The sequence below is a fragment of the Ammospiza caudacuta genome, chromosome Z (genome assembly GCF_027887145.1).
Source record: "Ammospiza caudacuta isolate bAmmCau1 chromosome Z, bAmmCau1.pri, whole genome shotgun sequence".
NCBI lineage: Eukaryota > Metazoa > Chordata > Aves > Passeriformes > Passerellidae > Ammospiza > Ammospiza caudacuta.
Window position 1 is genome coordinate 33,915,071 of NC_080632.1, and position 144,179 is coordinate 34,059,249.

The 144,179-nt window shown below is 35.9% G+C and overlaps 1 protein-coding gene across 1 annotated transcript; it reads right to left on the reverse strand.

Annotated features, from left to right (window-relative positions):
* Window positions 1-1,723: 1,723 nt before the first annotated feature.
* On the reverse strand, window positions 1,724-109,261 carry VPS13A (vacuolar protein sorting 13 homolog A). The gene is made up of 72 exons (XM_058823752.1): window positions 109,100-109,261; window positions 100,680-100,723; window positions 100,115-100,157; window positions 99,134-99,229; window positions 98,740-98,841; window positions 97,961-98,070; window positions 97,645-97,704; window positions 96,654-96,713; window positions 96,363-96,443; window positions 95,874-95,931; window positions 93,775-93,902; window positions 93,457-93,563; window positions 92,651-92,822; window positions 92,219-92,281; window positions 88,399-88,534; window positions 87,720-87,814; window positions 86,800-86,942; window positions 85,293-85,494; window positions 85,103-85,217; window positions 82,111-82,247; window positions 78,833-78,965; window positions 77,909-78,026; window positions 74,109-74,247; window positions 69,340-69,424; window positions 67,457-67,629; window positions 65,793-65,949; window positions 65,356-65,435; window positions 65,051-65,110; window positions 64,815-64,971; window positions 64,283-64,399; window positions 64,098-64,201; window positions 63,492-63,659; window positions 62,536-62,843; window positions 61,672-61,819; window positions 60,611-60,761; window positions 53,322-53,446; window positions 52,434-52,603; window positions 51,571-51,791; window positions 50,206-50,438; window positions 47,133-47,225; window positions 46,313-46,669; window positions 45,484-45,585; window positions 44,018-44,176; window positions 43,638-43,899; window positions 42,608-42,768; window positions 41,433-41,536; window positions 39,857-40,154; window positions 38,308-38,703; window positions 37,405-37,509; window positions 37,166-37,312; window positions 33,104-33,232; window positions 32,279-32,412; window positions 30,696-30,825; window positions 30,102-30,337; window positions 27,955-28,108; window positions 26,957-27,103; window positions 26,325-26,406; window positions 24,975-25,044; window positions 24,286-24,391; window positions 23,813-23,926; window positions 22,384-22,529; window positions 22,184-22,265; window positions 21,415-21,528; window positions 20,910-20,985; window positions 20,647-20,810; window positions 20,228-20,273; window positions 19,837-19,960; window positions 18,811-18,925; window positions 8,532-8,617; window positions 7,798-7,921; window positions 6,298-6,372; window positions 1,724-4,523 (listed from the first exon to the last, which is right to left on the reverse strand). The coding sequence occupies exons 1-72, from the start codon at window positions 109,197-109,199 to the stop codon at window positions 4,473-4,475; spliced, it is 9,588 nt and encodes a 3,195-aa protein (XP_058679735.1). The 5' UTR covers window positions 109,200-109,261; the 3' UTR covers window positions 1,724-4,472.
* Window positions 109,262-144,179: the final 34,918 nt, after the last annotated feature.

Here is a 144,179-nt window from a genome sequence, read left to right on the forward strand (position 1 = left end):
TTGTTGTCACACTTCACAACCAACAATCAAAAGCATACATGAAAGTGCTTACCAAGACAAACCTCTGCACGTAGTTCTCAATCTGCTTGTTTCAACAAGAAGTGAACATGCACAAAGATAAAAAAAACATTCGGAGATATCCGGCAAAAAGAGAATTTCATTTTCTCCCCTTTTTGCATATTATATCATCATGCCTGTTCTGGCAGCCCTATGTTTCAGCCTTTGCTGTACCATGACAAGTTAAAACAAAAAATTACATAAGACATTCTTTTACTTATTGTTGGAGCAGACTTAAAATAAACCAACTCTTTCCTTGAGGCATAACAAGAATATTTAGAATTCTTGTTCCAGATTTGCTGTGAAGACAATCAAACCCAAATTACAACATCTTGGATGCATGGTCAGTGAACTTTAGATTCTTGCAGCCACAAAAACAGAAATTGTGACCAAGATCATCGTTGCACAGATTAGATAAAGCTTCATCTCTTAGGTGATGCATAGATGTACTTGCATATACTGGGCAAGTACAGTATAAAGAAAATTCCCAAGTCTGCCAATAAGAGTAATTACGTAAAACGCTAAAGATAAAAAAATAGCTAATGGCATACATACACAATCTTTATAATGAGAAAAAAAATTGAAAAGAGGATTTCACATGAATTTAGTTATTCTAAGTGCAAGTACAGGGTCAGTGGAGAATGCATTGAGAGCACCCCTGAACAAGTCTTGGGGATGCTGTTGGATGAGAAGACGGAAGAAGACCTAGCCAACTGCACATGCAGGCCAGAAATCCAAATGTATCCTGGGCTGCATCCAAAGCAGTGTGGCCAGAAGGGTGGGGAGAGGATTCTGCCCCTCTATTCCAGTTTCATAGAGTGCACCTGGAGTGCTGCGCCAGCTCTGAGGCTTTCAATAGAAGACACAGACCTGTTGGAGATGGTCCAGAGGAAGGCCAGGAAGATGGTCTGAGGGCTAGAGCAGCTCTTTTATGAAGGCAGAGTTCAGGAGAGATTAAGTCTCAGAGGGGAAGATTCTGGGAAGATGATGTAGCAGCCTCATGAACCTAAAGGGGGCCTACAAGAAAGCTCAGGAAGAACTATTGACAAGAGCATGTAGTGATAGGACAAGAGGGAACAGCTTCAGACTAAGCGAGTAGGTTTACATTAAGATGTCATGAGGAAATTCTTTCCTGTGGGGATGGTAAATCACTGCAATAGGTTGCCCCAGGAAGTTGTGCATGCCTCATCCCTGAAGCTGTTCAAGGCCAGGTTAGATGGGGCTCTAAGCAACCTGATCTAGCTGAAAGTGGCCCTGCCCAGAGCAGGGGGACTGGAGCTAGGTGATCTGTAATATCTCTTTCAACTCAAATCATTCCATGATTCTATTGTCTGGCAACATCATTATGTCTTTTTCAATACAGCAACACAGAGGAAAAAACCCAACAAAATCAAGAGCCAAAACCACCCCACATCTCAAAAAAAATTTAAAAAGGAACTGATACGTGTTAATCCAGTTACTAAAAACTTGTCTTAAAATAATAAACCAAAGGTAAATTCTAAAATCCATAATTCTCTTTTCCTAGGATGGCTGCAAAAGAAGTTTGACCATGTGTCCTCAGAGACAGGATTTGACTTCACCTATGAAATTCTGAGTAATGAATGGTATTATCTTTTAATTAAAGCAGAACATAAAGAAAACAAGTAATAATCACATTTCAGTCAAATAAAATTCAGTTTCACTTTATTCAAGATTAAGAAGGTGGGGGTGGAAACCAAGACAGCCATGCTATGAAAGCCATGCAGCTGAACAAAAAGGAAGCGCAACAATCAGACTTACAAATGTTTCACGAATTTCTTAGAGGTAATTGTAACCCTTAACAAACTGAGAACCCAAATGACATTTCTCAAATGTTTTAAGTTTACATAACAGTCATGTAGAAGAGGAGTAGTTCTTCAGCATTTCAGTAAAGGCCAAGATACACTTTTAAACACCACAGTGGGCAGAACCAAATGCCTACATTTTAATGTTTATCAAGATCCCCTTTTCTAGTTGCATATAGACTTTCAGTAAAACTTAACATACCTATTCAGCCTTCTTGTTGAAAAAAATATGCATATTGCAATAAGGAATGAGGCACAGCAGAGTAGACATCTCATACAACCTGCAGTAATCCAGAAAATTACACGATGGCACAAGTCTAAATACTTCTCTCTTCACTCTGGGGTGATACATAGTTAAAGGAGAAAACTGATGTTTGCCAAGAAATGGCAAAATTCTTTCATGACTGTATGGAGAAAGGTTTATTAAAAAAACAAAGTCAAAAGACAAAAATTATGGACTAGAAAAGGGACCTATAGAAAATCATATTTTCATTACAAGTGGAAACTAAGGGATATGGAAGAGAAGTCCCACACTGACTTGAGGACATTTCAGATCCTGTCTTAAGGCTTTTAGTTAGAAGAAGATCAAAACATTTTATAGTCTATAAGAAAAATGCCATTCAGGGGGAATTGTTATGTTTTCCAAAACATCAGCTGTTTAATCACAAATATGCACATTTAAAATAAATCCTTCAACATTAAGAGTTAAATTGCTTTAGCATTACCAAAGAGCCAGCTGAGATTTGAGAATCAGAGTTTGTTGGCAAAATAAATGTAAGAAATAATTAAAATAGAGGCTCTGTGGAGAGAAGATATTTTGAATTAGGTAAATGGAAAAGCTACACACAAATGGGAATGTACAAAGTACACACACAATGCATTTCAAGTGAAATTTGCAGCAGGTAGTCTGTAAATTCTGGGAATGCAGAGGAGACCACACACTTTATCAAGAACATTATGAGGCTATTAAATGAACTATCATGCCTAAGACAGAAATGACAGATGAAAAACAAGAGACATAAAGAATGGTACTCAGTGCACCTAAAACCACTACTTATCTAAGGCAAGGTATGGAAGTTTGGCGTGATATAACCTGAGTTAATACTCTTGGTATGTATTTGGTGTACAAAATGATTGGAGTAACACCGTCATTGTAATAGCTTTGAATCCCCTTATAGTATTTTGATTCCATTTGCAATTTATAGGGAAAATTTCAAGATTACCTGTATTTTGTAACCTGCTAAATGGTTACTCAACACCAATGGCAAGACTCATGGTAAATTAAACATCTGCAAATACAGGTTACATGGTAGTTGGTTTAGATTTATAATAACGGAACAATTTGGATACTTCAAGCATCACCAGCAGTGTTAGAATTTTATCCTGTAGCTATAAATATTCCAAACTATTGTTTGGAAATAACATTTTGGCAGTAGGTGCTTTCTATATGTACAAGATATATATTTTGAAGACTTTGATATGGGAATTTATGGAAACCTTCGTGTAACACTGTGTTGTTTCATGTACTTTTTGTATCACCTGCAGTAAACAGCCACTCAACAATATTACGACTACTACATCTAAGAAATAAACAGAATTGCAGACATTCAAGCTAACAAAATGCTGCTGTCTGGGTATGAAACAAAGAAGTTTCACTGGGTAAGAAAAGTTATTAAAAGTAAGTGTGACATATTTTATTAATTATTTAATATAAATTTGACTCCACTAGTCTTTTGCTTAGCACACAATTGCTAATTGTGTATAATTCAAGGCATTTATATTTGGTATACAACAGTGCACTTATAACCCCATAAACTCCTTCTTGAGTTGCAAGACTGTTACTAACTTACTATCTAATAGTAGGCTTTAATAATATTTTTAGTGCAGAGTTAATTCTCCCCAATACGCATTTTTGTAAACTGTTAAATTTTAATAATTGATAGAGGTGCTGCAACATTTCCTTGAGTAGGATATAAAAAAAGTTTACAGCAGAAGCCATACTGTACTGCATAAATTAATTGTGATCTGGTCCTTTCATTTATTGCCCTAGTATTGTCAATTAAGCAGCCACTTGTGACTTCAATTCAAATTCTCTGACCAGTATCCTCCTTCTTATATTTTGAGTTTCAACATTAGTGATTAAGTTAACATTTCCTTTGACACAGAAATTTGTATTTCAACACAGCCTCAAGTCACATTATAACCAAAACATAAAGTAACTACTGATTATCACAATCAAATCAAAACTGCAAGACTTGCTCCAAACACTATCATAAGAATTATTCCAGAGTTCAGTTTCAGTATCAAAGGTTAAGACAAACTCACTTTACACTGCTTATATAAAAAATGAAATCTGAAATTCTTACATTAAAAAACCAAGCAAAACTTGGCAGATTTTTTATCATTACATAATTTTTAATCTAACATCATCTACTTTTCTGATATGGACTGTTCTGATCATAATAAATAATTGGATAAATCTTCCCTCCTTCCTGTTTTTGCTTCTGTTGATGATATTCAAACAGTTCTGTTTGTGAAAGAGGAATTAAAAGGTAGCTGTCAGTGTTCTTCATCTTGGTGCTTCTCCATTCATTACAATTTTGGCTGATTCTCTCGTACTTCTTCGAGTTTGGAAAGGATCCACTGTGTAAAGAAAAAAGAAAAAATCAAAATCTTTCTGTGGTACAAAACAGACAAAGCAGCTGAAAATTGGACTGGTTTTTGTCATTGTCTTTACTACCTGCTCTTTTCCTAACCAAGTTTTAACACAGTGTTAAAAATTCTTCTGTAGAGTAGACCCCTGTAGACCCCTGTCTTTCTAACATGAGAATGGAGCCATTTAAGCACCAATATTCAACATTTGATACCATGTCACTTTAAACTTGTTTCCTGGTCTGAACTTCAAAGAGTAAGATTTGAAAAAAAAAAAAAAAAAGAAGACAACATTTAACGCCCATCCTGGCTTTGCTTTTGTCTACGGCTCTAGGCAAATCACAGATGGCAACAGAGAAGCAAGGATCACCACAGACAGAAGACAATAACAGGTCACAGCAGTGTGATAGCTTACTTAGGAAAAAAGCTTTCTTTAACTGTATCTTGTTTATTTTAAGGAATGTGCATATAAAAGGGAAATGAATGTCCCAAGAGTATTGAAAAAAAAAAAAGAAGGCTTGTGGGAAAGGGCAGTGAGAGGGAAGTCTAGAGTAGGACATGAAGTTACATTGGTTATATATTATAAAAGGTGTGCATACCACTTTGAAGAAAGATGATTGGATTACTTTAGATCAGAACCTCTTACTGTATCAGGTTCTATCTCCTCATATGAAAATTTGTGTTGCTTTTGTTGTTTTATTTACCTCTATAGGTAAATAAACACCCCAATATTTTTGTGAAAGGTGTATTCATTTTTTTTACATATCGTTCCCTTACTTTATACTTGTGGTATATGTAATATGATGTACTAATTTCACTTTTGGAACAGTTCCTGATTTAGCTGGGGCGTAGATGGGATTCCTCTCCCAGGGAGACTAATGGATCTCAGCACTGCCCACCCCTGTTCCACACAGCCAAAAAGAAAAAAAAACAAACCTCAGCACTTCCAAAGATTAGAGGCAAGTGAAATTCAGCACAGGGCCCTTACCTTTCTGAGGTAAGAGTTAACTGTTACCATTTACCTGTAACTAGAAACTACCCTCAGAAAGAGAAAAGCTGATGAGAACCTAAACTGATGAGAAGACGCAAAAGCAACTTAAACTAATAAGAGAATGCAACCACATCCCTCTGAAATACACTCAAGACTCATGCATTTTTTGGTGAAAATTACTAGCTACACTAGTTAAAAACAAGGCAGAACTTTGACAAGTAGCTATCTTCTGGTAGCAGATCTGAACTGCTCCTACTGTCTGTTGCAGTCAAAACTAATGATGTCAAAATGAAGATGTTATACCAAAAATGTGTATAACAATAGCTGCAATATCATATACCACATAAACTACTGGTATTTTTATTAAGGATTTTCTTCGTTCTTCAAAAAAACCTGTATTTTAACAAACAGAGCAGTAACACCCCATCCCTGCCCACCACCTAGGAGTAATTTACAAATAATTTTGGTCTATTAAAATGTACTATTCTAATTCATATTCGAGATTGTTTAGTTTTGGTTAGCATAACTGTTTAATCAATCTTTTGTCAGACTGCTGTAATTCAGAAGATTTATGTAGAGAAAAGTCTGGTGTTGGAATTGACTATTTTTTAAATTCAGTACTGAGTAGATTATTGCTATTTCCATGTCTAACGGATATGTGGAAATACTGAATTTCAACTATACATAGTTATACATAACTATACATAGTTTCAGGTTAAGAGTATTTCTGCTACACTTTTTACCACTATATTTTTAATTGCATTTTGACTTTACCTTAGCATCCTCTGGACTTCTAAAATTAATAATTTTTCCAAATTCTTTGGCATGGAAGACAGACTTAACTCGTTCCTAAAAAAAAAATGCAAAACCAAAACATTAATTCAAAATTGAAGTTAGCTACTTCAGGCTTTTAGACCATGATGATATTTACTATCAAGGCAGCTATAATGGTTCAAACAGCCAAGTGTACCAAGAAAGGTCATCTGAGTATGTTGGCATCACATGCACATACCCTGAGAGAGACCATTTTCTGCATGAAAGCTCAGTAGGGTGAACACTCCAGCAGTAACAGACTCTGCTTTTTACCATGGAGTCCCTGGATAAGGGCCTATAAACGTGTGTAGGAATGGAAGGCAGATCATGTACATGTGGTAACAAAATCCATTACTCCCCAAGATTTTAATTTGCAATTCTCCTTCAAGTCATTACTTGAGTGGACATTCCACCAATACTGACTTGCAAGTAGTGGACATAGGTACATAGGTAAACAACGACTTAAGCTTCAGAAAGAAAAACGTATGGAGTTATTTGCAAAATACAGTTTTCAATCATAGATTTCAATACAGAGCATACTGCAGACATGTTAATGGATTCTGAAATGACTGCTGTGTAGGGATAAAGATGGATATGTTATTCAGCATTGTCTGAAATGGCAGAAATGCTAAGAATTATTTCATCCTGGAAAAGTTCACTTGCAGTCAGAAATCCAGTTTGGAGGATTCCAAACCAATATGGCTCTGCCTTTCATGCTCTCTGCAATAGAAACAAATAATCTGAGTGAAAAACTGAATGACGTTTTGCACCATCAAGACTGTCCTGATAACCAATATGTGTAATTACACATGTGCAGTTTATAAAAAACAGAAACAAAATACTGGCAGAGAAACTTACTGAATGAAGTTCAGTTAACTAAGTTCAGTTAACAGATCAGTAGGAATTTAAGACTTTTTGTTAAGAAAAGTGCCTCTGTAAATAGCCATTAGTGGTCACCTTTCTCCTTAGGTCCTTTGTCAGCTTACCAGGGAAAAGAATTTTAAGGATTTTTTTTTTAAGGAAAAATTGCAACTAAGAGCAACATTCTTCAATTTGTATAGAGAGGGAAAATATACATGTCATTATGGTCAGTTTGAAGACAATAAAACCTTATTATATGCCCCAGAGAGCATAATAAAAATATTCTGCAATGTTCTGAGCCTTGTGTTGTATCAGCATTTTTCAGACTATGAATACACCATCAACTGGGGCATACAAACAAAAAATTCCTACAGCTCAAGGAAAAATCTCATCTGCAAAGACCAAGTTACTATGCTGCTTGAAACAGTCAGAGACTAGTTATCTGAGGAGTTCACTCATGACAAGTTTCAACTCCTTTCTCTGAGTACATCTCAAATACAAAGGAGATCAAGAACTCAGAGGAGAGTGAGCAGAAATTCAAAGTTCAATTTCATAAACAGTAACAAAAAAAGACAACAAAACATGGTAAGAGTAATGTACCTTGGCTTCAATGCGCAATCTTCGACCATCAACGATGAATGGTTCTTTGGTAAATTCATCATAAGTGTATTGCCATTCACATGTCAGCTGTCCAAATGCCCCCTTTGTCACAAATAACACACCACTAGGTACCAGAAAATAAAAGTAGTTTTAAAAATCAATGTAAAAAACCTTAGAAGTTGTCATGTTACCCTTTCTCTAGTGAATTGTCACTGCAAAATAGGTTTCATCTCATGATCTCTAACTATACAGCACACTTTCCAACAGAGTGAATTTTGAAACTCCCTCTTACATTTAAAATACTGTGTTTCATAGCAAAACTGTAACACTACTTCAAGCTGTATTTGAGAAGGATGCCCCATACTCCACTAATAGATACTGACTTTTCCTATATTATCCTTTATTTCCTTCAATACACCTTTGTAAGTGAATCCCACAGTTCAGGTAATTTTAGCCTAACCCAGTTTATAACAAATCCTTCTCAGCTAAAGCATCTTAAAATCAGTACTTCTTTCCCTTCTTAAATAGTAGAGAAATAACCCTGAACATTCTCCTACTACAAACAATGACATTGTTGAAGATTATTACCATGATTACCAGAACACTAGGCATGCCTTCCCCATTATTTTGTCTACATATATGGTGACAGTGCAGTTACTGATCAGCAATCATCAAGGCATGCACATTTTTATGACTGTTTTAAGTACATATTATTCAGAGTCAAAACTGTTTACCTTTTTGTTACCATTAACAGATCTGTACTGTTGACCATAGCATGTGCAATATATCTGAGTTTTGCAAATCTTCCATTTTCAATTTTCTAAAAGAGATAGAAGTTTTATAGCTTTGAATATGCTAATAATGTACTAATTTTATGCATAAACGTTATTTATGCTCCAAAAATATAAATTGTAACAAATCACAGAGCATAGACTTTTAAATAAAAGGCTACTTTCATTAAGTCAAAATATAACTAACATCTGTAATAGCTAATGTTCATAACTACTTGGTTGCAGTTAATACACCTATGTAAATAAAAATCAATCCTAACCAAAACTGACAAGGAATAATAGAAGTTCTCTAAAAGTGTCAGGACTCTATCTTCTACATACTTTTAATATACACTGAACTTCTGCTAACTAATACACTTCTGAGACAATAAACAAAATAAAGATTCCTTTCCTACTTTATCGTATTGCCTCCAAAACATTGACTAATTAACCCTGAGAATAAATCTATACCTAGCTGTATATAAGCACCATTAATTACCATGTAGACAGTGGGACTAATAATAATGCACTTGAGGTAGTACTCAGCATTCCTCTACATTCTTTTGTATACTTTAACTAAACCATTTCCTACAATTAATGTGAATACTGTAGCAGAATACTTTTAATGAGCAATATATTTAAAATATTGATGACAGCAGATAAGTATTTCTTTAAAAACAGAAGCCCTGTACCTGTCACATGACTTGGCAATCATTGGATTTCTGACTTCCTGAGCAGCAAGCAATTAAAATAGTGGTCAAATTAATATTGCTACAACACAATTGCTTGCATGCTTCCCAGCTGTTACAACTTGGAAGCAACACCAGATTAGAACAAACTAGTATGATTCAATAACGTCTTAACTACAAATATACAGCTTCAGACACATATGCAAAAGTTTTAAAAAAATCCAGATTAGTTCTTAAAACAGTTAAGAAGGCAAAGCCCTTTAATACGTGTTCCCCAACACAGTAAAATGATGAAGACATTTAATTAAAAGTGTAAAAAACTTCAAATTTGACTGTGTGGATAATTCCACTTGCACAGACTTTTAAAAAATTACCTCTTCCACAAAGATACTGATTCTTTTGTGACTAAAAAGCATGAATATTTGAGTAGCAGGTTACCCTAAGGAGAGCTTTTGAAAAAGCTCTTAGAAATTTCCAATTATTCCTCTTCTCCCATCTCTTTCAGGCTACAAAATCACAGCTATTGGTCACACGCCTACTTACAGAAGTCACTGCCTGCATTTATTGCTACAAGAGCTAGTGTCAGCAGCAGGACGAATTCCACAAGAAGAATGGCATAAAAAATGAGGAACTAAGGGCTTGGAAAATAAGCTTTTTTTTTTTTTTTTTTTTTAATTTTTGGAAACATCTTATTCAAGTTTTATCAAGGTGTTGCTCTGCCTCTGAAATGTATCTCTCCCTGCCTCTTGTATTAGAAGCTTGGACATAAATAAATAACTGAAAAAACCTCTCTGAAAGGTAGCCCCTACTACGTTCCAGCACATAACACGCTGGATGGTTAGAAGACAAAGGAGGCTGTATGGACATACTATGGACCATGAATAGGATATATGATCCACAGGTCAGGCTACTGGTCTAGGTCTGTACACTGATGGCCTTTCATTAGTGGCCTAAAAAGACTGACAGGGAAATGGAAGAGAGGACTGACAAAAACTTAAAGAAACGTGTGGGAAGAGCAAGGGTGGTTCAGAATACATATAAAATACACTTCACTGAACTGCAAGACACTTTGACAATGACACATATTACTCTTACTGACCAAACATATAAATATCACACAGAATAACAAGTATTTCTGTATTAAAAGTGTACATAAAAGCATTTAGCAATTTAGCCTTATTAGGATGGAGAAGATTTCCCATGCTGGAGAAAGTAACCTTATGCTTTGCACAGCATAGAAGTAAGGCTCTCAATCAAAATATTAATCACCTTTAAGTGGGACTTAGGAAAGGAGAGTTACCTCTTTATATTTTCTGATTAGATTGCTAGCTAATTTTCAACTAGTCATGTCCACCGATGTAATTTTCTCAGCTTACAGGTAACAGATTGGGAATTGTGAAAATTATTACGCAAGTACAGGTACTTTATTATTGCACAAGCGACAACCTTAAACAAAAGTTATTTAAACATATACCAAATTCTTCAAAAAGTGTTTCATTCTATAAGATTTCCAAACATTCGACTTGTGGAGAACAAAAACATTGTTGCCATGTGGAACACACTGAGATAATTAGTCCTCATTGTTAGCTATGAGTCAAAAATCATAAACTGTATTTATAGTTTTGTAGACAACAGGAGTTAATTGCAAAATAAAACACAAGGAAATGCTGCACAGACTATTTATAAAGGGAACAAAGACTTGCTAATGCTAAGCAGTAACTACTTTTAAATTTTCTGCCTTTGTATTTTTCTACCTTTAATTTCCAATCTTCATCCTTTTTAGCACTAGACTTTTACCTATTCATTGGGAATACATCATAGAGGGAGACTGCTGACAATTCTTGCAACAAGCTCACTACTGCACTCTGCTACCAAAGTGCCTTATAGCACTCAAACATAAAACGATATATAATTGATCACTCAATACAGATGCATAAATAGTTCTTAAAACTTTTATGGTATGTAGCTATTGTTTGGAGAAAGACAGCAACTTGGGACCACTGTTTGGTGATGGAAAACTATGAAAAGTAACATTAACCAAGCATTCTTTGTTCAATGTTACTTTCAACAGTGGAAAAACACACATACAGATCTTTAAAATGCAATGTCTGTATTTCAAATTAAAAACATTTTAATCACCTGATTAAGTTTGTGCAAATCTATTTAAAAAATGACACTCCAGAAGCTGTAAAGCATGAAGTAACACAATAAGAAATCCCCTCCTTTGCAATTCTTACCTGCAGTACAATTACTCAAATGTCACTGCAATAATCTAACAGTAAAAGTGATCAGTTACGCATATATATGCAAATATGCTCAATGTCTTAAAAGTGGTATCTCTGCACCTGGAGAGATTCCTAATCACACCACACCTTCTTAATGTAATGAGAAGCAAGCCAAGAGGCCTTTGATAAAGTTAGAAATTATCCAGAGCAAAATTAAGTAGTGGAGACAAAAATTAAAATCTGTGAATCCCCTGGTAAAAGTTATAAAAAATCCTAGTAGTATGTGTGATACTTAAGTCAGAATGTTTGACAACCTTCTTGAACTCATTCAGATGAAACAGTATGTAAAAAAATACTGAAAAGGCTGTTACTGCTTAGAAAGTGGTTGGAAATCTATTCTCTCTTGATGTTCCAATTAACTTTCATCTGGACTACCAGCATATTTCCCAATGAACTGGTTACTGTCCAAATGTGTGAATTCTGAAGGCAATCCACTGTCGTTGCTAGAAACTCCAACCATGAATGTCTCTTTCAGTGCAAATTACAAGGTAACTTTTTCAAAAGCTGTAGAATTGCTAATTTCAGCAGGCTAACCTGGTATCATTACCTATCCAGTCTTCCTCAAAGAAACATTTAAAAGTTCTAACCAGTTCCTAAGTGACTTCGTAGATGTAGCTTGAATGAGTGTGAAAAAAGGGAAAAAACTGTTAAATAAAAAGTAAGCTGTAAAACATTCATTTTTCACCATGCAAAATTCCTTCATCATTTATGAATAACCACCAATAATCCTTTATTACCTACTTCCTCTTTCAATTATCCTAATGTGCAATGTCATTATACAAAACACAAAGCAATGTGCAATGTCCATGATGTGTTAGTATCTGTATTCACATTCCATTTAGCCATGCTGAACAGTAACTCCGAAATCCACCTGGTTTTATTAAATCGGTGGGAATCTGTGGTCATAGTTAACGTTTAAATCTAAGGCCACAGCAAGACAATAAAAATTAGGACAGCAGCTTCTTTTCAGAATGCAAAACTTTTATTTCACAGCAGAAATACAAATTGCCTATTGGCAGAATTATCTTAATATATTTTTGATCTGAATACACAGGAGAATTTGTTTGAGTAGCTGAAATGGAGAAACCATACTGATCTACACTTTCATCATGATGACCACACCTAGATGTTCTGTTTCCTGCCAATACAACCAAAACTCTTGGATTCATACTATTTGAAGTATGATTCATCAGCAGGGAAGTTAAAGAATATTGTCTTTACGCTTCACTCACAATCGAGTAAAAATAAAATTGAGTAATGCAGGCTTCCATATTCCTCTGGAACAATCAGTGTCAACTGGTTTCAGACAGCTTCCCATAACTGTCTTCTATTTGGCATTGGGCAATGGCTATGTAATAGTACCCAAACATTGCATATTTAAGTGGTAAGGATCCTGCTTTTCCTTTAACCTAGACAGACAAGGTTTTCCAAAGCAGTACAGATCATGACATCTGTGAGTCAGTAAAGGGACCAGCAAGTAAGAGTCTGGACAATGTCAACTAAAAAGGAAGTTATTTTGAACTTCATAAAGAATGTAATTTGCAAAGTGAAACCTCAGTTTTAGGGTACTTCAGGACATGGATGTTTATGTTTTGATTTGAAATCAAGCCAAAGAACAGTGAGGGAAAGACAGCAAGAATTAGCATGACATACTTTTCTGACTCCTCAGATGTTCTTCCTGGCAGTGAATGCTAAAGAACAAGGGGCTCCTCAAATCATTTCAACATCCAACCTGATATGAAGCTCAAGACCAAAAAGAATCACTAAACCAAAAGCTGAACACCTCCAATACAAGAGGATATGGTAATGAAGCACAGCTTTGAAGAACTGTCTTCTCTGAAGAAACATAATTGTGCAACAACCTTATACAACACAGTATAAGCATCATCACAAACTCACTAGTTATAGAAGAAAATTAAAAATAATAAGAATAAAAATATTTTGCATGTTTTGAAGTTGGGTAGACATTGACACAGAGAACCACTGACTGCACAGTGCAACTGCTAATGACTCAGCTTCAAAAGCACAAAACCATGCTTTCAGCTTTATTTCCTGGCAGGCCAAGACCTCACACATCTATTGCTTCTGGAAATAACTAATAACAATTTATGCATAAACAGTCTATTAAATGATCCCCAAAACAGTCTAAAGTAGGTGCTGACCTATGTCTACAGAGCATCTTGAGAAAACCAGACCAGCAGAGAGGTCTGAACAAAAGGGATATACTGGATGACATCAAAGGTAAAGAGCACAGCCAGTTATTCACCTCCGCAAGGAAGTTATACAAGTCACTGTAAGAGTAAAACTGAACTCTTGGGAAAAGCTGCATTGTCAATTTGTCACCAGCACAAAATTCAGCAATCTGAGATAAAAGGAGGACACTCAGACTTGGAATTTTCAGGGACACACTGAAATGTGTGGACTTCAAATTCAGTTCAGCAGTTAAAAGGAATGGGATGGTGGAATTATGCAGCCAAAAGTTCAACTGATACAATTAAAGAAAAAAGAAAATTGAAAATGAGGTCGCTCTTTTTTGCTACGATATTTTAAATCTCCTCTAAATGTTTCAGTGTTTTTGTTTTAGTTCTGGGGATTCTTCCATCCTGAAAAAACATCAGTTTCTGCTATAAGTTTTCACAGCTTTTCGTCTCATGACCTAAAGAGAGTACTAATATCCCAGACGGTAAAATTTCTTGTTATCCCAAATCCCATATCCACAGATCCAATTTATTTCTTTTTTTATGTATGTTCAGAGAAGCCTAGACTCAAGAGAGAAACAAGTAAAACACTTGCACAAAATTACTATATTTTCTATTAACACAAAAACTTCAAAAATAGAAAAATAAAACTATACCAAAGAGACAAAATATTCTAGGGCATATAATCATATTTGCCAGCTCCAACTGGAGTTGTTCGTTTTGCTGGGCTTTTTTTTTTTTACTTAGCATTCTACAACCTTTTAATCTAGCATGTAAAGAACAAATTCTTTTCATTTATACTGTACTGTAACTTGAATTAGTAATATCTGACCCAGAAATGTACTAATTTTACCTCCATGTACTGCATAAACTTGTAGGATTTTAAGTGAAAAAAAATTAAAACCTAGGTCAATTTTGGGGCAAAAATTATGACATTTCTAATGCATTTTCTAGTAAGATCGGGCATTACAAAAGAAAAACAATTTTATAGAATAAAAAACGAAATTGCAGTAAAGCAGCACTAAGGAAAAAGATAACGTTAAGTAACGTTATTCCAAATTTTCAAAACCTAATAAAGTTAATTAAATGTCACAGTAATCTTTCCATTATGTTACACCTAACAATTTTCTCAACTTTTTGATATCATGTGTCTTTTTTCAGAACTGAAGAGCAAAATTATTTCTTTCTTCAAAGAAATACAGCAGATCCATTTGTACCTGAAACATTCAAAATCCTTCCCACAATGTTTCAGGCAGTAACACACTGCAGTAGAGCCTTTCATTTGTTTCTGCAAGGCATCCTTTTGAGGTGACAGCATTACAAAACAAATAGGAACACATGACCTGTAGCAATCATAAGCATCAGCAATTTCAGCTAAAACCATCTCCCAAACTTAGTTTGTCACCCTTTTTCTCTGTGACATTAAGGGCAAAGGGTAACTGTCCAAGAGATCACCCTTTATAGCAGTTTTTGAATGCACAGTGCCAGAATAAGCAATCTTAACGATTTTAATGGTTCTTCCCCCAGAATTTTGATAAATGGAAGCCAACAGACAATGAAAGACATAACATTACCACATTGAATATGCAAACATTTCAGAAGCTCTTCCTGTTTCAGAGCAATGCCAAATGCCCAGATAGTGGCAGAAGAATTAATTTGCATTATAATACAGGTTCAGAATTATCTATTACAAGATATCTTTAAAGTGCAACACAAAAATCTGAATTTAGTAACAAACCACAAAAAAAGAACAAGAAAACTGTGCAAGCATTTTCATGGATACAGAATAAGTACCTTTTAAAGAAACCAGAAACTTTTAAAGGTATTTGGTAGAATTTATAATACCAAATTGCAGTTGATCGGTGTTCACACTTTCCCCTCACCCCCCAATGCCTAGGTAAATAAAAAACTAAACACTTTTGCATATTATGTATGCTTTATTACACAATGTCTTGCAGAACTTCTAGTATGTTTTTCACATATGTCTGTGGTTTCTACACAGAGTTTAGTTCTGGGGCAGATTTTTTACTTTTTTTTGTTGTTATGAAAATAAAAATATTGACTTACGAAACAAATAATTTGTAGTCAAAATAAAAACCAAAATAAACCGTTATTTCACATGTTTAAGGATACCAAAAGTTACACAAATTAAGTATTAAAAATTATGGTAAAACAAATGATAAATGAGAAACTAAAAGTTTATGATAACATTTCTTGAAAAATGTATATATTTTATATGTTAAAATCTTATATATCTTTATATGTTATATCTTTATAAGCCATTTAGTGGTCTTACACTATCTAGTTCCAGGAAACATGAGAAATAATGTTGGAACAGAACAGATGAATCCATTTTAGATATACTTTAGACATGTTTATTGTTAAGAAGAAAAGCAACAAAATACTTTTGAAAGAGTAATTGAATAAAACAGTCAAACAGCATTTTAACACCAATAAGGACTGTACAAACCAGTAAAGTTTTACTAAACACATTTAAAGCAATAGTAAATAAACCCTGTTAAACACTTATATAAATGCAAAAAACATTAAACACAGCTGATAAAAATACATCTGGAAATAAACTCTAAGTCATGGTATCACTTATTTTTCATATTATTCAATACTATTTTACCTAATGTCTGGGTTTATCTGTAAGACTATCTTTATTATATTATTTGCTTGTTTGCCTAGCAGTCATCATCACACATTTTATTATCCCCACATTTTTTCACAGTTTAAAAAGTAAGAATTTAGTATCACAAAACCCCGATTTCTCAGCGGGAATTATAGCAGCAACATTTAAAACTCAAAGGTCAAAAGAATATGACAAAGGCCATGTGTATCTGTTACAATTCACATTATCCTAACTGTCATCATCATCACTACTACTGTGAGCCATAGTCCACTCTTTGTAGGCCTGCCTTTTCTGAAAGCATGGTAAGGGAAGAAGAAAGCAGAAGTATTAGTTTAAAAGTACTAGTATGCCTTGCAAGTTTGTTAATTAAAGCAAAATAAAACCACAGAAAACAGAAATTCAGATGTGACAGCCTAAGTTTAGGGCACAATATGAGCACACAAAATATCCTATTTCCTTTGATAAGTATATACAATCTCTAAATCACCAAAAGAAGTTTTATTCCAACCTAATCCTGCAATCTGTTGAAAAGCAATACAGTGGCCACAATACAGTGGCCACAGTGTGACCAGTCACCAGACCTGTATGCAAAGAAGAAATGCAAAAGGGGAGAGAAATCTTTTTATCCATAAGAAAATATTATTCTATTCAAACTCTTTGAAATTGTGGACACGCAATACACTGAGTCTCATGCAAAACAAAGTAACAGCTCTAGAACCACAAACACTAAGAACCAAAAACATTAGTATACTTAAGGGTTAAATTAAGACCAAATACCCTATAGCAGAATTTAATGACTGGGGAAAAAATGCAAATCTCTACTTTCTTATTTGACTACCTATAGGAAAACCTGCCTACTCTGCTTGGAGCTCTGAAAATATTTCTTCAAGAGTAATTATGCCTTAGAATCATCAATAGCAAAAACTAGTAAGAAGCTACCAATCCTTCAGTTTTACCTACATTCAAATGGTGGCTCCCATCACAAAGTATCAAAGGCATTACACAAGGCCACGCCTTAATGTATTTTAAGTTCTATAATGGAAGGTACTGTACTCGGCCATACAATACAGAAAAATTGAAATTAGAAGTTACCTGGCAGATTTTTGTAAAGGTTTCTCAGAAAAAAACCCAAAATATAAAAACGTACAAATTTAAGAAGCAAAAGCAATGTAAATTCAGCTCATTAGAGCTGACTGTTTGCTAACATTTGTTTTAGCAATATACTTTAAAACAGACAAGGAGATGTCTGAAAATTTATTTTCTTAACAAGAAGAGGATAAAGATTAGTAACAAATTTATGTCATCCATCAATAGTAGCTTCTAACTACCAGAGGGCAGAGGGTAGTTAAGGCTTAATGATATCAATTATAAATTGGAGAGCACAGGTTAAAGCCATCTCATTTACAAGAAAGGCACAAGTATAGTATTTATTATCAAAGCACTTTCACAGTTGGCTGAACTACATGACCAGTGAATGGAACAATGAACATAGCTAAGGTATCCCCAACAGATCAATCCTGTTATACCAGAAAATGAATGACAAACTAATGAAATGCAGGAGAAACCGAAACAAGAGTGGAACTCAACATGGAACAAACAGCTGTAGCAATAATCAAAATTAGTCATAAAATGCTCTCCAAAGGCTACTACCTTCTCATTTACTTCTCCAGAAAGGTTATTCTGGCACAATATTTCTGTAGCACTGTGAATCCTTTCATGCGTATTTTTAAAATTCCTTTTAAATTTATGCAATCACTAATTGCTACTTTATTTGTTATGGTTTAACATTTCTAGAAAGAAATTTTATTTCTAACAAAGAAAAAGCAGAAACTCAGTAAGCTGTGTGTGTCACAACTGAAATTATTTCCTTTTTGAGGGGAATTTTTGAGTCAAATTCGCTTAAATGGCAGATGAATCATTAAAAACTAAGGGCTGTTCAGCATATACTTCCTGCAAACAATATTCAATTTCAGAACTGTTTATGTTCTTTCAAAGGCTTCAGTATGACATAAATACAACTATTTCCAGTGTCTTCAAAGTGTCTTTAAAATGCTGTTTTACACAAAATTGAGACTTAAAAGTCACTGTTTAAGCTACATATTATAAAATTACTCAAAAAACTATGTGTATTTATCAACCATTTTCACAAAAAGTAAAATTTTCATTTGCACATATAGACCTTTTTCTTTGTTCAGAATGCTCTGTGCATAAACTTTTATAGATATACTGATCCACTTTATGGTGTCTCCCTCAAAAATTGTACCACAGCAGCCAAATCCCCAGTGTGGTTACGTGCATAAGAAATGGAATTCTTGGCTACTGAGTTACTAGGTAAGAAGTGAATGGGAATTTAGGAAGAGAGAAATTCTAAAGTATTTATTTCTATATAAGATGAGTTTAAATTTATGTCAAAAATTTATCTTTCATTTTCTTCACCTGTAACATTTGACTTCCAGTTCCATCTCTTAATCTGTAAGGTCTAATAACTCCATCTTCATTAAAGAAGCGAGGTGGTCGCAGGCTTATCACATCTTCTGATGAATCTGCAACCCTGACAAAGCAGAAAATTTAAGATATATATCAATATCTCTACTCAACTATACTATTTAGCTAAGGAATGAAAATATTTTGTATACAAATTAAATTCAAGTACTCGTATAACAACTATTGTATATATGCACTTTGGCATAATTACAGACATTACAGAAATCTATTTTCAAGAATAACAATTATCAAATTAGATGGCACAGAGCAGCACATATCTGTAAATACCTAATTAGTGTCTAACTACTGCACTTCAAAACTTCAAAAGTAAAGACCACTGTACCACATGGAATAGAACTGTACCATATTTCTCTGATATGCTTCTTGAATTTCTCTGCCAAAAAACTTGAACAGGAAAAAAAAAGATTGGCATTCTTATGGTAACAGAAGTGATCCAACTCACTAAGAACAGGGCCACTGAACAATTGTATTTAAAGATACCAAGTGCCTCTTCAAAACTGTCTCCTCCTTTATTGCACATAACAGTATCAAATAATCTTCATCAATTAATTTATTAACGTGAGACTGTCACAATATTTAAATGTAGTCTTAACATAGTTCTGACATGGCATCATCTAGTGATCTTGGAACTAATTTCATAAAGGAGTAATAATATATAAAGTAACTTTGAACATATCTGAGAAGTCCTTTTTTCCTGCTTTTTTGGGGTAAAAGTGAAAAATCATCAGCTGAAGGAAGTCTGATTGCTGAGACATTTAAACTAGTTTTTTTCAGTAATGCTAGAAATAGCTGAGACTGGTGTCTGTGGTTTTTTAATTATATCAAGTGCGTATTTTGTAAAGAGCCACCTATTTATTATGTAAATAACATAGAAGTGATATGAAGACACAAGGTACTACTAGTATGACTATTGTCTCTTTCATGCCATATGATATTCTGTACACTTATTTTACTTACTTTTTAATACCCTGAAATGTGCTGCTTGCCATATCTATGATTCCACCAGTGGGCCTGGCTACTGCTCCAACTAAGCCTTTTCCAACACCTTTGAAAAAACCGGCTGCTCCTTCTTCCTGAGCTCCTAAAAGCATTAAAAGGAGTAAATCATTATAAACCACAGAGTTTCTCTTAAAATCTTAACAAGTTTTATTACCATTTCATTACAAATCTTATTTGATACACAACTACATAGTCTCCACACAAAGTTCACATAAACAACATTTAAACTGTAAGTCAGTAGAAATATAAAATCTTGACAAAAAGTTTTATAACTCTGATTTACAACAGCTCATCAAAAATCAAGAATTCACTGTTGTGTGAACAGTTAATGCATCAAGACCAGACTTACCTCTTATTGGTTTTGTAACTATTCCTGTTATGCCACTGACAAAACCCTACCAGGATAAACAAAACAGACATTACAAATATGCTTCCATATAATATTTTTCATTTTTAACATTTTTCTTCCTACTTCATTGCTGAATAGCCTAAAAGTACATGTGTTGGGAGTGTTCCAGAATTCACTACAAGCCAAGAGAATTAGAGGCACCTGCTTCACAGTTTCTACCTTCTTTTCTATCCTATTGCATTTTTCTATAAAACTATCATTTAATTGTAGCTATACACTTGCAAAACTAAAATTAAAATTAAGAAACTAACAAAAAACTAACTCAAAAAAATTGAAAACCAACAACTCTCTGGGCAACACAACAAGTGCCTCGTACTCCTGCCTGCATAAAACTAATTATTTTTTGTTTTCCTCCTTACAGAAACCAGTCCTTTTCCACCTCGAGTGATACCCTCTCTCAGACCAGTGGGTTGTTTGTTCATGGCTTCTCTCCTTTTTTGCTGGTAATCTTCATCCATAGTTATTGCAGCTACTCCTTTTGCCATAGCACCTGTGATTCTTGAGGCAGCTCCTGCTAATCCACCTATTGGAATATAAACCAAATTAAAACTAATGCAATTTACAAATACTCATCTCTATTGTTTACTATTAGGGGAACTACCATCACAGCACTGAAACTTACCAACAGCTCCCCCCACCAGCGCTTTAAATCCTAGGGCCATTCCCTCTATAAATTCCTCAGGACCCTGGATGGCTCCCTATGAGAAAAAAGGACACACTCATAATGAGCTTTGAATAGTATGCCTTATATATTTTTAAATCGTACATTTTTATTGGGATTTATATGTAGCAAAGAGGAAAATTGGATGACACTGAGCGAGAGAGTGTGAAAGCACCCACAAAAGCCCCTGTGAAAGACAGACCATTTTAGAATAATAATGAATTCCATGAAGTTTCCTTATTTTAAGGAGAAGCAAAATATTTATTTTAAGGTGTGAACTGTAAGAAATAGCCTTTTGGTAGTTAAGTTGACACCTCTGTCCTTTTTACTCTCACTTGAGTTTTCCAGGCATTTTCACTTGAAATTTTCAATTCTAAATCTAAATTTAAAACCAAAAAAGTGTTAATATAGATTTTCAATACAATGTCTATCTATCTACTTGTAAAAGGACAGCAGAGAATTTTACCTGATATGGTTCATAGAAAAAAGCTTCTACCCCTTCAGACAAGCCTCTTATGAATCCAAATGGATTACCCAACACATCAAGGCCAAGAATAAGAATATACATCTGTTTAATAGCCTAAAATGAAAATAGGTATTAGAGAAAATATTTCCTAAATTATACTTAAGGAAAGGCAAACAGTGTAGTATCTCAGATTAAAACAGGGAAAGAAACATGAGTTCAATATAAAAACCTCAATATATGAGTTCAATATAAAAATTGTCCAGAAATATAGAAGTAGTTGCAATAAAAAGATGAGAAAATCAGTGAGTAAACCATATTATGTCAGCCAAGAAACGACATTACTTAAAAGCATTGCAGTAGCCCTCATTATTAATGATGGATGGAGAGGACTAATTCTTTTATGCAAAAGTATTTTTGTTGGATTCTCTCCACTGGATGACAGGACTTTCAACAGTACACAAAAAAAGGTACTATGATTTGAATGGTACTAATGTCTAAGAAATTGCATTTGCATTTTAATGCCAATCATGTTTTATCAGAGCCCTATCGTGTTTGCCTCCCCTATCTATTCCAGTAAGCTGTTTTGTTATCCATTCCCCCTGGCAAGGCAATAAAATCCTATTAATGAGTAATTGGCTTGTATGCATTTATTTAACCTTTGTATATAAAAGGATGAAAGTAAATTTTATTTTGTTTAATAGAATGAAAGTGCACAGTAGCAGTTTCAAAATAAAAAATTATTGGAATGTTGACATTCTCTTATTCTTACCTGTTTTGAATAATGCCTTATAACTGATGATTGAAGCTGCTGTGTAGTACAGAAGTCATACCTGAGCTCAAAGAATGCCAACCTAAAAAAGAGACAAGAGAAAAAGTAAGTCCTTACTGCACAGAACAAAATAAAGCTCAACATATGTAATATTGGTACAATATTTGTGAGTGATTTTTACATTCATATTTTTAACCTACTTAAAGACAATATCTTGTACATCTGTAAGGGTGGCCCCTATACTCTTCAGCAGGAGATTCAAGGACTGAAATGGTATCAATTCATTCTTTCTTTCTTCTTTGTTACTATCTTCTCCACCCGCACTGAGTGAAAAGCTCAGGTGTAACTGAAGGATAAAAATGAGATTGGGAAATAGCATGGTTAGTTGTTAGCTGTATGATATTTCTATCTTTATAATCTTTTAGATTATTTAAAAATTTAGTTAGCACATTTCTAGTCTGGCTGAAACCAGTCTGACTTTGTAACAGAGTACACAAATACATAATGTAGGCCAAAAAAAGCCCACTCACGTTTAAAGTTGAAGTGAAGAATTTAAACTACCTTTCAGAAAACAAGAACTTGAAACTGCTTACTTCTGTTTTCAGAGATGGTCTCTGGATTCTTTCAAATATAATTTAGATTATTAACTCATTTTTAAAACATTTCATTTGTTTAAGTTATACCCAAAATCAAAGCAGACAGAAAATGACAACACAGCATGGAGTCCAAGCAAGAATGTAAAATAAAACCTTGAGAACAAATAATTACTAATACAAGTTTTGCAGGTACCAAATAATTACTGGAATATGCATACAGGAGAAATCCTACCAGTGCACACCTGAAATAACTAAAGCATTTGTTTCAAAGAAATCAGAAAAGAACCACATTCAGGAAAATTGCTCAAATGGCTTTCAGGCACAAAATGGTAGAAATCTATCCAGTCATTTTCAAAATCAGATTAAAGGAAGTTATTCCTGTTTCTGACTCTCCGAAGACAGTATCATGCAACATTCATTATGTTACAACAGAGCTTAACTGTAGCTCATTTCAGTGATACACAGTTTACCTTACAGAATTGTTGTCACTCAATCCATCACCACAAAAGACTTAAGCTCTAGTAAAAATCCAAGCCCTTTTATTCCATCCCATTTCCTCCCTGCATTTTTTCTTGTCAAATATAATTTCTAACATCTCACAAGATACTGTGAAGAGGTGCAACTCAAATCATTCTTTGATCTACTTCCCATGGATAGATGGGAGACTCTCTTAACAACTGTAACAGAGCCTATAAGGTCCTATCACAGTTGTAATAATGTTAGCTACACACTAATCTCCTACTCTTGCTATACATGTTTTTTAGAAATGACATCATTTTCCAATCCATAATATCCTGTGTGTACACAAATAAGCATTTTGCAAGGAACTCATAAATAATAAAATGAAAAAAAATTACTCATAAAGTAAGCCATAAGAATGCAATAGTAAGTTAGTGGTTACAATGAAAATACTTTCTTGGCCCTTTTTTTTTTAATCAGCACGTTTCGATCTTTATTTCCACTGCCTACTATCCTGGACGAGACAAAAAATTTTCAGAGAGCAAACTCAGTCTATAACATGAAAAAGGAATACCTTAATTGGAGAGATGTGGAAGTATTCATACAAGCTGATTTGTGACGTATCCATTGATGACACACTCATTAGCTCTTCTTGAAGAGATTCAACATCCTTTTCGAAAAGTTGTAGCTGTAAATGCATTTGAAAAAGATATTTCTTCAAAATTTGGAGTATATAAAACTACTAGTCATTTTTCACTGATGACAATACATTGACTTATACTACTTATACTCTCATGTACAAACTCCTCTCATAGTCCCTGTACTACAGCATTCAAAGCCTTCTTTCCATAGCACACAGGATGAGTATGAAGGAAGGAGTCTACTATCTGACTCAGGTAACAGTAAATTAAAACCTCATAGCTCCATATTATTATATCAACCATTGATATGGACACAGAAAAATAATTTTTAATTTTTTTTTTTAATCCAAGTTGAATTGTTACAGATTTAAAATCTATTTATCTTCAAACAACAAAAGGTTTCTACCTCTTGGTCACTTGGCACATCAGTCTGTGTAAAGAATTCACCTACTGCATACAGGAAGCCAAGATCTAATCTGAGATCCATCTCTTGAATCAGAACCTTAAAGTACCTGCACAAGAAACAAAAAATAATTATTAAGGTGTTCTACAAAAACATGTAACACTTAAAGTTTAGTACAGGTTAGACCACTTACACAACTTCAGGTACTGGTTTTGGTGGGTTATTTTGGTGTGGATTTTTGTTTTGGTGTGTTGTTTTTTTGTGCATGTATTTGTTGTTGGTTTTCTTTTTTTATTTGTTTTGAGGGTTTTTTGAGGGATTCATCATTGCTGGTGAAAAGAAGGCTTCCCACTTAGGTGTAATATAAACACATTTCCAAATAACCAAAACCATTTTAAACACAGAGCAGCATTTAACACTGTATATAGCACAACTATACACAGATTTTCTTTCTAAATAAAGATGACTAAAAATACGCATTAAAAAGACATCTAAAAATCCTTGATTTATTCTTCAGTTATGTGGGTCATAAAGGACACTGAGCTTTCACCTCTGTTAAAATGCTCTGAGATTCCAAGACTGAGTTTGTGTTAAAATTACTTTTCATTATGTTTGCCTCTGTAATATTTTTAATTTTAAAGCTTGATAACACATCCAATAGCAATAGAGATGGATCATGTCAAAATACTTACTTAATATGTGTTATTTCTGAGTGTCCTGCAGTTCTCATGACAATACTGACGTCAGTAAATGGTTTAGGTGCTATAAAGTTGTCAAATAAAAAGAGATCAGTACAGATTATTATATGACATACATAACTTCCTAGGTTTTTTTATGAAAACGTCATATACATTCAAGGTTTTTTCAATCCTGCACAACAGGATTACATAATGGATATGACTGGTAAACAATTGAGACAGGGAAAAGAGCAGGAACAGAAAGTAATAGGAACACAAGGACGGAATAGAACATCAAAATGCTATTTAACTGAAAATGCACCATTTTCATTTAAAAGCAAATTAATATTGATATAATATTAGATTTATGTAATTTCTTTATTCATGGAATAAGATTTTCCAATGGCTGAGACAAAAATGTAAACAAAAATGAATTCTGCAGATTCATGCAGTGTAGCTTAAAACCAATCATATTCAGAATGAGCAACTGACATCCCACTAGCTTCTGAATAAAATTGCAAGCAGTATTCTTTGTCTCTATCCAGAATCCCTTTTGATATTACTTTGTTTATTACTTTGATATTACTGATACTAGGTTTACCAAGTGACTTCAGTGTGAAAAAAATTAATGAAAGACTCCAGTTCATCACATAGTATAGCAACATTGAGCTCTATGCTCTATGCTCCAAGCAATGGAGAAATCTACCCAAAAACTGTATGAAATATAATTCGCCAACTGGAGAGCTTATAAGCCTCACTTAACAAGTCTGAGCTTAGGCACATTTCTTTTCTTGGTAGCTAAGATTACTTCAGATAGAAGCACTGCATGATACTAGAGCAGTAGGGAAATAGTGGAAGACTAAGGATGACAAGTGAATCCTCACTGCCCCAAAACTCCTGATCTAAGTGGCACAGAAACAGTGCAACAGATTCACTACCATCAAAACTACCAAAACTTATCTTATGAACAGACAAGTTTTCTCATATATTAGTCAGCATTAAATTTTACTGGTGGTCTGAACTGAAAACCTCCTTTTAAATTTATTAAGTAACTTTCATGTCATATGTTCTCCACAATCAATTAAGTAATGCGCCATAAAGATGCTCTTAAAAGACATGATAATGACAAATAAAAGACATTTTCTTTTTTTCTGTTAATTTTTAACTGTTGAAACAGTGTTCTGTGTATCTTCTTTGTAGGTAACTGCTTCCTTACTTCTACCTTATTATTTGTATTATCTATAGTCAGAAAGCTCATGCAGACTTCACCTGATAAAAGTGAAAAATCTGATAAAATTATTAACTTCAGTACAAGCAAGTTATTTTTTGTTTTAAAAGGAAGGATTATGTTAAACTAGAACAAACCTGAATCCAAGGTGATGGACTTTGGAGGTTTAATAGGATAGAACACAAAGGGAAATATGGCTCCAGGAATCTGGTTTTGTATCTAGTAGGGGTAAGGACAGGACAAGGTGCATCACATTAGCTTTTCAATACTGAAATATCTTAAGACGAGGACAAACTCTAGAGATACCTGTGGCCTTCCACCAACCCAAATGCAGAAAAAAGACACTACTGTACTTAAAATATATCTATTTTCAAAATATAATAATCAAATTCTAATAATTTAGAAAAGCTTCTTCAAATTGGTAGTAATAAATGGTCCACAAAAGATTTGCAAAGGATTTGTTCTTAAAATATTGAGCATAACAAGACTAGAAATTTCACCTCTCTTTTTGCTTGTTATACAGAAATGCTCCAAGAAAAAGCAAGTAAGATGAATGCCATTTTTTTTTCTGAAGAGTCATATTTGTCTTCCTTTTTTTCCAAGAAGCACTTAAGTAGTATTTTCAAAGATTGAGGAGCACTGATGTAAAAGCCAATGATTACTATTAAACTGAAAACATGAGAAATCCAAACAATTCTAGAAATGAACCCAAGCTTCCATAAAAGTTGCTCTTTAGAATAAGTAACAACTACTTTTTGACATGACTTACTTGTATCCTGTAAATTTGAATTCTGAAAGACTTCTGATGTGCAGAGGAGCTGTATTCCACTTTTAAAGCTGGCAGATAATTTCTTCTGATAGGAATCTCATTTGGCTGTTGAATTGTCATGTTCATTCCATTAGGAGTTAAACATACCTATTGTATTATTATTAAAGAAAATTTAGTATGCCATGTGTTTTAAAATCCTACTTCATATACTTAAAAATTTACAATATTGTAAATCTTAGCAGTAGAAGTTCTGAACCTTTTAAGTTAGATGTCATAATTTCCCTCTATTTAAAGCAAACAAATTTTGCCATAAATTAAAAATAGAAATAAAACTACAAAGTAATGCATTATTTGGGGGTTACTATCATTTACCACATAGCTATCTAGAAGAAAAACTGAACAGTGTAACGAACTATGACTGACATAAACATTGGATCATTTATCTATCCAGTGTTCATCTTCCTACAGCATGTTTCTAATGAGTGCCTAGAACTCATCCATACGCAAGGACTGAGCATTTGGAGCATAATGTGCTTCTACATTCCAGAATAATTTCTGAAATTTCTTTTTCAATTTTATGTGGTTGAATGACAGCTAAATCGTTCCACAACAAGCCATTTTAAAAATACAGGATTTCAGGCTAAAGCAAACAAACAAATCAACCCCAAACGCATATATTTACTGGTATAACACATGAACCAAATGCAAACCTTCCTCACTGTAGTTTTATACATATTTAGTACTACAACCTCCAAAAATGGTACACCTCAATTTCAAAGTCAGGCAGTAACAACAACAAGTCTGTAGCAATATATCAAGTTTGTGAAATATTTCCTGCACTTTTTAATACAGAGATAAATAAGTGTTTTCAAATGGAGTAGGTAAATCAATCATCTCAAATTTTACTGTAAGTTTTATTAAAGACAGCAAAATTGATATATTATCTTTTTTCTTGTGCATACATATAAGCAACAGAATTAGAGAACTATCAGTATTACCAAAACATTCGATTCCAACTCAATAATCTTATTTTCTGAAGGGCTTAGCTCACTGTAATCTCTGAATTCTTGTTCTAATTTATCAATTTGCTTAACACTCATTGGTCTCCATCTCGACTTCTTCTTGGGTTTTGTCTCCCACACCACATCAGAACTTTGAAAACAAAACAAAGAAGCAAAAGAGAAGGATTAGCTTATTGAAAACAAGTTTTCAAGAACACAAAGAACACACCTAATTCAGTGTGACTTTTAATATGTTGTAACTAAGGAATGAGAAAGCGCAACATAAAGCACTACTGCAGCAAACAGAAGTGACCCAAATCATGCACTGCCTTCTTGGAACTAAAAAGAAGCCAGTCTCTCCACTATGATGGGGAAAAAAAAAGTTAACAAGTCTGTTTAACTCCCCACTTTGATGAAGATGGGTATGTAGTGACACTAAGGAAGCTCCACCAAAGAAGCAGTACTGCCATCCATTGTCCTACAATCTCAATGTAGTTTTCTGCTTATAGTCCTGCATTTACTTTGGCATTTTAAATTTACTACAAATTGAAAAGTTCAAGTCAAGATAAAATGCCTCCTGCACTGTGCCTTATTTTTGACAGCTTCTTTATTTAGTCTTTCCATCTAAAATCAAGAGGTGGTTTTGTTTTACATGTTTCTTCTACTGATTTCATGGTGGGAGTTTTGGGTTTGTTTTTTGTTTGTTTTTTTAAAAATGCTATCCTTTCTTCTGTCTCTCAGTTTTATTAATGCAAATAATTAAACAACCTTAAAGGGCATTAGATGTTTTTCCCACTGCTTCTGTGAAAAGCTCTGTGCTTGACTTCACCTTACAGTCAAACTTAAAGCATAAAATAGGGAACAAACCAACACTATCAGGCAGGTAGAAGATACTTCTTTCCGCAATTTACTCTCTAGACTATAAAAATATGTAACTTTCCAGACACAGCCACCTAACCTCTTTTATCTATATCAGTGTCTATATTGAGACACATCAATGGCAGAAAAAACAAAGGTGAGCTAAGTTCAAAACAACAACTAAAAAAAGAGTACTATCTTGATTGTTGAAAGTTTCCTCTTTTTTTCTTTCCACCTTTTTTGGTTTTGTTTTTGGGTTTTGGGGGTTTTTTCTTGCTCCTAAAAAAATGAAGCCAATTTCAACAGTACTGCCATCCATTTTCAAGAAATCTGAAATCTCATCTGGGTTTGACAAGAAAACAAAACTAACTATAAGCACTAGACAAATTACTATGGATGACTGCTTTCAAAGAAAAACAAATTTAGTGAAATCTCAACACTATTGTGAATCTCAGCAATCAGCTGCCACTTCTAACGAAGTGTTTCCACTGCCTAAGTATCAGAGCACAGCTTCTCAGGTGAGGGCAAGGACTGGAATTTTCTTAGCAAATGATGGATAAGATTATGTGAAGCCTATGTGCATGAGAAGTTCACGCTTGTTTGTTTTTCAGTAAAGTGCAAAGAATTAATCAAGGAAAAACAACTCTCACTCTGTCAACCTCATAACTGAATAAAAAGAAGTGTGTGGCTTATAGCAATTATATTCAAGTGTCCCTTAATGATTAGAAAGAGCCCCTGCTCAAATATATGATAGCACACATTTCCAAGCATTACATAATTTCTTTCTGCTTCCATCTGAAATGTATAATTATAGTAGGAAACTCAAGCAGTAGAGCCGTGGACCACCATAATTAATCAACCAAAACTAAAGGGACCTACAAGCTTTTGCATCAAAATTTCCAATGCAGAATTCAGCTGCTTGTGTAGTGAAGATAACAAAACCCACTGACACAAACTATTTGCAGACCTTGCTCCTTAAAACTCTATTATCACTTCTCAAACTACCTGGACAGGAAATATTTTCTGTCCAGTGTACTGGGAAGTCTGCTACACAGAATTACAAATACATGTTCCAAAACCACATACATCTAAATACAGTTAGCATATGCATTAGAACAAAACACAGCGAAAACATTTCTCTTGGCAGCAGGAAAATGTAGTCATTAGGTTTGAACACTGTTAACCCAGACTTATATTTGCTCTTTCAGCACAAGCAAAAATGAAATACATAGAGTGAAAATACCTTAAGTTAAACATTTTATACTGTTGTACACAAAGTAAGTTACCTTGTAATTCCAATGTAGGACACCTCTTGTTTTGTATAATTATTAACCAATGAAATTCCAACATCTTGCAAAGACAGAACAATTTCTTGTTCTGCTAGTTCTGCTTTTACACTTTCATATGTCAATTTAAATACATTCTCATCTTCAGTGAACAGGACAATACGTTGCAAACCTTCATAAAACGACATTAAGTAGACCACTTTTCTAGAATCCACATTGAGTACTTCCATTTTGTCCTACAAATGAGAGGAAAAGTTTTTACAATGCTATTATCATTCTACTTCACAAAAAAAAAGCAAAACAAAGCCACAGTCTTAGCAACACAACAAAGGAACACTTTTTTTTAAGGTACAGGAAAAAAGTAATTACAAAGTTTTTTGACAACCTCTCACCACACACACACACTGACACTTTTCAACTGAAGACTGCTTACTTGAGCAAGCTCCAGCAAACAAAGTGTTGTTACTTCTGCATTTGGAACTCATGTATGAGACTGCTGATCATGCTCATAAAATACAAGTTTCATGCATACACTGATAATTGACATATAAGATTAGACATCATTAAAAGAAGATTTTGATAAAAAGAATATACCTCTTTTGCAGCAATTTCCTCGGTTCTATTTCCACATCTCCATTTTAATTTCTTAGATCCTGTTGGGTCTGCCCAAGTATACAACACTGCCTTATTTGGCTGAAGGCAGTCTTCCAATTCACTGAGGGAGCTAGAACAAAGTAATTTTAAATTCAAATGTCAATGAATATTTTGTATTAGTGACCTTTGCATTCTAGCATTTCAACAAGAACACTAATAATATTTTCAAGTAATGAGAACAGAACAAAATTAACATTATGCATGAAAAAAAAACACACAAAAACATTCTCAAAACAGCAATAAGAATGAGGATTTGTACTTTAATATACATATATATACTTTAAAAATGAAGTATATACAGTAGATTTTATATACTCATTTTCTTCCCCCTTTGTGATTTTCAGAAATGTGCTTTAAACTCCATTCCCTCTCACATATACTTAAAAACTTGCAGAATTGTCTTCTACAGCTCTGTGAAAGGATTCTACCCCAGGAGAGGAAGTGGAGAGATGCTCATCTCCGCTTGCTAGGATCCAGTTATTTGAACCATTCCCTCACATCCAAGCTGTGCCGGGGGAGGTTTAGATTGAACATTAGGAAGATTTTCTCTCAAAACACTCGAAGAACAGGTTTTCATGAGAGGCATGAGTTGCCCCAAGCCCTTGACTTGGACAACACCCTTAATAACATGCTTTAACTTTTTATCAGACCTAAAGTGGTCAGGCAGTTGGGACTAAATGTATGCCCTTCCACATATGAAACATTGAATTCTGTTCTAATTAAATTGACAATAAGGATTCCCACAGTTTATCTAAAAAGATAAAAATTACTAATCTTTACAAAGAAAAAACAAGCCAAACAATCATTCTTCAGGCAAACAGGAAGCAAACAGGATTTGACTAACAACTCTTCTGCCTTCCAAGTAAAAATCTTTAAACAACACTGCTCTGACTGACTGAAGGGAGAAAACAATTGGCTGTTTGGCTTTTAGAAATAAATAATTCAAGAATGATGCAGGTATACACTTCTCAGCATTGCTCAGTATCTGCATACAGTGGCAAAGCATTACAGAAACATTAATGGTAGAGAAGAGTGTAACTGTGTACAGGTGCAGAAGTAAATATTCACTCACTGCAGAAGACTAATATTCATTAACATTACCTTAGTTTTGTTCTGCCTTGGCAAAATTTATGTAACTACCTGTCATCTCCTATCTCACATAATTTGAACCCATTCTTTCAGCTAAATTTTCTTCACTACTTATTCTGCACAGTCAGGACCTGCACAGCTCCAGAAAAGCACATCCTTTGCCCCCCACCAGGAATGTAGATGTCACAAGGCCACAAAATTCATATAAAAAGACACCACAAAACAGCTCACTTGTAAAACTGCCTAGCAGTATTTAACATTGCTAACAATTCATTGCCTTCAATTTACCAAGCAAGAGATTTTTGGGTGCTCTGACAAAATTTGACAGCTATTTCCTCAAAACGGGCTTCTTTAGAGAATGCATGCTTACAATACACAAAACTACAGTTCATATGTCTCATGCAAACATCCACACTAAACTTCTTCATACATACCTTTGTCCATACTCAATAATTTCCTCTTTGGTATGGTTTATCAACAGAAATGGAGCTGCACCAGCATAGTAATTAGAGAAGGTAATCACCGTAGAATGTTCACTCAGATTAACATCCACTGCAATTCCTCCAAGCTATCAGTTGGAAAAATTTTAAAGTAAATAACAGTGGAATGGATTTCCAAAGCCAATGTAAATGCAAAGCAAATGTAATTTAAATATTTTGAAGAACTTCTCATCATAAGATAAAACTATCATGTAGTAACACTAGCTGTTTTACCATACCTTCAAAATATTTCCTTGATCTAAATACTAGGTAGCAGGTATTACAATTTGTAATTAATACTATGCAGGAGAGTTCTGTACCGTAAAAAGTTAGATTTGTAGTAGAGTTACCTTCTTTATTACAAGCTTACACATTCATGGCCTCAAGAACATTATAATACAAAAAACACTCACCTACTTAAAAACTACTCCTAGATGAGACTATCTGCAATATACAAGTAAATTTAGTGAAGTCAAAGTTATTCAGTGTTACTTTAGAACTAATATTAATACTTCTCACAAAGAATATTTGCAAAACAATCTCTATTTTAGCTCCTGTAGAACTGCTCCCCAGAAAAGCGCTTAAAACAGAATACCTACGTACATCTGTTTGTACACACACAAAAGAGAGAGCATGAGAATGCATTTGCATAAACGTAATATTTTCTTCAGGTAAAGTTTTGCAATAATTGATAGCATAGGAAAACAATTTGAGAATGAAAATTAAAAAGTGATTTATGCTATTTTACTTAACATGTTAACATGGAAGGCAATATGTTACCTTATTGTCCAAATGCAGTAAAAGACAGTTTTCTTGCTGATCAAAATTTATCTTCTTTGGAGGGAGATCAGAATTTTCAACTCTAACAAGCAGTTTGTTGGCATCATTTTCAGGCCAAAAAGGAATGCACTAGAAAAATCAGAAATTTCAAAGTCAAAATACAAACCAGGCTTTAAATGCCATTCACATTAGCCCAAAATTCATCTAATGAAGTCCATCAAAAAGTGTATCAATTAGGATCAGAAACCCTAGTTAAAAACCCTGAAAGTTATCACTTACCTGAATACAGTAAATTGAAACGAAGTCATTGAAAGGAAGTCAAGAAATAATTTTGACTATAGTGAAGAAAGTGAGGAGTAAGGAACTAAAGTGGAAAAAGTAGGACTTCATATTCACAACATGAAGTACATTTAAAATGGAAAAAGTACATAAAATCCAGAGTATAAAATAACTACAACATTGAAAATGCCAAGCTGGTAAAATAAAAAAGATTAAAATGTTCTTCTATTAGCAGACCTTTTCCAAAAAAAAGTATAAATTTCACATCAATTTTACAGTGATAATGAATGACAACAAAATGGGACATCAGCACAAATGCCACCCCAGGGTAACTTGAGTACACAGGACATCAGCTACTAGCAGTCCTTCTAGAAGTGTTTCATATGTAAAAGTACATATATACATACGAGTATAAAACACACAGTATGAAGCATTAGGCAGCTAAATCAGAGAGCACCTTCTGCTATTCATATTCACAGCTGAAATAATAACCATTGTGGATTTAAAAATATCAAAGGCAATCTCTCTTCAATAGTTTGCTTGCTAAATGGAGACAACCAGGAGACAGAGAAGACAAAAGTTTTAATGGTAACAAATGAAGTCTCTTAAATGCATCCTGCCACAAGAACAAGCTATGACTAATAGTAACTCTCAGCTATCAACAGTCAAAGTCTTTTTAGATAGACATCTTTCCCATATTTCAAATTGTTGACATGCAGCATCCAAAATTTTAAAACCATTTTTTTCTAACATAGTTTAAAAAATGAGATGTCCATATTTAACTGCATCTGAATCCTAGAATTAATTCTTCAGTGGTGAAAGACTAGTTCACCAACTTACCATGCCACTAAGTTCCCTTTCCCATTGTTTCTCACACCACAGGAAGCAGGAAGACAAGGGAAAAAAATATAGTTAAACGGTAAGATTGAAGGTGTAATTTACATCAACATGTATCCCACAGACAAAGGAAATTTAAATTGTGCTGTAAACTATAATAAAACTCAGCATGTAAGTCTCAACATGGAATTAACTGAGCCCAGAAGAAATTCAAGAAGAATCAGTCAATAGTAAATGGAAGTTTAAAATCCAAACCAAGTAAGTAAAAAAGACTGGCTAAACAAGACATTACAGAATCAACTATAAGGAACTGAAAAAATTTTTGCAGTAGACTTTAACCAGAGATTGTGTCACATAATGATGTAATTTTCAAGCCTTTTACCACACACTTGTTAAGTGCTTCACCAGATGTTATATTTATACAACAGTTTTGCTTCCACAGTGGGATCTTTATTTTATATTTAGCACTGGTCTTATGAACAGTCTTCAGCAATGTCTTCTTTCTATAAGGATAATTGTTGATCAACTGCCTTGCACTACACATAATTCAAAGGACTGTCCTTAGCAAACCACTGCACACTAATCACTGTCCAATAAACTCTATTGCAATCTTTGACAAACAATGCATTTTTCTAGAAATAGTGATTAAGGTTTCTGATATATATAGTACTTTCCACAGGGAAAGATGGGACATGGAAGACGTCTCAGAGAAGATCAGTTCTACTTAAGAACTGCTTTCTTTCCTGAAAAGACAAGCTATCTATCACTAAGAAAGAAGAGTGAATCTTAAAAAAATCAGCAGGAAAGTCTCTGCTCAACTTAAAATGACAAAAAAATAGAATAGTGGGAGAAAGGAGCAAGCCAAAATATGCATTAACATTTCAATAAGCTGCTTCAAAAAATATAGGCATTAATTTAAAAAATCTAGACTATCAGAATAGTAGAGCTAACCATCTTAGCAACAGCATCAGATGTAAACTTGCTCCTGGAAATTGTTCTGGATTAAGAACAGAGACAGATTAAAGACAGACGAACAGAGGCTTGATACTACCTACATTTAGAAGAGATGAACTATTGGATATTGTATGAGGCAACTGAATTACAAAAGAACAACCCTACAAAAGAGCAGACCAAGGTTGTCACAACATGGATTTTTAGAGACCTCCTATCAAAGGGAAAAATATCGACACAATGCAAAAACAGGTTTAGAAGGGGATACAAATTCTTCCGTTGACTAGTACACCTCTATTTGGTAAACTGCCATATCTAACTTTTCAGAAGTTTTTAGGAGTGATCCTAAGATCACTCAGGATCTTAGTCTTCCCTGGATACTTTATTAATGAAAGAAGACTAAGATTTAATCAGTACGATTATGAAACACCTAAGAAACACTGACATTTGTGGGACAAGTGAGAAAATCCTGTAAGCATACAAATAAAACAGCCAACATGGAAACCTAGGGATGATACATGCAGAAGGTATTTCAACTACCAAAACTACTACCTTTGAGTAGTTTTTGCAGAAATTTCAGAACTTTTTGCAAATATTTTAGCTCATTCTAATAGCAAAGATATATCAAATATAAACCACAAAACAAGAAGTAATACCATCTGACTATATTTCCCAAGAGTAAGAAATTAGATATGAAGTTGCCTATGCTACTACACATACACCGCTATAGTGATGCAGTCATTTCAGACCTTTATCAATAAACTAGAGGAGGAATCATACATGTAAACAACACAAAAACTATGTAAGGCCAAGCAAAAAACCTTGATTCAGAGGAACATAAGAATATTAAGAAATAGAACGAACAGGCAGGCGTATGACAAACAGTCCATTGTTGAGTAAAAGTAAAGGAAACAGCCTCAGATGACACTAGAGGACATTTGAAGTGACTATGAGGAAAAATTTCTTCACTAAAAGGAAAGTCTGGCATTAGAATAGGCTGCCCAGGGAAGTGGTGGAATCACCATTACTGGAAGCGTTAAAAAAATTGTGGATGTGGCATTTGGGGATTTATTTTTGTGGTGATTTTTTTATGGTAGTGCCAGGTTTGTGGGTGGACTTGATACATTATCTTAAGAAATCTTTTCCAAGCCTAACAATCCTGTATTTCTAGGATTCTAAAGGAAATTAACTGGGCCTTCAACCACACTATTTTTTAGGCTAAACTGTTTTGGATAAGGCTCTAGGGAAGGGGAAGGATTCACTCTTCCCAGAAGGCACTACAGATCACTTACAGCATTAAGAAACCTCCAAACAAGCACTGCTTTTCCTACATGTCCTGCAGGAAGGCATGATGGCCCCAAGACCCAAAAACACATAAAACAAATTGTGTGATACTGCAGTGCAAACCACCAAGATGCACATGAAGTCTGCAAAGTCTCTGCAGCACAGACAAGAACCCTAAACCCATTTTCACACCACTTGGCCTGAGGGTCAGGGATCTCTTTCTAGGAAGTATGAATTGAGCACTTAGTAGCAGAAGTGAGACTCGACCCAGAAGAACCATTTGGATCACTCTGGACTGAATCACATGAGGGAATTTCTCCCCATACCTAGGTGGCTTCATGCATACCAGGTCAACCAAAATATTCTACCACATACCACTGCTAAACTGAACAAAAGCTCCACTGCCACTGCAGAGGGATAATACAGTAATAATATAATATAGGAGAGGTCTTTTTCTCAGACTATTTATGATACAAAGTGACTGAATAAAAAATTCCAATTACAATGTAAACCACCTCTACAGTATGTCCTAATTGAATACTGAGAAATGGTAAAGGATACAGATCATTTATTGAAAAGGCATGGTATAGTCAAGCATTGTCATGGAACACTATATATGTCTCACATTTTCCATTAGAGAGAGAGAGAGTGTTCAAACCAGCTTTTTCCCCTTAGTGAAACAACTTGGAATAGGTTCCATTGTAAGTTTACCTGTTGCAAAACAATGGGAATCCACTTTTCCTTGCCCTCTTCAGCTACTTCCAAAGTGTAATTACTTCTATTTGAAATCATAAAAAATGGAGTGAAGGTTACAATTCTGGTAATATTGAAACTGCTATTATTTATGGTGATACCAACCTGTGAACAGAAGGACATTATTTTAAGTACACTTTTTAAACCACCTTTGTATCTCCTGAAAATAATTAATTTGAAAGATAAATTTAACTCACTTGATATTCCTTTTTATGACTCTTGCATTTCACAGAACCATGACTTCCAACAGTGTCCAGTGAAAATGGATCAGACAGTTCACTGTCAGTTACCCGAAGCTGCGCCTGTGAAGAAGCACCCGGAATTAATTTTCAGTTTACAAGTCACTGACAACATTTAAAATTACATATATAAATTATGCATAAAGATAAATGGAAATACTGGTGTTTCTATTAAGAAATCAAGACATAACAACTGCCAGTATCATCTCATAGATGTATTTTCTACCATGCTTAGTTATAACCCATGTGGAAGAAGTGTTGTAAGTATAACACAATTCAGAGGAAGCAATCAGATAAGGATTCTTTAAAAACCATCATAATTAAAATTTCAAAGGAAAATCAATGCACTCTTGTAATCTCTTTCATATCATTCATTCATCAGTAATATTCATAATTCAAAAACTAGGGAAACTCAAATGGTGAACTTAACCTTAGCATTCTACGTACCCAGAACCAATCTACCAACCACCACTGCAAGTATTAATTTTCCATGTAGCCTTCATTGCTCCAGTACCGCAGCTTTACATTTCCTACACAATTTCTCTGACTTATTTGGAATAAGAACCTTTACTGATGCAGTTTAAATGTAAAAGGAATTTGTTTTATTTAGAAAACAACTTCTCTGTGAACTACTTCTTTCAAAGTGAGGATCTCTTCCTTAACAATACCTCTGATAATGTAAATTTCCTATCTCAAGCATATTGGACTGCATGCTTATTTAGAACACTGTTTTTAGAGATATTATAGGTTTCGTGCCTTTTACAGAGCACAGGATAGAGTAAACACATTTTAAAGTGTAAAAATGCTTTCATACAGCAACATAAGGGAGTATACAGCTGTGAGGTTTGCAAAATACAATACCTTGTTATTTTGAAGGAAGTTTTTAGGCTGGAAAGAAAAAAGGAGGGGCTTCTTGTAATCTGGAGGATGCTTGCGGTGAATACCATCTGCTTTGTATTGTAACATTCGACCAGTTTTATTCACCATCCAGTAGGGACTGTGAATTTGTATTACCATCTGCCCAGTTGTGTAGGTCACGTGAACAGCAATATCCAGCTCAGTCTTATCCAGCTCTGTGACACACTGAAATGTTGTGAAGCTGATATCAGGTAGATTGCTTTTTATAAGATACTCGCTTCTCCAGTCTTGATCAAGATAGTTAAGCAACTGCAAACCTAGTTTTGTTTGGTCCAAGACTGCATTATGAATCTGGGCAGAACATCCTTCTTGTAGAGTGTCATATTTGTTCCCATTTCCCTTAAAAAGACAACCAGACACCAAACAGGATACATTTTCATGAATCATACACAAAATTAATATAAACTTTTAGTTTTAAATTAGCTCTAAAAATTAGGATGCAAGCTATTTAGGCACAATTTTTAAAAACGTTTTGCACTACTTAACTATGCTATTTTCCTGAACATCTGCCTTAAAACAGTACTTTGCAAAGAGAACCTTAATGCATGGTCATCAATATTCAACATCAAAAAGCCCATCTGTCATCAAATTCAAACACACAACTATTCTTACATGACAAATTTCCTCAACACAGTATTTTCTTCAGTAAATTTAAATTTGTAAAAGACATACAGAGCTTGTTACTTCCACACATATGGTATAAGCTACAGGCTCCAGTCCTAGTAATTATTTTTTTTATTAAATTATTATTTACTTGTGGTGAAGTATTACTATTAGTGTTTTACCATTACTACTTGAGTTCAAATACTAAATAATAAGATCATCTGAAAAAAAAAATCTGTCTCCCAACTGTATTTCCATTATCCCAAGCAACATCAATAAGAAGTGGGACACAATCCAGATCCATACAATGAAACCTACAGTGTTGAGGAATCTGTCTACACTGCATGTTTTAGGTATTTTACTCAAGTTTGTCTCTCATCTGGCACTGGAAAGAATGCCTATTAACAGTCTAAGTGCACCTAATTGTTTAATTTCACCTGGAAATAATTTGAAGTCCAGCAGTAAGCTGCAGTTCAAGCCAAAACCTGGCAAAAAGGCAGGTCTGAGAAAAGTATGCTACTGCTGAAACACTGACTGCACATAAAATGCTAACATAGGGTGATTCACCCGAGACATTTTTCACAGAAAAAGCTGCACTATTTAATTAGGCTGCAGTTGCACTTGAGCGACTCTCACAGGGCTCAACTTGTACAGTGTTAAGTTTTCTTTTGCATATATATCTAAAGTATGGCTTAATAACACCACATTTCACATTCTGTGATATTTCAATTCGGGAAATATAGACTTTATTAGACTATATAAGACTTGCCTTTATAAGATTTTGCTTAAAAAATACTCCATCAGAACCCCTTTGTTCTAATCTCCATTTCAAATAGCTTTCACATTTTAAGTGGGAAACATCACTAAAATTCAAGCATTATACAATTACCTCTACAGAGTAAGTTATTTGGTAAGGAAGAAGATTGCGGAGAAGAACAGAAGGCCATAAATGAACAACATATGGAAAATCCCATTCATCTTCTGCACCTAATGAAGTGGTCAATGCATCTTTTACAGGAACAATATTGATGATAAGTGAGTGGTTAGTTGACTTCACAGATTGGCATTTCCTTTGCAATAAACTGTCAACATTTTTCATAATTTCATCAAAAGTAATTCCTTCACACATATCAAATTCTGCACCCACTCCATTTTCATTGGCTAGTGGCTGCAAACTCAGTACGGATCTGTAAATGAAAACATTTTTAAACACTTAACATGTGACTGAATGTTTCAATTATAAAAAAGTACTGTGCAACAGGGACATTCTAGTATTATTTGTATTTAAGAAGATTTCTAGCAGTAGTTCATTGCCTGCCTCTATCTTGATTAAAGGAGGAATCAAATGATGGACTGGCTCCCAAAATCTCATACTATTTTAACAGTTGGGTTTTTTGTTCCATACCTCCACATGCTTCCCTTACAAAGAAAGGGTTATTGGAGAATCTTATGAAGAGACTACTGAATTTCCTTACAGGTGCTGTTCTGTTCCGGTTCCAAGCTTAAGGCCGGGATCAACAACTTACTCCTAAAACCAAGGCACAGAAAGTGCCCTTCTTTTCAGTCATATAAAGCACCAAGTTAGTTCATGGATTATTTACACACATGGCTTTTATAAGGCAATGGCTTTAATATAATACAGCTGCTCTGAACAGTTTTAACACATTTCCTGACTGCCTAGTGGAACTCATCTGTGCAAGGAATCAGAACATCACTAAATCTCATACAGATGGTTAGAAATATCAAAGAATTAATGAATCTACAGTACAACATAAGTAATAAAGGAGATATATAGCTTTCACTATTAAAAACCAGGAGAGTGTTTGGAAGAAAACAGAAGGAAAAGTCTCTGCAACCATAAAAAAAATCCATCAAAGCAAACCTACCTACATAAAACTTTGTTACAGTTCAACTAAAGTTTACATTCAAACTCGTTGCAAATTTGTTATTAGCTTGTGATAATAACATAGTTATGCTATATGCCAAGTTTTTCTAAGGTTGATGAGTCTTTTTTACGTCTTTGATAGAGTCTAAATGTATAGCTTTTAATCTCTTACGTCAGAGTAAGAGATTATCAAGAAGAAGAATTATCAAGAAAATATGAAAAAAATTAAAAGAAGCCTTTTCAGATAAAACAAAAAAGCTGCATTAATCACCAAACATCACCCACTAAGACTGCAATCACTGTGTTCCAAAAGTACATGAGCTCAGATTTTTAAAGTAGCTTAGCTAATTTAACTTATTCATAAAATTTGATTTCAAAATCCTTCCAATTCAACAATTAAATAGTACTCTGTTTAACTTATACTACATGCCCTGAAAAGATCCTACCTAACAATGACAGCACAGTATTATTTCAGCATTAGGTAGCAAGGGTAAACAAATTTTTTAGCATAATTGTATAGATACAATAATCAAAAATGTAGAGACATATTCTACAATAAGAGAAAAATACAATAAAATACCTGTAAGAAGAAAAAGGTATGTTGAATTCATTTGCTGGTGAAGCAGTCCCTAAACATCTTCCTTCTTCAAAAACATTTAAAGGGATTGAAAAGTGATTCCTTATCTGTGTAAAATAAAAATCCAGCAACACACATTAGGAAAAACTGTAAAGACAAAGTATTTTGAGCTTAACAAAGCAAGTCTGGGAAGTCTTGTTTTTCATCTTACCCATATACCATTCAAGGTCAGTATTTCAGAAGAACTGCCTCTAAAACAGCAAATATTTTAAAATTACCTGGTTGTGCAGTTCAATGCTATATTTTATTTATGAAATAGATATGTTAACTGCAAAAAGCTTTTCAAGGAGAAACACAAGACTCCAAAAAACCAAAGGAAAGTAAATCCCAGCTATATGGTAACTTTCCAAACAGTGGTGTCCTAAAAATATAATAGATACAAGGTTCAAAAATCCATACAGTGGAAGTGTAAGGGAAGTTAGAAGTTTCAGGTTAAATCCTTAATGTCCATTCCAGGACACTTAGTTATCTTTCTTGCAATTTATTTATTTTTATTTATTTTAGGGTTAATTTAATTAGCTCCTAGAAAAAAAAAATTAGAAAATAATAGTTAATTTTGTTACTAACCAAGTCATGAACCATTTTGAGTGAAAAAAAGCAACCGAAATGTAACAAGAACACTATCTCTATAGAACTGCAGTATCTAATTTATCACTGTAGCTATAAACCATATAATGTCTTTCAAAAATACTATGCAATCAAAAGACATATATACCTAAAGGTCTCACTTTTCAACTGACACTGTACTAAATTTGAAAATAACATATCAATGGTACAGGATGAAGAAAATGAAATAACCTGACTGAAGCATAACCTGTGGAACCAAGGTGAGATTAAATGAAGTTTGATTAGTTCATACAAAACAAATAGTTCAAGACCAAAATTACAGTCAGTATTAGTTAAAATTATTAATTAATTGTCCTGACCCAAAGTCTGATTGATGTCTACCAGTCCATCTGTCACTTTAAAAATGGTTTTTATTCTTGAAAAATCAAACAAAAAGCAGAGTTATATGGACCATTCAGAGAAGTTTTAAAGTATATTTTTTCAATGTTTATTTAAAGACTACAGGATTCTTTTCATTCATTAAAAAATTAAATGGATGGATATATAATGACCTGAATAGGGGAACGTATAGTTATCATCTTGCTTCCTTCAACAGTGTCAATTTGACTGACGATGGATCTTTCAACACCTGATTCCTCGTGTCTCACTTTGTAAATACATCGACCCACTTTAGTCAACGGAATCTTTTCCACAGCAGAATGATTATGTGGACCTAGAATTTACAAGAAGAGACATTAAATGCTCAAAAGGAGCATAAAGAAAGAATTGAAAGACAAAAATGTGTATTCAATAGAAGTTTCTGTGTCATTCAACCTAAAGAATAAAAAAACCACCTGCCTGACAAAAAAGTACAATCAGCACTCTTAATACGCTGCCCTTGCAGCGTTACTAAGGAAACAGCAAAGATTCTTTTCTTGCCACTAGGAAAAGAGTAAATGAGTCTATCACTCAAATATTTAAGTGGGTTTTGCTACTGCAAATAAAATTAGTGCCTCACAGGAAATGTTTAAAAGATATAATAGCTTATTAACAAGGTACAGGTATTATATTGTAAAAACAATTCATCAAATGGTCAAGTTTGAAAAATTGCCAATTGCTACAATAAATCAATTTTAAACAAATACACCATTAAAAATAGCTGAATTTTAATTTTAGCTTTAGCTATGGGTGTTTAAAATTATTTAAAACAATCTTTTTTAAAAAACATCCATTTTAAGAGTAACTTCCATAAATACACATATATACAGAACTCAATTTTAAAACAAAAATTATTTTCAGCAGCTGAATCCTGCAATAAAATATAAATGCAAACAAATATCTGACTCAATAAATATTATTACATAAATAATTTATCACAGCAGAAAAAAACTATGCTGCATAAATTAACAAGTATGATTATATATATAACTTTAAGCTGTAAAACCTAAAGCAGGATTTCAAATACTGCCATGCATGTAGAATTCAAAGAGACACTCCTTTCATGTTATGTTGTCCTCCAAAATTTATTGACCTGTACAAGACACTGTATTAAGAATGATAAACATTTACAAAAACAGAAAATGTATGAACTTTAGAACTTACATATCTGAATGTAAAATCTCTTGCTACTCAGTGTTGTCATTGCTGTGAACTGGTCACTCTCACTTCTACTTCTGACAAAATCCATATTTAAACTCTCTTTGTCTTCTAAATGAAATATTTTTGATCCAAATTCAACATTAAGGACACTAAAGGAATCACTAGGCGAGACCGTGATGGGAACTCCTAAAGAATTTATTATTACAAATGGTGCTCGTTCTTTTTTGAAGATGTCTGAAGTTTGACTGGCTGCTTCAGCAAATGCCTAGAAAGCAAAGAATCAATACAAAACATAAACACACTGAGTAAGACTTCACCAAGATGATCTCTGCAAGTATTCATCTAGCAGCTCCAACACCACATAGTTAAGAAATCTTTCTTACCGTGCCCAAGTTACTCAACATTTGCAGTCCTAACTTGGACAGTGTAATGTTCAGCTGGTCTTTTGAGGAAACATTTATTACTGTTTTATATTCTGGAACTTTGTAGTTCTCTTCTTCTTCATCATCTGATTCAAACAGCACTTTTTTAGCCTTCTTCATCTGAAAGGAGATGTTTAAAGAATTCTTATCTGACCACTAATTCTGTAGAAGAAAGTTTCACCTCAAGACTTTCTATGTCTCCCTTTCCCATTTCTATGTCCTGCCACAGTTTCCCTTTTTTGTTGTTTATGTTTTTATTCTCAAATAAAATCAAAGAGGGAGAGAAGAAGACAAGAGACAACTTATATACTCAGGATGTCAATGAAATTCAAGTAAGAGTAACAAAATTTATGATTATTCCAAAGTAAAGAAAATACATACTAACTACTAACGTATGCAGTAAATACTGAAAACATTTATCTCAACCTCTTGAGCAACACTGTGTAAAATGTTACACATAATTGCCTTCCTAGTGTTAAAACAGTCTGCAAATTTAGTCTTTTTGTATTTCCATAAATCAAATACCTATTTGTTTTCATTTGATTGAAAGAAAAAATAAAAAGCTCTGATGGAATATGTTTCTCTAGCCTTCAACACTTCTGGAAATTATGTATTTCCAAATGCTTTATTTCATATCAGGGTGAGGTGAGAAGACATGAGGTTTGACTCATTATCTTTTACCTCTTTCCTGTATTATGCCTTGTACCTCTCTGGAAAATTGTCGGGGGTATTTCTAATAGCAGTTTCTTAACTGCAGTATCTCAGTCCATAGTCTTTATCCTCCTGAGGCTATCACTGTAGAAAGTTTTTGATAATGATAGTCCTAGGAAAAGGGTAGATCTTCAGTTCTGTGCAACCTCTCAGGTTAAAAATACTTGAACAATTTTGAAAAATTCAGGAAACAATGAAATGAAACAGTTAAGACGGAAGGAGGAAAATAAAAGGTACTTCCCATTCTTTGATAAAGCCTTATCTAGTTTGAGACCAGAATCTTGACTGTTTCTATGGAAGATGAAAATTAGGTGGTAAGAACACTACTCCCACAGTACTCTATGTGCTAATCAACAGCTATCAGTTTTTCCAATACAATTTTGCTATACTACTACTGTGGAACAAGAGCAGTGGCTTGTCTTTCCAAAATAACTGAATGCATCATTAGCATATGGCCTAATAGGACAAACTGATATAAAGCTGTTAAGATTACCTTATGCAACTAGAATAAAATTTTGCCACTTGAAAGACAATATTTAACAGATCTGAGTGTCTGGATCTTTCCTCATATAAGAAGTGGTTTCACTTACTATTTGGGAAAAAACTCCCAGTAACCAACAAGGAATAAAATTGCTAGATGAGTCTCAGAAATGAAAGGATTTTGTTTTTTTTAAGGTATCATAATGTGATATCTGAGCTCAGCTCTGAAACTATACCTTGATTTCAAGAGTCCAGGGCCTGAATAAGTCAGTCTTCTCAACTTCTAGTGGTTCAAGCAAAGGTTCCCACACACCAAACATCTCATTAAAATAATGTACCTGTCAAAATCCAGAAAGCAAAACTTAAATAAAAAATTCTGATTTACAGTATATTAATTATTTTGGTAATCTAAAATATTAATAATCAGATTGCGCTTTCAGCAGTTACCTTAAGATGAAACAAATGCATTAGAAAAATAAATGAGGCAGCTAAGTTTCTACTGCAAAGTCCTTTCAAATAAGTGATAAAAATTGTGCCACTTAAAATACAATTTCGGCTTAAATGGTAGGTGCACTGGAATTCAAAAATACTACAAATAAGGAAGAATCTACCTACAACAATCACTGAATTTTGTTACCAATTTCCAAATATGAGTCCATTTGGATGTTTTATGAACAAAACTGTTTTATAGAAACAACACATTATATATTCTACTGTAACATTAACTGAAGATTATTAGAGACTTTTAGCCAGCTGCCATTCCAACATTTAACACTGATGCAACAGGTCTTTAAGAACTTGCAAAGAGTGTAAATGTGAGGCTGCATAACACCAATTACTGTGCCATTAATTAACATTACATCTAATGCATTAGATTTTCATTCTAACTTTGCTATCTTAACCCCTCATTCCCATCATGCTCCCACAACACATATTTGCAGGAGTTTAGTCACCAAATATTTGGGTTATTTTTCTTTTATTGTCTAAATAACTTGCATGTAAGATTTAGACAATAAGGTTTAGCATCCTAGGAAAACTTCTGTTTCTTTATGTAGGATTCCTTACCTCTAGCTCAAGGCGAGAATGTAGGTTGATTAGAGTACTCCAGTTCTTGACTTCTCCAACAAACGAGGACTTGGCTAAAAGCATTGGCACTGTTCTGTGCCCAACCCCAGCTTCAAGTGTTATAAAAACAGATTCTATATTAAGTTTCAATGACTCTCCTGTGGGAACTAGTTCAGTCTTAGGATTTTTATCTCCATTGTCATTAGTCTCTTCAAGAAACCACATTTTCAGATTTTTTATATCTTTCTTATTCCACAAGTCAGGAGGAATTTGACTAATCTCTTCTTTCGTTGTTTCTGTAGTTTGATAAAGCGCTGATGTAATAGTAATTACTGTGTTTATGATTATTGGTGAAACCTGCAAAAAAGAAATTGGAATAACTGGAAATGAGAATCTAGTACGGAAATAGCTAGATTCAGACACAAAAATATAAGTATGTTACAATAACAAAACACTTCCATTTTCTACAGGACTCTCATTTGAACATACTTCCCTTCCACAAGCAATAGTTCAATCTTTTCACATTTGCTATCCCTGCCTTATTTCCAGATTGAGGCTTTCTAAACTACTTCATTCAATGATTTATCTGAACACTTCAAAACTTTTCTCTGCACATCAGGCATTTAATAAAACACTGATTCAAAACTGAAGCATAGTGACACAGTTGTTTATTTTCAATTTTATTCATTTTGACATGCTCAACAGGTAAGTGACCCAATGAAGTACAGGAACAATTCCCCACTTCAGTCATTCCTGAAGCAACTTCATAGCCTGCTTAGTGGGAAGTAGAAAATTAAAAACATAACACAAGTCTACTTACTTCTATTGTTAGAGATTTAATGGTTAGATCAGCTGTTTGTGGACTAGTACCTGACTGTTTCATTTCAAAGAAGAAGTCACAAGGCTGCAATACCTATACAATAAAGTAAAAATATATGTCATATATAGAGAAAAATATTTTTATAAACTTGCTTTGAAATCATACATAAAAAAGTTTTTTATATTAATGAAAGGTTTTCTTCCTTTTTACTGAAAGAAAACTTACCCATATTTGGTTTTTCAAAATTAAGAGAAATCTGAACGTTAGTAACATGATGAAAGAAAAAAACAAGTATCCAGAAGCATCACCTCAGCCATTCTCAATCATTAAAGTCTGAAACGTCAACTACAATAAAATACATTACACTTCAGTAAACCCATTCTTAGGGTAAAGCCTTCTGATACCTTCAATGCCCTGCATCATCATGTCTCTGACTTCTGAGGAAAACCCGTTTTTCAATTGCAATGCAGCAATGACACAGTTACAGTTTTCCTGAATAACAATACAGACATTTGAAACACAATCACTCAGTTCCAACTTTGTTTTGCAATCAGTCCCTGAACATTTTCACTTGCCAAAGTTTACCAAATTAGAGGTATGCTATAAACAAAACCAACGCAATGTTATTAATAGAGGACTCAGAGGCAATTAGACTATACTGACACTGTGCAGACAGGAAAATTTGCTCTCAAATCCCCATCTGAGATGGTCAGTCTTTCAAAAACTATAATTTCAAACCATATTGATGCAGCAATCTTTTCTGACATCTCTGTCCATATCTGAATCAGATGCTGGAGGCACAGATGTACCCTGAATTAGTCTAACCACACTTTTCCCAAATAAGTTTGATCTAACAGAAGTTTTTGTCCATAATATTGTTTTTACCCTACTGCTCGAATTACCTTGTTTTCTTTCTCTGTATTACATTCAGGAATGAAAAATAACAGATTTCTCTTTAGACCAACACACATATGAGAAATACACAAAAAAACCCTCATCATTCATGCTATTTTAAATCTGGAGGTTAGTTTCCCTATTCGGCATCTGGACATGACACTAAGGGATATGGTTTAGAGGTGACTATGGTAGTGCTGGGTTGAGAGTTCGATCAAATGATCCTGAAGGTCTCTTTCAGTTTTGATGATTTTGTCATCAAAAGGATGAATTCATCCAACCTAATTGCTTTCTGTCTTACATTACAATGTAAGATGTATCCAAAGGTATGTACTCTATCACCATCTTCATAAGCTGTTAAAACCAGGTGGGACAGTGTTCTTTATCTCCTCCACGACTCATCTCTCTGGGGTGGAGGGCAGGGGGAGAGAGATAAATTCTCCTAATGGGCCATCAAGCCTCATTGCATGACTGATAAAATCACATCATCCCACTGTGAGATGCTGTGCCCAGGGAGAGGAGCCAAGCATTTCTACCTGGATACAATCTGAGGTTTGAACATCACAAATGGCTACTGGATTCTCAGAGGCCAAGAGCTCCATAGCCACCACAGGACCTTCAGAGGAAGATCAAACCCTTCTACAGGATCACTGCCTTCAACAGAACCACATCTGACACACCAACAGGATTGCAGCCACCAATTAATCAGACTGCTACCAATACCCTAACAGTTGTCAGGTTATATTCTGTCTCCATCAGTGTTTCTGCATTATCAAATGTATTTTAATTCTCCTATTAAATTGTATTTCTGACTTGGGATCTCCTGGTGGCTTGCTTCCAAACTAGTGTACTTTCCCAGAGTAAAATTAGATTGTTTACAGAAAAGCCTGGGTTCAGAGGTTTGCTTACACACACTTTCAAAACGAGCAGTTATGCTCCTACCTAGGTTTTTTTGGGTGGTTTTTTTGATTTTTCTCAAAAACATTCTGAATCTTTCAAGAAAGGTATTAAGGCACTGAAACTAGTGTCCTCTGAAGTATTTTTCCCTATCTATAACACAAGCATTCTGTCAGATTCAGATCTTTTTCCCTGTTTCTACAGTCTGAGATAAGAGATTCTATCAGAAGATACTCCCGTAAGAGGGAAGATTTCATGCCCAATAGCTTTCTACAAAGAAAGTAACATTTATGCCACGTTTGCCTGCCACAAAACCAGAAGTCGAACAATTTTGTATTGTGGCTATCAATGCTAGTGCATCACTTCCGAAATGACTACATAAACATTTTAGTGGAATTAAAGACTGGGTAAACCCAAGGAGTAAACTGAGGTGCTATGATTCTACCTGAAACTCAGATGAAAAGGAAGATCCAGTTCTTTCTGCTTACAGCTTTGGTCTTTCCTACATTACTCCATAAGTAAGCAGGCAATACAGAGAGCTGAAAAGTTTTGCTCTTCAAAATTCCTCTGTGGTCTGAGAACACGAGTAACTGTTGTATATACAGCCAATTTCAATTTTTTTCTTTAATGCAATGATATCATCACAGAGTTAATTGAGGAACAGTCTGCTGTAGAGTCAGGAAAGCTGCAAGAAGCTCCAGGAGTCAGTGCGACTTTCACCTGGTCAGTAACTAACAAGTCTGATTCTGTTGCCAAATATAAATAGGCAGCTTTACTATAACAGATCTACAGACCTAAACATAAAGGAATTTATGAACAGCATACAGTAAGTACATGATTCTGAATATGCACTTCCCTCTTTTTTTCCTGACACCGTTATTCTCTTACATATTCTCTTTAATACAAAGTTTTAGACTGACAGCACTCCAAATTTATTTTACGGCATTTGACATAGCATATGCTTACAAAATTGTATTTATTTGGCTTACATGTGAAATGAAAGATAACATTATACTCCTTGGGGCTCTGCATTGTAGCTTGTCATACAAAGCAAACCCCAATGCCATAGATCAAGACAATGCTTTAGGTGTATATCAGACAAAAGAGAATAAAATCAACAAAATGTTAGCCACAAAATTTTACTCATACTGTAAATCTATAGTACTATATTGTAGTATACATTTTAACGATGAACATTGCAGAAATTATCTGTATTTTAGTTACACAGCACCTTTTAAGTTACATGGCACCTTTTAAACACACAGCATGGTTGCAAACTCACCGTAGTAATGCTCCCTTTCCTTTCTTCTGGAAGAAATGGGCATGCTTTTATCTGTATTTCTCTAACAGCAGCTGTCATGTTGTATCTTTCAGGGCTATTTTTAATGAAGACCTCACACTGTGTTGTAACCACCAATGCAGGAGCATCACTTCTAGTTAAATCAGCCACAAACACAATCTCTGGATTTTTAACAACAATGTTCATTTCCATTGTAGATACAGGCTGCACAGATGCTTCAGAAATATAAATAACATTAGTTTACTTGTTCAAAGATTAAATCTCAATCATTTTCTTGTTGATTTAATTATTAATATAATTAATTTTATAATTAATAACAATAATTACAATAATTATATAATTCTTGTAACTTATAGGGAGGCACTGACTATTCAGGGCAACAGCCATTTCTAGCCTCTTCATTGCAGACACAAAACCACTTAACATCTAATTGCTCTTAGATACAACAGAAGACTCCACAAAGTTTCTCTGTCAAAATGAAAAGGATAACCACTGTTGAATGAAAATGACAAGTATCACCACTGTTACTATCTCTGACATTAATAAATGTATCAGCTTCACTCCATACCTACATCTGCCAACTCTGATAAGAGTTTTACAAAAATGCTGGGCACATTTTCTGCTCTCTGGAGTAGCTCATTTTTCCACGGGAGAATAACGCAGCATTACTGATGACTAATGTAAACACTTGCAATAAAAATACACTTTCATATAAGACTTCCTTTCTGTTCAGACTTTGAGCATCTGCAAATAATCACAAAAGGCCTAGCTGACAGCAACACAACTACAATATTTAGAGCACAGGAAAACACCACCAAAAAACCAGGGACTTGCTTTGGTCTCTGATGACAACTACCTGAGGCCTGGAAGCATAAAAAGAGTATTTCCTGCTCTGATGCTCTAATTGACCAATTTTTGTTGTCAGGTACTCAAGCTAAAAATCTGTTTTCTGATGTAGGAAGAAATGCACATCAGTGGACAACTGAAATGACATTTTCAGGCAGCAATATCAGGCAGGCCAATTCCACATGTAAGCACAATAAATAATATGCTTCTCTATTAATCCCATTATATTTTAAACGTACATTTTAGGTATCCTCTTTCTCTAGTAAGACAAGACTTCATTTGGAAAGAAATACTAAACGTCATTAATCTATTTCCATGATGCAAAGAAAGAAACATCAATGGTTACAAGCCATTCTATACATATAATATAATATACATATTTCCTATACATAGGAAATAGCATAAAAGGAGTACTGTATTTTTTACATATAACAATATCAAAACTGAGCTGATATTCAAATGCAGATTTTAAACTATTTCAAGGTGTATACTGGTATATACCTTGGTCCTTTACAGGTAATGACTGCTGTTTGAGATTTCTTTGTGCAGCACTTTCTGCATTAGCCTTTAGAAATATATCTGCTACAGTAAGTAGAAACTCCATGCTTGCACAAAGGTAGATCTCTTGAACAATAACATCAAGAGCAGTGCCATCTCTCCCCTGTTTGTAGTTTACATCCACCATAACTTTTTTTTCAAATCCATGTTTCATTTCCACCATTCTGAAACACAATTAAGGAGGTGTTTAAGGAAACAATGAAAAGCCAGCCACAAATACTGAAAAACACTCAAGATTCCCATTCCAGATGCAATACATTAAGAAGACTGAATTTAAAAAGCAATGCAAATAATTTTGGAACATGACTAATAAAAACAGCAGCACTAAATTTTTGTAACTTTAAAACTAACTGGAATCCCATACTGGTAACTTAAGATGTTAACAATTTAACAAGACAAACCATCATATTTCCTTTACATATCAAAAGTATGTATGTAAGTATGTATGTATGTATGCAGGTTTACATATCAAAAGCACTACATTTTACTGAAGTTTGTTACTATTCATGAGACATCATCTCAGTCTTACTTAAAACTTCATTAAAGTGAAAAGTGAAATTGTTTTCTATGCACATTTGTTAAATTTATATTTAAGGTTCAGTTTATTTCATTTTTTGTATCTAGCACTGGTCTCTCACAAAGACGTGCAACAAAAGGCATGTGAAACACATGCATGCACAGAAATAAGTACTTTAAGAACTCCTACACTAAAACAATTGCGGTTTTAAGAGAATACTAATGAAATGTAAACATTATGAACTCTTTGTCTAACTCAAATAAACAGTAAATTATGTAAAATTAAAGACCTTGGTGTAGCCTTCTGGATGGACTGTCTCTTATCATCTAATGTACAGTTTGCGAGTTTGACTGAAGCATTCATTGAACCATCTGATAACATTTTCAGAGCAGCTGACATGAGAACTAATTTAAACTCTGCAAGCTTCAAAAGGTCATCTCTCTGATCCAAACTGTTAACCTGTTTAAATGAAACATTTGTAGATTTCATTATGGGTAGCAAAAATAATAAATAGGTGTGATATACAGTTTTACTCTAACTGATGATATTTTCAAAAATAATAAATTAAATAAACCCACTAATAATTCAAAATGTTGGGGTCTTTAGCTTGATAACGACAAACAACCACAACCACATACAAGACAAAATTTTCAAAATGCAAAGCTTTGCCCTTCTACCATCTTTATAAAGCAAGTTAACGTAAGTGAGAGACCTAAGTTTACAATAACTTACAAACTTTTAGTCAGAAAACTAGTGAAAAGTTTTGTAAGTTTAAACCAAGATGAATATAAATGTATTCTTATTGACAAATTTAAGAATTATTCTCCACCATTTTGTGTGTGTCCATGTACCCATCTCTACATGTAATTAATTAGTATATTGCATTCCTCTGCATATTTTTCTTCCCAAACTACATTTTAAATTAATAGAAATTTTCATCAGATTTTTAGTCAGATGACAGAAGATGCCATGTATTATGTGCTACCACTGCCTATTCTATTTCCTGTAGTATCTGCCAAGCAATTTAGATAAAACAGCTGTTCTCTCATTCACATTTGTTATTATTGCTAGAACACACTTTCTCTGTCATAAATTAAGCTATTCTTGTTCAGAATTTTGAGAACTCTAGGCAATCTTAAAGCTGCTGATTACTCTTTGTAACCAAAATTATACTTACCTGTTTTGAATTTGGACTATACAACACTAAAGTCAGAGAGTCAAATCTGAAGTCCAGTTTTAGTGTTGTTTTTATTTTCATAGGTGAATGCAATTCCACCACAGCTGATGTCACAACAGTTACACCTTTCAGGAATCAAATAAATGGTTAATATTTAAAAAATTACCTGACTGCAAATAAGGAAAAAAACAAAACAAAATATCCTCGCTTACAACCATAAAGACAGCAACAAAGCTTTTTCTCCACATGTAAATCCACCCACACTTAGCATATGTTTATCATACTTTATGTAACTACTTTTGGCAAAATCACACATTTAAGAATACAAAATTTATATTCGCCCCTTACATATTCAACATGAGATTTTTACCATCTTTAAAACTCAAATGTACAACTTCTGGTTAACACTACCATGTGCAAGAGTGCTACGAAGAATACAAATTTACTTTCCTCCTCATTTGTTCATCTGCCACATTGTTGCTGGTGTTCATGTGTAATAAAGAAGTTCAACAAAAGATGGCTTTCTTTACTCGCTTTTCCTTCTACTGCGTGCTGAGTCAATGGGCAGTGACATGTATCAAATAAGAACAACTTTCAGGGGCATCATCATTACAACAGACAAACAGATATAAATCGGGACAGCAAGGGAACCACCATATAAAGGAAAAAGAGTAAAATGGTAGCTTTCCAAAGTTGGGATGTTAACAAATGCAATCAAGAGACTTTTAAGTACTGCCTTGCATTATGGCCAGGATAACAAGACCTTTACATTACATGTCATGCCCCAAAACTCACTTCAGTGGCTCACTTGCTCCTATTCATTATTATTACTGTCAGATATTGCTCAAACCACAATGTCAAGATAATAGGTCCACTAGCAGTCAACCAACCTCATCAGCTAAAGAGGCATTTAGTGACAGCAGCAACAAGAGCAGCATCAGTGGCTACAGCTGGCAGGGCAAAATACCTCAAAAAGCCTGGCAGGGGGCTCCCAGAGTCACGGAAACCTGAGATGGGAGACCTGGCAGGACCCAGGAGCTCACCTAAGTGAGGCCTACATGGTGAGGGCCTTGCCAGAGCAACCAAGGGAGATTTAAACGACTCCAGGGAGCATAAGAACTTGGAGCACAGTGAAAATGCGGGCAAACAGGACATGGCACGTCAGAAGGATGTGGCACAGCATTTGATGCAGCAGTTCATGTGGGCAGGGCATGTAGAAGGAAAGAGTGACCCTCCACAGCTCCTGAGGAGAGCTCACCTGGTGGTTTTCACCTACTCCACAAGAACAGACATGTGATCTCCATAAGAGAACAGTGAGAACACTGACCTCCATAATGCCAAAAGCCATTGCTAGTAGCACAGCAAACCAGATCATGCTTCTCAGAAACAGGCACCTGTTCAAGTCTGCAGCTGCAGGGAGTGTTTGAGCTTGGCATTAGCATCAGAGGGCAGAAGAGACTACAATTGTGTACAGAGGGACCAGGTGGATGATATATTGAGCCTGGGGGCTGAGCTTAGAGAAGTGGAAAGGCTGAAGAGTATCAAGGGGTTGGACAGAAAAACAGACTGGTGAAAATTCCTGAGAGAAATGCAGGAGGTGGAAGCTCAGCACAAGTCAGAGGAACTCCAACACTCTTGTCATCAGACAGAAGGAGGGGATCTGAAAGACAAGGGGGAAATGGAAACAGGTGCCTGCTGGGGGCAACAGCAGAGTCATCTCCTTTGCCTTCACAGGTAACCTTAGGAAATAGGTATGAGGCTACAGAATCTGAGGGTGAAGTAAATGATGGTGAAGGTGAAGGTCTACCTGGGGAGTTGCCCAAAGCAAGTCAGTCAACCAAATGCATCACAATTTCAGGTTAAGAAAGACAGAAAGAAAAGTAATTGTTGCAACTCTCTTCTGAGGGGAACTGAGGGCCCAGCATGCCAGTTGGACCCATCCCACAGGTCTGCTGACTTCCTGGGGCTCAGATAAGAGGTACCACCAAGAGGCAGGATCTTGGACACAAGTTGTGTTCTCTTCTGTCCTGTCAAGTAAATCATGCAGATGAATACCTTGATAATGCAATTCTGTGTAACCATCAGAATTTTGGTTTGGCTCATCATGGGTCAGGCTTTAGAACACTGAGCCTGCTGCCACCAAACAGGGTTCTCCTGTCTCAAAGGGGAAAAAGGGCTTTAGCTCAGGAATGAGCAGGGCTTGTTGAAAGAGCTTTAAACTAGATTTGAAGAGGAATGAGGACAGGGCCAGGCTTGACAGAGATAAGGTGTGGGAAGAGGAGAACTACAGTGACCACTCAAGCAGTAAAAGGAGGCTTAAGAGAGAATACATTCAGTGAATATAAGCATCCGAAGATGTAACCACAAGACAGACGAGGGGGCATCCCTTTGCACAACCAAATACTTATATAATGTGCCTGTGCACCAATGCACACAGTATATGGAAAACAAACAGGAGAAACAAGAAGTGCAGTCAAAGGACTTAGACCTAATTGCTATTACACAGATGTGGTGGGATAACTCACATGACTGGAATGTTGTCATGAAGGGCAATATTCTGTTCAGGAGAAACATTCTATGTGAGCAAACACCCAGAATGTATCAAGCTCTGTCTTGTGGTGGATGATGAGCAAGTCAAAAGCTCATGGGTCAGGATAAAAGGGCACACCAATAGGGATGAGACTGTTGTGGGTGTTTGCTACAGGCCACCTGAGCAGGAGAAAGAAGTGGATGAGGCCTTTGGCATGCAGCACAAAGCAGCCTCAGAAACACAAACCCTGGTTCCACTTTACCTACCCTGACATCTGCTGCAGAGCCATCACTCTGAAGCAAGTTCCTCAAACCCAGCAAGTTCCTCAAAAGCATTGATCAGCTCCTTGTCATGGATAGTGGAGGATCTCATAAGGAATGTTGTACCTGTTTGATATCACACTAACAGCAAAGGCCTTGTGGGGGATGTGAAGGTTGGGGGGAGCTTTGGTTGGATAGTGATCATGAGATTGTGGAGTTCCAAATTAGGTGAGGAATGAACAAGGCAGCAAGTAAGATTGCATCCATGGACTTCAGAAGAAAGAACTTCAGCCACTTCAGAGAATTCTCTTGGAAAATCTATGGGAACAGGTCTGCAGGGAAGAGGAGCTGACATTTAAGAATCACTTCCTCCAGGCTCAAGAACTGGCATCCCAATGCAGGCCAATGTGAGCAAGAAATCAGGCAAAGGGGCAAGAGACCTCCATAGATGAATAAAGAGCTTCTGCCACTACTCACACATAAGTAGGAAATAAATTGAAGATGTAAGTGGGGTGAAGCTACTTGGAATGCATATAGAGGGCCCTGACAGGATACATTTATAAATGCTGAGAGAGCTGACTGCACACAGTCATCTTTGAAAGGCTGTGGTGGTTAGGAATGATGTCTGAGGACTGGAAGGAACCAAATGTCATCCCAGTCTTGAAACAGGGCAATGGAGGAGAACCCAAGGAACTACCAGCCAGACAGCCTCACGTCAATCCCTGCAAAGGTGATGGAATGCTTCATTCTGGAGGCCATCTCTTCTATGCCCATGAAAGACAAAAAGGAGTAGTCAGCATGGATTCACCTAAGGGGAATCATGCTTGACCAACATGATGTCTTCTATAACTACCCGGATGGATGAGGTAAGAGCAGTGGTTATTGTCTACCTTGACTCCAACAAGGCTTTAAATAATGCCTTTCAGAACATTCTCACTGGCAAACTTGCAAGTGTTGCCTGGATCAGTGGACGGTGAGATGCACAGAGCAGAAAGTTATGGACAGGAAGTTCCAAACAGAACTTCTTTACTGTGCAGATTACCACACACTGGCACAGATTGCCCAAAGAGGTTGTAGAGTCTCCCTCACTGGAGATATTTAAGAACTGCCTGGACACAATCCAGTGCCATGTGCTCTGGATGACCCTACATGACCAAGGAGGTTGGACCAGATGACCTGCTGTGGTCTCTTCCAACATGACCCATTCTGTCATTCTGTGAGATCCTCTACACTGATTCAGTAGAGGATTATTACCCAGTAGAGGATTATTACGCCTGATTATTACCCACTTCTGTTTGTTCAGGTTGGCAATTAGAAGGTTGAGGAAAGAAGTCCTACAGCAATTAGAAAGGACTGCAGGATGACTGGTTGAAGGCACGGGAGCATACGTTGGTGTTTTCCTTGATCCCATCAGTAGCAGGGAAGAATGCTGAAATGAACAGAAGAACCCACCTGATGAACACAATGCTTGAAGGCTGGTGACATCAGTGGTATTTTCCTTTTTGACCATGAGGCAATTGATGTAATACCCGGACTGCTGGGGACAGATGAGGTTCATTTGTCTCAAAGGGGCAAAACAATTCTTGCCCGTGAGTTGGCATGAGTTAAGAGGACTTTAAACTACGTTTGCAGGGGGATAGGAAAAAGACCAGGCTCACTAAGATGAGCCTGGGAGTAGGATGCCAGGTTTAGGAGTAAAATCAGCAGCCCAGCTGAAATGCAACTACATCAACGCACACAATATGGGTAACAAACAGGAGGAGCTGGAGGCCACTGTGCAGCAGGAAAGCAATGACAGAAATGTGGTGGGATGAGCAGAGTGCTGCACTGGATGGCTACAAGCTCTTCAGAAGGGACAAGGAAGGAGAGCTGTGGGGTGGCTCTGTACAGAAGGAAGTGTTTTGAGTGTACAGAGAGCCTGTGGGTGACAACTGGGGGAAGGCTGAAAAGGGAGATATCCTGGTGGGAATCTGTTAAGACCATCCAACCAGGATCAGGAGATGGATGAACCATTCTATGATGTGATGCTGATGTTTCATGATTATCAGCCCTTGCTTTTGTGGGTGATTTTAACCTGCCAGATGTCTGCTAGAATTCAACACCAGAGAGGAAGCTGGGAAGTGAGTCTACCAGGGGAGCTACCCTGCTGGATCTGCTGCTTACAAGCAGAGAAGGGCTGGTGGGAGATGCTGGGTTGGAGCCATCTTGAGCACAGAAACCACGACACAAGAGCTTCCAATACTCAGAGGTGTCAACAAAATTTGGACTTCTGGTGGGCAGACTTTTAGGATACTGGTTCAGACAGTGCCTTGGCATAAGCCCTTAAAACAAAAGGGGTCCACGAAGTCTAGACGTAGCTTAAGAATGAAATCTTATAGGCACAGGACCAGACTGTCTCTATGTGCTGGCCTGGCTGAATAGGGAGGAACTCGGGGGAAAAAATGAGACTTTTGGAAGAAGAAGCAGGCAACAGAAAGAAAAGTACAAGGATGCTGTTAAGTCACACAGAGAAAATTAGCAAGGTTAAAACTCAGATGGTCAGAAAATTAGCAAGGTTAAAACTCAATCTGACCATTGCTGTGAAGGAAAATAAATACAAATAAATATATATAAATGTATATATATAAATTATATATAAATGGTTTTATAAATACGTTAACAACAAAGAGCAGGCAAAGGAATAATCTCCACCCTTCACTGGATGTGCAGGAGTACACTGCCACCAAGGATGAGGAAATGGCTGAGGTACTTCATGCCTTCTTCACCTCAGTCTTTAAGAGTGAAAATAGTTATTCTCTGGGCAACTGGCCACCTGTGCTGGTAGACAGGGTCAGAGAGTAGAAGAAACCTGCTGCAATCCATAAGGAAGTAATTAGTGACTGCTGTGCCACTCAGGTGTTCACAATTCTATAGGACCAGACAGGATTCAACCTAGGGTGATGATGGAGTTGGCAGAGGGGCTCACCAAGGCACTCTCCATCATTTATCATCAGCCCTGATTAACTGGAGAGGTGAGATTGGTCAACGTTATGCCCATCTACAAAAGAAAGATCCAGGGAACTACAAGCCTGTCAGCCTGGCCTTGGTGCTGGGGAAGGTTATGGAGCAAATCATCTTGAGTGTGATCACATGGCACAAACTGAAAAACTAAGGGATCAGGGTCCAGGTCCAGAATGGTTTCAGAATGGGCTCAGGAAAGGCAGGTCCTACTTGACCAACCTGTTCTCCTTTTTCAACCAGATGACCCATCTGGTTTAAGAGAGAAAGGCTGTAATGTTAACTACCTATGCATTAGTGAAGTCTTCAATACTTTCTCCCTCAGCATTCTCCTGGAGAAGCTGGAAGGCCAGAGCTTGGACAGGTAAACTCTTTGCTGGGTTAAAAACTGGCTGGATGGCTGGACCTAGAGAGTGGTAGTGAATGGAATTATATCCAATTGGCAGACAGTCACCAGTGGTGCTCTCCAGAGCTCAATATTGGGACCACTTCTGTTTAACAACTTAATTTTAGGGATTTGGATAAGGGGATCAAGCAGCTTTCAGTCAGTTCACAGATGACACCAAGTTGGGCAGGAGTTTCGATATGCTGGAGGGTTGGAAGGCTCTGCAGAGGAATCTGGACAGGCTGGATAATGGGCTGAGGGCAATGTTATGAGGTGAAGTGCCAAGTCCTGCTCTTGGATCACAACAACCCCTGGCAGTGCTACAGGCTGAGGACAGAGTGTCTGGAAAGCTGCTCAGGGGAAAAGGACCTGAGAGAGCTACTCAGTAGTGTCTGAACATGAGCCAGCTGTGCCCAGATGGCCAATGTCATCCTGGCCTGTATCAGCAACAGTGTGGGCAGCAGGACCAGGACAGCAATTGCCCACCTGTACTCAGCCCATACTGAAAGTGAGGCCACTCTTCAAATCCTGCTTCCAGTTCTGGGCCCCTCACAAAACAAAGACATTGAGGTCCTGAAACATGTCCAGGAAAGGACAATGGAACTGCCGAACAGTCTGCAACACAAGTTATATGAGGATTGGCTGAAGGAGATGGAGGTGTTCAGGCTAGAGAAAAGGAAGCTCAGAGGAGCCCTGTTGGTCCCCACAACTACTTAAAAGGAGGTTGTAGCAAGATGGGCAGTTGGTCTCTTTTCACAGACACCTAGTCAGTGACAGGGTAAGATGATACAGCCTCAAGCTGAGACAGGGGAGGTTCAGGCTGGACATCAGGAAGAGTTTCTGCTCAGAAAGGTGGTGGAGTAACCATCCCTGGAAGTATTCAAAAAGACCTGGACGTGGCACATAGTGCTATGGTTCAGTTGATATGGTGGTGTTTGGTCAAAGGTTGCATTTGATGGTCTTGGAGGTCTTCTGCAGCCTTTATTATTTTGTGATTCTACAGTATCGGTACACACAGATGAATCTGGCATCCATTTTTAAATGTAATTCCAACAGAAGCCATATATTAACAATAATACCTAAAAATGCCAGATGATTTAATTTTAGAAAATATTACCTGCAGACTGCTGAGAAGTACCGTGCATTTCACTAGAATGACTAGCTGATGCTTTTGATTCAGGCAAAGCTGTTGATGCACCGGAGCTTTCACCTGCATTTTCATTTAGTGTCCTCAGTATTGTGGTAATATCTTCCTGACTGAGAATGAGCTTTAAAAAAGATTGGAATAGACATCAGAACAACTTTGTTCACATAATTTTTGGTAACTAAAATCTGGGCTTACAAGTAAACAGATAAATCAAATTAATCTCATCTGAGTCTCTGTTTAGGACACTGAACATTTTTCTCAAATTCACACAACTCCTTACAGTAATTTCTAGAAATCAGAAATCAGTCACACATTATTTTGTTTTCATCTACAAACTTTTCCTACCAAGTTACAATTTAGAAACTGGAATGTCAGAACACATACACATACAGATTGACTTACAGTTGACCAAAATTTTTACCTGTATTTAGTCACAAGGCACCTTACAGTAATACTTACTTTACAGTAATACTTATGAGTTCTATTTCAAAATCTGGCAAATTGGTTTTCCTCACACACATCACAACCTTTCTATTTTTAATGTTAAATTTAAACTATGTTCTGTTTAAATTCCAATTTATTTTTCTTTTATGCTAAATTAAATCATGCTAGGATGAATCCCATTTGGCCCCACAGATCTGTGAGTGCCTATGTGGTACAGCAGGTCATTAATAACTCTTCAGGTTTGTCACAGGTACAAATTCGGCACTGCTATTGAACAAACCAATAAGCCCCAACTTTTCCAATACTTCACTGGAAGACACTGATAGATAAAAGAATAAGCATTTTTAACTAGCAACAGTAATTCAATAGTACAAAGTCTGCCTGGAGTATCACAGATGAAATACAGACCTAAAATTAGAATCAAAATCTATTCATTTCCTTTTCACCTATGAAAAAACAAAAGCTGTTCTATCTCTATGTCTTGAAATCAAACAATACTTCAACCACTGAGCTTGGACTTTTATAGAGAAAAATGAATCTGTTTTCCAGAAATATTGTAACAGTTGCTTTCAGAAACAAGTGCTTACATTCATAGGCTTGAGTCGGCCAGATATTTCAATATCGGGAACTTCGTGATACCATGCAGCAGCTAAATTTCGTTCAACAGCTACTTCCAGATTGACTGGCTGCAGCAACTGTACTTCAGTTTGCAAAGAATCTTGCTCATAGTAAGATCTGTGAAAAGAAGCAAAATGCTCCCAGCTTTCACATATTCCACATTCTAAAAAACACATTTCTGTCTTTTCCTCCCTCATCCTTTCAAATAATACTATAAAACTGCCTTTATATTACTCCAAGAAGCTCTAGTTGAAGCCTTACTCCACCAAGTGCACCTCCTTCCTTTGTAGGGAGGAGGTATCAGGCACATACTAGGCATGCAACACACAAACTCTTGCAAGTCAGGACCTCTTACCTGCTCTCCAGTGGAGAGCAATTCCTTCTTTCTTCCGCACTCTCCAACTGCGTTTAAGAAGTCCCTTCCATTCCCGTTCCCTCCATGAATCCCCTGCACCAAGGACCATTTTTAAACAGTTCTTAATGGCTGTCTAACTGAGGATCTTTGCTGCTATGCATAGCTTGAAAATCCCATCAAAACAGTCTAATACAAATAGGTATAGCCTGTCCCAAATTAATGAATAATGCATAACCCTACAGTACTACACAATTTATTCTGAACAATGACTTGCTTCTATTTAAAGATGAGCAGATTGGTCCTTTTCCTAAACCATACATTTTCATTGCTTTAAAAAATATTAATTTGTTATTATATTCCAAGATAACAGTCTGTCATTCACCAACCATTAACTACTTATTTAACTACTCCTTGAAGCTCTCTACCTGAAGAATCCCAAAAGGATTAAATAAATCCTAATATACTGACATTACATTACCTATACAACTTCAGTTCACTCAATTTCACTGTCATAGAGTCAATAACAGGTGGAAGAGTACATCGTATTTTTGTTTTAGCGATAAAGAACTGGTTCTTCACAGTGATTAGACCAAGATCAGCCACGAGGACATTTGCAGACATTGCTGACTGTGGAATTATCACAACAGGTGCCTTGATATTGATATCCAGTGCTAAACGGGAACTACGCTCTGCTAACCCTTTTACACCTGTAGCTGCTTTCTCTGCTGTTCGAACAGTTGCCTCAGTAAAAGCTTCCTTGGCAGCTTGAAAGTTATTTATAAAAGCCTAGGAAAGAAATACAGGCATCAGGAATTAATTATTAAGAATTACACTACTTCAAAAACACTATAAATCATAGTTATTTAAACAGCAAACCATCCTAAAATGTTATTTTTGCTATACATTTTGTCCAAATTCTTTAATAGGATAATCTTTCCTCAAGTATGATAAATTATGCATATAAAAAAATAAATTTCTATACTAAATATTTGGAAAATTAGATGGTAAGAGCAATGACCTTGTAACATGACTTGTAGGAACTATATTTTATCTAATCATATGAGCAGCAGAAGATTGATTTATGAGCAGCATTTATGGAAAGGACATTAATTTTCATGGTTTCTTACTTATATTTCAGTGTTCTAAATAATGAAAGGTATGTATATTTAACAGCTGTTACAAACGTTTTAAGACAAACATTATTATTAAGAATAGTAAACATTTTTGCTAACTTATCTGCTCCACAGTAACAAACATATATATAAGAAAAATAAGCCATCAAGCCCAACCATCAATCCCAGCAAACTTTTTTACAATAGTATATAAAAGCTCTTATACAAATGGACACCACCCCATACGGAACATCTTATCCCTTTCTTGCTCTGACAACTTCACCTGGATGATAAGAAACAGTATCTGGAAAATTTAACTTACCAAAACAGATGTAACAAACTTGTTGACAAAAACTACTTGAATACAACCAACAGTTAGGTAAATACGATTGTCAACAACATCCATATTTGTATATGCAATGCCATCCGTAGCATTCACATATGATACCATTCTGAAGTTGAAGACTTCTTTTTCTGTGATGTAAAGAGCCTTAAGAAGAAACAAAAAAGATTATCTTAACTGTAAAAACTTACATATTGGAGAAACTTAACTTCAAAACAAAATGTAGTACCTCCCACCACTAAGACATTTTTACTCCAAGTATCTCAACAATGTATGAAAAAAAAATCAAATTTTTAAAATCCATTGAAATAGCTGAAGCTATTAAGTTGACATTCAGCTTGAATAATTCTCTTCACAAAAGTCAACACAATAAGAGGCTATGATAAATATCACAATTACACAAATTAATGTCAGTCCAATAAACACTGGTTGTCAGTGCAAAATTATTGTCATATAGAGAATACTACTCCTAGCAAGTACATAAAACATGACTGAAAAAAGTCACAGTAGAGAGTAGAGTCTAAAAAGTAAGTTTAATTTAGCATCCATTCAAAAACAAAATCAACAATACATGCATACGCCTACCTTTTTATACAGTGCTTTCTCATCAGAATCCACAATAGTGATGTTCTTCAATTTTGCAGTCACATCAGTTGCTGCTTTCTTCATGATCACTTGGCTATCCAGACCTCAAAAACAAGACATACAAAATCCATACATTATAGTGTCTACAAAGTTTTGTGCTTTTGTGAATAAAGTTTTGCTCCTACCTTCAATGTGAATTTCAGCTATTCTACGGTTTTTCTCTCTGATAAAAATACGCAAACATGATAAATCCGCACAGATAATGAGGTCAATAATATCTTCATATTTTGATTTTTTTGATGCTATGAGAAATAAAAAATAACAAAAGTTACCATTCTTCAATGAGGACATGTACTGTTTTAGTACAGCACAGCAAGTAAGAGGTTGATGCTCCTCAGGTATAAGGTAACAGCCATAAGGCCATTAAATGCCTTAATTTATACCAAGAAAAAAACAATAAAAACCTGACAAAAATTTATGGCTTTTCTATTTACATTCACTTAGCGCCTCCAATACATAGCAAATATAAGTCTTGATCTATGTGTCAGAAAACTGCACATGGCTAAACATACCATATAAATACATATAATTTGAAGCAAAATTTCTCATATCAAACATCATTAACAGGCTTACAAAAACAGAAAGTATCTTTGTTTTATTTCTTACTTAAGTGAAAAAAGAGGAATGAAAGGAGGAAAAAATAATAAAGAAACTTACTAAATTTTTTTAGAACATCCTTCTTCTCTTCTGTTTTTTCATAGACTGGTTCTTCCACAACTTTAGTTTCTTGTTTAGGCAGAAGATTACTCAGATAGTTCATTGCATTCAGCAGAGCTTCAGTATGCAAATGAACATCTAGAGAAGAAAAGTTCACCTAAAAGAAAAATTTTTGTTTATCCAGTATGCCTCTCTTCTCAAATCGAGAAAATGATGTAAAAAAAAAATTATCATACCTTTATTTTCTGTAGAACATTCTGACAGACAGTTTTCAGTTCTGGTCCCTTAATATCAGTCTATTTCACCAAAAATGCACATAAAACAAACAAATCAGAAGTTTGTAAATTCCATTAAAAAAACTTATTTTCAAATCCACTACAACTTAAGTTTTTCTGCTGAAGGAGCAGACAGACCTTGCATGTGACACTCAAGATGTTAAAAACATCAATAAGTAAGGAAAAAACATTCAACATCTGATGCATATTAATGTGGTGCTTATGACGGGCTTACAATTGAAAAGCAAAGCCTACTCTTTCCTAACCTTTGTATATTCCAGAGTGAGAAGATCATCTTCTACATTATCCAATGTAGTAATTATGTAAACTGGCTTGTCATTATCATCTAAAAAATCCAAAAAAGAATACAGAAAATTACTTAAAAGAAAAAAAAATTAAAATCTTCTTCATCTATAAACTGCCAGGTAGGCTGATAGCTGTCATTGCTGCTAAATCAAAAACCCTCTTTTGCAGATGTAAAATAATTAAATGTCCACAATCTACAATCTCTACAATCACCACCACCAGAACATATTTACCAAAGCACTAATGAGTGGATGAGCTCCTGATTTACTTGCCCTCAGCCCTACATTTAAGTTAGGAAGCAAATCTTCCTTATTTGACAAAAACCCTACAGAGCTTTTGAAGACAAATTCACAGTGTTATTTGTGAAAAATTCCTTTACCAGATTATAAACCCTTACCAATATACTCTGGGCACAGAAGACAAACTTCACGAAGGAAAGCACTCCCAGTCATGTCAAATGTTCTCACTTTCAGTTCAGTGCCTAAGCCCAAAATATCAAGCTGAAGCACAGGCATCTCAGTATCACCAGTAAGACGGCATAATTTAATTAGGACCTAAAGAAAAAACCAAAACACACACCCAAAACCATTAAGGGATTATAAGAAGCATAAGAACTGCTTCTTTTTTTATACAGGATATAATATATTTACTTACATCTTATTGCTTAATGTCTATTTCTATATTGATAATTAAACTCTATACAGCAAATGCCTTGAATAGAAATAAATAATTCAACAAGCAGTACTGGTCGCTGCTATTATAACAAAAACTTCAAACATGTGTGTATGTAATACCAAAGTAACAGTCACAAAAACTATTATTTAAAAAAAAATCTGTACAGCACTCAGCAATGTTCAATACAGTCAAAATTAGATTTTCAGTCAACACAAAGTGCTACTTTCACTGGAATTGCTCTGAATTCTCCTAAGAGTTAGATTCCCAAGCTGAATGTCTGGCAAGAGGATTTACTACATTTTCACCAATGCATGACAATACTGTTGTTAAATAAATTTGTAGCTGGGCTGTTGGATCTGATTTTGACAACCAAACAAATATATGTATTCTTCCTTTCCATGTAATGCTGACTACAAATAAGGAAAATCAAAACAATCCAGTAGGCGATTTTAAACTTTGAGGACAACAGAAGTGATTTTTAATAGATTCCCAAATTAATTTTTTCTTAAAGATTGTAAGTTAGTTGTTATTATTAAATAAGGTAAAACATAGCATCCTTGTTTTAGACTAGCAGTTCTAAATAAGGTCATGTCATCATGGAAACACTACATTTCAGTTTTATTAGAAGTAAAAGTGTAATATATAGTATGCTAAAAGCTAGCTGTGGGGTGTTGAAGACATTCTGTAAGCCCTAGCATAAAACAAAATTTGTAAAGTTTACTGAATTGGCATGATTTATTTTTAAAATAAATGTAAAGTAAAATACACTGAGTTTCAGGAATAACAGTCCCATAGCCATGATCATCTAATGACAAAGTTAATGATAGTGTTACTGAGTCACCTCTTTTACTAGAACTGATACAGTTAGCAGGGATTCTTGCATTTGGATAAAGTACTCTTTTTTCCCCCCTAAGCCTGAAACAGCAAGAATACAGAAAACTCTTCATAATGAAGGTGTTATAGATTTACATGTGTGGACAACAGCATCTGGGAAAAACTAGAACAGAAAAATAAGGTGCTTGTTACAACATAAAACATTAATGAAGTTTTCCCATTGACCACAGCAGTATCTGGAAAAAAAAACCACAAGCACCTATTTAGCTAAAACAAAGATGTAATGTGATTTCTGAAACATAGGTAAAGAAAATTCAGTGACAAAGTGAGTTGGGAAATCAAGTGGATAAACCAAGGCACTTCAGTGATGACAAGAATACAGAAGCACAATTATTCCATATCCAAAGTTTTTATGGAAAAAACTCTGCATAATAGTTTCAGGGAAAAATGGGGAATGAGTATCTCTGCGCATATGGAATTATAAACACAACAGACATGGAAAAAAAATACAGTCCTGCTGTGCTTCAGGGAAATTTTTAAAATTAATTTTACCTTAGCTACTTCAAACTTTAGTTGGAAATCTGTCATATTTTTCAGAGATTCTTGTTTGTGTAGATTTTTTCGCCTTGTACTGACAGTCTGCTTGAGGGGGCCAGATGAGACTTCAAAGAATGGCACATCTTCCACAGGACTGCTTAGTGCATCATAAAATTCTTCTTCTGATTCTAAGGATTAATTCACAACATCATTACATATGCAGTTTACAAAACCAATATTTTACAGTATTGTAACCTAGAGTTTTTAAATCTACATCCATAAAAGCTTAAATATACAAGTATCTAGCTGACAACTAGCAATAAAATCTGTTTCCATCCCTATTCCAGCCCCCACAACTTTACACCAAACCTACAGCTGCCTCCATTATGTCATCATAAACTTCAGATCTCATTAGCTAATTCCTTTCAGCATTCTCTTACTTCTGGCTTTGCAAAAGACAGCACAATTGATGCTTTGTCTTGCCTTTGGTGTGATCTAACAGCTTAACTCATCTGCTGATCAGACTGCTGTTGACAATACAGGAGCCATGGCCTCAGTATCAGCCACACTACTTAGGATTTCTTGCTGCTGTAGATCTCCCATTTCAGAGAGACTCCTAAGAACTATCAGGCTTTTAATTCACTTTACATTAGTGCAGAAATATAACCAGGATAAATAGATTACACTGTCTTGTGAAGGTCGTCTTCATGTAAAAACATAAACACTCAAGTATAAGGTAACTGTGGAAGAAATATCCTTCTAAAAAACTCAACAAATAAGATTAAGTATTTTGTAAAGCTTAAAAACAGCTCTGAGATTTTGGAGAGTAAAGATAGAGAATTAACACAAATCACTTAAAAGGACTGTATAACTGTATGTATAGTATAGACTTGATTAAAAATCAGACTTGATTCCAATCTAAATCTAGCTATTACTTTCTCAAACTACTTGTTGCCAGCATGCATTCTCACTTCAGCCTAGTTTTTAAGAACTGAAAGACATGACTCTTAAAGGAGTTTATATAAAAACAGACGAAGATGCACAAACACATATTTTTACACATACTGCATACACACTGAATTTAAAGCTACGAAACAGACATAGTAACTTTGCCGATAATTTTGCTAGTGTTTGCTAACCACAAAAAACATTAACTTGAGAAAGTAGTAGTGGTCTGTTTCTCCAGTTGAGTGCTTTGGCATCACAAACAAAACTGATACTGAAATAATACTGATATGTTTGATTATTTTTCTAATGTAACTACTAGATGAAATACTAGGATCTAGCTAAGCTGTTTTGAACAGCAAGAAAGTGTTGAACACAACTGGTTCTCCCACAGCCAATCTTCTGCTTTATCCAGTACAAACCAAAATGTTTGTTTATAAAAGCAAAGCAGTTTCTAATGGTTATCGTTTCCCTACCTTGTAATTTAAACAAATCCACCTAAATAAGAGAGAAATCCTTCACCACAAGAAAATAATTAAAACCATCATCAGAGGACTAAGTACATGCTAAAGCTAAAAAGTTCATATTACTTCAAATGCCCTGAATACAGATTTGCAATAATAACATATGCTGACAAAAATAAACCCACCATACCAAACAAAATTTTCTTGCTATACCCTCAGGAAGGGAATGACAAAAACAAGAATACAGAATTTTACTGCTATATATAGCAATATATACATATATATTGCTATATGTAGTATATTGCTACAAGTAGTTTGTACAGCATCAATTATAAGCTAAACAGAATATAACACTACTCAGCCCTCAAGAACTTGAAACAAAGCCCCATATCCTTGCTTACAGTAAGAATAATAAAGTAATTCAAAGAACTCAAAAACTTCTTGACTTGACCCACTTTTTAAGCAAGACCTTAAAACAGATTATACTACCTGACTCAGGAAATGAATGAAGATCCAAAACAGAATACACGCCTTGAGACGAATGTGGTGCTGGAAGCACAGGGGACAGTGTAGCCTGAAACAGGAGATATAAAAATTTTTCTTGTATTTATTGGTCATGTTACTGCATTCATATATACTGCATCCAAGTTTTACAACTTAGGGAAAGTGCAATTTACAACTTAGCTTAAGTGCAATTCAATAAAATTAAACACATTACTAAACTTATAAGGATGCCTAAACGAGGCCTAAAATAGGTAGAAGCAGCAACTTTTGCACTTCCATCTAACTAGAGAGAACACACTACAAAACACAGGAGGTTCAAACATTCAACTTCACAGACCAAAAGATGGTTAGAAATGGCACATGGTATGAAAAATCATAAAAGACAAAACCTAGTCCCTCAAAGGACTACAATACAGCAACTTCAGAGAACAATAAAGATCAACAGCTCTTTACAAAACTAACACAAGTGCTGGGTGGGGAAAAAAGAAAAAGAGATACACAAAACATTAGAGCAGACAGGACTGCTTTCTATTTCACAGAAACATAGAAACATTTTGGTTAGAAAATCCAACTATAAACCTAGCACTGCAAGAGACATAGTTTTGTGGCAAGCCACATCTACAAGCCTTTTAAATAGCTGCAAGGATGGTGACTCATCCACCGGGCAGCCTGCTCCAATGATTGACAATCATTTTCGTGAAAAAATTTTCCTAATATCCTATCTAAACCTCCTCTGAAGCAATCTGAGGCCATTTACTCTTATCCTGGCACTTTTTGCTTGGGAGAAAAGACCAGCAACTCAGCCTTTCTCATGAGGAGGGCTCATGAGGAGCCCAAAACTGAGCACAGGATTCAAGGTGAGGACCCACCAGTGTCAAGGGACAGGGGGATAATCACTGCCTTGGTCCTGCTGGCCACATTATTGCTGGTACAGGCCAGGATGTCCTTGGCATTCTTGGCCACCTGGGCACACACTGGCTCACGTTCAGCTGCCAGTCAACCAGCAACCCCAGTTCCTTATCTGCTGGACAGCTTTCCAGGAACTCCGTCCCCAGCCTGTAGCACTGCTTGGGGTTGTTGTGACCCAAGTGTGGAATCTAGCACTTCGCCTCATTGAATTGCACTGCTTCAGACATAAGGGGAAAAAAAAACAACTAGTAAAATACTGAGAGGAGGCCTCACAGTACTCTTCAACTTTCTGACAAGAGGAAGCAGAGGGGCTAAAACTGATCCCTTCCCTCTGGGAACCAGCGACAGGACTCGAGGGAACAGCATGAAGGGGTGTCAGGGAGGTTTACACTATGAAAAGGTCCCTTTCCAAGAAAGCGGTTGAGCACTGGAACAGCTCCTCAGGGAAGTGGTCACAGCACCAGCTGGACAGAGTTCAAAAATTGTTTAGACAATGCTCTGCGGTATATGGTGTTGAGTCCTAGGGATGGTCCTGTGCAGGGCCAGGAGTCGGGACTTCAACGGTCCTTGTGGGTCCTTTCCATATCAGGATAATCTATGATTCTGAGTCTTCAACTGTGAAATGCAGTTAGGCACAACTCAGAGTAGTAACTGAAAATACGTGAAATGCCACTAGAGCGCACTCTAGAACAGGAATCTTCCACTCTACGTGGTTTCATATATGATAGAATTAAATGCTCTTAGTAAAAGTATCCAAATGATTTAGATATCATCAAGCCTCAGAAAGCAATCTCAGCAATCTGAGTTTGTAAAGAATTCTCACCTGCAAGTTCCACATGCACATGTATTATAGATGTGCCTTGCACAGAGTATCAAAGTAAGAGCCCTGTGCACTGTGTGCCCTTTCTTCTTGAGTGCCTTTGGCTCTGGACTGCACAGTTTAAAAGAGCTCTTTCCCTGCATCACCACATCTTGTCCTCTCCTTTGTTACTGCACTATTCAAAGTTCAGGCTCGGACAATTATTCACAACACCACAGTATCAAATCGATACATTATGGCAACAAGAAACATCTTGAATATTGTTTCCAAGGCTACATTTTTCATCTCACGCTCAACATTCCCACATCTCTGTCTCCAGCCTACATAATCTGATTTTATTGAATATATTCATGTCTACAAGTGTGGGAATCCACAAAATCAGAGGGTTTGGGGAAAGCTGCAAAAGGCAGGCCTCAGAGACAGCAGAAATGTGATTGGAGCTAAGCAGTAGCCATGAGATAGATCAGCAGAAAAATTATTTACAAAGTAGAAAAGCAATGACAAATAGAACAATGGTCTGTGTATTAACCCCTGTCTAGAATAACTCTCTAAGCTACAGAAAAGTTTATCTAGCAAGATATTAGGAAGTTTTAAGCTTAATAATGGAGCTCTTGCATTGTGTTTTAAGGCTTACAAGCAGATATTGTATTCACAACAAGCAGGTATTGTTTTAACCAAAGGTACGTGTGCTTACAGTGGTTGGATAGAACTACTGTCAATGTGCTTTTGCTTTGTGTGATTGGTCAAAAAACTTATAAAGTGTGTTGTAACATTAAGTTCTTGGTCTGCTGCCTGGGATGTGAGCTGATGGCATCTTCCCATTGTCATAATCATGTAATGAGACTGATGCTGAAAAACAAAACAGCTCAAGCCACGTTCTTCAGCAGTCCCGTCCCGTTTGTGATTTGTACATAAACCCCCAGCTGGCAATATACAAGTAATAAATAGACTAAGTATTTAAGAAATACATGAAAAGGTCTCATCTGTAACACTTCCACATTCTATGAAAACAAGGACAAAAAAAAGAAATTTGACTTCATAGTACAAATCATGAAAAATGAACTTATACACTGAAGTGTCTTCTTGGACTAAAATGCTGAGTGCAAAAATGTAGAAGGATCTGTTCCAAAATGTCTTCTGTTTTCACAGCTCAAGATCACTTCCACCACTAACTCAGAATGTAACAAAGAAAACAGCCCTCTGACAAAGGATTTCACATTCTTTTCAGTTCAGAAATTATGGGATGTTAACAAAGTCCAGAAGAATTACAGTTGTAAGGATGAAAGCATGGTAGTATATCTGCCACCATCAAAGCCCAAAATCCACTCAAATTAACTGAATTTAATACCAGCAATTAAAGTCTGTCATGTTCTGAAGTAAATAGAAGCTTGAGCAGACAGGTCTAAGCCTAAGTTTTGATCTGGATTCACATGTAACACAAATATATTTATACTTGGTCCACAGTCTTTCCTCACCTCATCTACTGTATATCACAACTAATGTACAGGCAATACTAATTACTTCAAGGTCACTTAAAATACTTGAGACTTAGCAGTTAAATTCTATAATTAAATTCAAGTATAGTCAGTGCTATAAAGCAGAGGAAAATGTGCATCTTATACATGCAAATTCTATGCTTATAAAAGTAAAGTCCCAATACCTACCCTCAAAAAAAGTTAGTTTGTGATTTGTTGCACAAAACAACAGAGACTAAGGTGGCTTTAGCTGGGTATACTATTAGTATACCATTAAGTCAGAATTAGCTAAAATTTTAATGGCACCACTAAAGAGATGGCAAGAACCACGTGAAGAAAAATGCTCTTCACTGTATACATACTTTCAGTAGGTATGCATGTCAAATTGCTGCATTAACTGTTAATAAATATTACGCTAATATAACCCACAGAAAATACCAAACTGCAGTAACCTTCCAGAACAGTGCAGAATAATTTGTACAAAGATGGAAAGATAATTATCAAATAATCTAAAAAAAAACCCAAATACAAAGATGACCACTATTTCTGTAAGATCAAGTTCATGAGTTACTAAATAACATTGTTAGAAGTATTTACAAATGACAGAAAAACAGAGAGGAAAATTTTGTCTTTGACTTTTAAAAGAGTTTACATACATTCTAATAAGAGGACTGCTTTACACATGCATTAAACATAGCCAGATCACAAAGACTAGTCATGTCAAAAATTAGTAACTATGAGTTAATCTCCTAGTTTTGTTAAGAACAGCTCAAAAGGTGAAATACATTTTTCAGGAAAAATAAGAAGGGGAAACACTTCTGTTTTAAAGAATTTATAAAACAGTGAGCCAAACCATTTTCACCAAGGAAAGGGGGTGGCAAAAGAGCAAGAACCACTCTCCAAACTCCTAACTGATACAAGTGCAAGGGAAAACTTCCACCCCTGAGCTATACTGTGTAAAGGACTTGAAACGGGAAAAGCACTGAGGTCAGCTGAAAAAAAAAACTACTACTTTTACCAGGCATGCATTGTTTATAAAACAGATAGTGTGTATTTATTGTTTGACTTTTGAAACTCTCATATAACATGACATAATGCTTGAACTTCAAAAATTCCAGCATTTTAATGTTTTCTTCACTAAACAAAACAGTTGAATCTAAATTCTGCAGCATTATGATACATTTGAAGGTACAATTAAACGAATCCTCAACAAAACTGAGTATGCTTATTAGTCAAGATTATTATGAACTACTAATTAATTCCCATAATAGTAAAACTCTGAGGGCTTCTATTTTAAATCCAAGCACTTGACAACTATTTCATAATTATGGGCTAAAGTTCAATAATCAACTAACTCAACAGCAAGAAAATTTTCTACAGCTTTAGAGAAAAAGCTAAATTTTTCAAGAGGCATGAAGTCAACACTTGTTCATCACTTTTTGTGAACCTTTCAAAACTGGAATATCAAGAAGCTAATATCAAGAAGGTTTTTTTCTGATTTTTTTGATAGTTTTCTTATAGTTTTTAATGAAATCTCTTAAAAAGCTTACCTCAGTCATTTTTGGAGGAGAACTGGTAGCAAGCGCACCTTCCGGCTTAGGAATGCTATCAATTAGCTCCAAGATACTTGTCACCTTCTGGTCTGATATTTGGATAGAAAGTAAAGGCAACTGTCCTGACAGTTTGAACCTATTTTTTAAAGAACAACATCAAAAGTTCCACAGTTAATAATCTTAAAATGATTTCAATAAAACTTCACATTATTTTTCTTCTGAAAAACACTGAAGTCCTCTGGGTCCAAAAATTCTTCATCTAACCATTGCATGTATTATGTGTTTATATATATATATATATATATATATATATATATATATATATATATATATATATATATCAGCAACTATCCACTTAGTAGTGTCGTTGATATTCCATTTGCTACAAAGTTTTGTGGATCAGGACTACAAATCCTACTGATAACCACTTCTAGTTTGGTTACGTAAGGCACAGTTTCCTTACAATCAGAAATTGCCCCCTCATGTTCATGCATTTAATTTAATTACTTAAAATAAATCACATAACTGAACTTTTACACAGTCTTTTATAGAAGAGAAGGCGGAGATGTTTTTTGCATGTGAATGTTTAGGGCTCAAAAGATCAAAAAAAGAATACAGAACACTTCCTAGAACTCATGTATAGTTAAGCCCACTACAGCAGTAGTCTAGATATTTAACAAAAGAAGAAACATATAGCCATACAGGGTATAAAAGAATAAAATAATCATCTTTAAGAATTAAAACAGTAAAACATATTTTAAGTGTAATAGAATACCATTTGGACAAAAAAGTAGAATCACATCAAACATGCACAATGAGTTTTTAAAGATTTAAAGCACTACTTTGTTTTTCATACAAGTGAGTGTAACAGAAGCAAGCAGAAAATTTGCTCAAAGAACATATTGTGTTTTTATTACAACTTCTAGTTAGAAAAGATAAAGAGGTCTGTTCAACAGGTAACAGGGAGCACCAGATGCATACTGTGTAAGGAACAAGACAAGCTACTTCCTTCCACTTTTGATGTGCTTAACTCACACCTGAATCTTCAAAGTGGCATAAAATTTAAAGACTGAAGAAGATGCGAGAATAAAAAGCTCCATATTTTCAACCCATCTCAGCTAACTTTGATACTATGAGAGTATCTGAAGAAACAGTTTCTGACACTTAAGGAAGCACAAAATTGTACATGTTAAACTGTGACAGAAAACAGTTTTATTAATTTCTTCACATCCTTAACTTACAGGATTAATTCTCAACTACTGTTCTAATTCTTAATTCCAGTTCTGTCAGAGAGAGATTTAGACTTTTCCTTTTTTTTTTTTTTCTTTTCTTTTTCCTTTTTTGTTATTTTATTATTATGGAGACGGTTAAGGTAGATGTGTAACTACCAGGTTTGAAGGACCTCTCCCTCCTCTGTGCTCCTCAGTTGTTGGAGGAGCAATAGCAATTAAATACACAATAGCAATTCTCACCTTCATTGCACTTAAACCTCTCAAAAAAAATTTGTGTACATTGTCAAGACATTTTTCATAAGTGTCTGTACAACAGACAGTCCATACAGTTAAAGGAAGGCACTCAGCAGATACAAAGCAGACAAATGCAAATAATCTGGGCTCTCTACACTGCTCTTTAAACAAAAGCTTTTAAGGTTTGGAAACCTCCATATGGAGAATCAATTACACCCCATTTGCAGAGACTGAGGCACAGAGAAGGTAAGTGCTTCAACTAATGAGGAAATCTGCAGAAACTTCCTTCAAGTTCAGTCTGGTTGTGGTCAGAAAGAAATGTTAAAAGAATGCCACCATCAAAGCTGCAAATCTGTACATTCCTTCAAACTGGAATTTTTATTGTGTTTATAATGAATATTATTAAATAGGATGCTCTTAATATTGCTATTCTAATACTTTCTTCATACACCTTCAAAAACCGTATGACAGACTCTCAGACACCTCTTCCAGAAAGTGGAGGGACCATACTACAGGATAAAACAAATATCAAAAAAATATAAAACCTTACACAGGCTGTAAAACTACAGAATTAGTGCTAGAATCACATTAGTGCTTCCAAATTTCAAGTAACAGAAACCATAAGGAGCATCCTATTACCAGAAATGAAACAAATGCAGATATTCACATCCAACCAGAATGAAAGTCTATTTTAATGATTAGGAAGTATAAGTAGATGATAACAGAGATAAACATTGAAAATCCTTTGATCCAGCAGTCATTACCAAAATTACTTAAATTAGCATTCTCCTAAAGGTAGCAATATAGAAATGTGCCTTTCTAAACAAAGTCAGGACAAAGCCTAGTAAATTCATTACTTTTTTGAACAAGAAAATTGCAAGGAATTCAAATGAGTTTAATGGTCATTGAAAGACATAAAATCAAAGAATCAAAAATAGAGACACCCAATCATTTGCTTTTCAGATGACTAAATATAAAGCAGGGGGCTTCCAAACTAAGAACTAATTTGTAAACATCTACTACATTAAACAACAATTCTGGTGGTAGGTTTTGCTGTAAAAGCAACATCTTTCCACTCATTTTTCTCATAGAACTATGCTGTTCTATGCAAGCAGTTCCAAACATTAATTTAAAAACCCCGGAAAAATATAATATTGGGTTTACATGACAGTACGCTTATAAAAACTGAAATATAAAGGAACAGATACATGTACATTAAAAATATATTTATATATATGTATATGTAACTGATGTGAGCATAATATTCAACTAAACTATATACTTAACCCTATTCAACTATGCTAAAATTTTTACTAAAGTTTAGGGGATTCTTGCTGACACAAAAACTACAGTTAACGTTCATCATTCGTGGCCAATGCGATATAGAGAAAAATTACGCAGGAATTTTCCCGAATCTGTTTGACACATGAACTGCCAAAGTACATAAGGTAGCCAAGACAGTCAGACAGGTAGTACTGCAATACTGCAGGACGTGTACACATTAAGAGAAGACACCCCTTAATCCAAGTTATACCAATATAATTTTTGAGAGATGTGAATTGCAAACCTACATTAAAAATATGTCGTTCTGTTATATGACCATAGAAATGAAATCTCACTTTCTAACATAAGAAGATTCCTGTGAATTGCATTCCCCTTATTTGACCATCTTCAACAGAGAAAAAGTAAGGAGGGAAAACATTAAGATGTTTTGTAAGCATCAAAATTCAAAATCTGGCCTCCCAGGTTTCCAGAAGGTGGCAGCATTACATCATGCAATCACTGATCGTTATTAACAGTACTAATTATTTTCTTCTGATTGGTACAATTTCTATAACTAAAATGATTCCACTAAACAACCCTAAGTGCAAATGCAAGGCATTAAGAGCTGTTTCCACAGCAGGTAAACTAACTAGAACAATAAGCCAAGTCACAAGAGAGGGAGTATGACAGCCCATTATTTTTCAAAATATTTTTGGTATTTATAGAACTGATTTTAAATTCAGATTTTTAGCTCCCTGGTATTTTCAATGAGAACTGAAATGCAGCTATTAGGAAGACTGAATTAGAAGAGGTAGTAAAATCTTAATTGTCTTTAATAAAAATCTTTAAATATTTTAAGCATACTACTGCAACATTCTATCACCTCTTTGGTATCTGAAAACTTATTTTAATTTATTTTCTATTTTTCTAGATAAATGTATTTTACTTTCAATATTTAAATATAGCCAATGTAAAAGTGCACAGGTATAACCAGATCCTTATTTTTTCCTCTTTTTCCCCTCAAAAAAGTAGTTTACCATAAAATTTCAAAATTGGGAAAATACATACCTGGGCATTCTTGCATCTGTAACAACCATAGCCCTGCTAAATTCCAGGTTGACATCCAAGGGCTGCAAGATACACTGAGATGAGTTTTTCAGTTTCCGAGCTTCTCGCCAGTTCTCATCTACAAGAGCAGAGAAAACCTACTTTAAATACTGAGATTCCTTCTCAGTACACATCACAGAATTCAAGTATCTGATATTAGTACATATTCCTAAAAATTCAGGTGTCACGATCTCTTTTATAGTTCTATCAACAGATGTATTTATACCTCTGAACTTTGGACATACAAGACTAATTAATGATTTCTCCTACTCTCATCTTCACAGCTACAGCATCCATGGGGTAGACTTCCCAGGACCGAATTCTTAACACGTGTAGTACTGGGAGTTTAGGCTCTGTATTCTACCCTGGAGAGTTAAATCATTAAATTGAATTAAACCCAAAAGATTAGGAATTAAATTATTAAAAAGTCTCTGATTGACTCTATGTTGCTAGTTCCCAAAATACTAAAGTTTCCTTTGATAACTTATTGAAGTAGTTCAATTCACATTCTTTCCTTACCCTCAAAAAAAATGATCAAACCTACAACTACTTGTGGATTCTGCTTTAAGTCTGGAGAAAAGCAAAGGCATTGAAGGAAAACACCATAAAGGAAGTAATTACAGTCTTACACTCACTATGCAACAAATCAAATGAGATGTATTCAACAAAAGGAATTTTATTATGAATTTGCTAAAATTGGAACTGAAGTCCTAAAGGTATGTTTTGGAAATTCATTGTATGTTGATAGTACTGAATTTAGAACACTTATGTTTGGAGAAGTACATTCCAAAAGATTATCCACTGCTTCAGCTACAAATATGAGGCACAACCACCATCACATTGTATTCAGTCATATAAAGCAAGATTACTTTCATGAATACTTACCATGTTTGCTGTACAGTAACTGCATGCTACTGAGCTGGACATCAAAACTGTCATAAGCTCTGGACATTATATCTTCAATTGAGGTTTGCCCTACTTTGATTTTTGATAAATCAGAACGACTTTTGCTTGCCATCTTAAAATATGTAAAAAAAAAGTATAAATTAATTTCAGAAATATTCAGGGCACTAATTCTATAAATACTTGTTCCTACCATAACAAATTAATCAGTCCTCACTATAGACCACAGTCTTACAACTGTCACAGCACAGCAAATATCTAAAATTTCTAGACTGCACCAAAACAAAAATCAGAGTATTAACACCATTTCTTCCACAAAGAAAGGAACAAAAAGCAAATTAAAATATATTATATACTATGTACAGAATAATTTTCTTCAATAAGTGACTTATACTCCAAAGTATAAAATCTCAAACCCTTTTTAATCAGTAGAATAATCATTCAGAATTTTTATATATAAAATGTTACTGCATTAAGCAACTCAGACACGTGAAAGGTATTTCTGAACTCTGTTGAATTCAGCTGTGACACATTAGAGAGGAAAAGATGATTTGGACTGTTCATCATCAATGTCTTTCCTTTAGTATCAGTCAATAGTCCTTTGATTCAGCTCTGGGACACCCATACTTCTCTGGTATTTCACATTTGTATGTATCCTCCCTGATGTTCATCTCTGATGAAATGTGTCTGTCGTCATCCTTACACGTCTAATAATTTTGGATTCATATTTGGTTTTGTCAAACCCAGGCAATATTCAAAGGAACTAAAAGAGGTTGAAAAACTAGCATCTAAGACACAGCATTTATTTTTCAGTACTGCTGGACTCTAAGTCCATTGTAACTTTCATGTTAAAAATAACTTGGAGATGCAAATTCAGAATGACTAAATTAATAACCCTATTTATCTACTGAGGCACAGTTTTAATTTTACATGCCATTTTTCCTCCTGGGGCTTGATCTTTTCCAGTATGCAACTGGGGGAAAAGATTGTTTGTTTTGTGTTAAACATTCTCATTCAACAAACGACCCACTTCTCACTTAAGCATATGTCAGTCGAAGTGAATACAGAACTACGAATCATATCCTGACAGGCAACTAAATTTTCTCTGGTATTTTCTTATGGTATTTCTAAATTCTATTAAATCAGAGGAACCAACCTAGGAGTCACATTCACTACAAAAATTACTCATCCACTTTAGGAAAAAAATGCCACACACACTGAAGTCTACATTTGAAATGTGTTCTTCTATGTGACACTTTCAAGAGTAATCTTGTGTGGGGTGGAAAGGGAAATAGGCTATTAGGAGGCTGTTTCAAGCACACAAACAACTACAAAGTACCAACCCTACAAACTGCCCACAAATGACTAATACTCAGAAGAGCTAGTGAAATTATCTGTCACTGAAATAACTTGGATTTACAACCAAATCACAGAATTTTTAGTATCCACAGAGTAAGCTTCTTCACTAATTCTACTTTCTGAAGCAATCCAACACATTCTTTTTAAACATGACCTATTGCACAGACCTGCAGTTGGACTGCAGCAGCCCATTACCAAATCATCAGCACGACTGATGCACCTAATCAGAGCTCTGGTGGGAACATGCTGCCACCCAGGTGCCAGGCTGCAGGATGTGTCTGACTCTTATGCCAACACCAGACAGCAGCAGTGAGCACACCTGTGGGAGGTGTGCCTAAGCAGAGAATCCCTCTGCTTAGTGACATAGCTCAGGGAGGAGAGCAGCAGGTCAAGCTGATTGACAGCCATCTGAATGAGAGCCAGTGAGTACCCAGGTGGCCAAAAGCAATAGTGTGGCCAGCAGAACAAGGGGAGGGATTGTTCGTTCCCCTGTACTTGGCACTGGCGAGGCTGCAGCTTGAATACTATACTTTATTTGGGGTTCCGCACAGCAACACAGACATTAGGGTGCTGGAATATGTCCTGAGAAGGGCAAAAGAGCTAGGAAGGGATCTGGAGCACCAGTCCTATAGCCAAGGGAGCAGAACACATCTCCTCTAAGGAAAAGGCAGAGAGAGCTGGTGCTATTCAGCCTGAAGAAGAGAAGGCTCTGAGGAGACTTTTCAGCAGCCTTTCAGTATTTAGAATGGGCCAAAAAGAAAGATGGTAACAGACTTTACCAGGACTTGGTCTGACAATTCAAGGGGTAACACCTTAAAACTAAGAGTAGATATAGACTAGATATAAGGAATTTTCTTAAAATTAAAGTGGTATGACACTGGCACAAGTTGTCCAGAGAGGAGGTGTACACCCACCCCTGGGAACATTCAAGGTCAGGATGGACAGGTGGCTGAGGAACCTGATCTAGTTAAAGATGTCTCTGCTCATTGCAGTGAGGTTAAACTCAATGACCTTTAAAGGTCTCTTCCAAGCCAAACTGTTCTATAATTCAAGCTGAAATCACACGTTCAGAAGTAATTATGTGGAAATTACATAGAAAACTTATTCTCATTAGCAAGATCTTAGGATTTGAAACAAATTTTTGCTAAAAAGCAGACAGCAATCTAAACAGATACTAAGTGGCAGAACCAATTTTACCCAGAATACAAGTAAATAAAAAGTAAATTGCCTACATGCATGTAAGATCACTTATCCTGAAGTACACAAGTTCATCACTGAGTAAGAAGAAGACCGCTAATAATAAAGTCTCTTCTATTTTATTTCAAAGTATATTCCTTTTTTATAGTGATAAATTAGAATTTTACATACCTTATGCAAGGGAAAAGTCAAAAAAATAAATCATTATCTCAAACACACCCTCAATCTAATCCAAATTATCTTAAAAATTGCCAGTATGTTTACTTTCCTCATTTTAAAGTAAATTCAGTGATTAAAGGGTAAGTAATAATAATATGAAAAATGAGAATACCATTTAATCATGTAACAAAGAAGTTCACTATTTTATATTGTAAGGCAATGTAAAAAATTACTAGACATTTTCCACATAACAGTCCAAAGTATTATCAACAGTAGTTTCTTGCTAGGGAAGGAGTATTTTCTAGCAATTCTTTTGCACAGAACAAATCGGCTGAGAAGAGTTCAGTAACTTTTGCCTTGACTACAAAGCACTTTAAAATAAATACTTAATAAATACACTGCAAGAGGTACTCTCACTCTTGTAAGAGTAAGAGTAAGTACTATGGTACTGTTCATGACCATGAAACTCAAATTAAGAAACTGTAAATCAGGTAAAAAGCTGAATGATTATTTTCGGTAAATTACGTTATTACGTAAATACATACTTTAAAGCTACCAAGATCCAGCAGCAGTAAATTTGATGTATGGTCATAGAATCCTTTTTGTGGAACAATGATGTATGAAGCCATGAGGTTTATTTTGAGATCAAGAACTTTCTGGGTTTCAATAATATACAACAATCCTGAAAAAACAGTACAATTATTAAATACAAACAAACAAAAGAAATTCATACAGAACCTGTAGGATTAAAAGAAAGTGACAAAAAGAAAATCAGATCTAATTTTAATCAAACTCTATATGCTAAATAACTAAGGTACATATGCTCTTCATATTTCTTCTTTCATTCATTATAGACAGTGCTTAAACAAGCATCAAGTAGATGAAACGATGATAGGAAATAGTGCGACAAGTATAGACAACAATGTGACATATGCAAACTCAAAAATACTTCCCACTGAGCAGAGATGAAATTAGAGAAGAACTGGAATGTGAACTGCAACTCTGAAATTACTGAATTAACCCACTATGTTCCATAGATTCACAAATCTAATTACTCTAGAATTTCTTATTTTTGAGTACCCAACTACACTAGCCAAACTGTTAGTGTTTTTTGATACTGAGATACACAGGTTTACACTAAATGCTGACAAACATCTCCATCTTGAGACACTAAAGATATGCAAATATATGATCTTACAAACATTAAGTTCAAAAATCATGCAATTAGTTGGGAAAATCAGATATGCATAAGATTTGTGATCAAATACTGCTTTTTTGCTCAGCTGAAGAATGAATGGTATTGCTCCAAGTTAGATCTGGAAATTGCCTTATGATGTAGCCACAACTCATTAAATATCTACTGTTTACAACAAGCTGATGATCACAGAAGTAGAGACAATGAATTATGAAGATAACAACATGACAGTAAACACATCCACTGGTAAGAAAACAATTAAATCTGCTACATTATCAAAGGTTGCCCTGTCAGAGGAGAGCTAGGCTAGTCAGTAAAGCACTGGATGACAACTACATTTCAGGATTTGCAAGACAAAACAACTTGGAGTAACAAGAAGAGCAGGATTTTATCAGTTTGCACTGGCTAGCTGAATTTGAGTGATGTAGAAAGGTCAAGTAAATATTTTCTCGTTTCTTTTATTTGGGAAAAAATGTAGTAGAATCCACAAACTGAGTTCTGGTAAACCAAGCTTTTTTAATGTTTTTTCATGCTGAAAATCATAACTACTCCAGTGTAGCAAGTTCCTTCTATTTTGCAGTTCACAGTTCCCCTACATTTTTCAGCTACCTTCTATTGCTTCAAAGAAAAGTGTTAAGAACTCATTCTTGAGGACTGCAGGTCTGAACATATTAATTATACTTCTATGTTTCCACTTTTCTTATTCTACCTCTGAGCTTAGCATAGTCTCCTGCATCAGAATATTCTGCAGATCAAATCTTTTTTCACTGGCAATTCTCTGAAACTCAGACAAGATTTTACAAGCAATGTACTGCATATTTTGAGACATTATTATCAAATTTTTCATTTGTGACTGGAACAAGGTTTTAGGTTACTCTGGACAACATGGCATTCTTGTGCGGGTATAAACAGTATTGGATATACCTCTACAGCAATGATATGATCAACTGGAATAAACACAGAGGACGATTTCGTATTTTCACAAAATATTAATTATGATCAACACCACTATTTTTGTTGCTAATGAGCAGAGAACCAAGCATATTATATATAAAGCAAATTTAAAATTTCATCTCAGAAATCAACAATGAACTGTTGTATCAATATAGTCAATATTGCTCAAGAAATTTCTGAAAGAAAAGACAAGGAAGCTGATAATTCTGGTTAATCTGATATTAGTCCTTAATTAAACAGTTCACTCAAAGAAGAACTAATGAATAAAAATACTATTGATGCTTGATTTCTCTCCCAATACTAGCCTGATAGAAGTAATCAAATAAACTTTTTGCTTGAGTTTTCTTAAATCTTCAGTATGCAGATTTTTTATATTTACAATTTAATTATTAATAGGTTATGAAATTATAAGAGGTTTAAGAAAACAGCTATTTTTTTTTTCCTTTTAAAAATAATTTATATATAATATCTCCCCTCTGCATCCACTCCCATCCACAGAAACAGGACACTGTGCTGGACACATCTCTGATTTAAAAAGCCTCAGACATCCTTACTGGAACAAATTAAGTCTACAGATCTCAGTGTCAGTCTTCACAGTACTCAGGACTTACATTCATGTCTTAAAATACAAGATCTCTACAGATAAGCAGGATGAAATGAAAACTAGTGTAACAGCTATAAAACTGATGAGCTGGAAAGCAGATAAATACAGTTTATAGACCTTGAACTGAGTCAATCCAAATCAAAACCAATATTCATCAAGGAAGTCAGAAAATCAAAAACATCTATACAAAGGCATAATTTCCTGAGAAACAAGAAATCTGAAAAGGTTTCAGATGTTAACTTAGAAGATTAATATCTCAGAATCAGTATTTCAGGAGTATTAAATAACTAAGGCCTTCTACATACCAGATGAACAAAACAGAAGATGTAACAAACTCTTTTAACTCTGTATGGAGTAAAAAATACTGAAAGATTATCTATGGCTTTGGAGCATATTTCACAAATATTTCTACAAATAGAAACTGTTAAAGTTAAAGGAGATATAAACATTAAATTATTCAATACCTAGAATAAACATACTGCAATAAGATAGAATAATTCAACTATTTAGGTGGTGTGTTAGGAAGGTACATATGCTAAAAATACATATGCTAAGTACATATGCTCTTCATATTTCTTCTGAACCACTATAGACACTCCTCAAAGAAGCATCATGTAGATGAAATTATGATAGCAAATAGTGCTAACTGAGCAGGTGGTAAACACCTTATTTAGGTGTTAGAAAGCTATGACTTGGATGCACACATCTCCATAAAGATACACTCAGCACTCATACAATCTAAAATTTGTCTGAGTGTGCTGTGAGAAGAGCATGCAGCACTTGCCTGTTGATGTTTTTTCCCGGAATTCTTCAAGCTTCATCAGAGTTGCCGATGTCAATTGCTCTAAATGTACATCTTTTGGAGGTCTACAGAAATCCACTAAGTTATTTACTGTCATCTGTTAAAAAATAAGGTAAATTTACTATTAAGTAGGATTTTTGACGATTTATAACTTATTCAAATATTTACTTACTGCATCATATACTATTTCCAGTGGTTGTGATTCTATTCTAATCCTCTGATCTGCTTTCTCATCCAAAGGATTAGTCTCAAACATTATGCTTAAAAGTGAGGTATTGTCATCTGAATAGGCTGTTCGAGAAGACAGGAGACGGGGTGTACACTTTTCTTGAGACACGCCTGTAACTTCAAGTGAGGCAATTTTTGTTTCAAACCTGTACAGAAATGTAAGCACACTGTTCAGATGCAATATCCATCTGGCTAAGTACAATTACATGGAAAGAGTATAAAAAATTAGATGGAAAAAAAAATAAAACAAACCAGTACAATATGTTTCTACCCTACCTTAACTATAAACAGCTTATTCTAAGGATTTAATACATACATCTCTGTGTTATATGTTTTCCATTTCATTATCTTTTGTGTCCATTAGCTGCCCCTGTCTAAGTACAATAGGGCATCTAACTTATTTCCTTCATATACTTTTCATGAGAGCAGGTGTCAGGGCAGCTAAGAGATTCTGCAAAGTTGCAAAATTCAAATGAGAATACTTTAGTGTGACTTCAGGAATTAGAAGGTGTATTTATAGTGGGAAACAGACATACAGAAGGGACAAAATGGTTCTGGCACAGAGAAACGAAAAAAACAAAGATAAATTGTCTAATTATTCCAAGAGTAATTTTTGGATCTTGGATTTTTTTTTCCACCAAAATGCTATCCACCTCTGCAACAGCTCTCAGTTGAAGATTTTTTTATCTCCCAACACTCTAAGAAAAATATTTCACTGTAAAAAATGTATTATTTTTTCACTTTTTCTTAGTACAATAGGATTGTCAGGGCCATTTAGATGCACAAGAGTACCAACAGAAAACACAGATGCAAAACCTTAGAAAAAATTCAACATAAAACTAATCAAGATCAATAGTATCTTAATATTATACATATATTATACTCATCTCAAAGTAGAGGGAACAAGGTTTAAAAGAGGAGGGTTACCTTCTCCCAGAATTTTTAAGTGCATTTGAAATAAAATTGAAATATTTCACTAGATGCTTTTCACTCACCTACTGAGAGCATAAAACAAAGGAAAAATCATCAGTTACATCTTTTTTCCACAAATCCAAAAGTGAACTGGGAACACAAGAACTTTTCCATCATGTTAAATGCCCACAAACAAGTGGTTACAAGATCACCCTGCTCAGGTTAAGTTTCAAAAGGAAACTTAACAGTCACTTTTCAAAGCAAATAACAAATTTGTAACTGGATTGTTTGCACATAACAATGACAAACTGAAAATAAAAAAAAAGGAGCATATCCATATTGGAACAAAAAGCTCTGGAGATGCAGAGAATTTGATCATGGGAAGAGTATCCATGATTTATCCCTCAGCCGCAGAACAACTTCACTCCAGACTGCAAAAGGAATGACACTTAAATATCATAACACAGTCTTAAAATGCCTACTATCGTCATCACCATCATTTCATGAGAGGCGAAACCAGTTTGATAGAGAAAGCTCACCTTATTGCTTGTGCACCTGGTCGTTGGGTAAATACCGTACTCAAGTCAGTTAATGCAAATTCTATTAGCTGAGGAGTTTGCGTGTTTTCTCTTATTGATATCGACATGCTTAATAAGTTCACAGAGAACTTCATGGCTTCATACTAGACATGCCAAAAAAAACAACATAGGAGTATAAAATACATTAATATCCATCTTGATACAACTTATGAAGAGATGAAAGCTACAACTAAGTTTGAAACTACTGCTTTTGCGCATAGCTCGTATCATAGCTGGTGTAAAAGTCTACAAAGAGGCAGAGTATCCTCACAAATATGAGTCTTTTATATCTTTACCAAATTTTGTGAAAAAGACCCTCTGATGCAGAGGTAGAAAGCAGCTCATCATATCATCCTTGGTATCATACAATAAGAGGATTTATCAGACCATCTCCGAATGGTTCAAAATGTTGCTCTTTCCCGGTAAAATCCTTGAATCATCTCTTTCTTTATATAATATATAATCACTTATTCTACCTCATCTACTATCACTCATATTTTAGATTACAGTGCACTTCCTGATTCTTTATCAAGATTCCCTAGTGCATTTTCTTAAAAAGCTTTTGAATATTCTAAGATGATATATTAATATACTTCAATATTTAAACTACAATACACTACATTTATTATCCTATTCTTGTTAGAGCAAGTAAAAATTTATTCTTTACTATTTAAGAATATCCAAAAGTAAGCTTTGTAACCACTATACTAAAACTGCATCTAAGGATGCAGAAAACTGGCATGCAGTAATTTCATTAAAAGGTATCAGAGCAATATTCAAATAGAGAGACAAAGCTTCAAGTAATTTAAAAGTGATTTCCTATCATCTTTGTAGATTTTTTTAGTAGATGAAGCTACACCATACAGCCAGCTATGACTTACTGATTTTGGAAGGGTTGGATCCACAGCTGTTTCACTATATCCAATTGCTGCATAAAGTTTAGCCTTCTCTTCCTGTGTCATCAGCTGTTCAAGACCTGTCACATTTCAAGAGGTTAGTTAAACTGAGTATAGAGATCTGAAAAATGCAAATACTGTTCTACACTTTTCTGTGCTTGGTAGCTCTACAATACAGAGTAGATACTGTCAACATTACTGTCCTGAATTAGCAAAAGAAAATATCCTTGGGTTTAAAGCCAAGTCTTGCAAATCTAAAGCATGCTTTAAAATGCTCTTATAATTTTTTCCTTACCTATTCTATTTCTTATCTTGCTAACAACAGAAGCAGCCTTTGTGATTAACTTTCTATGTTCCATAATCTTTACTAGGTGCCTCATATATCAAACATACATTTCACAAAATTTGCAAATTTTAAAATTAATGCAAGTAAAATTGTTTACATTCCATTAATTTCCACTGTATTAAACACAGCTCAGAAGGAACTATGGAGGAGTTGTATAATTGTATAACCTCTGTTACATGCAATTAATAAGTATATAAGCAAAAGAAAAGGCTAAGAGAAAATGCATACAGTAACAAATTGTTTACAAGTTCCACTGCTAGGTACATAGGACTCTAATAGATTCCTAGTAACAAAAAGAATACCAGTAAATTATCATACTTGAACCCTTTACTTCTTGGTTTTTTTCATCCTTTTTTCTACCCGACCAGCTCCATATCCAGCTAAACCAGCCACCAGAATTTTCATCATCCTGTTTTACTCCTGGTCTGTAGATTTTCAATCCAGCCTTGGCTGCCTTAAATTTAAAAAATACTCAGGTAAGTAATTTTCTTAATGCTTTTTTATTCATTTTCCTAAGAAAAATATAGACCCAGAGCAGCTCTAACATATCAAAAGATCATTAGACAAGCATTAAAAAGGCAAAATGTTTTTATTTAGTTTCCCTTCTAGTCACTTTTTCAAGTACACAGTGCATTATTGGACCAATTTTATTTTGCATAATAACAACCACCTTTAAGAAAGAACAGAGCATATAAAAGGTCAATAAACATTTCTTACATAGCAGATTTTCCCTCCAGCTTTCATCATAAAAATACCACAAAATTATATGCAACGGTTTTCTAAATAATTTAAAATACATATATAAGCAATTAAATAGCCATCACAGGCCAAATTTTACATTAGCCCTGTATTTTTCATTTCAAGATGGATACCCAAAGCAATTTAAAAAGTATTTACTCTCATAATACAGTATTTACTCTAACTATTCCTGCATGTGATACATATAGTTAAAATAGTAAGGAAGCCCTCCCTCCTCCCACACTCATTATTTCCACAACTACTGGATGCCCTATCTGATGCCAGTGATGATTCCAATACTGGGTCCTCAAAGGAAGTGTAGACTACATCCAAAATTGATCACTGAAAGTCTGTCGTGGGGATGGCAAACAAACACCAAGTGGTCCAAGAGACAAATTTGTTCTCAGAACTATAGTGATCCACACAAACTAACTTTCTTTGTGACTAATACAATCCAAAAAATACAATCATTTGCAAATAAGCCCTACATTTAAAGATACTGTAGTGGAAGTGAGACAGGAATCCCTTCTCAGCATGCTGCAACACAATTAGGAAAAAACCAGCTGACTATAAATCACTCCTCTGTAGGGACTTGTCATACCTACACACCTATTGGACAAAGGAAGGCAGAACTCACCACAAAAATGTAAAGGCTTCTGGATTTATACTATTGATTCACCTCAGAGAGATGATGCAGAATGTCAGTCTAACAACACAAAGCTACAAGAAGCTTGAAGAAATCCTCAAAAGTCCTCTTTATAAAGGTTATTAGGTTATAAACGTTAACCTTTATAAAGACTACCATATCAGCAAGCAGATGTTACAAAGTGAATGACCCAAATAAAAAATGGACAGGCCTTAGAAAAAATAAGGTTAAATCTGTGAGATCACAGATTTCTGGGATACTGAGGGGTTGGTGCTGAAGGACAACTGCCATGGAGAACAAGTGACGTTTAAAGCTATGACTCTTTCACATGTCTGAGGCAGAAGCAGGCACCAAAGCCCAGGGAAAGAGAGACTGCAGACAGAAGCCACTTCTGCAACAATGAAGAAAAAAAAATAATCTGTGCAGTATAGGAACTACAAAGATTTGCTGAAGAATCTTCTTGAACTTTCCCTCTCCTCCATTTACATTGGTTAAGTAACCAATGCAGTCATAGACTTAAAGCTTAATCAGCAAGGTAACTATTTTGACTAGAAGAGAGAACTACCTGAAAGATGGGTGTAGCCAGGTAGGTCAGCCTCTTGTTACTTCTCTCAAGTAACAAGCAAACTGAACATGCAGAAATAGCCTCAAGTTGTGCCAGGGAAGGTTTATATTGGCTGTTAGGAAAAGGATCTTCACTGAAAGGCTGCCAAGCAAAGCAACAAGCTGCCCAGGGATGTGGTGGAGTCTGTATCCCTGGAAGTACTTAAAAGGCACGTAGATGTGGTGCTCTGGAACATGGTTTACTGGTAGACATAGCAATTTTCTGTTAATAGTTGAACTTGGTCTTCCAGGTCATTTCCAACCTAAATGATGCCATGACTCTATCCTGCGTTCTCACTGAAGTGAATCCTAAAAGTCTGCCCTAGGCTGAAAGGGTAACATTTCTCAAGCTGATACAGAGACTTGATGCTTAGCTACTGAAGCTGAAGCTACTATTTGGTACTTAAAACACTTGCAATAAGAAGCAGAAGAGGTCTGAGGTTTGGAATATAAAGTTCTAGTTACAAAGTTGCCTGAAAATCAGCACTGTGATCAGGAAAGTGATTTCTGAGGAGCTTGATTTCAAGGTCTAGATAAAGTAAGTCAACTTGAAAGTCAACTCTTAGGGTATGATTTTAAGAAACAGAGAAACTTCACGAACAGCAGGATCATTTGCCTGGCTTTACTAAGCCCACATCTAATGGGTGCTCCTTTAAATACCTGGCAGACCTAAGGCTAACTGTCAGGATACCGAAGGAGTAGTAGATTTTTCTCTTCTAAATTCTTTGAATCTTTTTCAAAGATAACAACAAAACAGATGCAACCTGACAGATAGATGGAGACAGAACACAACTTAAAATCACTGTGACCTGATTTTCAATACTATGAAATATATTCAGATAATCAGCCAGCACGTCTTTCAAGATGTACTTCTAACATTTTTCAAATGCAAGACTAAAAGCCCAAACAACTGAAAATTCATTTTCTTGCAACCTACTTCTAAATGTTACAGACATGTATCTTAAAACTCAGGATTTGAAGGTACTCAGGAATGCAATATGACATTACCTTTGTAAGCAGCATAATCACACCGGGGGAAGGAAGGAAGTTGAAGGAAAAAGATAAAACCAAGACAAACTGTACACTACAAAATCAAATGAGAACTAAACCAGAACAAAACCTTCCACCACCCCTTGAAAAGCACTCCAGTTTGGACAAACAGAAGGCGAACAGTCATGAATGTTTCTTCTGGTTCTGTTAGAGCCTGAATAATGGGAACACAAGCATTCAAATGGGGGTGTACATACAGACAAATAGAAGGAAAAATCAAATTTACAGATTCCTCTTCAGAGTTTTAGGTTAGCAGCACAATATCTGCGACTGAAGCAACTGCATTTATACTATATTAAATATACTTCACATACCAAAACAACAAAAAAAAAAAATCAAATTGCTTTCAAGCACTGCCACAGGCAGTAACTGAGCTTTATAAAGTTTATTAATGACTGCCCTCTTTCAGATTGTAAACTTCTTCTTCTGCTTACTTTTAGGTGCCTTAATTATTAATGGAGAAATATCACAGATTTCAGAAAAACTACAAATATTTCACTTCAGTGACCTAGAAAAACACTCAGACACTGTATGTATAACTAAGCAGTACATTAACCTAGGAAAACCAAGGCTAACAAATTAGTTGAACTACTCAAGTCACATTATCTTGCCTAATTGCACTAATCTTCTTAAATGTATTCTGCATTTGCTGTACTCTGAGTAACATTTGCAAAGAGAAACACTGCATCTCTTCTCAAAGAGTCAACATAGTACAGGTGATTGCTCAATGTAACACAGTTTCATGAAAAAAAGGAATAAACTAATAGTCTAGGCTGTTGTGAGGAGGGACAGCTTTCGGTGTGTTTCCATTTAACTTCCATTATCCTTTGGCCACATTCTCCACACAGATCTTTCCCACCAGAAATAGAAAGGGATTTATCCAAGCTCAGTTCATTTTGAAGGAAGAGCATATGGAGTTATTTAATTTTTGTTTAATTACAAGCTGATAAACTAACTATGCCTTATAATAAAAAACCATGAACAAGGAAAATTGAAAGACTGTATACAATTCAATCACCATAGCTAAAAGGCGTCTGCCTAAAATCTCCACAACCTTATGTTTCAGTTATTCATACACTCATTTAAATGATGCAATTTTACCTCCACTTCTGCTTGCTGCCTTGCTAAAGTGATGTTAAAAATATCCAAGGTCTTTTCAAATTCCTAGAAGAGAGATAAGACATTATTTTTGACAATTCAACAATTGTTACATTCCACAGCTAAGTTTACAGGAAACAACAGCAAGCACTTCAATTTGTGCAATCCAAGTTAATTCACTCAATCTGAAAACTTAAAACAAACCTGGAAAAGAGCAGCACACCAGCTTAAGCTGTTTTTCTTGCAGTTTCTAATTTAAAGATTCACCTCATATATTTGTTAATACTACTAACAAAGAAAGGTAGTGACAAGTTGCAAATATGGCCACTGAAAATTTTATTTTAACTTAGAAGTGATTGAGGAACATTTTAACATTTAAGTTTAAACAAGTATCAAGATGAACAATATTTAAGCCTTCAACAGAAAGATACTAACCTCCAACAACTTCAAGATTTCTTCACTAGGTTTTTTTGATGTTATCTTTGTTTTATACAACTCTTTATAGTTCTTCACTTGCTTCCTATGATGTGAAATATGTTCCCATGACCACATTTGGAGTTTAGGTTGAACATTTACTTTAAGGACGCCATCAATAACATATTTCCACCTAAAAGCAAAGACAAATGTATCTTAGCTTTCTTTCTTTTCATATATTGAAAAGACTCCTATAGCTTTCAGACTCTCTCTTAATACAAATTCAAGTTGTCAAGAGTGAAATCCCCAGACCAATAGCATGCTTCTGAGCTGAGAGATCTAAGAATTTTACTCTCTTTTCCCCATACAAAGTTGACAGATTGCTGTCAAATCTATGCATGCATGTGTGAGAGTAATAAAAATATATTTTTAAGGAATCTCCTGAAAAGAAATCAAATCCTTGCCATCTGTGTTGCAAAGGTTTGCCTGTTTTTAGGCAATAGCTATGTTCTTGTAGAGCTACTTAACATGTAACAGGGGGGGCTTTCACTTAAACAAATTTATGACACAAAAATACTCTGAGACTTAAGTTCCTGATAATGGTCTTTAAGAGTGCAATCACAGGTTTTCAAATACTGTATCCACAGCTTTGGTTTGATGAGGTCCTCCTCAACTTCCTACAATGCTAGCTTAAAAAGAATTGTAAAAACAAAATACCTCCTTTCAGAATGAAATGAGTTTAAATCTCCTTAAGAAAGGAGCAATTCCTTGGTAATTATTTCAGGTTAATAACTAACAAATTATTTTCAAAGTCTAAGGTTACCTACCATGTCTTGGCATTGTTGTGCACTGGAACATCAGGTCTGTACTTCCTATATGGCAGATTTCGAGTCATCATATCAATAGACTCAAGAAGCTCCATAACACTGAAGTACTAGGCAAACAAATTCAAACTGAGCATTATTATTTTTCTGACAACAACAGCTATCAAGCTTCTCTTTGAAGTGAAAATCAGTTTCACAAAAAACCAAGACTAAGTTAATGGACTCCACATGTACACTATAAAATTTCAGATCACCTTTCTTAATTCTTGCAAACTAACTTTTTTACTACATTACATGTAACTTCAGAAAAATAACTGGTACCTGTGGCTTATTGAATTCAACAGTTATATCCTGTAAGTTTACATCCAGATCTATTTTCGGTGATGAAAAGTCAACATCAGATCGAGGATTCATAAGGAGCTTGGCTTTAGCGGAAATGGGGCGGAATACTAAAAAATACAAGTTGATATAAAAAGTGCAATCTAATTACTTCAGACTGCAATAAATTATACGTATACTTATCTTAAATTATGCCAGAATATTAGTTTTAGAATGCTAGACTTGAAAAACACGAACTGCACCAACACAACTTAAAATAGAACACAATCTCAATTTTCAGTTTCACTCTGGCAACATTTACCAAATTTTGCAGAGCACCACCACAAACTTTCCTGTACACTAAATTACATACAGATGTTTCAATAAATAGTTTACATTTGTAACAAATGAGATCATTTTGGTTCTGATACACTTATAATACAAGACAGTTCCAAATACAGCATTTATTTCACTACAGGAACTCTTACTTCTTAAAATTTGGTTGTTGTTGTTGCCATTACAAATGCTTTACTCTTTGATAAATTATACTCACAACAATGGTTAAAACCAAACACTCCATATTTCTAATTTCAAGCCCAAGTAAGCATGGAACAAAATCAATATGCATTCTACATAAAAGTGAGGTATATCACAAGAAAAAAGATCCAGAGCAGAACTATTTTATCTGTTCCAGTTTGGAAATATCAGGCTTTTGAGGCCCTGTTTAGTTCAATATTTTCATCTGTTTCAGCAATTGATCCAACAGTAAGAATTTTTATATTATCTGAATTCATGTAAATAATTTTTTTCAAATATGACTTCTTTAATCTCAGCAAAAATATTGATACATTATCTACATATCCAATATTCGAAATTCTCTGAAAGGTTCATAGTAGTGGAAACATGCAGTTTTGCAAGAAAAAAACATGACACTTTTAGCTACACCTCTATATGCTAGCATTTCAATTAATTTTCTCCCTATATTTAGCTTCCTAAAATTCATTTTTTTATGATTCTTATATATAAGTATAATGTTTATTTGTTTGTTTCTTTAAGTATAATATTTGTTTATTTACATGAAGTGATAAAATTGGACTTCATGCTTATTATCTTCCTATCAAAGTTTTAGACTTTTAAAGACTTATCTCAAATGGGACCAAATTTTCATTTACCACAGCACACTACCACAGTCAGCATCTCTGATGGCACTGCTGAATTTTAAGAGAATAAATCTTGAATCCTAAGCTTTACATACACCCATTTTGAACTTACCACATAAAGACTTAAACAACTTACAATGTTTTAATACTTGTTTTCTTGCAAAAAGAATCAAATCCAGCAACGAAAAAAGAGGGGTAAGGAATCAGAAAAAATTACTAGATAGTTCTCTGTCAGTCAACATAGAGACTCTTTTAGGGGAAGGTATCAGCATAAAACTGACAGTGCCTTTTTTAACCCTGGCTATAGAAAACTGAGGACTTTCTTGCTGGAGAACAAAGAAATGGCCACTTCCAAGGCCATTCAGACTTGTGAACAGTTTCTAAACAGTCACACAGATACACACGATTCCATGCAATGGAAAGCAAACTATCACCATTTTTGAGCGATGCCAATGTGATTTTCAGACTTAAGTAAGTAATACTCAAAGCAATATAACTTGCAATATTCCCACTAAAAAAAAAAAAAAGAAATTAATGTTTCAAAGTTGTGTGATTACTATTTCTACCTCTCATGGAAGAAAGATAGTTTGCATAAAGCAGGTGACCTCAAAAACATACTCAAGCTAATCTGAATTCACCAAACTTACACAGTGCGTATGTTGTTGCTAAACTTCTTAAATAAAGGAATTAATCAAAAGATGTTAACAATGAGAATCTATGTACGACATTCCATTAGAATAATACATGACTCAAGACTCACTTTTATCAAGACTTTATTTATATACCTAAACAATACAGTATTCACTGTCACAAAGACAGTTACTCTTCCAGGCTTAAACTGCACTCCTTAGTAAAATCTTTGAGTAACAGACAAAGTGACAACCACTGAGATGAAGTAAAAATTACAATTAAAAATTAATACTACAATTAAATAACACTTACCAAAATCATAACCATCTGGAATCATGTTGTGGCTGGCAACTCCCTGTTTTAAGTTAACCTACACACGCAATGGAGTGAACAGTAAGTTGCACTTCTATTTCCAGATAAAGTTTTTAAAGTAAAAAATGTTAGCATTTTTAAACAGTTCTCAGATAATCCCTCTGGCTCAAAGTAAAATTCAAAATACTCATCTATGTTTTTAACAGAATGATATGTCTATACTTAGCTAATAAAAATCACTGAACAGTGGTAAGATGACCATCAATTGTCTAAATTCTGTTACTGGCACAAAACTGATTTTTTTAACTTTCTCAGATGAGCATTATACTTTCATCACATAAAAGCATTAACATACACTGTTTTTTCCTAAAAAAACCTTTTAGTTACAAACAATTACCCAGGACACTGACATAAAAAGAAGCAGGCCTGAATGTGAAGCATGTTCTCTGCTTCCCAGTTTCAACTAGAAGACTAGATACACTATCTTACCAATGATTCATCCCAGCCACCATGGTAGAACATCTCTGATTTCACATTCCAATAAGCAAAAAGGTTATCCAGTCGCACAAGCTGAAAATACAACAGAACATATGCATTGTTATCCACAAATTTTAGATTAATAATTTGGATTTCACAAAGTCTAATGAATAAAAATATTCAGAATGTTACTTTTGCTATAGAGTCTATACGGTTACATGTTTTCTTGATCGTACTTTCTGAAACTCTAAGGCAGCTTGTTTTATTAGCAAGTCTCTCTTTAGCATACTGTCTATACTGTACCTTGTGGAACAACTTGGCAGTTTCATCATGTAAACAAGGATTCCAATTCTTATCTGAGGTCTGAAATGAGAATTAAACAAAAATACTCCAGTATCTATAGTCCACCAACATGTTATAACTGAAACAAACTACACAAAATGACAGTAACATGATTGTAATTAAATGCCATGGAAAATAATGGAATACAATCTTCTGATTTAAGATGATTAATGCATTACTTTAAGTGAAAGCTTGAAAAGGCTACTTCCTCCAAAAACATGTACATGTATGTACTCTGACAGGCTGTACACAAGAACCAAAGGTACTCTAAGATTCTGCTTTCATTATTGTAAGCTGTTTTCCTTTACACCAATAATATTTTTGGACAGGCTCTTTGGACAGAGATAAACAGGGAAAGAATTAATTTATAATTCTGGAAGCAAGCAATTTTAGTTTGACCCTAAAGAAGACCCTTTAATGTGCTAGGAAAAAGCATTCACAAAACCACCATTTCATTCAAGAAAGTAACATTTACTTAGGACATATTTTCTTTAAAACCAGCAGTTAAGACAGCAAAAACTACTGAATCAGAGCAACTCAGCAACCAACATACTGATCCTACTATATAGTCTTCCAGAAAAAAATTTCATACCATCTTGTGATTACTACTCTAAGCACCTTAAAGTGCAGTTCACAGATCAAAAAAAAAAAATTAGCTCCAGTTGAAAAAAAATGTCATCTTTTTTTTTCTTTTTCCATTCCCGCCACTTCCTGTTATCAGCCAGTAACTTTTTTTCTTGGAGCTCAAGTCAGTTTCAGTAAAATATTCAGAATGAACAGCCCAAATATATTAAAGCGTATTGGAAACCATATTATTGTACATTGCTGATAATTACAGGTGTATTTTCCATTAGACAGTATGCTACCAGAAAGCACAACACACAAAAGCACAACTTCACCTATTGGTATATATTAACAAGTTTTTCAGATAAAAAGTGAGAAATAAAATTACCTGCAAACTTAGATTCTGAAGTGAAATCCCAAATGACAAGGGGTTATCACGATTTGTGATCTAACAGAACACAGGAAAAGACAAAAATAATTATTTCATACTCTACAAGCATATATTTGGCTAAGAATTTAAGTATCTTTACATTTTTGTCCAAGCTTTTTTTCAGTTTGCTTGGGTTTTTTTATCAAACTAATAAAAGTCCACAACTTCACTAGTATTCTCTCAGCATAAAAAGCAACTAGAAGAAATCAGACAGGCTCCCAATTGCATGTTACAGTGCACAATCCCTTACAGTAAGATATACAAAAGCACTTACATCATCTTCATAGCGAATATGGATGTTGGAAATTTTCAGCTGAAGATTTTTGATGACCTGAGTAACTAGCTTTTCTACAAAAGTGTCTTGTTTCTCTTCTTTTACTTTATCTATGTTAAAGGAAAACAATTTAATATTTTGTTTACATTCCAATATTTTCTTAATTAGACAAAACAATAACACAATACATTTAGCTTAAGTGTTTTCTATTACATTGTACTCCAGTTGTATAGAAACATGTTTGCTCCGTATAATCTACAAAATTTACACTCTCAGATTAGAAGGTTTCCTAGCTTTACTACCTGCAGAGTGAAGAATCAGATAGTTGAAAAGTATGACCGGCACCCACCAATACTCTAAGAGAGAAAATCATACTTCTTGGAAGTACCAGAAGTTGAATTTAAAAAGATTACAATCCGCATGTAATGAAGAAGAAATTGTAACAAACCTTTAAAAAGCTGTACTGGTAAAAATGCTTTGACACTGGAAACAAACTCTTTCTTATGAAAGAGGAAAGAAACTGTCAGATAACATGCAATAAAAAAAGCAGTATTTCAAAAGCCTAATTTATATCAGATCACATCAACGCTCAAAACTTTTTATTTTCAGAATGAATGCTGGTTCTGCAATACTGATGGCAATTATACCTAAAAATCATAACTAATAGGTTTTTAAGTAACAAGGAGAAAACAAGAATGTAGAAGACATTGACAAAATCTGCATCTTTCTGGATTAAAAAAAGACGCAGCATCACTTTCATTAGCTTTTCCCACCTTTACCTTGGTCAGCTATCTTCTGCTTTGCTTCTTCTATTCTCTGCAATTCCCTTTGTCTTGCTTCCAAGAACTGCTTGGCTTCTTTTTCAGCATCATATTTTATGGCTAAACACATAAAGCAAAAATGCATAATATCAAAAAGCCTTATATATTTTTTAAAGATACTGTTTCAAAAGCTGTAATTTTTGTGTTTTTGTAACAGTTACATATAACAGTTACATAGCAAAAAAATTAGATGATGAAACCTCAGTTACTGAAAGACTTCCACCCCATTATTTAACTGTAATTGCTAAAAGTATCTGCTAAGAATAAAGCTCACAAAAACAGTATCAACCCATTCCTGATAATTCTGAAACCTCACCAATCCACAGTCACTTCTTCCTATACATTAACTTACTGGCTGTGGGCACAATAAGCAAATAAACTCCATCAAGGACTGCCTCAACAGGTTGAGTATAAAGGTTTTGCCATGGAATCTGTAGGTTAAGCTGACCTACAAACACAAAAGAAAAAGGTTGAAGTATACAATTAAATAGCTGGCTGGAAAAGAAATGCAAAGATAATCGATATTAAACACAAAATCTCTTTAACAATTATTATACTGGACAGAAATTACCCCAGTGCACCTGAGGCAAAAGATGCCTCAGCTGAGTTGTATTTTCTTACAGAGACAACATGAGATGTTTTTCCATGATTAAAACTATCAAGTCTACAGTCTTTCTTTATTTCTTTGAAATACACTCCTCCCTCTTAACAGCAATGTCTCCCTCCTTGAAAATCCACTGCAGCATCTTCAGAAACAAGAAAAGCAGATGGGCAGCTCACACATCATCAGTCAGCTAAATACTAGGTTTTGTGAACACAGGGATCTTGAGGTTAAGTGCCTCCCAAGTGCAAATCTTAATAAAATACTAAATCAGTCACAGAAAACACATTATTCCAGGGTCAATTGAAAGGAAGCATATGACTTTAGACTTAGTTTACTTTAAGAAACCACTTTTACAAGACAATCGACTTGCAAAAAGAAAACATTTTATTTTAGCAAAAACAAGGAAGGAAGGAGAAGAAAAGGCAAGTGAAAGGTAAAAATCAGTTGTGGAGTCTTGTAAAGACAAGGAACAAGATCCAGTCCTGCCAATTGCTCATCTTTGCAGTGTTGGGCTATTTTCTCATTAATGTTGAGATGATTAAACAAGTATACTTTATTGAAAGGAGCTTCCTCAAAGTTTCTTTTCAGAAGAGACAACTTCAGAGTTCACAAAGTATACAAATCAAGAAACATATGGAAATTACTTGCTTAGGATGCCTAAAGCCACTTGCAAGGAAAGGTAGCACTTACAGAAACTCCTGCATGTGTACAAGATAAAATGCAACTTACTAATATGTCCTGCTTTAACTTTAAATGGCACATCCAACTGACTCTGAAAGAAAGAGGTTTACAAAATTTAAGTTCAATTCAGCAACCTGTGATATGTTCCAATGCAGGATAAGGTCTCATGATAACCTTAACAAGCTTACCTGTCAACCCTAGAAAAAAAGAAGTCAGTATAATGAATAAGCAAGCATTTGGTTACCAATTTAGACTGTTATGCTATGTTAGGCTAAATACATTCCCAAAAACAAAGTTCTAGCTTCATGAGCTATAGCAAAAAAATAGGTCTTTCAATATTGCTCTTGACCTAAACACATTCCTTTAGCAATTTCTGAGAGCTCTCTTAGGGAAAAAAAAAGGTATACACTTTGCCCTTTAAATGTAATCTCAAATTAATCAAATAATCTATATAGGTGCAGAGAAAGCAAGTCAGTAAGCTTCCACTTAAAAGAAAGTGTCATCTAAAATAAGAATCAAAAAATGCACAATAAACCCATTAAGCCCATTAAACACATAAAACATAGCTCAGGAATAATTTTTGCAAGTATTATTGTTATTTTCACTAGCTTACCAGTGCGTTTTCTTTTATTTCCAGATTTTTCAGTGCTACAGCTCCTAAAAGAAAAGAAGCCAACAAGAAAAACTGGAATAAGCAAAGTGGTACACACTGCAAGTCCCAGAGTCTGAATCAGTGGGTTACAGAAGCCTAGAAGACAAGGGGCCTAATGTCTCAAACACAAATGGAGGACAGCAGTGGAGTCAACAAAGATTAGTTGGTAAGAACATGTCATGACAAAGAATAGGATGTGGCAGGAAAAGGTGGCCATACAGACATAAGCCAGAAATTTTCTTGGACAAAGGTCTATGTTCCGGCTCCTGAAATAGAGCATAAATCAAGGAATGAGGTCAAGAAGTAGGCATAGACTATCAACCTAAGGTCAATCCAGTATGGAGGGAAGACCTCTGACCCATTTCCAGAAAGGTCTAGAAGAACAAACTGCAAGTGATAACTCACTTGCACAGTAAACAAGCAAATTAGCTCCACAGCACAGAAATCTTAACTGTGTAAAGGTACCCAGAATCAAACCTGAACACACATGTGCCCCAGGACCATGGACACTCCATCCGCTGCACTGATGCTGGAGTCAGGACTGCCGATGTTCCCTCCTTTCTTTCTCTGTACCACCCTTTAATCTCTGTGTCTCTCCTCTCTTTCACCCATCCCTTATCCAAGATTTACTACCATGTGTTTATACTATAAGAGACTAATTTACACAGACTTCCACACTGTGCATATAATTTATTAGCAAAAACTTCTTAAGTTTTTACAGACACACTAACTTCTGGTGTTCCTTTTTGACCACAGGTATCTACAAATTTTGGGTGGTCCCTTCCCCCTCACAGTGGGGCACCCCAGTGGTCCATGACCTATGGTTCCCAAAACTTCTACTGTGGAGAGATTCACAGCCTACATATCAAATAGCCATTAAAGATGATTAAGACCATGAAAGATGATTAATCATTCCACAAAATAATATCCGAGATTGTCTCATGGCACTTGCATGTCCATGGAAGCAAACTAAAATTACTTAAAGTAAAGATGCTGGAAAATCTTGTCTCAATTTTGTAAGAACCCATTTTGAAATCTAAAATTAGCCTCTTTTTCCTCAACCATCTGTTTCCTATCCTTGTAGAAAACTAGCAACAGTAAAAGTGAGTGGAATTTTAGCCCTCAAAAGATCTTATTCTTGCCAGTTTTATTTATAGGCCTACAAAAATTCACAGGGAGTATTTCAGTAATCTAATTTTTAAGGAGAGAAATTCAGGATTCTGTGAACAAAGAAAATTTAAATTGCAAGATCAGTTTTATAATATACTTTACATTAAACACTTGCCAGAACAAAAGGAATACTTGCACCAGAAAACTCATAACTTAAACATGCACACAGTCCAATGAAATGTCTTCTGCAAAATCTACAAGAAGAATGGAGCTTCTGTGATGGTTACTTTCAAACTAGTTACATGGCATTAACATATGCACATGGAACAGACATCTGATACAGCTGAGCAGGGACATAAATGAGATTCCAGAAACCAGAAGCAGATTACAGGCCTGGAAAAGAATACAACTTGAGGTTGCAAACAAAGATTGAATTGACCAAAAATGCTTTTCCTTCGGGATGCATGTTAGAAACAGCAAAATGTATGGGGAAATAGGAGCTCCAATTGCAAGAATATTCTTGCAGTTATATAGCGCTAATGGCAATCAACAACTGTTCAAATACCACCAATTTTGGGAAACTGGACCCAGATCTCAAAAACATACACACTAGAAGAATTGGCTCAAGTTGTTGAACTCATATGGAAGAGATGATCAGGTAAACTAATCCATCCATCTTATAGCACTCACAAAATACTATGAAGGTTTTAATGTTTTAATTTATTCATTGCAGTAATTTATAATCACTTTCCAGTAGAAGTGTATACATCTGACATGTGCTAACATCACCCTCTCCAGAGAAATACTACATGGCTTTTGACAGCTGATGCCACTGCTGTTAAGCCTTAAAACACACACACATTGCCAGGAACAACAGAAAAGGGAAAAAAAAAAAAAACAAAGAGAGCATTTCCAAAAGTAGTCTGTTAACTACTCTAGGAATTAGAACTATATAGTCTTTGAAAGCGATAACAAGGTGATAGTTTTATATACCATTAGTTCAATTCCATTCTAAATTTATTCCTGATAAAGCTTACTCTGCAGAGACCATTTTAACACACAAAAAACCCCCACATTGTATTCATGGCAAGTAATTCTAATGGTATCCAGAGCAAAGGTTCAGGTTCGTAACCAAGTTACCAGGCATGAGGTGCAACTTCTGCAGGTCAGTTGCGTCATGTTAAAACATTCAGAAGGAAACTGTAAGGCTACATGGCACATGAAACAGTTCAAGTGGGTTGAGTTTCTTCATTTTCACTGATGGCTATGTAATCATTCTCTCTCATTTATCAAGAGTCCGACACATGCCACAGTTCCGCAGAGGCACAATAACTCAAGCTACAATAATTTGGCCCCCCAGATGCTTCCAAAAACAAAATACTGCAAAGTGAGTAAGGATTATCTTAAACATTCACAAACAATGTTTTGTGATGGCAGAACTATTTCTCATTTTATTTGAGCACATTATAATGGCAGATAATAAATAGAGAATTAATAATGTCTCAACAGGAAGCTTTTGAAATTTCTACATTAAATGCTGGGATTTCGAAGAGAGGTACATAATTCTCCACTGGTTTTGCTTATGATTTTACAATTTTAAAAAAATAACTTGATTTTACAATCACATGATTTTACAATCATGTGTGATTGTAGTGTGATATTTTACTTAAGAATCGCTAGAAGAAATTAGTAGAACCCCAGGCATCTGAATTTCAATATAAAATTACTGAAACATGTTCATTAAAACATAAGTTTACTTACAAGAGCCTTCTTATGGTCTGATCACAGCAAATGGAGTATCAAAGCATACAAAAGTCTACTAAAGAGGCACTAGATTTTGTGTATTGATATAATCTTTCTTTTTCCTATACTTGAGAGAGAGCCCAAGACACTGACTAAATATTCCTGCAGTAAATAGGAAATATTTCCAAAGTCACCACACTTGCAAAGCTTGCAACCAACTCTGATGCTCAGGACTTGAAACGTAGTTATTGACCATGCCAGTATTCTCCTTCGTTACCAAAATTTAGTCTCTACCAGATGTAGCCATTTCTCTTGCAATGAAATGTACATCTAAGTACATTACCATAAATCCTTACCATTCTGTTGGGGATTGGAGGCAAAAAAACCAAAAGCCCCCACAAAGTGAAGTAGGAAAACCAGGGAATAAACCCTAGTTACAGGATGTAAAACAGTTAATGAATTAGCCTTGGATTATTGACAGTAGATTTTAATTGCAAAAATCAGAAAATACATCAAGATTTGATTATCAGTTTTGGTGATGGCTGGTTGGGTTTTTTTTGGCAGGGCTGGTGTCCCTCTGCTGGGAGCAACCAAATGTTTTGATGTCAGAAATGCATCCAGTGCATGATTAAAAATTACCCAACTAAGCAACCTCAGAAACTGTATGTACAAGTAGTTGGAGTTGTATAAATACCTAGGGTTAAACATGCAGGCTGCAAGCCAAAACAATAATAAAAGCCAGTTATAAATATCTACAGAAAAGTCTAGAATTTATTTAGGCTACTTTATAAAGCAAACTTTTAGATTTACTGATCTCTGGACAATGTGAGTAATTCAACAAAATAAAACAGCTGCCAAAATTCTAGAAAAATTGCTTTATCATTTTAATTTTAGATATTCAAAATAACTTCATTAATTTAAATGCATGAACTAACGTCTCCTACCAAGAATTCAGCTTGCAAAAAGAGATCTAAGAGTAAACTACTTCACCAGAGGCCTAGCAGAAATTTTGTTATGGTTGTAAACAAAAGATAAAGAGGGGGAAGAAAATTAATCTACATAAAAATCCTGGAGATTTTACCTAATTGATCACTCTCTGCTGTCTTTAAATAAAAGGGCCGGGGAAGGAAAGCAGATAAGAGAGAGAGGAAAGATCAGAAAATACAAATTCCTTAGCTAGTATGTGATCAGTATCCAACATTCCTGTTCAAATATTTCAAAAAAATTTCTGCTTTTTTACAACAACATTGTCAGCTTGTGAATACCTCTGATCACTTAACACAAACATCTGCTTTTGCTAGTTATTTCCCACTTCTGTTTGTGCTGTTAATTATTTCTGTTTAAGCATTCCCTCTAGAGACAAGCTGCAAGCCTTTGAGGATCAGCGTCTGCCAAATACCTCATCTACTGACATCTATTGTAAAATGGATCGTGAAAGACAGTAAAAACTACTAGACATTATGTATCCCTCAAGTGAATTCAAATTGCTGTTATGTAAGGGGAGGGGAGGAGGTTGCACCTGCTCTACCTAGACAGGGCAAAATAAACAAAAGTAGTTGTCTTTCACTGTAATAATAGTTGTAGCCAAAAAGAAAAAAACCAAAGTGTTTGTGTGCTCACAAACATGCCAATTATCTGCCTATATCATCTTACTAACACAGGTACCCCAAAAAGAGACACCAGCTACTCAAATAATAAGTTGTGTTAAGTAAGACATGCTTGAGACATTACCTAACACGCAAGTGTACAAAGTCAACCAAGATTTAAGTTTTTTAAAGGGCAGTACAGAGGATCTGACCAACACACTGAAAAATAGCATAATGAACTGTCATTAAACAATCATCTGGCCTTTCAATACTGGATATGTCACTGGCATTTCACTTCTTGTCAAAGGTAACTGATAACTGCGTACATCTCACATTGCTGCAACATCTTTTCAAGTATTTTAACTTGACCAGGTCTAGAGCATTCAAAAATATCTAACTCACCTAAATACTTATCTAACCTGTTTATCTAAGCCAAGTACTTGCACACTCGTTAGCACAGTTCATTGAAACTATCTTTCTTAGTGAACACCAAAAAGAGAGGTTAAAGAACACTGTCCTTCCCAGTATCAGCTATCCAATAGCTTTCTCTGATGGCTGCCTAACACAGTAGTCTTTTACCTTGCTTCATATTAATGGAGTTCCTTAGGCATATGATTTTCTCCCTTTACACCTTCTTCCAAGCCTTGGCTTTTACAGTATTGGCTTTACACGTTCAAATTAGCTTTTATACCTGTGTAGGCTGAGCTACCTTAAACTTTCTGCACTGCCTTTTATATTTCAGGTCATTCAGCTCTTGCAACATTCTCAACCATTATTGTTTTCAGATAGAACATCTTTTTCCAATATTGAGATAGCCTACATTTTTGTTAACCTTCAATCTGAAGGGTTTTTAAAAAGAAAAAAACATAAAATCATTACTGTAATTATCAATGTGTTCATGTATTTACTGGAGCAGCATCATCAAACAACTTTACTACACAGATTGAACATGGAATAGATTTAATAGTGCAGGATGAATTCTCTCATTTATCAAAACCAAGGTTAATATTAAGCATGATCATTAAAAGTAAATAATAAAGCTCCAAATTTACAGAGGCTGAAACTATGTAAAATTGGGTTTTATACATAGATTCAATCTATGAACAGGTTACTAGCCTTAATTCAAACAGGCTAGCTATAAAAAACCACAAGGCCACAATTTGCTCCCTACAGCCTTTTAATATAAACTACTCTGGTTTTTAACCATTTAATCATTCAGAGGCAAAAAAAAATACATGCCTTTTAAAATATAAGACTATATATATATATATATATATATATATATATATACATATATATATATATATATATATATATACACACACATATATATATATAGTTTGCGCAATGCTGCAGCATCCAAAAAGCACTGGTGATTTGTTACAGGAGAAAAAAAACCCAAACAACTTTCCTTTTTTTTTTCTTTCTTTCTTTTAATTTGATGGATTTAGGACAATTTAATTTCAATAGTACATGAATTATGTAAAATTTAGCAATCTTATCAAGACACAAAGGCAAACATTGTAAGAAAACACATAGCTGTAATGGAAATGCTTCCAGAGCACACAGACAAGCATGAAAAGTTATTAAGTTTACACAAGATAGGAAGGCCAAAATAGTACGTTTTTAAAAAATACCTTAGTTACAAAATTTTAGTTACAAAAAATTTTAGTTACAAAAGTTACAAAAAAAGATTATCCATAGACTTTAGGTATACAGTGAGTCTAGGGATCTGCTAATCAATGATGCACTCCATATTAACGTATTCTACTTTTTCTACCACGGTTACTACCAATAGTTGCTGCCTTTTACATAGCAGAATGCAATATATAGGTCCTTTGAGATATTTGAATTAAAAGAAATATTGCAGATGTACAGACCATTAAACACAATTTAAGTTAAAAAATAGCATCCTGTGGAAGACCAGGAAAAAACTCCACAGGTAATGCCTCACCAACAAAACACAGCATTTCTGAGCCTCTTATAGCAAGACATTGGTAGCTCCATGTATCAGTATACACTATAAACAAGTCAACAGGCTAAGTAGAGAAAAAACAATTTTATTCTAATATATAGGCACTAGAGAAGTGAGATATTCAGTTTAAATAAAAATATACTAAAGCCTCTAAAATATGAGAACCTCTTGAAGATGAAGTAATAAAAAATAAAATTAAGTTCCACAGAAAAATATGACAGCTGAATATCAAAACTTCAAAGTAAAACTGAGGAGGTTTTTTTAGGGGTTTTTTTGGGTTGGATTGTTTCGTTTGAGGTTTTTTTTTTAGTTTTTTTTTAATTGAGACAATGTGCATCTAATCTGTTAATAGTTGCTTCCCAGAGGCATAAGCTGCCATAACTAACCATCAGCAACTTAGAGACCTGGAAAAAAGAAGCCTTTACCTTTTTTGCAACGTACAAACATTGCCCAAAACATTTACAATGTTTCATATTTTTCATTAAATATTCTGTCTTCATTGAACAGAAAGAAGAAATTTTGGTAATTTCAGTACACAAATCAAGCAGTTAGCTTGACACAGTTCTGCTGAAAGGTGCAATTAGTCAAACCTTGCAAATAAGGCTCACCTAACCAGTAAGAGATATGCGATATTAAGCCTCACTGCTACAGATGAATGACTAATACATTGTCTCCAGCAGTTACATGTGCTGTTGCTGTGGTAAGACTCCTTACAGAGACTGAACTTTACAAAGATGGTATGAACGCCTTGACTAAATGAAGGAAAATAACTGCAAAGACGAAACTAAATAAGGACAGAAAACAAGCATAAAAACAAAATGTTGCAAAATGCAACAAAAATGATGCAAAAAGCTCCAGGAGAAGCTCCAGAACAAAATCTGGTTAATGTATATGAGTACCTAGGAATGGAACTGCAGGTAGGCAAATACCTCGAGGATGTTTCACACCTACTGTATGAATGCACTTGTAAAAAAAACCCTGAACCTCTGTGTTTGCTTTTGCTGATGCTGCAGACACCTGGGATGCACATGCAAAACTGAGCCAGCACTGATCACAGGCATCCGTCCATGGTCTGCGCCTGACAGACCTTTGGTGCTGTTTTCTTGTAGGTACCTTACTAAGGGTAACTCAGGAGTGCGCATTCAAACAGAACACTTTACTGCTTTCAGAACTAGCATGTTCATTTAATTCTACAGACCACTGCTTACCCCGCCTAATACAGCTAGCCTTTGCTAACACCTAAGGCAGTACCTACTCCTGGTTCTTTAAGGCTAAAAATAACGAGTATTCCAGACCTACAGATGGCAGCGCCAAGAACGCAAGGGATGTCACTGTCGTTCGCGGAGAAGCCACTCACCCCCACAAGCACTAAAACGCCGTCAGAGCCCTTGGCGTTTATGCACGGTTTATTTCCGGGCGAGGAAAACGCCCATAAACCAGTTCAGTTTCGCATTCCCAGAACCAGGTCAGGCTCCCGCCTCCAACCTGCCCGCCCGCCAACTCCCAAACTTTCTGCAAGCACCACAGACACCGCGGCCATTTAAGGTCCGTCCCCGTTTAGGAGACAGCACGGGCGGCTCCATATGGAAAAACAAAACAGAAGAGTCCGTTTTGCACTTCGCCTCCAGCACTTCGCTTGGTTTCTCTTGCCCCCGTTCTGCAGCTCCTCCCGCTCCGCTGCTGCTGCCGCCGCCGCCCGCCGCTGCCGCAGCCGGCAGCTCCACGGACACCACCTCCCAGCCCGCCCGCCTGATCGCCCCCGCGGCTATTTTTAAGCGGCCGGGCAGGTGGAGGGGCGGCAGAGCTGTCGGCTGCGCTGCCCGGCCTGGCCCGGCCCAGCAGCGCCCAGGGGACACCGCCCCGGCCTCCTCCCTTGAGCGGGCGGCAGGGCGAGCTGGCCGGGCAGGAAGGCACGCGGCGGCATGAGGGCAGGCTTGCGGATCCCCCGCGGCGCGCCAGGCCCGTACCTCCCCAGATGCCCAGCTTCAGCTGGGAGCTGTCCAGGTTCACCACGTAGTCGCCAAGGAAACGGTTCAGGACGTCCACGACCAGGGACTCGAACACCATCCTGCCCCCCGGCCGCCGCCGCCCGGCAGCAGCGCCGCCGCCCCGGCTCCGGCCGCTCCCCGCCGGTCCGCCCCGCCCCGCGGCTCGAGGGGCGGTGCAGCCGTGCCCCCCCGCCCCTCCCGGCTGCGGGCGCGGCGAGGAAGGGGCGCGGCTTGTCCGAGGCTACGGCAGCCGGCGGGGGCTGCGCAGCTCCGCCTGCCGCGGGCCTTCCCCTCCCAGGGCCGCTCCTTACGCACGCTGGCTGCCCGCTCTCGTAAAGGTACGAGTTGTCACGGAATGGGTCAGGTTGGAAGGGACCGTAGGGGATCATCTGATCCAATCTGCCTGCTCAAGCAGGGTCACCCCAGAGCAAATGGCACAGGAGTGCAACCAGGTTGTTCTTGAATATCGCCAGTTAGGGAGACTCAACAACCTCTCTGGGGAACCTGCTCAATGCTCGGTCACTGCACAGTAAAGGAGCTATTCCTCATATGTGGGTGGAGCTTCCTGTACATCCGTTTCTGCCTGTTGACTCTTGTGCTAGTGCTCGGCACTGCTGAGCAGAGTCTGGATCCGCCCTCTTGACACCCTTCCTTCAGATACTCACAGACATTGATAAGGTCTCCTCTCAGTTCTTCTCGAGGCTGAGCAGGCCCGACTCCCTCAACCTGAGAGGTACTCCAATCCCGTAATCATCTTGTTGCTCTCCACTGAACCCATCAGTTTATCCATGGGATTTAAGTGTGGCATAGCCATAAGAGTTTTTTGAGTATTTTTCTCTTCCCCAGGCTAAGCAAATATACAAATTACTGCATGTCTTGAGCTGTTCAAAAATGGCTAGCTATTACTGGCATAATGACTAAATCAAACTGAATTGAATTTATCTCTGCAAAGAGCTTGACTCCCAGGGGCTTTTCTGGCTTGGGTGTCAGCTGAATTACCCGGAAATAACCGGGCCATGTTTGCCCTGAGTGGCTGTGCTGAGGATCCTGCAGTCACAAGGTTTTTTAAGGAAACTCTTCTGTCTGACCATTCACAAGACTCCCTGACAGTCGCACTCCCGATGCCAGAGACTTTCACTGCTAGGACCGAAGGCCCTTGACAGCAGGTGGCTTCACTGAAGTGAGCTGCTGGACTTCCTACACACCTTCTGTCAGTGTTGCTGAACCTTTGTATTCAATATAAAAAATTAAGCCATTGAGGGAAAGGAATGAGAAAGCTGCCAGATATAATACACTTTTCCCTTCTCTTTTACAGAAATAAAAGAATACTGCCTAGCACTTCTAACCTTTCCTTTAACTATAGGATTTATAAGCCTGCTTACCACAACCTGCCACACCAGCAATGTCTTGCATCCACCCAATATACAGAATAAATTAATTTATTACGAAGTATCTTGATATAAAGAAATACTTTTTTATCAGGGATTATATTGTTCTTTATTAACACAAGGAAGGGGGAAGAGTGATACTGAAGATTGATAACAGAAGATGTAAAATGCACAGTCTTATTGAGGCTTAGGTTCCTCTGAAGTTACTTTGTATTGTTTGGAAAAATTACAGTCCCAGCATTTCGAGTTCTTGGGTTTAGCATCTTTTTCCATTGAAAAACAGCAGTAATGCCAAAAAAAATTTAAAAATAAAAAAACCAAACACAAAAGACCCCACATACACACACAACAAAAAAACCCACAACTGCATTAGAAAGAGATTAATTGGAATGATTAATTGGACTAGAATGTGATCAGCAGCTTGTGCACACCAAATGTAACTGTTTCTATGCACTAATACACATATATGAGAATCTCTATAGAATCTCTACTTGGCTTTCTATAAATTTCTTACACAAAGCCAGACATATTTCTTACAAGCTATCTCTAGGGAAAAGTGTGAATACAAGGCTTTATTTTGTGACTCAAAGCACATATCTTCCTATTTAGTTGTAGAAAAGCTGAATGTTAAATCTACTCCTGTCCATTTACTATTCCAAAATTGGACTTAGGCACTATGCATCTTCAGGATTATCTTCTACCTGTCAGTTTTCCAAAGTAACTTTACTTTGTAAGTCTACAGCTCCTTAGGGCATGGGTAAAATTTCTTTGTCTTGTTCAAATATCCTGGAAAAGGCTTTCTGAAGTCCGGGGAGCAGAAGTGTCCTAGGTCAAGTATGATTTCTTTTGATCACAGTGATTCAGTTTTTATTTTGTTATTGCAAAGAAAATTTCATGGTATGATTGATTTTTTGAATCCATAAAGTGTGGGTGAATCTTCCACAGCAATCAGCAAAGTTTTTGAAGCTCTCCACCTGAGAAAAACTGCTTACTGCTGCTGAACTCTAGGCCTAGGGTAGGTGATCTCAGATAAGCATGTGTTTCCTACTGCTGACTCTTACCTACTTTGAAATCCTTAACACTTGCAGACTCATCAAGGCACAGGGTTCCATCTTTTTTCCCTTCATTCCTCTTCATGTCCCACACCTCACTAGCACTGGCAGTGTAATTTCAAGCCCAGGCTGGAGAAGCATCTGAGAAGTAAGGAACAGAGTGCATCAAATAGTGGGCCATCTAGGGGGCATCCATCCAGTCCCATGAGCCAGGGTTTGACTCTGGCATTTTCACGAAATTTGGGAACTCTGTCTACATACACAACACAATCAGAGCCAACATGACAATCAGAGGCACCTGGACATCAGTTTTTCCACTTGAACTCTTATCCTGTATATTCCTACAGTCTCCATTGAAATCAATTAGTAATCACTCTGCTTTTCCCATTTTTGTAACCAAAGCTTCTGAAGTGCTTGATGGCACTTTACACCTGTAACAAAGCTGTTTAACATGTGACTAGATATTAGCGACCAAGTTTCTGGGTTCCCTGCTCATGGAGTTTCTGCAAGCTGAGTCTGGAGGCCACAGACCTCTCTGAGACAGTGAGGTATTCCTTCTCAGCTTTCTGCTGTCCTCTGTGTGAAGGCTGCTAAGACTTGTACTGAGGTGACTCAGAACCTCACAGGTCTGCCAGGATGACAGGTCATCTTCAGAATACATGTTGTCCTCACTTCAGGACAATCAGAAACATCCTTCTCAGCCACGTATTAGAATTCAGTAAAGTAGATTTGCTCAATAAAAAGGAAAAAAAACCAAAAAAGAGATAGAACCCAGTGTAAAAAAATGTTTCTCCTTGGTTTTACTCTCCTCAAAACCTTCTCATTTTCAGTATCTAATGAAGTTACATAACTTTAGGCATACTGCCATGATTCTATGCATTTTCATGTTCATTAATATAAGTGTTCTTATCCTTGTTTCTTCCATGTTGCAGATAGTGCTTTCAAAATTATTTTAATTCAAAGAAGCAAAAAATGCAGTGAATAGAGCAGGAGGAACTGTGAACCTCCTTATTGTGTCCCCAAAAACCCAAAAGTCTAATCTTACAGGGCTTTCAAAATTTTTGAGCTATTTCTTGGAGAATTTTAGAATATAACTGCAGCAAAACCACACACTACATGGTGCCTTATTTCCTAAATCTTTCAGAGTCACCTGGTTTTGAATCTCCTTCAGAATCAGCTGAATCATGATGGAATGTTTGTTCTGCTTACACAAACTTTTCCTCAAGACAAGGTGAAATGTGTAAGTCATATAATCCTTCAATTACACATGCAGCAATGTAGTTACTGCTGAAGCATGTAGTAATCTTAGTAAGTCAGTCTTACTGAGCATGAACTGCTTAAATTGAAACCCAAAGACAAAATCGGAATTTTTTTCCTGCTCGTGCTATGCAATAAAAACTCCAGGGTCTTCTTATCAATAAAACACTTCAGCTAAATTTTAAAGCCAGTTTTTGCAGTTCAAGGAACAAACTAGAGAGTAATTATATTCTTCTTGTCATCATCAAAGGAGTGCATTCAGTCATTTGGTAAAATAGAAACTCTAGAAGTCCAGTAGCCTTGTTTACACTGTAACTGAGAAGACCCTGATCATCAGGCTTTGTTCAACATTGTAGTCTAACATGGCAGTAGACAAAACATGCTGTACCTCGGGTGCAGATATCTCAGTATAGTACAAGATATAACCTTGGAACAAGGACATGTGTCAGTCCAAGGAGAGTGAATTCACCACAGTTGCTGATTCAACAGCAGGACATGTTTCTTTATCTCACTTAGTTTTCAGCTGCTGTGCAGCTTATCAGCTAGAAAGTACCACCAAGTTCCTCCCTCCTCTGCAAGGGTGTCAACAGAGCCTGGTCATGGTGTCCCACTCCACCCTTCCTTTAGTTGCCCTGAGACTGTGTTGTGTGGGGGAGGTCACATTCCATCCAGGGAATAGCAACTGTATTTTCCCCTGTGCTTTCCATACCATTATCTTTTTACCCCATCATCTTCCCACACAAGCAGTATTCATAGATTTTGCAGTTTATCATTCCTTCTCAGAGTAGGCATATATCCAGAGTTTGCAAGTGAGGGAAGGAGAGATGTTTTTGTTTGAGGGAATTATGTAGAATTGTTGTAAATTAAGAGCCTGCAAAAGGGAGAAAAAAATCTGAATGGAGACTGAGACAGTATGGAGATGTCCTACAGACATATAATTGGGTTTGGTTTTTTTCAATTAATTAAAAAACCATGCTGAGGTACAATTCCAAATCTATGGATTATGGTTTCAGACAGACAAAAACTTTTGATGCTGTTTTAGTAACAGCATTAATTTTTTCCATCAAATTGGTTTAAAAGAAGACCATTATTCTATCTAAAAAATTTCACAGATAAAGGATCCCTTCTTTGTTTTATACCATTTGAGAGATTATGTCTCCACCCTTAGTTCTTGCTCCACTACTCTTCTAGATCTTTGATTACTGAAGCCTATCAAAGCATCTTTTATTCCTTTTAAGTATGCAGTTTCACTGAAGCCTAACTCTTAAAATAATTGGAGTTGACAGTGAAAAGGGAATGAGTGAAACAACTACTCAGTTTGAACACACACAGTACAGCAATTGCTTCAGTATTAGAGCACTTGAAATGTTGAGACCTTTCATCCTTTGAATTGTTAGACCCATGTCTAACCTATTCCTACTGTGTTTCTCACAGGATTTTGAGAGCTCTATCCTGATCCTTACTTTTCCAGTGTAGATAAAATATAGGGAAAGAACAACTCTAAAGAGTTCCAATTGAAAAAAAAGAAACATAGAAAAGAAGGCAGCAGCTTTAGCAATTCACCTTAAAAGTGGCGCTTCCCTGGCACCTCCGTCACGCATACTCTGAAGTTCCCAAACAGTCAAGTTTTGCAGTAGCATTTGTTTTATTGTTTGTTTTTGAAAGAGTGGTATTAGGTGTCATTCCAAGTGATCCCCTTATTAGCAAAGTAAACAGATATATTGCCACTTATTCCAGTAGATATGGCATTAGGACCCCAATAGGGCAACTCTGAGTACTAAAAATACAAGTAATCTGTATTTGACATGACAAATTTGCACAAGAGAATGTGTAAATAAAATTACTCAGAGGATACAGATACAATTGACAGAACTGCTCAGGACATGTTACCTGGTATTTTGCATGACACAGACCTCTTTTTGACACAAAGGGCAGGTATATGTTATTTTCTTAGTTTTGAGAAATCAGCTTGTAGAACTTACTGGCCATCCTCATCTTCTTTTTTTTATATACAGCTCCATATATTCAACCCCAGTGTACATTCCTGGTGTGCTACACAGACAAATACCCATAATATGCTGCATTATTACCCACAACATGCTGCATATCCTGCTCAACGTGTGGAACTTTGCCTCTGTTCATACATGATATATAATTATTGAACATCTCATTTGTGTTTTAATTAGACACTAAGCACTGCTCTTCAATGAAGCCTGCACTTCTATACTGCACTCCCACTTCTGTTGTGCTACTGAACCTCAGTTAGGTGATACCATTGTGCTAATGCAGCTGCACACTGGTGATGATCAACGTTGGTGGTAGCAGTAGTCAACCAGTAGTCTGCATGCTAGTTTTGATGTGTAACACTCTTGAGTCTGCTAAATGCATTCTTAATGTGGGAAAATAGGAAGAGAGACGAGAGAGGAGGTGTGTGATGTCAGATCTGAAGGCCAGCATATGGCTAAATATTTTTCATGTCTTTCAGTTGACCAAACATCAAGGTTTAATCCCAGTTGGCAACTAAGCACCACCCACCTGCTCAGTCACTGCCCTGCCGCAGGATGAAGGAGAGAATCGCAGGTGAGGAAACTAATGAGCTGAGGTAAAGACAGTTTAATAGGTAAAGCACAAACCACGCACACAAGCAAAGCAAAACAAGGAATTCATTCATCACTACCCATGGACAGGCAGGTGTTCAGCCACCTCCAGGAAGGCAGGGCTCCATCACACGTAACTGTGGCATGGGAAGACAAATGATACCACTCTGAAAGTCCCCCCTTCTTCCTTCTTCCCCAACAGCATATGGTCTGAATATCCCTTTGCTCTGCTGGGTTAGTTGTCCTGGCTGTGTCCTCTCCCAGCTTCTTCTGCATCCCCAGCCCGCACACTCCTGTGCTGCTGTGAGGAGCAGAAAAGGTCTTGACACTGTGTAAGCACCGCTTGGCAGTAAACGTCCCTGAGTTAGCAACAATGTTTCCAGCACAAATCTAAAACATAACCCTACACTAGCTACTGTGAAGAAAATTATCTCAGCCAAAACCATCTCACCAAACCAGAAATATGACTCTTTATTATGAAGTGTGCATTGCTGGGACTGTTTTGCAGAAAAGAGAGTGGCAAAATTTAAATGCTAGTGAGAAGTCTTAGCCATAATGGAGACTCTGGATCTTGAAGTTGGCATTTTGTTTTTTACAAAATGATTGCAGGAGGCAGAGCGAATTATTCATTTTACTGGTTCTGTGAAGGACACTTGGAGTGGAGATGGCACCATCTGGCGGCTGTACACAGATTTCTGTGTTGTTTTCAACACACATAGTGTTGGATTGATAGGCTCAAGGATTTTATGATAGTTTATATTCAAAAAGAGTTACAGTTAATAATTTTAAATTATGTCCCTTTTTAAATGAGGTGCACATGGAAAATGTGAATTCTCACAATACAAAGGTAGTTGCATTTGGAGTTGGCCTTGGATTGTTGCAGTGGAATTGGTATTTGGAAAGCACCCTCGGCAGCACAGCAATCATCTAGCATTGAATGGGTTTCATCTATATGGAATTAGATAAAGACTGTATGATTTTCCCATGTTGTTTATTCTTAGGTACCACATGTAAAAGAGAAAACAGAACTTACTGCAAAGACATTCTTGCATGTATATCTCTGTCTACAGGATAAGACAATGTAGATACTAAAAATAATTTCTAGACGTCCTAGGGACTAATGCCACATTTGTGTCCCCTTTTGAAAAATCATGGATATTGTAGTCTCTGGAGAGTTCCTGAAGACAAGCCCTTGCAGAACCATTCTTCAAAGTAACATCTGGATGTGGACCATGGTTCTAAATGAAGATAGTTGGACTGCTCGGCTCAAATGGCAAATCTCAATCCTGTAGTTCCTCTGTATGAGCTTTTTCGTAAAAAATGGTTGTATGGGCTCTTGTACTCCAATGGCCCTTCAGAGAGACCTTGACAAATTAGAGGGCTGGGTGATCACCAGCCATATGAAGTTCAGCAAGGGAAAAGGGCAGATTCTGCATCTGGGATGGGGCAACCCTGGATGTACAGACAGAGTGGGGAATGAGACAGCAGCCCTGCAGTAAGGGACTTGGGGGTCCTATTTGAAAGAAAGTTGAACATGGGTCAGCAGTGCCCTGGCAGCCAGGAGGGCCAACCCTGTCCTGGGTTGCATCAGGCGCAGCATCACAGCTGGGCAAGGGAGGGGATTGTCCTGCTCTGCTCTGAGCTGGGACAGCCTCACCTCCAGTGCTGGAGGCTGGTTTGGCACTGCAATGTAAGAAAGATGTTAAACTGTTAGAGAGCATCCAAAGAAGGACCAAAGATGGTGAAGGACCTTGAGGGGAAGCCAGTATGAGGAGTGGTTGAGGTCACTTGGTCTGTTCAGCCCAGAGGAGACTGAAGACAGACCTCATTGTAGCCTGCAACTGCCCCATGAGGGGAAGAGGAGGCGCAGACATTGATCTCTTCCCTCTGTGACTAATGACAGGACTCAAGGAAATGGCACGAAGCTGAATCGGGGGAATTTAGGTTGGATATTAGGAAAAGGCTCTCCACCCAGAGGATGCTGGAGCACTGGAGCAGGCTCCCCAGTGTAGTGATCACAGCACCAAGCTTCTCTGTGTCAAAAAGTGTTTGTACTAAGCTCTCAGGCGCATGGTGTGATTCTTGGGGTGTTGTGCCTGGAGTTGGTCTTGATGATCCTGATGGGTGCCTTCCAATCCAGCATATTCTCTGATTTTGTGATTCTCTGATTCTGGGTCAGCTGGCTCAGAACCTCTTTCGTAAAGTTGTCGCACGGGTTTTTTAGGAATCTTCTGTCTAAGATTGTACCATCTGTGTGATGTTCCCAGTTGATTTCTGGTAAGTTGAGGTCCACCATAAGGACAAGGGCAGTTGACTTCGAAGTGTCCTTTAGTTCCTCAAAGAATAATTTGTCAGCATTATCGTCCTGGCTGGGAAGTCAGTAGCAGACACCCACAATGACATCCCCATTATTTGTTAATCCCTTGATCTTAACTAGTGTCTCTCATCTGTGCCATCTGTAAGCTTCATAGATTCTATTATTGTCATTACATAGAATGCCACCTTCCAGCCTCTTCTGTCCTGCCTGTAACCATCCAATACGACACTCCTATGCCATCATAAAGGTGATTTATTGAAAACATTCTTCTAAAACTGAATAGGGTAGGCTTTAAGGGGTCACAATGCTAAAGAAAATTATATGCTTATAAATAATGGTATGTTATCATGCATGCATTTTGGATTACCAGACCACTAACTTTGTTGTATATGCACATTAATTAATCTGTTTTCTAGAAATAAAGGTCCTAGTCTATTTGCAGGTCTAACTTATTTATAATTAGCTGGCAGGCCCTAGTGTCATTGTTTTGTACTCCCATGCCATGTTTTCTGATGTTCTGAACGTCAGTTTAGGGCCTTGTCAATTTAGAATTTAGGGCCTTGTCTGGCATTTCATGCCCCTGCTCAATTCTAATTGATCTGGCCCTTGGAAGCTGCTTTAGAATTCTTCAGATTTCCCCTTCCACTGCTCCTAGTACTGCATTAAGGTTGACCTTCAATGTCCAAAAGTATGCTGTGCTTTGTATGTCAAAAGTGCTTAAACCCAGAATGTGTTTTACTTTGTTTTGGTGGTTTTGTTGCTGAATCTAGTTTTTATACTGGTTTTTATAATTTTTATAAATTTAAATTACCCATACATATAGAAAGACTATACATGTGTATCATAAATGGCATTATATAGTAAAGCTTATCTGTTACTGAAAGCTTACCAAATGTATTCTTTTTAACATCTATGCAACATTGCATCTATGCAACATCTGTTGCATCTATGCATATATGCAAAATATGCATTATCAGTATTTTCCCTAATTCCTTTTTTGTTTCTGCTGTCAAAACTTAATGTATGTTTTTTGTAGAATTGAACCTGTGAGATATGAACGTTTTCAGGAAATTGCAAAGTAGATTAGTAGCATTTAATTTTCTGTTTGTACCAAAGAAGTATTTGGGTTTGAAGAGAAGTACTTTTTGTGGATTTTTAGGAAACCAGAAGATGGCAGCAAGTGTTGATCAGAATTTTGTGCCACTGAACCTTTTCACACCTTCAGAGCAAATCAATATCCTTTGTAATGCAATTATTTGCTTTGAATGTGATGTGTAGCAGAAAAGAGCTAATTTACATTTGTATCAGTACCATTATTTTGCACAGGGAAGTAAGAGGGCTAATCCATTTCAAACAGATTTATCCATTTGAAAAGACTAATACTGTGAGGGGCTATCAGTGTGCACATGCCAAAGAAATTAGGCAATAATTGCTGAACACATAAATACAAACCCACGTGTATAGTGACTTTTTCTATTAGTACTTCCATCTCTGGAGCTTTTTGCAGCACGTGTTTCAGGATAGGCAGGTATATCAATGGTTGAAAGTATTCATGGTGATGGAAGATAACCTTTTATGTTGATTTCAGGATAGCTCAGAATGAAGGAAGTGCTTCCATGGATCTTGGTGGGAACACTTAAAACTGAGGTCTGATTCTTCTCAGTGCATCAGTCTGTTTCTAATTTGGCAGGGTAGATAGGATTGAACCAGCAGACAGAGATGCAGGAGGTTTAATGTTTTCTTTCTGGATTTTGAGTACTGTGTATAATGTTAGTTTGTAGAAAGGTAGGAAGAAACACGAACCCTCTGCACAGTTTAATCAGAACTCAATGGAATAATTTTAAATACTTTTGGGGAATTATCTACTGGACCACACATTAAGGCTAGCTTTGATAGATAGCTCAACAGATCTTGGTAAAGTTCAGATGAGAAGAATGCTCCCAACTTAATATAAATGACCGTGGATCAGAGAGGAGTCGGGAGAGAAATACTATGAACCTCACAGGTAATTAAACAGTAGTTCTGTCATATAAGCATCCTTCAAAGTGCTTAAATTTAATGAATTGCGTGTAACTATTTTGATGTAAGGTTTAAGTATTATCAAAAGTGACCTGGAAGCCACTTACAGTTTGAAAAGCCTGCTGCATATCTTGTCTCATCTGGGCCTTCCTAAATGTGAAGAATCTTCATCTATTTTCTCCTCAGACAAACCATCCCATAACTTTGATTATGCCCGTGTCTTAATTTTGTTTTTCCACTTTTCCTGTTCAAGATACATGTGAGCCATGAGTGAATAGTGATATATTGATGTTTATTCAGTGACTTAGTGATGCTGCCTGATATTCTTTTCCTATTAAATCATGACATTTGGCTTGGTTTTCTGTGTCTGCTGGTAGTCCAACAGGCATACAGTGAGGGAAGGAAATAAAAGCAAAATACAACAATTCAACTGAAAAAAGTAGTATTTTTGCACATTGCAGTATCAGTATGTTCAGGAATTAATTTCACTTCTAAACAGAACAGCTGTGAAATCTTTTTTTATTTTTTCTCTGTCGAGTGGGTAGAGTAGTGGGGGAAAAATGGACAAAACTTGTGAACTCCAAGGTAAACTAAGTGGCCATACTAAAATTATAGGAATAATAATAAAAAAAAAAGACCATATTTGTTGGACAGATGTCTGTAAAAAATATTCTGTGTTGCACTGGTCAGGGGAATGTTAGCAGGAATTGTTGATGGATCAGAATGCCATCCAGCTGGTAGAAAAACATTTAAAAAATAGTGGTTTGAAAAATGTAAATATTCAAATGTCTTAAATGACAGTATCACCCATCAATATTATAAGATTGAAAAAGAATAAAAGTTATTACACCTATCTGATATAAAAGATAGGTAATGCTGTAAAGTAGGTATGATTTATTTCCAAAATTAAATGCAGTAGAGGAAGTACCACAACCTTTTTATTTGGTCCTTCAGGACCTTTCTGGTTTAGAGACAAGTTATCAGATTTAGAGAGGAAGTAATTACACTTTTTTTTCTGCTAGTTAATTGGTTTGTCAATTGAATTAGTCAGTTTGATTCTTTGGTTCACTGTGTGATTGGTGAAACTGTGAGAAACTTCTCTCACTTCCTAATATAACAATGCTGTAACAACAATTCTAAAATAAATCCACTATCCCCATTAAATACGCAGGTCTAAAAATATATTCTTTCGTAACACATATTGTGACCAGCACTGTTCTTGGCAACACAGATAGGGTGATGAAGTGCACCCTCAACAAGTTTGTCAACAGCACCAAGCTGTGTGGTATGGTTGACATGCTGGAGGGAAGGAACGCCGTCCAGAGGGACTGTGACAGGCTTCAGAGATGGGCCCATGCAAATCTCATTAAGTTCAACAAAGTAAAGTGCAAGGTCTTGCAGCAGAGTTGGTGCAATCCCAAGCATAAGTACAGTCTGAGTGAGAAATGGATTGAGGGCAGCTCTGAGAAGAAAAACTTGGGGGTGTTTGTGGACTAGCAGTTCATTGTGTGCCCACAGCCCAGGAAGCAAATTGTATCCTGGGCTGCATCAAGGGCAGTGTGGCCAGCAGGATAAGAGTGGAGTCTGCCCCTTTGCTCTGCTCTGCTCTGGTGAGACCCCACCTACAGTGCTGCATCCAGCTCTGGGGTCTCCAACTTGGGGAAGACATGGATCTGCTGGAACAAGTCCAGGGGAGGACGATTAAATTGATCTCAGGGCTGGAACGCCTCTCCCATGACCACAAGCTGAGAGAGCTGGGGTTGTTCAGTCTGGCAAAGAGAAGACTCCAAGGAGACTTTATAGCAGCCTTACAGTCCCTGAAGAGGGCCTGCAAGAAAGCAGGAGAGGGATCCTGTACAAGGGCATGTAATAGAAGGACAAGAGAAAATGGCTTTGGGCTGAAGGAGGTTTATGTTAGACATTGGAAGAAATTCTTTACTGTGAGGATGGGGAGGCACTGGAACAGGTAGTGCAGAAAAGCTGTGAATGCCGAATCCCTGGCAGTGTTCAAGACCAGATTGGGTGGGACTCTGAGCACCTTGGTGGTGAAAAGGGTCAATTTCTTGAAGTGTGCTTCTTGTGCCATGCTGGGTTCATAAGATCCATTCATTTACTTTAGATATTTTCTAGTGCTGTTCAGTCAATTGGTGGAATAAGAGATAGGTAATTGAGAATGAGTGTCAAGTAGTGTCAAGATTCCTAGTTCATAAAGTTGATAACTCTTTGTGTGATTACATTAGTCCCTTTACAGCTGATATGGTTTCTGGTCTCCCTCTCTACAAACTTTTAAAATAAGAACATGTATTACTCAACAAATACCACATCTACACTAGCACTGTTTTGCTTCTGAGCAACTACAAAATTGCAGAAATTAAAACAAGTTAGACCTTGATTTTGAAGGCATATTTTTTCTAATAAGAAAAAAACCCTAACCAAATAATGAATTCAAATCAGTGAAGCATGAGGACATCTCAATTGATTCTTTAACTATATGTATGATAAATTCTGGTGTCTAGTAATGTTTAATTGTTCTGCCTCTTCTATTTTTGGTTTACCTTATCGATCATTTCCATTACTACTCTCCTACACAGTCTTTCCTATTCCCATTCAAATTAATTTCTTAGTACTCAGTGGAATATAAAGCCTCTGGAGGGTGATTCACTTTTGTAGTAAGACAATTGCTTTTTGGATTACTTAACCAGTAGGGCAATAATGATATAAGCAAATGCACCCCAGCCTCTCTTATTCAAATCTACACAGAAAACAGGTTTTACCACCTGAGGATATGATACATTGAAAATAAATTTTAAAAATGTTTTAAGGTGCAGATGTTCCATTAAATGTATCCTGGTGACATTGAAGCACATCTATCATCTCTAGCTGCCCTACTGGAAAAGACTATAATAGATTTTTGTCTTCACAGAGCATAAAGTGCCAAAAACCTAGAAGGCCATTTTGGCCAGTATTAAAACTCTCCTGTATTTTCTTGGTACAAAGTTAATCTCAGTGAAGAGGTATACTTTAATAAATAGTACCATTATATGTACATTCACATTTTTTGTGCTTTTTTCAATTGCAAGAATAAATCTCTAGTCTGCAATCCATATGTTTGTTAAAACCTGGTGTTATTTTTTCATCTGTTTAATAACACGTACTTTTCATTTTGTATACATTTCAGTTGCCCGCATCCCAGCAAAGCTTTGTTGTAAAGCATCAGTCATTTACATTTACTGTACAAAAATTCATGTCCTCACACAGCTACTGGCTCCCCAAGATTTTCCTCCATTCTCTTTGTATCTTCTTCAAGTATCCCTCACCCTGGCTTTCATCACAGGCTTCAGGGGAATCCCAGCTCCTCCTTCCCTTCCTTCTCCACTGACTTTGTTGTCTTCAAAGCTGTTCTCTCACATGTTCTCACTCCTCTCTTTCAGCTGCTTTTGTGCAGCAGGTTTTTTTTCTCACTTCTTAAATAAGTAATTTCAAAGGCACTAGCACCATCATTGATTGTCTCTGCCTTGGCTTGTCAGGTATTGTAGCTGGCATTGGCTCAGTCAGACATGGAAGAATGGAGAAACATTCTAGCACCTTCACTCATGAATTTGTCACCCTGATATCAAAACCTTGCCATGCAAACCCAATAAATGGTATTAAAAATATCTTTGGCTCCCTAAAATTGAAATATGTCCGAGTCATATTTTGGGAATACATAATTTTGGGGATATTTAGTACTGCTACATGTTAATAAATTATAAATATATGCCAATAAATATTTAGCTGTTCAAAGTTTTATTTCAATGTGTTGTTGATCTTTGTATATAAAATAATTATTTATAAAATAAGGTAATATGTATTTTATATTTTTAAAACAATAATAGTAATATATATATATATATGTATAAAGGATGCAGCACAAGTCTTTTGAATTAGCAACTGCTATTCATATATGAAACTGAATCTAACAATGCTTAAATGTAAACTTTGGAAATTTGCCACGTATGTTAGCTAATTCCAAGTTGAACATTCACAATACCACATGAATAAATAACACTCAGTTACAGCATTCATGACCTTAATTCACCGTAGCAATTTGAGCAACTTTCAGATTTGTTTTATAAAGTGAGAGGGAGAGTCCAAACTGAGGAAGACTTTAGCTGTTAAAAGTTGTTTGAAGCACATTGAGCATGAACCAGACTACTGAATAATGCAGACAAGATAATGAACTGGTGACAAATGAGCCCAAGCCAGCCCCTGCTGAGTGCCAGGAGAATATGTTTATTCGGTAGATTTATTATCTCAACATCTTTTTGCAGTGACCTGCAATTTAGAGAAAAACCACAAAATATTTATAATCTGTGTGTTTTTATTTGTAACTGCAGGACGATGTTACTTTTTATCTCGTTGTCAAAGATGTTAGAATCAGTTTGCTAGGTTCCTCTTTCAGGTATGTGAAAGCAATTAAGAATTTGAATAGGAATCCCAGTCAAGTATGTTCTTTCACAAGCAGTTCAGACTGTTAAATTATGTTCAGGGCAACAAACCCACTTATCTCTGCAAAGGTTGTGTTTTGAGACAGTTTTCCTTTCATAGAAAACCTTGCTTTATAAACATTGTTACTGTTATTTGTTTCATGTCCTATTATAAAAAAGAAGTTTAGGAAAGAGTTGCTTAGTACATAAGGACAAAAGGACTTTCATACAGAATTATCATGAAACTCAATTCTTGAATTCTGTAAAATATTAAAGTAACTGGCTGCATTAAGGTTGATTCATCAGAGTCTGTGCTGGGTTGAAACTCCTTCACTTTGCTCTTCCAAAGTACCGTGCAATTAATAGTATTTTTTATTCTTTTTTATCAATTTCCATTTCAGTGATGCAGTATTTGGAAAATGAAATTAAAATATTTAAACATATAATTACTTCTATATATTTATATAGTTATAAAGCACATAATAAAGTATTGAAAAGTTTAAAGGCATTTCAGATTTAAATGTCAGTTCCATATATTTTTCTTTTAACTGCATAAACTACTTAATGTCCACTGCTTTATATTATTTTCCACTTTGAGGCAGCTCCTAGGTATGCCCCATCTTCCTCTTCAGTTCCCAGAAATGCATCCTTCCCAGCAGCGGGACTTTTGGCCAAACAAAGAAAATGCAATTAGATCTTTTACTATTAACGGTTCATCAGCAAGAGAGCTGGTCATGAAGGTCTTGAATGGATCCTGGAGATAGTTTTATTCACATTCCACTGTACACTAGAATCGTATTTCCATGAGCATATGGATTTAGGCCTAGGATTTCATGTTGTCAGAGAAAATCTGTTGCATGACATCTTATTTTTTAATACTTAGCCTTATTAAATTACACGATTTTGCAATTAAATCCTCAATTCTTCTTCCCTAGTCTTAGACAGAGAAATTGTAAACAAAAGACGTATGCAAGGATTGCAATGACACCAGTTTTTTGCTATCATTTTTTTCCTGCTGCTAGTGCTAAAAGAAGCAGAGAGTTATCTCACATCTTGGCTACCCTTTCAAGGTCTGGTGAAACCTGTAATACTTCTGCAATGAGGCGACTACCTTGGTAAATGAAGGGAGAATGAAACAGATTGGAAAAAGGGTGAATGGCCAGGCCCAAAATATTGTGATCACTAGTGGTTTATACAGTGGTAAACACTGGGGCCAGTACTGTTTCACATGTCATCCATGGCCTGGACATTGAGACAGAGTGCACCTTCAGGAAGTTTGCAGAGGAAGCAAAACTGGGACAATTAGCATAAACATCAGAGGGACTTTGCCATGCTGGAAAATTGGGCTGGGAATCATCTCCTGATGTGCAAAAGGGAGTAAGAGAAAGATTTGTCTCTTGAGAAAGATGCACCAGGACATTCTGGGGGCTGCTCAGCTGCAAAGTATCGTTGCAGAGAACAGCCTGAGGGACAGTGGACACTGCGTTGAAGATGATCAAACAGCCCCTGGAGCTGCAATATGCCAACTGTTGTCAGCAGACTGAGCGAAGTGATCCTTCCTCTCTGGTAAGCACTGGTGAGGTACATCTGGAGTTCTGGGTAAAGAGATACAAACATACTGGGGTAAGCCTGGTGCAGGGTCTAGAAGGTGGTAAAGGAACTGAAGCATCTGTCATGTGAGGAGAGAGTGAGAGAGCTAGAAGTGACCACCCTGGAGATATTGGCTCAGGGAGATCTTAAACATGTGTATAAATGGCATACAAGAGAGAATGAAAAAAGAAGGAGATAGGCTCCTTTTACTGCTGCCTGATGCAAAACAAAAGACTATAGGCACAAATTAAAAAACCATTACATTTTTTCTAACATAAAAATATATTGTGAGGATGGCCAAACACCAGCAGAGTTTGCCCTGAGAGGCTGTGGAATTTTCTTCTGTGAAGATATTCAAAACTCAGTTTGGTAGCACTAGCTGAGCAGTGGGTTTCAAGAGATGACCTTAAGAAGTCCTTCTCTGCCTTAATGATTCTTTGATTCTGCTAGGTTTTGGTGGAGATGAGAATAGTATGCTTTTTCACTTGCTTATGTGCAGTGTGTGTGCTGCTATTTTTTCTGGAAAACAGAAGCTTGGCTCCTGAATTCTCTGAGTAGTGGTCATATAGGTGTTTATGAGGGCCTGGTTTGGTGGTAGGAAGGAGGGAAGAGGAGAAGAATAAGGAAAAGTTAATTCTTTGTTTATTCTACACAGGGCTATCACCAATTTTTATCAATATGACACATATTTCAGTTAGTTAATGGTATTCAACAAGTTCCTATGAGCCTCTACATACTGAACAATTAATACATTCTAATATCCAAATGAGAAAGTGTTATTTTATCTGTCACTTAACATATATTCATAAATAATCATGCATACAAACATATTAAATCATGGAGGAGAGTAATGAGTAATTTTCAAGTCCTGGCAACCAGCAGGATTCGATTGGAATATGCTGTTTGGCCTACTTGGCCTTATTAAAACTTTCGAAGAAGGGGCAGCATGTCCTTTTTAATCTGTTTCTCAATGAGTAGTAGTAAATAAATGAACATGAGATTGGTGGGTATGACAAATTACTATGCACACTGACAACTTATAAACACAGCATTGCTTAGGGAATTACTATATGAATATATACAAGCAATTACATGTTTTAAATTATTTATTTCATTTTACAAATAATAAACCACTGAAGTGGAAATTGATAAAAAAGGGAATACAAATACAATATTATATCAACTTTTTACTGAACTTATTAAGTGGAGGCCTCCTTAATGAGGAAATTAATAAATGAAGCAGTTCATTATGGCTAAGCATTCTTTGTTGTCGTTAAGAATTTGCTGGCATAGACCTGTTATAGTCAGTTTAATTATGATTAATATCTTATCTTGAATTCCATCTCCATTCAGATCTGAGAAACAAATGCAAACCCTATTACATGATCAAAGTTCATAAAATAGGGTAAGCTGCTGATGACCTTATATTTTATTCATTTTTACATTCATATTTATCAGTTTTTATAAGAACTACTGTCAATCTTTCAATAGTTTTTAAAAATGCATTTATTCATGGTATGTTATACAATCTCTTGTTCTTCTTAGAAGCAGGATCCTATGTTCAAGATTGAATGTCTCAACAGCTCTTTTACTCTTTTTCAAATTAAGTAGCTGCTATTTGTTATCAATTTAAAGAAAGATAATATACTCTTTGTCTCTAAGATTTACTCCAAGTAAGCCTTACTAGATTGTCTAATTTAAATTTATTTTATTTAGCCAAAGAACTCATAAACATCAGTGAAAATTGTACTTCAACTGTAATCAAGTTTTAATCTCTCAGTTCTGTGGGGTTTTTTTCTCTGTGTGTGTGTGTCCATGAATTGATGAACGGGGAATATTTTTTAATTAGTTTGTGTTTCTAAGAGCCTGTCAGTAATAATTGGTCCACAATTTCCAGTATTTAACTATATATGGAATCAATAAAGTCTCATCCACTTATGACCTAATAGTTCAATCTAAAATAGTTCCCATGCTGTCTTTGGCTGTATGGTACTGGTTACATTAATGTTATCATTTTATTCTCTAATTTTCTTCATAAAATACCTTAAAAATTGTGCAATCAGACTCTACATCTGTAATTCCTCTTCCCTTCAAGTCTCTACCTTTCCAGAGAATTATAAGTCTAAAAAAAATGAAATTTCTTTGGCTTTCATTAAACACGAAACTGAAAGAACTGCGTGGTTTGAGTACACATATGAGTCATGGGCTCTAGAGAATGTAGGAAGCAAATCTATAGTGTCCCAGCTTTAGTGCTTCCATTGCTCACACAAAACTTTCTTTTCTCTTGCAGAGTTTCAAAACAAATTGTTTTGCTATTCCTATAAAAATCAACATATGGGATTATTTGGAAACAAAAAACAAAAAAAGTTTCATCTACTTCCCCAATGTATTTATATAAGCCAACAGCAATATGAAAATTAAAACACAGTCTTGTAGAACCTCTGTAAGACCCATACTCTAACACTAAGGGGATTTGGGATCTGAAACTTCTTTTTTATGTAGCTTCTAATAATTCTTAAGATGTCATTAAATAGTGAGTTGATACTGTACATTCTCTTTAACTGGAATGTCCTTTTCATATCAGTATTTGAAAATAGGGATTTGATCTATCCAATTGCAAATTACCTAAATTTATCTACATTGGGAAAACTTTCTTAGTCACAAGTATTTGTGCTGTGCTTTATTGGTTTTGTGATGCACTCTTCAACACCAAAATGTTGTGAGTTCAGTTCAACATGTCTGAACTGTGTTTGGGACCAAAATCTTCTGAAGTCCTTTGAATCATTCTCTGCTCTGATTTTTTTTCCTCAAAGGGAAGAATTTCCCTTTTAAAAGGGACCATTTGAAAACCATCTTGTTCCACTTCTGATCCCTACTAAAACTAGAAACATGGGTATCTCATCAATGTATAAATCTGTGAAGCCAAAGTAGTCTGTATGAGTGAACAATTTGAAAGATTACATTTTTAATTATGACTCCCCATAGGTATTTGGGGTTATATGTTTAAGAGCTTGTGATGTACATGAACATTACATCTTTCAGCAGTCTCCACTACTGACTTCGTGAGTCTGCCCTTTTGAAAAGCACCCTCTATCAAATTTATGATGTCTTACTTAAAATGGGTACTGATCTAAGTCTACTGAAGGCTTGATTGTATAGCTATGACTGTCCCAGCAGTTAATCCCATGAGGACACCCTTGGTTTAACCAATGATTTCTGTGTTTTGCTGGCTTTGAAACTCCTTTCCAGATCTTGTCTAACTCTTGTCATTCTCTATCACAGTATTTTCAGTATCCATCTCTCTTTCTCTTTTTCTTTCTTTCCTTTCTTTCTTTCCTTCCTTCCGTCTTTGTCTTCCCATTATATCAAATCTCAAACCTTTCTTTGCTTACTCTTATCCCAGCAGTATTCCCATTTGTTTCTACTCTGCCAGTGCTCACAAGTGTAGATATTAATTGGATTTCAACTTCTCAATTATTTCTGGTTACAAGTATATTGCCCTGCCTGTGAAAACTCTACCTTACCCACATTTATAAAACTCCCTTTGGCAAATTTGGTTTATGGCAGTTTTCAATCAGTTTTAATTTTACTTTTTTTTGACATATATTATTCCTGTTCTGATCTCTGTATGTAGGTACCAGACTCTTCAGATCAAGGCTATAGCAGGTGTCCAGTTGATATTATTCATCCTATTCATAAAATCATTTTAATGACAAAATAACTATCTAATCACATGATCACCACTCTGCTTTTATGGAAATATGATGAACATTACACTAAGAAGCATCTTCAACAGATAAATAAATATCATTAGTGCATGCACCTTTAATTTGTTTGTAAGATGTCTGATCTCTCCTTTGTAATAAATTATATAAAAAAACTCTGACTGTAATGTTAGTCATGGGCAGTTCAGAAAATATGCAATCCTAAGGATGATTGCAAGTCAGAAATAATTTTCCTGGGATCAAATTCTCCCCTGACAACATTTACTTTAACTACTTACAACTGTGTAAGATAGGCATAAGCTGCCGTCTAAGTAAAGATCTGTGTTCATTTTCATAATTGACGCTGTGTACCATATTTTGTTTTCAAATAAATGGCTTTAAAAGATCATGAATCAATGTTGTGAAAAGTCTAGATTACCCTTACTGACCTAGTACTGACCTGCTGTGTAACAGAATAGAATAAAATAAATGAGTCCAAAAGGAGATTCCAGCAGCTATAGCTGCAGAGGTGAGTGTTGTTGTGTTGGCAGAACTGTTGGAAGTGATAATTCCTCTGTGCTCCACTGGTATACTTAGACTTGGATGTCGATGATTTTTCATGTCATAAATAAGTAGCACAAAGGGAGAAAAATATGAAAAATATGACTGAAAAACTGCAGCCTAACTTTTCAATACTGACCCAAATAGGGCTACTGATTTTCTGCTCAAGTATTTACTGGTATTATGACTTATCGCTACATCTCTTTATTTAATTCTGTGTATGCTGAAAGAAAAAAAGCATGGAGCGAAGTATGACAAGATACAAGTATTTCTAATAATAATAATAATAATTCTAATAATAATCCTATAGGTAGGATTACTTCACAGGAAAATGTGTATGCCTGGGTCAGGTGGCAGAATCCAGAGCTCCTGATTTAGCTGTCTGGAATCCCCACAGAAAATACTTGATTTTTAATGGGATACATCAAAGTCCTTCAGTAAGATACCTAACATAGCCAGTGTTGACTGAGTGTCAAACTCAATTTCTTTATTTTGTGGCTAGAAGGTTGTGCCTCCTGGTTTCCAGAGGCTCCATGATACAGCATTCACTCAGGCTGCATGAGACATGGCTTCATTCCTGTTTAAGGTGAGTGAAATATCTCTTCTTCATGGAGTATGCTATTAATTAGCTGTCCCCTGCTACATATAGCACTGAGATGTTCCCTAGGTGACTAAAATACTGTTGGCCAGGAGCTAAGCCAACCAGATGAAGAGACACAGCAAAGTGCTCAGTCCTAACTCTTTCCGTCTTTAAGGACTTTTATTTTATTGTGCATAGAACCTGTAACCCAAGACCTCTTCCCCACTAGACAAAAGGTATCCAAACTGGATTGTATTGTTAACAACATCTCCTAGCAGCCAGGGTATGGGACAGAAGCAAACAACCTTGTTGAGGCCAAGAGAAAAGTGGCAGTTTTACCCATTAGGAGGGAAAGGAGGCAGTCTGTGGAGGCACTAGCAGTTCCCAGTTTTGCTGCTCTACTCAGAAGAAAATTCAGCAGACAGGAAATTGTCAGCCATTCACTCTACCATTCCCCTGGACTAACATCCATGTGTGACAGAATGCAGACTTTAAACCACTGTGAAGTGGTTTCCAGTCACTAGCAGCACAAGGTATTGTAGTGTTATGGTACCTGCAGAAATTCTGATTCTACCATATCTGATCAAATTCTCTCATGAAATCACATAAATTGCAATTAAATAAACCACATCACTATATACTATATTTATATTGTTTTCTTAACATTGTGTTGGATAGTCTAATGAACTAGTATAATGCTGATGCTAATGTTTTTCTGTACCTACTGAGAAAGAATAGTTCTACTCCTTATTCTGAGTGGCAAATCTACTTAAATATGGTCAATCTGTAGGCAGTTGTGACTGTTCTTCAGAAATGCAGAACATATGAGCAACTCTGCATATAGAACTGGCAGGTCTACAGTTTTTCACCAAAACAAGAGACTGATCCAGCTCCAGGTGAGGTCACTGGGACTAATGTTGATGGTAACAACAGCAGAGATGTGACATTTCCTTGCCCAGAGTTTAATTTATTCTGACTATTGTAGGGAATATTTTTAACCTTCTGTTCCAAAAGTTACTGGCTTAGACTGGCACAGATGAGATAGTGCTCCAATATCAAACCACAGCAGCAAAAAAAATTACAGAAAGTGACCCATTGTAGAATCTAGGTTGTATTTAGACAGCCATTCCTCAATTTTAGAGCGGAGGTGGGGGGTGTTTGTTTGTTTGTTTGGTTGGTTGGATAGTTGCTTTTTTTTTGTTTTGGGGTTTTTGTTATTTGGTTGCAGGGATGTGGGGATATTTTTTAGGTTTTTCTCATTGTTCAGTATTTTATGATCATCAGGAATGTAGTTGTGGAAGTATGTAATGTTTCTCATGGAGATGCACTCAGGATTATAACCCACTAATAAAAATAAATTAGAGTACAACTCATGTTAACCTCACACTAGAAAGCAGAAAAAAAAAGGACATATCTCTTGAAATAAACTGTAATAATCATAAAAGGCATTGTAAAATGGGAAATAATGTGTAATAGCTTAAGTCTACATGATGTTTAAACATGTAATTAAAATAGAGTTTTGGGAGTGCAATGGTGAGAAGTGGTAATGGGAGCAGTAGTACAAAATTCCAATAATTTTAATAGGTACATTTATGAACTCTATTCTCTCTAATTAATGTGATTATAAATATGATCCATATCAGATTGTGTTTCAAAGAGAAATAAGTTTTAGCTTTGTTGTTATAAAGAAGAACTAAACTTTGGTACTTCGTACTTTCAAAAGGCAAATAAAAAGATTTGGGGGTTGTGGGAGACACGAGAGTTTTGAGTTTTGAATGGCTTGAATTAACAATACTTTGCTTTGGACAAAGTGTATTTTGTGAAACAGGCACAATGCCTTAGGTAAGGTGACAAACAATATGTAAATTTTATCCTGTATATTGTATTTTGGTGAAAGTGGAAAAACAAATTGCTCTGGTTTTGGTTCATGGCAATGATCACTATACATAAATATCTCTGAATTGGGAAGGTAGGGGTATTTTACTTCTGCATTATCCTGTTTTTCTTCCAGTCAGTCCATTTCTTTAGTGAATCCTTGAAACAAAAACACCTTTCTATTCAACTTTCACCGTGATAAAATGTTTTATCTCATTATTTGTATTTCTGCAGTACAATTCTATTATCCACATGCACACACACACACACACACACACACGTGCGCGCGCGCGCACACACACGGAGTTTTGATTTTCTTAGGATATGTACAAAATTCTACTGTTTTGATGAACTTTGGCACAAAATTCCTACATAACAAAATTCACTAGAAAATAATGTGGGTAATTTCTTTGTGGATAATCATGAAAGACTAAATTATTTGCTTTACAAGGTAAACAATGCTGAAATTAAATATCAATCCCTCTGGTGTTTCAATTTCTTTTTTACGTAAAGGAAAAATATTCAATTACAGAGCCATTGCTCCACCAATAACTTGGTGGAATTATTCAATGGTCGTGTTTGCACATAGAATCAATTGCTGTTTTTACAGCTATCTCCTTACCACAGTTTCAGGAGGAGGTTTCTGTAAATGTTGTGTATCTTTACCAGCTTAATTCTCATCAGATAGAGAGATGCTGCAAAGCATTCTTCCATACCACCTTCTCAGGTTTTGTTATTTTCACTCAAGACAATTGTTCTGGATTGAAGGCAAATAAAAAATATTATTTTCGTGTTTGTTCTTTGTATCATGCAGCTTACCTGATTAACTGGTGTTAAAACAAATGATTACAAATACTCATCCTTCAAGGCAAGTGAAAAGAGTAGCCTGTAACTTCAGTGGTGCCAATGGGAATATATTTGACCTCTCATCTCCAATCCTGACATTGTTTAACCATGTCACACAACTAGCGAATTTCAATTATTTGTTCAGAAGAGCCATTCATAATTGCCTGGTGTAAGCCTGCCTTTAGGATGCAAAGCAGAAAACAATGAAAATGCTAGTCTTGTGAATTAGAACAGCATCACTTAAATGTATAAATTAAATGGGCCTCTTTTCACAGCTTTCTCTTTCTATTCTGAGAGGCCTCAGCCTGGTGACATCAAAGACAGGATTATGTGAGAAGATAAAAACTTGATCTAATGTCCATGTTTGAAGTCATGAAAGTCCTCTTCTCTTCAAGCCAAAATAACCCTCCTTAAAGCACAATGAGCTCCAGTCCAGGTGCAGGGTGGGGGGGGGGGGAAGGTTTCAGCAAGGCACTGAAGATATGTCAGAAAAGCCAAAGAGTTGTGCATTAAACCACAATCTTCCTAAATGTGCTAAGAGATTGTATGTAGGCTTTAAAAGCTTTGTCCTGTCAATTTGTTTGTTAAGTCTTCTTTTTAATTGAAGAATGCTATTATGCATGTGGCCGGATTGGCCTTTAATGAGAATACACTCTGTTACAGGTACTTATAGAGAAATCTTCATTGATATATGAAGAATCAAAAGAGGAGTACTAAAGCACAAGGTCATCTAAGAGTACACTGTGAACGTATGTTGTTGGTGTCCCTGCATGTAAGACTCAGTTTCTGATATGGCTGATACTCTGCCTATGGATTACAGAAGGATTTATGATGTAGGGCAAAACTGTGGCCTTTTTATACTTTAAACCTTGTCCCTCTCTGTGAGAGAGTCTTCTTACATTTGAATATTCTCTCATGTGGTGAAATTATCTTCTCTGTAGTCTGTAAAAATTGAGATCAATGGAAACTTTCACCTCATAAAAAAGTACATTTTCAGTGCTTCATAAAGAATACTTTTGTTTTAATATAAGCATCTCCAAAACATGTCATTAAAAGTACTTGCTGTTATAACAGTGAAGAAACTATCATGGTCTTGGACAGTCTCAGAAGACCAAGTGCAGCTGTCCAGGTTAAAATGAATGCAAGCTAATTGCTGTAAAATTTAATGGACATCAGATACTAATGAAAATGTTTGCCTTAAGTACGGTCTATGACCTTGTAATGTGGTCATCTATTTCCCTGCATTTCAGCTTTTTACACATATTCACTAATAGAAGAGGTACACAGCAGGTTTTTTCAGTTCATAACTATGGGCAATCAGATGCAACAAACTGCATGAAAAATAAGTAATTGACCAGATGCCTGATATTCGCCACAGCCTCAATTCGAGCATCTGATAATTCACAATGGTTTTGTCATATTCGGTTCTACTCCACTGGTGGGGGAGGATTTCTCCTGGTTTATTGACCATAACTTTAAAATAATATATCTATTATGTTACTGCTTTTTATTTCCCTTATGTTTCCAGAAAAGCAGTTGTTATTATGGAATATTGGAACAAGTATATTTCACTTTATTTGAATTATGATGGAAAACATAATTCTCTTTTTCAAAAATTTGATCTTTTACTGCCTTTATATGTAGAATCCATGTGGCTACATATTTTGATGGCTATAATGTAGTTTAATTTCTTTCATTTATAGTCGTATGCAGGCACACAATTTCTACTGCCAATTCCTCTGGTCCCTGCCTGCCTTTTTTTTTTCACTTTGTGAGGTCATTTCTCCTTTCTCCAACTGGGTTTAAGTCACTAAATTCATCCTGCCCTTTTCATTTGTAAAAGTTTTAAGACAGGATATTCCTGTTGAATGGGAAGATTTATTACTGCAAGATTCATGTAAAGGCCATCAGTAGCAACTTCATTGAATTAGTTCCTGACAGACACAGAATGTTTCTTTATGATGTAGGACACACAGATAAATGCTAATTCTGTAGGCAGGTAGCATATTAATTAGATTTCACTAGAATACAGAAACCTTTAAGATGTGTTTCCAATGGTCTTACTGCTATGACATAATTCTTCTATCAAGTCAGTCTTAGAGGTGAATATTTTCTTCCGGTCTGGCTTTCAGGCAGCACAGTGGCACTAAAGTCATTGGATGAGTACAAAGAAAGGTTTTCATTACTTGATGATGGTGGGAAGGCCCCTCATAGAATATTTTCAAGATGTTAGAATGCGATTAAGTTTAATCCAAGAGGCCCTTGTGCCTTCTTTTCCCATTTGCAGCTCTGGGTGGTCCAGCTGAATCTTTTGAGATCATTAGGGTTCCCCTAAGCACTTTGATGACAAAGCAATTAATAGAAATTCTTAGAATGAGGGGCTGATAGAATATTTAACAAGTTCTTTGCATCTTTTACTTCTTCCATGAAACTTTCATCCTCCCCATTTTCCTGGTCTTTATCACTGCTATATATGGCAGCAAGAAACATTTGATAGGCAGAAAAATTGAGAATAGATAGCTGCATAACCAAGAAGAACTGGGTGGTGTCCATTCTAAAGCTGAAAGCAGCTGCCTAAATGGGTTAAGTTCAAAGCAACAAAAACCTGACATCTATCCATGTATCCATGTCTTGGGCTGGGCATTGCCATCTGCAAGCATTAGGACCTCAAGGCAGAATGAGGCAGTTCTGCCAAGGAGCCAAAGCTCCATAGCACTTGGAAAAGGGATAATGCTAATTAGAAACCACAGAGCTCAAAGGGATGAGAAGACCTGATTAGCTAGCTTAGCTCAGTAAGAAAATGGAAATACCTGGCTCAGATAAGACTCAAAGGAAAGAGGAAAAATCTGTCGGAATTCAGACTGTCTCTGAGGCAGTGCTGGTACCCAAAGCTTATTTGCATGAGAATGCAAGTGGATTTTATCATTGCTTTCTTCAAAGTAGGACAGGTAGCAGCAACTATAGCAGAGTTTTATGAACATAATGATGTATTTCATAAGCCTTTAGTTATTTACATTTATCCATTTCTGGGAATTGAATTAGGAGAAAAGTATCAAAATGAAAGGCTCTTCCCATGAGAGAGAAGAGGATCTTGCAGGTGGGGCTTGAACCTATATTTGTGAGGTTTAGATACAATCTCTGTCTCTGCTACCAGCCATCTAAGCAAAGTTAGGTTTTCTTTATGTTCTCTGTCTGTAAGTAGTGACTTTTTACAGTCTACAACTCTATCTAGCATGAAAAAAAGTCCAACTCAATCTTGACTAGACCCCTTGATGCTCTGAGAGTCTAGTCTGAAAAAAATGTACTTCTCATCTGATTTGCAAGTTCCCAAGAAATTTACATGTTACTGCTTGACTTGTTTATTTGTTTGGGCTTTTGTTTGTTTTGGTTTTGGGGGTTTTTGTTAACTTGTTATTTTGTTATGGTGGTGCTTTTCACTAACATACTGCAGTGTTTTCATCATTTGGCCTGGTGGGCTAAAAAGGAGTTTCTGTACACGTAACAACGGTATTAACAAGTTCTGGTGTCCACAGAGCAGTCTCTGAATGTCTTGGCCGTACTGGGTCAAAGTAATTGAATTCTTCTTTATATAAACCAAAGATGTGAATGAAAACTGCATGAATCATCCCTCTCTCTTAGTCTTCTGTGGCTACTGGAAGAATTATCACCTGGATGTTAGTGTCCTTATTAAATATTTAATGAGAAATTGTAAAATAAAAGAAACTTGAAAAGTTAAAATGTCTTCAGCAGCAAAAACAAAGATCAAATTTTTAAGTCCTCTTCAATGTGCCCTTGTTAATTTTGTAAAAGTCATTCAACACACCTTTCATCCTTTGAGAGAGCAGAGTTTATGTCTACTGTTTGTGAATCTTTCTCCACTAATAAGCCAATTCATGGCCAGTTCTAATTCCTTATACATGTCATCTCTAAGTATTATTCCTAAATGACTTTCCAAAATTTTGAGATTGAAGTATTGCATTTTATGAAGCATTGTCAATCTTTGGAACTTTCTACATAAATGTCCAATGTTCTTGCCTTAGATTCTCAGTGTAGTTTTTTGCATTTCAAATCTGGTGGTTTTCTTGTGACAGCATTGTTGGGGGAAAAAAATGTAAGGGAAGGAAAAGGGGATCCATTTAAAGAACATTATCTTTACTGACCTTGTAGTATTTTTGGTAACACTGATAAATAAAAAAACATATCATATAGGCAATTAGGGTGTTGTCACCTGTATGACAGCATTGATTTACTTCAGCCTGTGCTGCTACAGCTTTCTTGACTTGAACATTTCCTTAAGTGACGCAAAAGTGCCAGGGATTTTGTTTTTCTTAAATTAATTGTGCAACAGTAACTGATGTTATAATGCTCTGAATTAAAAAGGCACACAACAATCACAAGGCAGGGATTGTTGACCTCAGAATGAAAAAGTTCAGACTGTTGTTCCAATGAGGTAATTTCCCTCAGAAGAAGAGAGTGAAATCTTGGTACAGTCTTGCAGCTACCATCTTTGCAAAAATGTTAGCATAAGATACACCCTTAACAGCCAGTAGTGACAAATGCCTTTCTGCCTTCTCCTGCAATGAGTTAAAAAAAAATGCCCACTCATTACTTTTGGGAGTTCCAGAAAACTGCTGGGACATTCAAGATACCTCTCTGATGACAATGAATCAGTGCCACTACTGTGGTCCAACTCTTTTTCATGGCCATCTAAACAGGGAAGCAATTTTAATTTTCAGCAAATCAGAGGAATGTGGTTGAATTTAACCATTTTCTGATTCCTTCTTGGGAGAAATGTGTGTTTGTGGTGTTTCTCAGGCACATTAGGAAAATTGAATCTATTGAGACCAGACCTAACTTCCCTATAAAAAAATTTTGCCCTGAAAAAATTATAGAGCTTCAGTGAAAAAATGGCATGCAATCATACCAAATCACAAGAGATAGGGAATTTCATATTCTGGGAGAACTTAAGAGAAATTCACTGTCACACTCAGAGAACACAGTGGGCTTACAATAAGAAATTAAGAAAACTCAGAATAGTAAATAAATAGAGCAGTAAGTTTAAAAAGTACTGTGCAAGTAAGGAAGAAATGGAGGGGACAATAAGAGCACTGTATGCATGCTAAAGGTATTATGAATCCATGAGAACTTTCAATTTTTTCTTGACCTTCATTCATATTCCTGCATATTGAGTAAGTTTTCTGCTTTTGTGTTAGTAAAGGGAATCTTGTGAGTTGCTTGCATCTGGCAAGTCTCCTCAGATACCTTTATTACAAGACTTTAAATGCATAAATTCATGTTACGTGAGTTCACACTATTTCAGTGTATAGTCAGACTTTGTGCAAAGTTCTAGTCCTCCTCAACATACACTGATGACTTGCTAGGCACCACCACACCAAGCTCTTTACTGAAGCTCTGTTCAATATTCAGATTGTTGTATTACCTATATTTTCACTAAAAATTGGTTACCAGAGAAAAACATTGAGTTGTTTCATAGTAGCTTGCATTCAATGCCTGCAGGTTTTATTAACTCTATTATAGGCTTATATTTGTTATTATTTCCTTTAGTATTCTTCAGTCTAATACACTGATATTGGTCCATATATTTTCTCTTCATTTATCTGGAGATTTGCAGATGAAATATGTTGGTGACACAGAAACACCTTTACAAATCAGCAAATATATTGAAATGTAAAATCTGCAGTGATATGATTTTGATCCCAAATTGAAGTCCATGTTTTCAACATGTTTGTTTGTTTGTTTTCAATGAAGTTTAAAGTTGCTAAATAAACCAGGAAATTTCCCATTTTTAAGAAAGCTTATAAACAGCTATAATATAAAGATACCAGAGGCTTAGTAAGGATCTCAATTCACTTGTTATCTGTTTTACTGGTGTAATTGGTGTAATTTAACTTTGGAGATATATCATTTTCATCTTTTTATGTTTTTTTCTTTATCTCTATCACAAATATTTGAGGAAGCAATAAGTTGATTCTCTTTCTAGTTCTTATGCCAACAGTCCCATTCAACTTTAAAAATTGTGTACAGTAATAATGAGCTAGCAATGCCGCACATTACGTTGCATTTTTTCTGTGTGTACCAGGAAAGTTTTTCATAATCAGTCAGTAGTAATCAGTTAAAAAAGATGCAAGCGCCTACCAGTTTCAACCATATATTTTATTAAGCATATGAAGTATCACAGTAATTTTCATGTTTACTAATCTGTTGTGGTACAAATTCTTACCAGCCACAGTCAAAAGACCACATGGGCATTAAAAACACTCTAATTTCAAGACTTAGGAGAGGATAAATCCAAATCACACATCCCACATAAAACAACAGTTTCATAAAGCACAAATGGCTACTACAATTACATTAAAAATTTTCTCGCATATTTTTTAGCAAATTATCATTTTCCAGTAGCAGTTCTATGGTGCAAGCAATACATGAAAATAAATTTTTCCTTCTTTCTCTATGCACCGCTATCCATAATTAATAGTTGATTTACCTTCAAATTATTTTGACCATCCTCAAAGGAAAACTTGACCCACACTGGGAGTTTGTTGTATAGTAGAATTAAAATTCTATTTTTTGGAAAATTGAAGGCTGATAATTAAAAATAACATTCCTTACTCATGGAAGACCTTTTTGCCTAATAATTTATTCACTGGTGTTCTACCAAAAACCTCCCTTTTGACAGTAAGGGTCATAATTAGTTGATAAGGAATATCAGGTTGTTTTTACTTTTCCAAATGACTGCTTTATTATAACCCTGACATAAAAATTTGGGGCATCATTGGTCATCATTGTGCCATTCATATCTATTGTTCAGTCATTATTTTAATAAACAATACATAATAAAAGCATGCCGTGCAGTGTCAATGTATAGCTTTCTCCCAGATCTTTTGCCTTAAAACAGATTTTTGTATCTCATTGGAAATGGCTACCTCTCCCAGTGTAGATTAAGCATCCATGTGAAGTCTAGAGAAATACTACAAGTCACTGTGGTATATTCTGGATGTCAAATGCAGTCAAATTTATCCTTTAAACTATGTGAAACTCAGTACTAGAGCTGTTTTTTTCTATTGTCAGAACTTGTTTATTTCCTACTTCAAAAAGCTGCTTCTTTTCACTGGTCCTGTAACTAAGCAAGGAGATAGAGACAAAAGTAATACACTCACACTTCTGCCAATGCCTGCAACACTTTGGATGCTTCAGACATGCATGCCATAGACTCACCACTACTACAGTACCAGGGCACAGATGTCTGTGTTGCTTCTCCATCTTAGAGAGCATTTAAATTTGTACCTATTTGCAGCCTACTATATCAATTATTGTAATGTAGTGTTATTATAGTTGTGTTCAGTCTCTCATGCAGAACATTTTTAGTTGTTTAAATTTATTTCACCAGAAAATAAGCAAATTATTCCAATCAATACAGCACTGTTCTTGAAATGAGGAATTTGTACATTCCTGAACCATTTTAAATATTTTTCTTATAGACCATATATAGTTAATCTTTCATATATTGTGCACTGAAATACTATTAAATAATTGCTTTCATTCCAGACCCTTATCTACAAATGAAAGTCACAAATCCTGATCCCCTCTCTACTGAAGAACAATTGTCATAGGTGACCCCAGATGTTCATCTATCCCAGTGTCCTGTCTCCAACAAAAAACAAATAATGGGTGCTATACAAAGAGTAGGACAGAAAAAGTATGTCACACTACTTTCTGAAATATATTATCAGCATAGCAAATCTGAGCAAGAGATCATGAGTTTTTATGGATCAATTGTCAGTGATTTTACATGAATTTTTCACTTATTCTTAAAATGCATGTAAAATTTTAACACCCTGAACATCCTGCAACAATTAATTCAGTTATGTGCTGTGTGAAGTATCCTATCTTTATGTTTGCTTTGAGCCCTCCTGAAGATTCACAGTTCTGGTATGAAGAGAAAGAATGAGCCTTCTCCAGGTCTCTCACAAATGTTGTAAATTTGTGTCATATATCTCTGTATATCCTTGCTTTCCATGCTGAAAAGTCTTTGTCTATTGGATTGCTACATGTGCAGAAGAGGTACCTTTGATCATTGCCTCTGATTTGTTCTATATCCTGACAGTTTTAAGGTACCTCAGGTGTATTTCAGGAGTGAGGAACTTGCAGGTGTCCCTGGTGCATTCCAGTTTCATTTAGATTTAAAGAGGGACATGATATTTTCTGTTATGTTCTCTGTTCTTTTGCCGATATTTTTTCTGTTTTCATAGCTAATTACTAATAAACCAACATTTTCTTAGTGCTATCTACCATAGCTTCATAAAAATCCAAACTTTAGGACCTATTGTTATGTATATAAAACAGAATTGTTTTCCCCATGCATAGCAGTTTGAATATATCAATAATGAATTTCACTTTCCATTTTATTATTCTGTAACCCAGTGTGAATGTTTGTCAGCAACTCTCAATTTCTTGACCACTCTTTTTTGTTAGTCTAAATGACTTAATATTAGCAAACATTTTTCACTTTCCTGACTGTAGCTCACCTTTTGCATACCACAATTATGAATTCCTGGGACACCTGACACCTTTCCCTTTGGCACTCTGATTTGAAAATTTGCCTTTTATTCCTATCCTTACTTCCGTCTTTCCGTCCATAATCTGTTTTCTCCAATGGCACTTGGACTCTGCCTTTGTAGAGATGCACCCAGGCCCTGTATCTCATCTGATGCTTCATGAGCCTTACATTTATTGTTGCTGTATAACATAACTTCCTCTATGTGCCGTTTTGCAGCTGACCTTTTTTTTGATACAAAGATGTGAATCTGAATCCTTTTGAGTTGAAATAGTCTTGAGCTTGTTTCCTTCCAGGATTCTGAGAAGAGTGCTGTAACTATTAGGCTTTTCTTCACAGGCTATGCCAGTGACCATGTTGTATAAGCAAAGAAGTAGGATCACTGATTCTTTAAATAAAGAGTTACATAAATACATAATGTCCAGAATAGAGGCCTGTAGGTTGTAATTTTTTTTTCTTTATCATTACATGTCTAAAATTAAAACTGGTCTGTCTAACTAAAGATGGTTAATCTAATCATATATTCAGCAAAACTCCTGAAGTCGAGGTGAAATTTTACTTTCTAAAACTGAAACTATTACATATTTCCGGCACTTACAGGGAAGGCTCTATCTTAAAACAGACTTGAAGGATAATGATTTAAAATAAAGCCCTACAATAAAGAGAAAAATCTATTACCACAAGCAGCAGCAACAAAGTTCCAGGCAGATTTTCTGTATCAATTTTTGTCCGGCCGAGACTTCAGAATTGGATCAATGGAGTCCAGAATTTCAGTTATAACTCTGGTTGTCAAAGTGTAACAGGTATCACTGAGATCAGAACATATCCACTGAAACACTGCTAGCATGTTTAGACCGTAAGCCACGTTAATTCTAAGAGTCTTACTGTATTTGCTTTTCTTTCTTGATTTGCATGCCCTATGAACCTAAAATACACAAAGTAACATCTTGGTTGGGAATCGTTTCCCATGGCTAGAAATAACAATCCTATATTAGCTAGTCACAGTAAACCATAAGCATATGGGAGTGCAACTAATGCCTTTTCTTAGGCCTCCATTCTTTTAGTAATAAATTTTACTTTTCGACTTTTGGCAGTCTGATGATATGAAGATTAAGCTTGCATCTCTTTCTCCTGCTTACAAACACCCCACCTGCACCCACTCAGTAAAGACTTGACTGCCTTTCTGTGCAAAACATGTGCACTTCAATCTGAAGGCAAGCTGTTTCTGCATGAGGTGTACTGGTACAGCAGACAGACAAAATCTAGCCAAACAAGGCTGTTTCTCTATTTGTCAAGTGAAAAATCTTACCCTGCACCAGTTTAGACCTGCTTTTCAGCTCGGACGAAAGGGTGCTGTTTCATTTCTCTGCTTTTTGTACTATGATCTGGTTTTAAGCAGCATTGGAGTTGAGTTTATTTATGTATTGGGATTATTGGTTGTTGATACAAATTTGTGTAACTCTGCAAAGGCTATGCTTAGAGATAGAGTACTTAAGAATAAGGAAAACCAGATATATAGTATAAATGAGTTAGAAAATATTACTTGAATAGTTAATTTTCCCTCCCCCCCAATAATCTGGAATTATCAGGTTCTAACCCCCTAAAATTTTCACTGTACAAGCTACAGAAAATATCCCCATTTTTAGTTCACAAGAAGTGTAAGCAGGCCACTCTACTGGGAGTCACACTAAGCCGTCTGGGCGATTCACCCCTGGCCGAAACTCCCCACTCCCCAGAGCCCCTGTGGTGGGCAAAACCTGCTGTATGCAGAGCCCGTGTGTGCAGATTGCTCTGCACCCCGCAACTCGCTGGGCACCCCACAAATCCCCGTGTACCCCACCGTCCCGGCGTGTCCCTCCGGGCGATGGGAGAGCGCCTGGCCCTCAGGCCGTCTCACCTCCGATCAGAGATCTTCCCGTGTGCTGATAGCCCCTTGTCTCGGTTTCCCATGCACCTGCCGCGACTGCCGGGTGCGAAAGGCGGCGGGAGCCTCCTGCTTACCCCTCGCCGCGGCACCCAGACAGGCCTCCTCACACCAGTAAGAGTTTTCCCACAATGAAATTTAGAAGAACATTCAGAATCTTAAAACTGACCAAAATCGTTTGAAAAATTCTCCATCCCTCTAACCCCTTTTACCGATGTTAGTGGAAAACTCTTAAGGTTCTTTAAGGTGTGCTTTGGAGTCCTACGCAGTAGTTACATCAAGACTAGTGAAATATATTTAAATACATA

Bases quoted from the DNA above. Each gene is read 5' to 3' on its own strand.
- VPS13A (XM_058823752.1), bottom strand. From the start codon at position 109,199: ATGGTGTTCGAGTCCCTGGTCGTGGACGTCCTGAACCGTTTCCTTGGC. The intron at 98,071-98,739 runs GTAAAGGTGGGA...CCTTTAACATAG, and splicing joins GCAGAAGATAGCTGACCAAG to ATAAAGTAAAAGAAGAGAAA. The intron at 50,439-51,570 runs GTATATACCAGT...ATATTTCTGAAG, and splicing joins ATTACCTGTAAAGGACCAAG to CATCTGTGCAGCCTGTATCT.